Source organism: Megascapheus bottae, chromosome 2, assembly GCF_031878675.1.
Source record: "Megascapheus bottae isolate mThoBot1 chromosome 2, mThoBot2.hap1, whole genome shotgun sequence".
Taxonomy (NCBI): Eukaryota; Metazoa; Chordata; class Mammalia; order Rodentia; family Geomyidae; genus Megascapheus; species Megascapheus bottae.
In genome coordinates this window covers 89,149,312-89,285,177 of record NC_143510.1, presented here as the reverse complement: position 1 = coordinate 89,285,177, position 135,866 = coordinate 89,149,312, and the positions used below count along the sequence as shown (strand labels likewise).

The 135,866-nt window shown below is 56.2% G+C and overlaps 8 protein-coding genes across 15 annotated transcripts in view; 6 read left to right on the top strand and 2 right to left on the bottom strand.

The window, feature by feature from the left end:
• The window catches only part of Rac2 (Rac family small GTPase 2), an 11,750-nt gene extending 4,503 nt beyond the window's left edge, over positions 1 to 7,247 (top strand). The window contains exons 3-7 of one of the 2 annotated variants that reach the window (XM_090328653.1): positions 2,799 to 2,916; positions 3,166 to 3,228; positions 3,564 to 3,723; positions 6,041 to 6,173; positions 6,796 to 7,247. In XM_090328653.1, the coding sequence (XP_090184779.1) occupies positions 2,799 to 2,916; positions 3,166 to 3,228; positions 3,564 to 3,723; positions 6,041 to 6,171 (472 nt within the window). In that variant the 3' untranslated portion in view covers positions 6,172 to 6,173; positions 6,796 to 7,247. Of the gene's footprint in view, positions 1 to 2,798; positions 2,917 to 3,165; positions 3,229 to 3,563; positions 3,724 to 6,040; positions 6,174 to 6,582; positions 6,672 to 6,795 lie in introns of those variants that run through there. The other variant, XM_090328654.1, reaches the window with a different exon arrangement.
• A 9,487-nt stretch (positions 7,248 to 16,734) lies between these two features.
• On the top strand, positions 16,735 to 20,510 carry Sstr3 (somatostatin receptor 3). Its single transcript, XM_090328652.1, has one exon. The coding sequence runs from the start codon at positions 17,266 to 17,268 to the stop codon at positions 18,541 to 18,543; it is 1,278 nt and encodes a 425-aa protein (XP_090184778.1). The 5' UTR covers positions 16,735 to 17,265; the 3' UTR covers positions 18,544 to 20,510.
• A 7,327-nt stretch (positions 20,511 to 27,837) lies between these two features.
• C1qtnf6 (C1q and TNF related 6) lies at positions 27,838 to 31,663 on the top strand. The gene is made up of 3 exons (XM_090328651.1): positions 27,838 to 27,945; positions 30,281 to 30,551; positions 31,078 to 31,663. Exons 2-3 carry the CDS (start codon positions 30,287 to 30,289, stop codon positions 31,638 to 31,640), a joined length of 828 nt encoding a protein of 275 aa, XP_090184777.1. The 5' UTR covers positions 27,838 to 27,945; positions 30,281 to 30,286; the 3' UTR covers positions 31,641 to 31,663.
• A 22,923-nt stretch (positions 31,664 to 54,586) lies between these two features.
• On the top strand, positions 54,587 to 64,657 carry Il2rb (interleukin 2 receptor subunit beta). The gene is made up of 9 exons (XM_090357998.1): positions 54,587 to 54,674; positions 54,938 to 55,052; positions 55,922 to 56,000; positions 57,558 to 57,663; positions 59,014 to 59,162; positions 59,944 to 60,115; positions 60,526 to 60,625; positions 61,700 to 61,769; positions 63,506 to 64,657. The coding sequence occupies exons 1-9, from the start codon at positions 54,587 to 54,589 to the stop codon at positions 64,244 to 64,246; spliced, it is 1,620 nt and encodes a 539-aa protein (XP_090214124.1). The 3' UTR covers positions 64,247 to 64,657.
• An 8,003-nt stretch (positions 64,658 to 72,660) lies between these two features.
• On the top strand, positions 72,661 to 100,444 carry Tmprss6 (transmembrane serine protease 6). Its single transcript, XM_090328645.1, has 18 exons — positions 72,661 to 72,835; positions 76,399 to 76,595; positions 79,717 to 79,850; positions 80,186 to 80,253; positions 80,735 to 80,919; positions 81,143 to 81,184; positions 83,915 to 84,119; positions 87,891 to 88,027; positions 88,977 to 89,089; positions 89,305 to 89,414; positions 94,172 to 94,317; positions 94,680 to 94,778; positions 95,363 to 95,476; positions 96,293 to 96,409; positions 96,671 to 96,839; positions 97,684 to 97,955; positions 99,257 to 99,393; positions 99,735 to 100,444. The coding sequence occupies exons 2-18, from the start codon at positions 76,400 to 76,402 to the stop codon at positions 99,891 to 99,893; spliced, it is 2,403 nt and encodes an 800-aa protein (XP_090184771.1). The 5' UTR covers positions 72,661 to 72,835; position 76,399; the 3' UTR covers positions 99,894 to 100,444.
• Positions 100,445 to 101,802: 1,358 nt separating this feature from the next.
• Positions 101,803 to 110,732, bottom strand: Kctd17 (potassium channel tetramerization domain containing 17). Of its 4 annotated transcripts, XM_090328650.1 has the most exons (9): positions 110,523 to 110,732; positions 109,473 to 109,581; positions 107,080 to 107,171; positions 106,562 to 106,657; positions 105,244 to 105,369; positions 104,094 to 104,187; positions 103,861 to 103,932; positions 103,444 to 103,516; positions 102,420 to 102,578 (listed from the first exon to the last, which is right to left on the bottom strand). In XM_090328650.1, the coding sequence occupies exons 1-9, from the start codon at positions 110,730 to 110,732 to the stop codon at positions 102,509 to 102,511; spliced, it is 942 nt and encodes a 313-aa protein (XP_090184776.1). In that variant the 3' UTR covers positions 102,420 to 102,508. The 4 variants fall into 4 exon arrangements, with proteins under 4 accessions (XP_090184773.1, XP_090184776.1, XP_090184774.1 ...); XM_090328647.1 differs by lacking the exons at positions 103,444 to 103,516; positions 103,861 to 103,932 and having other exon boundaries at positions 101,803 to 102,578; XM_090328646.1 differs by lacking the exon at positions 102,420 to 102,578 and having other exon boundaries at positions 103,482 to 103,932.
• A 7,085-nt stretch (positions 110,733 to 117,817) lies between these two features.
• Mpst (mercaptopyruvate sulfurtransferase) lies at positions 117,818 to 124,154 on the bottom strand. Of its 3 annotated transcripts, none has more exons than XM_090328640.1 (3): positions 123,871 to 124,154; positions 120,349 to 120,956; positions 117,818 to 118,387 (listed from the first exon to the last, which is right to left on the bottom strand). In XM_090328640.1, exons 2-3 carry the CDS (start codon positions 120,941 to 120,943, stop codon positions 118,089 to 118,091), a joined length of 894 nt encoding a protein of 297 aa, XP_090184766.1. In that variant the 5' UTR covers positions 120,944 to 120,956; positions 123,871 to 124,154; the 3' UTR covers positions 117,818 to 118,088. The 3 variants fall into 3 exon arrangements, with proteins under 3 accessions (XP_090184766.1, XP_090184767.1, XP_090184768.1); XM_090328641.1 differs by lacking the exon at positions 123,871 to 124,154 and adding an exon at positions 123,711 to 123,836; XM_090328642.1 differs by lacking the exon at positions 123,871 to 124,154 and adding an exon at positions 121,226 to 122,556.
• On the top strand, positions 123,228 to 130,954 carry Tst (thiosulfate sulfurtransferase). 2 transcript variants are annotated; one of them, XM_090328643.1, is made up of 3 exons: positions 123,228 to 123,274; positions 124,734 to 125,353; positions 130,505 to 130,954. In XM_090328643.1, the coding sequence occupies exons 2-3, from the start codon at positions 124,759 to 124,761 to the stop codon at positions 130,801 to 130,803; spliced, it is 894 nt and encodes a 297-aa protein (XP_090184769.1). In that variant the 5' UTR covers positions 123,228 to 123,274; positions 124,734 to 124,758; the 3' UTR covers positions 130,804 to 130,954. The 2 variants fall into 2 exon arrangements, with proteins under 2 accessions (XP_090184769.1, XP_090184770.1); XM_090328644.1 differs by lacking the exon at positions 123,228 to 123,274 and adding an exon at positions 124,169 to 124,238.
• Positions 130,955 to 135,866: the final 4,912 nt, after the last annotated feature.

The following is a 135,866-nucleotide window of genomic DNA, read 5'->3' as shown; positions in this document are numbered from 1 at the left end:
ATCCTTGTAGCAGCTGACCCTCCAGGGAAGAGCCTGTGGGCCTTCGGGGACATGGATAATGAGATTGCCGAGCTCAGCTTCTTAGTGGAAGGTCCCATTGCCTGCTGTCTCCTCACACCCTCCTGACGGCCTCAGGACACAGGGACTTTTTCAGTGAGGCCAGGACAGGCACCCTGAATCACACAGCTGGCACCAGTGACCAGTCCTCATTTATTAGTTCTCTGGTACCAGCCACAACGCAGGGCAGGGTGGCACTCACATAGGCTGGTGAGCTTTCCTAGCCTCCTGGGGCCTCAGTTTACCCATATGTTTGATGGCAGTCACGTGTAGTCTTGCTGCCTTCTGTCCTGTGGGCCTCAGGACCTATTGTGCAATGTCCTCCCCTCTCACCATGTGGCTGGTCCCAAAGGTGCCAGGCTGCCACTGGTTGCTATGGCTCTGAGACCCTGGTGGCCCAGGAGACAGACCTGCAGCCCAGGACGCCTGAGCTCTCTGCACCAGACTCTCAGGTTCCATGTCAGAGGACAACAGTGTCCTCTGGGTTGTTTCAAAGCTGTGCTTTCTTTTGCTTTGTTGCCTTTTAAAGTATTATTTTTTGTCGGTCGTGGGATTTGAACTCTGAGCCTGGGTGCTTTCCCTGAGCTCTTCATCTCTAGACTACCTCCCTATCCCTTGAGACACAGCATCACTTCCAGTTTTCTGGTGATTAACTGAAGATAAGAGTCTCACAGACTTTTTAGTGCCCGGGCTGGCTTTGAACAACGATTCTCAGATGTCAGCCTACTGAGTAGCTAGGATTACAGGCAAGAGCCACTGCGCCTGGCTTAGCCAGTTAACATATTTTTGCACCAGGCATCAGTGTCTCCTGTCTGTAATTCTAGCTACTCGGGAGGCTGAGAACTCAGGATCATGGTTCAAAGCCAGCCTGGGCAGGAAAGTCTGTGAAACTCTCATCTGTAAGTAATCACCAGAAAATTGGAAGTGGCACTGAAGTTCAAAGTGATAGAGCTCTAGCCTTGAGTGAAAGAGCTCAGGGACAATGTCAAACCCCAGGAACTAGCACATATCTTCTTTTTTGAGGATATATTATTATTTTTTTGCCAGTCCTGGGGTTTGAACTCTTCTCAAGGTTAGTGTTCTACCACTTTTGAGCTACAGCACCACTTCTGGCTTTTTTGTTGTTGTTTCTGTGTACGTGGTACCGAGGAATCAAATCCAGGGCTTCATGCATGCTAGGCAGGCACTCCACCACTAGGCCACACTCCCACCCCCCACATTTTCTTAAATGCTAGTACTAAGACTTAACACTGTAGCTTTTACTTTTGGCTTTCTTACTCATGGCTGGTGCACTATCATTTGACCCACATCTCTCATCTGGCATTTTGCTGGTTATTTTGGAGAGAGTCTCATGGACTTTTCCGGGCTGGCTTTGAACCTCAATCCTCAGATCTCATCTTCCTGAGCAGCTGGGATTACAGGCGTGAGCCACTGGCATTGGCCAAAGCACATTTTCCGGAGTGACAGAGCACCAGTGCTCATGTCCCTGCTGGACCAGAGGCATCTAGGATGGCTCCTTCCTCTGGAAGCACCTTGGCAGGCGCCTTGTGACTTACTGCACAAAGGACCAATTGTGTCAGACTTGAGCGTTCAGGACCCACACTGGGTGCCACCAAGTCCTGGAGGAGAGCTGATGGGGGGGTAGAAGGTGGGGAGAGCGGTGGTTGTGGGTCAGGAGAGGCTGCAGAAGGGTGAGTAAGAGTCAGGCAAGCAGCAGGAGGGGGTGGGGCAGGTGGAAAGTCGGGGCGCTGTGCTCAGAGTTTTCCAGGCTGTGGGATAAGCCCAGAGGTGGCCAGGGCTGGTGCAGGGCTCAGCCACCACCCTGTGACCCCCTTGGCTCTGCTGTTTTATTTTGGGGGGGGGGGAGGGAGCCCTTACTGGGAAGCCATGAGGACACCACAGCCAGGCATGTGTTGTGTGAGGGGTTCGTGGGGAGGCAGCATCCGGGGGCTTTGGTTTGCTCTGGTTTCGTTCCATCCCCCTGCCCCACAGCGTCTCCTGGGTGCCAGGCTTGAGCCTGTGGATATGACAGGTGCCAGCTGGGCACACGGAGGGGACAGAGACACATTAAATGCCTGTTCAAGGTCAAGGCCAAGCTGTGGCCCGAGGAAGGGGACTGTGACTTTCCTAGCCGAAGCAGGGAAGTCCTTCCCAGTGGGGGATTTCCCAGGCAGGGTTTTGAAGCATGACTAGGAAGCCAAAATGGGAAAGGATTAGGAGAGTCTTCCAGGCACAGGCAGGGGCTGAGGCCTGGAGAGTGTGAAAGGGTGGCAGGGCTGTGTGGGCAGGCTTGTGAGCGGGGGCCCTCTGGGCCTGGGAAGCAGCATGGACAAGCAGAGGGAAAGCGGCAATGTGTGCCGTGCCAGAGAAAGGCCTGGCCCTAGAATCTGCCAGACTCCCGCCCAGTGTCTGCTTCAGTGACAGTTGGGGGCAGGTATTTCCACAAGGCTTTGGCCTGGCGGCCGAGAGGCTGGGCCCAGGAGTCCCCAGTGTCCTGGCAGAAAAAGGACCACGAGGTAATATCCTCCTCTCGTTTACTGGTAGTTTAAGTATGATACTACAGCGGATCAGTAAGAATTCAACAGGAAAGGCAGCCCAGCTGCTCGGTGCTGGGTAACCCTGCGCCAGCGGCAGCCCGGCTCAGCCTCCGTGTCCACGGTGGGCGGGTCCACATGGACTGGCCGTCCTGGCCTCTGGGGTCTGAGGCTGGCCCTGACCACCGTCTTGTGCACTCCTGGCAGGTTTGACAACTATTCAGCCAATGTGATGGTGGACAGCAAGCCGGTGAACCTGGGGCTGTGGGACACAGCTGGCCAAGAGGACTATGACCGCCTCCGGCCGCTCTCCTACCCCCAGACGGTGAGTGCCCACAGCCCTACCATGGCCCTGCCCTGGGAGGCCCTGCAGGCTGGCAAGCCTGGCACGCCTGCCTCTCCCCTTCAGGCTCACTCCAGGAGTCTGCGGCACTGAGCCAGTCCCTTGTCCCCTTGTGTGGGCAGAGGGCTGGTCAGGAGCCCCGGGTCCCTCGGCCTGGCTGTGCTGGCTTGGGACTTGGGGGGCAGGTTTGGGGCATGTCTGGGTTCCCTCCTGAGTCTCCTGTGTCCCCAGGATGTCTTCCTCATCTGCTTCTCTCTCGTGAGTCCTGCCTCCTACGAGAACGTTCGAGCCAAGGTGAGCTGGCCAGATACAGAGTAGAGGGGAAGGAATGGCGGGGGGGACTGGCACCTAGAGGCCTGGCCTGGGGCAGCGGGTGGCAGAGGATGTCTGGTAGGGAGGGGGGTGAAACTCGAAGGGGGCTGGGAGGGTGGGCTCCCGTCCCTCCACCCTTCTCCCTCCTTCCTTCACCCCCCTCCCCAGCCCTTATCTCCAGGGAGCCTTGTGCTCCCCTCTTGTCTTCAGCCCAAATCTTGTCTCCTCTTCCTTGTGCCGTGGCTGTGCCCGCACCCCCACAACCCTGCCCTGCCTCTCTTCACCCCTCTGCTGTGCTCCCTCCGTCCTCTGCCCAGTGGTACCCCGAGGTGCGCCACCACTGCCCCAGCACCCCTATTATCCTGGTGGGCACCAAGCTGGACCTGCGGGATGATAAGGACACCATTGAGAAGCTGAAGGAGAAGAAACTGGCTCCCATCACCTACCCCCAGGGCCTGGCGCTAGCCAAGGAGATCGGTACAGTGCTGGGTGCAGCTGGGGGCGGGGAGGGGGAGCCCCGTCACTGCCTCAACCCAGGCTTAATTTCTGGCTAGCTGTGTGACCCGGGGTCGGTCACTTAGCCTCTCTGTGCTGAGTTCCCTCATCCCAGGATCTGGGAGAGTGCTGGCCTTGTCACGTGGTAGTGTTGTCCATCTGTAGGTGGCTGGTGAACGAGGGGTGAGGTTTGACAGGAGCAGTGGGGTCATGGATGAGCTGGGCTGTGTCATGTGGAGGCCAGGCGGGTCCACCCCGGGTTTCCTGGAAGGCCTCCTGGAGGCCACGGGGATGAGGCTGTCATGTTCCTCCCACCTCTCTCTCCCCATCCTGGCTCGGAGTGACCCCTCTGCTGCCCTGTCACTGGACTCAAGGTCGCCAGGGGAGGTGGCAGAGCAGGATCTAAAGGAAGGAAGTAGATTTCTGGGGCCGGTGGCCTCCCCTGCCCTGACCACCTGCCCTGGGTTGGAGTCAACTCTTGAGTCCTTCCCTCTTCTGGTTTCCAGGGGCTTGCTGGCTCTGGCCCTGTCCCTACATGACCTGCCAACCGCCCCTGCCTCCCCGGAGGGGCCTGCTGCTCCCTCCCAGGACTCCCCCTGCCCAGGCCCCGCCCCTTCCTCTACGGAAATGGGCAGGGCCTGGCATCTCTGCCAGAGAAACCGCAGCCCTTCTTCCTGTCACCTGCTCTAGGGCACCCCTGCTTAACCCTGGGTCCCCTCCTCCCACACCCTCCTCAGGTCTTTCCAGATAGCAGGAAAATGGAACCTTCACCTAGCTCATGCTGGGCTCTTGACCACTCTAGATCTCTTAGGTTTTAGATCCCCCCCCTTTCTCTCTCTGCCAGTCCTGGGGCTTTAACTCAGGGCCTGGACACTGTTCTTGGCTTTCTCAAGGCTAGAGCTCTATCACTGAGCCATAGCACCATTTCCATCCGATATATATATATATATTTCTATATATATATCCCAGGACTTGAACCTGGGTCTTTGTGCGTGCTGGGCAAGCACTCTACCACTAGGCCAAACTCCAGGTCCTCTCGTCTTTTTATTTTTGTGAGAGTCCCTTAGGTAGCCCAGGATGGACTTGAACTCTTGATTGTTTACATTAGCTCCCATCAATCCCAAGTCCTGGGATTACAGGATTCTGGTCCGAGCCCCAGCACTGATTGGCTCTGACCTGGAGCTAGTGGCTGTCTCCCACCTGGGCCTCAGGTCTCCTTATCTGGTGGGATTCTCAGTCTAAGAAGCCTCAATTTCCTTCTCCCTCAAGTGAGGGTGCCGAGAGTCTCTGTGAGAAGGACACGGAAGGAAGTCCCAGCCCAATCCCAGGAAGGGCTCAGTCCATGTCAGCCAGCCGAGCTTGACGTCCGGGGGCATAGCTGCTCACAGCTGGTCATCCCAGGCCAGGGCACCCAGGAGGGCAGAGACAGCTGCTGTCTCCTCTGAGGGTCACATACCCAGGCCGACCCCCAGGTCTGAGTTGGCCAACATCGGAGTCAGTTGGAAGGGAGGCTAGCCAGAGGCTGAGGTGTGCTTTACGGTCACCTCCTCCTTGGGGAGAAAGGGTCTTTGGGGCCTGCCAGGGAGAGGACAGCTCAGTGTAACTTTGGAGGGGTCACACCCTCCCTGAGGCGCCATTCCCTCCTGATCCTCAGTCCTTTCTCGTGGCCCAGTCTCAGCCTGGCCCTGGAGGCTTCCCCACTCCTTAGCAGGAGTGGTGAGTGATCCCTGCTTTCCACTTCCCAGGAGCCTCTGGGCTCATGGCTGCCCCTCTCTGGGCTCATTTCCTATCTGCAAAGTGGGGACACCCAGGCTTTCCCCTGAGCCCAGGCCTGGCATTCCCTTTCCTTCCTCCGGCTCTGCAGGAGACCCCCACACCTCTGTGGAGGGTCTTGTGGCTCCTGGCCTCAGGGTATCTGATGTCCAGGCTGGGATGGGCAAAAAGAGTCACCCAGCTCCTACTCACCCCGGCTGCCCTGGGTGGAGGGCCTGTGTCCCCCATGGTGGCAATGAGGGGCTGAGGCTAAGCAACAGGCAAATGGGATCTGGGGGCCTCCGGGGGGAAGGTTGGCGCACGCCTGTGACGACTTCTAGAAGAAACCAGGCGCCACTGGGCCCCATCCTTGAAGCAGGAGGGTGGTGTCCAATTCCGTTCCTGCTCAGGGTGACAGAGCTCTCAGGTGGCCCCTTGAGGTCAGGGACCCCTATTTGGTGCTGGGTCCTGTGTGTTAGGAGAGGGTGTGTTAATAGCACCCCCCCCCACGACTTCAGCCTGTGTCCTCCTGTGCCCCATCCTGCAGACTCTGTGAAGTACCTGGAGTGCTCGGCCCTCACCCAGCGGGGCCTGAAGACCGTCTTCGACGAGGCCATCCGCGCCGTGCTGTGCCCGCAGCCCACACGACAGCCCAAGCGCCACTGCAGTCTCCTCTAGGGGTAGGTGCCCCCTTCCTCACGGCTTTGCCCCCAAAAGGCCAGCGTCCAGCACCAGAGAGTGACATCTAGGCCAGGCTAGGTGCCTCGGTTCCCCCAAGCCTTGTCAGTGCTCCGGGCCAGTCCTGACCTGTGGAACGCTCTTGCCACAGGAAATCTCCAGTGTCAGGATAGGCTCAGCAACCTAAGCCAGGGCACTAGGGTCCAGGGACGCCTGCTTGGCCCGCCCCTGCAGCAGAAGGCCCCCCACCCATGACTCCCACAGCGGGTGCAGGGGTGCGGTGGTGGGAAGAGAGCGGGGATGGTCCCAGTGGGAGGGCAAAGGCCCAGATGTAGGAGGGAGCCACAAGCCAGGAAAACTGAACCCCGCGGATTCCACCCTCAAACTCACAGCTGCCTGTCTCCCTTGCAGGTGGCACCCCATCCCTGGCACCCACGTGGTTCTAGCCTCTGGTTCCCCCATCCCAAGCCAGATGTCATCCTGGCTGGCCTTGCTGCCCCTCCCTGTGGTATTTCTTAGAGGGCGGGCACCGAGTTTGGTTCTCCCCGCTGCCCAGGCCTCTGGGGTGGGAGGGAGTGGGTTTGCAGGCCCTGCAGCCTTTCCCCCATGCTTCTACCTTCCCAGGGACTTCAGGGGACCCCTGGAGCCCAGCAAGGCACCCCAGTCACATGATAGCAAATGCATATGCGACACCCCTCCTGGAGCTCCCAGCCTGGTGGCTGACCTCCTGCGACCTGGTTCTTGCTCCAGTATCTACTGTCCGGCTTCTCTGAATGTTCTCCTTTCCCTGAGTGTAAAGGAGTAGCCAAGAAGCCTGCTCCTCTGGTCTTTTTCTTCTATAAAACCAATCAGTTTCTGTAAATCTCCATGGTATCTGCCCAGCCCGCAAAGGGTCAGCGTCAGTTGTTTCCTGCCTCTCAAGACGTGCTGCTGTACTCACAAGACCCTGAGAGAGGTCTTCCTGAGAGAGTCTTAAAGCTTTTCATACTTGCCCGTCAGGACTTTTGCTATTGCAAATAGAAGGCCCAACTCAAGCTGCTTATGCAGAAAATAAATTTAATTCATGTTTGGAATTATCATGATTTCAGGTGCAGTTTTCAGGGGAGGTTGAGTGCTATCACTGAAGCTTGTTTTTCTGTATGTCTTGGCTCTGCCTTCTGCTGATGGTTCATTCTCAAGCAGGTAACAGCTCAGGGCTTCCTCCTTTTAGGTTAAAGTTCAATCAAGGAGAGCAAGTGACGGCTCCCAAATTTTTAATGAAGGTTTGTCTCCTTTGACTGGACTAGTTTCAACCAATCATGTTTTTCTCAGAAGGATGCTGTGCCATGATTGGCCATGCCTGACCCACATGCTCTAAATGAAGTTTTATTCTGATTGGACATGCTTCAACCAATCATTTTTTTTTGTCGGAAGGATGCTGTGTCCTGATTGGCCAGGCCTTAGAGCTGGGAGAGTTAGAGGATGGAGCAGTTGCTTTCTACTCTGGATAGGACTTTTGGGAACCTGAGTAAGCTGTAATTGGAGGTCACAGGAACAAGGCTGGCTCCAGGAGGCACGAAGCTCAGGCAGGGTTCTCACCAGAGGTGAGTTGCTTTGGGTGGCCCCATCCCTGTCCCTCCCTTGAAGGATACCAGATCTCCCTCCCTTGTGACGGTGGCTCTGTCTAGCCAAGCTTATCATTCTTTCACCATTATATATCTGCTGCTCACCACCACTGTGTCAGGCCCTGCTAGAGATGTGTGGGACCCTGTCACACAGGAGTCCCTACCTCAGACTGACACTCCAGAGCCACCCCACAGCCAGAATCTCCCTGTCAGCAAACTTCCACGTCCCACTGCCTGGAGCTCCAGGCCACCCCCAATGTCATTCTCAGGCAGGATACCACCACTAGAATCCCAGCTGCCCAAGAGGTTGAGATCTGAGGATCTCAGTTCAAAGCCAGCTTGGGCAGGAAATTCCCTGAGACTCTTATCTGCAATCACTGGAGGCAGAGCTGTGGCTCTAGCCTTGAAAGAGAAAGCTCAGGCCTTGAATGCAAGCCCCAGTCCTAGGCACAAAACCAAACAGACCTACAGGCAAAAAAAACCCCACAAAGTCCTGGAAGGACTTGGGAAGGATGAGTTCCCTGATCAGGTGGCTTGGAAAAGTTCAGGTGCCCCTCCAGCCAGTCAGAGTCTTCTAGCCATTTGTGGAACCTCAGGATCAGTTCCAGGCCCCACCTGATGGCCCCGAGGGCCTGGCCACAGCCTGCTTCCCTCTCAGTCATTGCCTCTACCACCAGACTATACTCTTGCATATCTAATCCAATCTTCCCAATCATCTTTCGTGACAGGCATCCATAGCCCCTCCCCCCCCACCGCACAGCAACTCACCTACACCAGACACATTGATTATTTTCCCAACAGGCTTTGCAACTAGGGCTGCAAGGTCACAGGGGCTTGAAAGAAAGTCAGCTGGCTGTGGAGAAAAGTTGTGATTCCTCACATAAATAAATAACGGACTCAGCCAACATTGTCCTTTGTCCTGTCTCTTTCCCTGCCTGGAATACTGATGAGATGTCTGGAGCTGCCATCTTGGGAGGGCCAAGCCCCAATCATATAGATACAGTCCCTACCTATTGCTCAGAATGGAGAGACAGAAAGATGAATGGAGCCAGCGTCCCAGTTGTGACCAGTATCCATCACTGCTTGTTACAGAAACACTGACTTGTCTGTGCTGCTGTTGGTCAGACCTTCTGTCCCTGTGGTCTCGCAGCATGTATAACTGAGGTCTTGGACTCCTTTCCCAGTGCTCTTGCTTCGCCCTCATCTCTTCGAGTCATTCTTTTCTGTTATTTGAATTGGTGGAGGGCCAGGGCAGGGCACAGGCAGAGAAAGCACGTAAAGGAAGTCAGTGAGAATGGGTTTTGAAAGAAGAAGAGCCACCAGGCGTGGTTAAGTGCTGCTAGTACGGGGTGGTGGGGGGCTGTGCTCACTGCTGGACAGCAGCTGTTCATGGTCAGCCCAGCTGAGCTCCAAACTGAGGACATGGCCTGGAGGTCAGGACACAGCTGCCAGGTACCTACTCCCTCCGGAGCCCACAATCGGGGAGTCTGGCCATTCTGCGTTCTTTCTTCCAAGCAGGCACCTGGTATCCCGCCCCGGCCCCCAGCCCTGACTCACTGGTCAGTGAGTCCACTGGTCTCCCAGTGTCCATTAAATCCCCCCCTCTTCCCTCCCCACTGCTGCTCTCACCCGGCCATCGCTGCCCTGAACCACAGCTGTGGCAGAGGGGGCCAGATGCCACCCTTGCACAGGGTTCAGAGGCAGGGGATTCCCCCACCCCCACTCCAGGGCTCCATTATACACCACAGAAGTGTCTTCAACACAGAGAAGCAGAGACCGAGGTGTGAGGGCCACAGGAGGCCTGGCCCACCCCTCCCTTGCTGAGAACAGCCCCAACAACAGGAAGCAAACACCTTCTTCAGAGAGGCCCAAGGCCATCAGTCACCCAGCTACGGGCTGGAGCAGATGGAGCGATGTAAATGATCAACCAGGAGAAGAGCAGGCCTATCTCTGCAGGGGTGGAGGTGGGGGCTCGGAGCTTGCGGACTGAAGGAAAGCAAGGTGGTGAGCACACAGAACCCCAGAGAGGCATGGGGCCGGGGACCCAGACATTCCAAGCACCCCCAGGGCTTGCGCTGTGATTCTGCCAACTCAAGAGCATGCAGTGGACCTGCCCAGGAGCACAGGAGAGAACCTGTGGCATGGCTGTCCAGGTGGCTTCCCAGTGTGGCTCTCCAGGTGGGGTCATCATTGCTGTGGAACGATGGCTTGTTACCCAGCCATAGCTGACTGATACAAGGGGTTAGTGGAATTCTGAAAAAGCTGTTCTTTGTCGCTGCAGACAATGCCATCTTGGTGCCCTTGACAAAAGGCAGACCTGCTCACCAGGCCCAGTCTTGAGCATCAGCAGGATTTTTTTTTTAATGTGTACATGTGTATAACACTGGGGTTTTGAACTCAGGGCTTTGTACTTGCTAGGTAGGTGCTCTACCACTTGAGCCATACTTCAAGCCCTTTTGCTTTTGTTATTTTCAGGTAGGGTTTTTCTTTCCTTTCTTTCTTTTCTTTTTTTTTTTTTAATTCAGGCTTGTCTGAATTGTAATTCTTCTGCTTAGCCTCTTATGTAGCTGGGATCACACATGCATGCTGCCACATTCAGCATTTTTGTTGAGATGGAGTCTCTGTAACATTGTTTCGCCTGTGCAGATCTCACACTCTGATCGTCCATTCTCTACTGGGGTTTCTGCGTGAGTCACTGCGTCTGGATACCTGTAGGACTTTAGACACCTTTGAAACAGGAGTGCACAGCAAAGGGCAATGATGTGAGCAAAGCTTTTATAGAAACAGGCCCAGAAAGAGCCAAGAACTCGAGGCAGTGTAATGAGTAGAAGAAAATGGAAGGCAGACCAGCTTTGGTTGTTTTCTCACAAACATACCTGGAACGTGCAGCAAAGGAGTAGCTGGGAAGCAGGAAGGAGCTAGAAAACCTTTCCCAGATCAGGCATCAGGGGCTCACGCCTGTAATTCTAACTACTCAGGAGACTGAGAGCTGAGGATTGAGGTCAAAGCCAGTCCAGGGAGAAAAGTCTCTTCTCTGCAGTTACCCAGCTAGAAGTAGAGCTGTTGAATGCCAGCCTTTAGTGAAAGAGCTAAGGAAAGCTGCCCAGGCCCTGAGGTCAAGCCCCAGGACTGTTGTAGGCACCAGTATGGGTCTGTGAACACACACACACACACACACACACACACACACACACACACACGCTCCTTTTTCCAAAACTGAAGGGCATGTATCTCCAGATCGACTCAATCACGTAGTGCCCAAGATAGTGGATAAAATATGCCTGACAAGAGCACATTGCTGTGAAATGTCAGGAATCAAGTTGGCAATTGCCTAAAAGTACTAGTACTGTGTGAGGCAGGGTTTTGTAGCTGAGAGGAACAAGTAGAAGCGGGAAGGGTTTATTTTGGCTCAAAAGCTATGGGCCTTGGTTGCTGGCTCCATTGTTTTCAGGCCAAAGTGAAGCAGTGACATCATGGCAGAAGGTCAGAGGAAAGCTGCTTACTCTGGGGCAGCCAGGAGGCAGAGAGCCACGGAAAGAAGCTGGGAAGAAGCCGAACTGCCATTCACCCTTCCAGTGATGATTCCCCCAGCCACGCCTGCCTTCCTCGCTCCCACCTCTGCATTCAGAGGTTCACCTGTAAATTATTTAATGAATGATTTGTTCAGGGCCCTCAAGGCCTGACGATCTGCGGAAACATCCCCACAGAAGCAGGCAGAGGTGTGTGTGTGCTACCAGACGCCTGGGTATCTCACCTGACGAGCTGGTCACTGGTGTCAGCCATCACTGTGGCTACCTGACGCCCAGACATCTCTCTGAGACTTCCTTCATCGCCAAGTAAGGACAATGAAAAGGCATAGTTTTAGCTAACATAACCATTGTGTACATAACCAGTCATGTACGAACTCCCTCCCCAATGTCTCAAATGTATAGGAGGGGAGGGGGGGAGGGGAAAGCTGTTGATTCATAGGGGGTTGGGTAGGGAGAGCACAATAGAGAGAGTCTGAGCAAAGCATTTGCACATCTAATTTACCATAGTGAAAGTCTTTGGTGCAGTTAACACACACACAGACACACATACACTAAAAGTAGGTTCATGAAACAGGCTGGGCCAGGAGCCTGCCTTGAGGCAAGAGGCGAAGAAGAGATGGTGATCGAGGATTTGCAAATATGAGAACAGAAGCACGAAAGCTGTTGAGATGGTTCTGAGGGAGAGGGAAGGGGCGAGCGGGAGGGGCAGAGGATACATGTGTAGAAATGTCGCAATCGTACCACTAATATATGGGGATGGGAAATTCTATTTGCCCACAATACTTTGATATTAAAAAAAACACAATAAAAATGCATTGTAGATGGAAAAGGAAGCCTTGGGGGGAGGGAATGGTCGTGAGTGGGAAGGCTCAGAGAAGGCTTCCCATTCAGATGTCTAAACCTGCTGGGGATTGTGGGAAAGAGGGAGCAGCTTGAGCGAAAATCCCGGGACACAAGAAGGTTCACAGGGAAGGTGCTGTGGGGAGGAGAGGATGCCCAGGCGCGGGCTCCAGGCTACTTAGAGGCAGGAGTGCTCACAGCAGCATCTCAGGAAGACAGCTAGGTTTCCAAGATGCCCTCTTCCTGCAGAGTAGGGGTGCGGGTGGGAGTGGGGACGGTTGAGAGGGAATGGGGAACAAAGAAGGGTGCAGGGGGGGGCTCATTGCCGGGTAGAGCGGGGAGGCAGTGGTGTTGGGTGACAGCTCAAAGCGGGAGCCTCATCCTCTACGGTGGGGAAGGTGCTCCCCTCGACTCCTCCTCCTCCCCTGCCCCCAGCATGGCCAGCCTTCAGATCTGGCACTCAGGGAGAGAGGGAAGGAAGGCCCACAGCCCTGCAGCTGGTACGGAGCGGTGGCCCACTGGTGAGCAAGCCCTCCCTGGCGCTGATCCATCGTCGTGGGCCTGCACAGCAGGGCTGGAGGGCGACGGCTTGAGGAAGAGTTTCCCTCTCTAAGGGCCTACGCTGTGCCAGCCCTGTCCTTGGGGGAACAGCGGTTGGTAGGCCAGACTCCGTCTTCCTCTCTGATCTGTGTCAAGGTGGGGTCCGCCGTGGGCCATGCACCCGGGGTGGGGGGTTTGAGTCAGCGATCACAAACAGGGCCACGGGCCTGGGTGCGCGCAGCCCACCCACCAATCCTACTTGATGCATGATGGAGAACCCCACAATGGGTCCCCTCTGAAGAGCGCCCCTCTTCTTGCCAGTACACACAGACTCCTCCTGGCTGAGGACTAGTTTTTGAAATCTGTCAGTTAGAACTGAGTCCCAGTGTGTTTCCCAGGGCATGAGATATGTGGGTCCCCCAACCCCGGTCTCTCAATCCCGAATCTTTCTTTTCTATGACTGTCCCCACCCCAGCCACTGTCCGGATTGCCCACCCCACAGCCCAGGGCTTGCACTGATCTTTGTACTTGCCCTCCCCTCAGGTCACACCCAGGGTGACAAGTGTCACTGGGGGGGGGGGAGGGCTCCTGCTGCTGGCGGCCACTCTGCTCCCCTGAGCAAGACTTTCCTCTCCAACTCCCTCCTGGAGCCAAGGCCAGCGTGGGTGGCTGAAATCTCCTCGGTAACCATAACAGGGTCGGCCCCCCTCCCTCCCTCCCTCCCTCTCCCGGCCTCCTCCCTCCCCCCACTCAGCCTGGCACCTGCTTGCCAGGCCCCTCTGCCCATCCCTGTTCCAGGTCCTTCCCACCTACCCCCACTCCTGCCCCCCCCCGCTGGGTCTCCATGTCACCATCTGTGGTACAATCTTTCTCTGTCACTGTCTCTGCCACCCCCTCATTCTTCCTTCCTCCCTCTGTCCCTGCCTCCCTCTGCTTCTCTCCGCTCCTTCCTTCTCTCCCTCTCCTCTTTCCTCCTTTCTTTCCCTGTCACGCATTTCTCATTACTCCCCCTCATTCTGGATTTCCACCCGCTCACTGTCTTCTCTCTCTCTCCCTCTCTCTCTCTCTCTCTCTCTCTCTCTCTCTCTCTCTCTCTCTCTCTCTCTCTCTCTCTCTCTCCCTCCCTCCCTCCAGCCACCCCCCCTTACCTCATTCTCTATTGGCTTCCTACAGCCCCTTCTCCTCCTCTCCTTTGCCTTGCCAGCCCGCCCCTGCCCCCAGCCGGGGTCCTGCCTTGGACTCCCGTGGTGCCTCTGCCCCCCCCACCATGTGTCCTGGAGATGCAGGGTGATGCACCCAGCACCCGTGGGAAGCCTCGCCCCAAAACCAGATGGGGGAGGTTCTACGGGCAGATGTGGCCACCAAGGGCCTAGAAGGGACCCAAGGTTGGAGGCGTGGGGTCTCCCAGCTTCTGGTGCTCTCGGGGCATCCGGGCACTTGGCAGGGGACGGCAGAACATCACCCAGCCCGGCGTGGAGGAGGGAGGTCTTCTCCCCATGGGCAGGTAAGGAGGCCTGAGGCTCATCTTCTGCCCAGGATGGGCTTGGGGGCTGGGCCTGGGACTGGCAGAGGGCAGGGAGCGAGGAGGGCCTTCTCAGTGGGCTGCAGGGCTGGGGCAAGTCTCTGGGTCTTGTGCCAGATTCTAGAGTCTTGGGGCTTGGAACAGTGTCAGAGCTGGGTGAAATCAGATGTCTGGGGCCGCGGGCCTTCCTGGCTCACGTGGGCTCCCCGAGTGTCCCCTCGGAGCGGGGAATGGTGTCCCCCCCATCTGGCCCTGGCATGCGGGCATTCACATCCTTATGTGAACAGGGGACACAAACACCAGAAAAGTGACTTGGCTAAGGTCACCCAGCAATCTGGCTCAAGCCCTCTGGATCAGAGCAGGCCCTCGGTGCACACGGAGGGGTTGTTTCTGGGGGAAGAGACCCCAGGGCCCAGTGGGGGTGAGTCAGCTGGTTCTGACAGGCATACCCAGGGCCTCTGCAGAGCAAGGCCAGCTGGCAGGGGTGGTCATCAAAGTCCATCAGCTCACCATCCAGTGCCACCCTGCCCTAGGACTCCTTCTCTTAAGAGAAGCTAGCGAGGCTTCAACAGAGCCATGTTCCAATCCCGACCTCCCCTTCACCCACTGAGTGACCTCTTGCACGTTTCTTACCTTCTCTGAGCCCTCATGTGTGCTCTTCTCCCTGGGATCTCAGTGTGAATCTGATTCCCCCAACCAAAAACCAGGTTGTACCTTGCAGCTGAACTTGCTGAAGCGTTGTCCTGTCAGTACTTACTGAGTTGTGGTGCTATCCTGGGTGCTCCAGCACTGAGGAGGGGCAGGAGCTCGGTGGCAGGTGACGAGAGCATCTGTGTGTGTGTGTGTGTGTGTGTGTGTGTGTGTGTGTGTGTGTGTGTGTGTGTGTGGTGTGTGCCCCGGGGCCATTCTTAATTGCTGTGGATTTGGGGTAGGCGCCCTGTCTGTGTTTCTCTCCCCTCCTGAAGAGTCCTCTAGGAACCCGCCCCCAGCTCTCAGGCGAGCTTGTGCCAAAGATAAACCAGACAGGGAGGGAGGGAGGGAGGGAGGCCCCCTTGCTGGGGACAAAGCAGATCCTGCACAGGATTCCAGCTCCTTAGAGGAAAGACGGCACTTAAACTGCAGCTCTGCCCTACTCCCAGGAAAAGCTGCGGGCTTCCAGCCTGCTTAACTCTGCCAGGGAGAATGGCAGCCAGCGAGTGCGGGAGTCTAGGAGGGACCCAGGTGTGGGGAGGGGCTGTTTCCACTCCCTGCCACCCACGGGGGCATCTGGGTGGGCTGTGGGCAGGGCTGTGTGCCAGGCAGCACACAGGCTGCTGTGTAGGGCGGGGGAGGGGGGGCCACAGGTGTGTAGGGGACCGGGAAGATGCTTCTGGGAGCTCACCCCAGCCTCCCCCAGGGCCATCTGTCCATGAAACCTGGCAATTCGTTTTGCACGGCTCCCTGCTCTTCCTGCAGCCAAGGCTGCAGGAGCTGCTGGAAAGAGGATCTGTGGTGGGTGGTGGGCTAGACAGGTGCGTGGGTGGCGTGGGGACGCTCCTGGCTCCCACCTGCCAGTCCAGGAAGCCGGGTCTAAGGTTCTGGAGTTTACAGTTCCTGGGTTAAGAAATGCCAACGCCCCTAGTTCTGAAATTCAAGGACAGCGAGCCATCGCTATCTGACCCAGAATCCACAATTGTGGTAAAAAATTTAAAGCTGTATTCCTAGGCTCCTAAGACTCTAGGTTTGGGGTTCGTGGTCCTGAGATTCCAAGAGCCAAGGAGCAAGCAAGGCAGCTCTGTGTAGGATGCCGTAAGAGGACCATGGCACTGAGGCAAGCCCTTCCTGCCTGGTCTCAGCCTTCTAGCCTAGGAATAGAAAGGCTTACCAGCTGAGTAGCCAGGCCACCAGCCAGTCCCCTCTTTGCTCCCACCTGTCTGTGGGGATGACAGCAGGGCTTGTCCCTGCCTGGGTACCATGGCTGCAGCAGGGGCCAGCTTTGCTCAGAGCTGGCACCATATGGAGTTCACTGCAAATTCCTTGTTTTGACTCAAGAGAGCTGAGGAAGTCATGGGGGTGCAGGAGCTAGAGGCCTAAGTGAGATGGAGTGGGCCAGGCGGCAGTGAGGAGGAAGGAGAGCCCATGTCCCAGGGGCTCCGGGAGTCTGCAGTTCAGTCAGCAGTCCTCACGCCAGCACCTGCGATTTGTCTGCACCTTCTGCATGATTGGGAGCCTGTGCCTGAGCGAGTGGTGGGTGAGTGATGGCACCAGGGGGTCTGGAGTGGGATGAGTGTCTGATGAGGACGCACGCCTAGCACGGGAGCTGGGAGCTGCAGTAGGACAGAGGCTGATGGTGGGAGGGGGAGGGAGGAGGGGAGCGGGGGGGGGGGGGAGGACAGACGCGGGCTTTGCTCAGCTTGGCGCCCCATCTGGAGCATTCTCCGTGCTCCCCACGGAGGAGGAGGCGTCTGTGCACCTGCCATGCTCTGCCATTTCCATGGCCCATGGGCCCGGGGGGTGGGGAGGGGAGAAGGGGCTGGGGCACCCCACGTCCACACCTTCCCTGTGAGGAGGGTCCCAGTGGGACAGCCAGGTTCACACAGTATCTCAGGGCTCGGGCTTCCAGACAGGGGGTACCCCAGACCTGTGTTCTCTTTCTCCACTTGGAACCAAGAACGCAGTAAAAGCTCAGTGCTTGGCTGAAAAGGGGTTGCACGTAAGAACTCCGGCATGGGATTTTAGGGGGCTCATGAATCCAGCCCCTCTTAGGTGGGCCCTCCCCTCCCCAGAGAGGGTGAAAAGCCACGTCCCAGAGGCACCCTGGCCCTGTGACAAGGCTTGGCTCCGTCCCCGCCCACAGAACTCCGTTTTCTCATCTGAGAAACGGGTAGTGCCACCTCACCTCGCTGGGCCACATGGAGGGACACAAAGGCACATTAAGCACAGAGCTGGGGCCTAGTAGGTCTTCAAGTTCAATGCTGTAGGAGAGGGGCAGCACCCAGAAAGCCATCGTCTGTCATGACCGAGTTTGCCTGCCCTCCTCCAGGCCAGTAGCTGACTGCTGACCGGCCTGCCCTTGGCCATGGACGGCCCTGGCTCCCCGTCCTCGGTGCCCACGACCTCGGAACCCGGGAACGCCTCCCCTGCCTGGCCCCTGGACGTGCCCGTGGGAAACACGTCTGTGAGCCCCAGCCGGGCGGGGCTGGCCGTCAGCTGCGTCCTCATTCCGCTGGTCTACCTGGTGGTGTGCGTGGTAGGCCTGTTAGGCAACTCGCTGGTCATCTACGTGGTGGTGAGGCACACGGCCAGCCCTTCCGTCACCAGCGTCTACATCCTCAACCTGGCGCTGGCGGACGAGCTCTTTATGCTGGGGCTGCCCTTCCTGGCTGCCCAGAACGCCCTGTCTTACTGGCCCTTCGGCTCCCTCATGTGCCGCCTGGTCATGGCCGTGGACGCCATCAACCAGTTCACCAGCATCTTCTGCCTCACGGTCATGAGCCTGGACCGCTACCTGGCCGTGGTGCATCCCGTGCGATCCGCTCGCTGGCGCACGGCCCCCGTGGCCCGCGTGGTCAGCGTGGCTGTGTGGCTGGCCTCCGCCGTGGTGGTGCTGCCGGTGGTGGTCTTCTCAGGTGTGCCCCCGGGCATGAGCACGTGCCACATGCAGTGGCCGGAGCCGGCGGCGGCCTGGCGAGCCGGCTTCATCATCTACACGGCCGCGCTGGGCTTCTTCGGGCCTCTGCTGGTCATCTGCCTGTGCTATCTGCTCATCGTGGTGAAGGTGCGCTCGGCCACGCGCCGGGTGCGGGCCCCCACGTGCCGGTGGGTGCAGGCGCCCGTGTGCCAGCGGCGGCGGCGATCGGAGCGCAGGGTCACACGCATGGTGGTGGCCGTGGTGGCCCTCTTCGTCCTCTGCTGGATGCCCTTCTACGTGCTCAACATCGTCAACGTGGTGTGCCCGCTGCCCGAGGAGCCCGCCTTCTTCGGCCTCTACTTCCTGGTGGTGGCGCTGCCCTATGCCAACAGCTGCGCCAACCCCATCCTCTACGGCTTCCTCTCCTACCGCTTCAAGCAGGGTTTCCGCAGGGTCCTGCTGCGCCCATCCCGCCGGGTACACAGCCAGGATCCCACCGCGGGACCCCTGGAGAGGGAGGAGGAGGATGGGGAGGAAGAGGACGACGACAGGGAGGAGGGCGAGGAGAGGAGAGGGAAGGAAGTGATTGGTAGGATCTGCCACATTGCACAGCCTGGCATGAGCGGGCAGGAATGCCCACCCAGCGCGGCCAAGGAGCTCCAGCGTCTGCCCCAGGAGCCCTCGGCCGAGGACAAGGCCAGCGCTCGGCATACCAGCTATCTCTAGAGGCCGGCCAAGGGCCAGGAAGGCCAAGGCCAGGGCAGAGGCTGTGGGCAGGCCAGGACTCCTCTAACCAAGGTGTCCGAGGTCTGTGACGGGAGCCTCAGAGGCCCGTGTTCTGATCCAGTCGTGCCAGGGCCAGCTGTGTGATGGCGGGCAGGTCCCGTGCCCTCTCTGGGCCTTGTTTTCTTCCCCATGCCAGAGAATGGAGCTATAGTCCTGGATGAGGGGAGAGGGGTTGAGAGGGCCTCATCTCAATGGGGCTGAACTTTCCGAGTAGGGCGAAAGGGTCCAGGTAAAGGCAGTGGTGGGAGATTGGCCTGTTCCTTACGTCTTGAGAGGCCAACCAGTGTCTGGGCCCTCAGAGAGATAAGCCAAAGGCCTAGGCTCCTTGGATTTGAAATCGGGGACACAAGAGAGCTGGGGCCAGACCTGGAGCCCCAAATGGAGGGAAGTTTGACTTGTGTGGGGTGGGGGTAGAAACTAAAACCGCTCAGGCCCCAGGTCAGACCTCCCACCACCCTGTGGGGCCTTGGCCAGCTCTGCTCCTTCCTGCTTCTGCCTCCCCTGTTGGACATCTCAGTGACCTCCAGGCCCTTTGGGCCCAGATGGCTAGTGCTGGACTCTTGGGAAGGACTCCAGAAGGTAAAAGGATGAAGTCCAGCTTCAGGGTCTCTTGCTGCCTGGGCCCTTGTGGGGCTGTGCATCTAATTTTGTACTACTAACTCTCTATTTCTTAGGGAGCATAACTGCATAAGCTCGGGCCACCTGTGGCCGGTTTGGCCCTTCTTGAGGTCAGCCTCCTGATCCCCAAGGCAGCTCACTTCAGGCCCCCGGGGCTTTCTAGGCCTTGGAGGGCCTCAGACCTCCTCCCTGTCCCTCTCCTGCAACTGCCATCCGAGGCCAAGACACGACCCCTGCAGTTGAGGGGAAGGTTCAAGGAAGAAGCCAGTCAGAGGGGACAGTCAGGGAGAAGGAAAAGGAGGATGAAGAAGGAAAGGAAAGGAGAAGGAAAGATGGGGATGTGACTTTGAGCCGCCCTTGGCCCCTCTGAGCTGAGCTCAATTACATCACCCCTGAAACCTGATTGGCTGATGCCCACTGGGTATTTGGAAGAAAAGACCAATCAGGGAGAAGCAGTGCTCTGAAAGGTCCAGGCCCAGCCTCCAGTCTGAGGCACTGGTGAGAAGGGCCCTAAATGAGGCCAGGGAGTGAAGCTAGGTTTGCTTGGGACGCTGGAAGGAATGGTGAGCCCCGGAAGGTGCTGTCCTTCCTTGTATCCTGTGTCTCCAGGACCATGGGTCAGGAGGACAAAGATGACAAGGGAGGAGTGGCTGTCCCAGCTGGGGCCAAGACTTCCTCCTAGGAGAAGCAAGGACAGCCCTGAGGAGGGTGGTACTTTGGGCTACATTCCCCAGCTTTCCTCTGCAGTAGGCATGGATCTCTGAGACAGAACAGGAACTAGAAGTCTGGAGACCCAGACCCTCAGTTTACCTCAGGCCCCTCGCTAGCCTGGCCCTCTCTGGGCCTCGGGGGTCCCTCAGAACACAGGTAGTTCCTCAGATTACAGGATTACAAGCAGCAGCTCCTGTCTCACCCCACGGGGGAGGCTGCCCCCTCCATGAAGCGGCCTCTTTGTGTTGGGTACTGCAGGATAGAGCAGGCAATGAGAAGCGGGGTGACCGGAGGCCAGTGTTAAGGAGGCAGGGATGGGGAGGGTTTAAGCCCCTTGAAAGAGGAAGGCATGTGTAAAATGAGAGCTAGGCTGGAGTCTCAGCATTGGGGCTTGGTCTGGGGATTCCCCAGGAGGGTGAGAAGGCACCCCGTGATCTTGCCACGCTTCTTGGCTCTCCTTACCTTTTTCATCCCTGGGGCACACAAGTTGAATTTTAGGCCTGACAAGGCTGATGGGAACACCCTTTGCTACTTCAGCCCCTGGCTCCTGTCAATAAAGATGGTGACCTATGACAATAGCTGTGACCCAGGCCATTTCCTCCTCTGCTGTACCCAGTGTGTCCGATGGGGTGTGCGTGTGTGTGTGAACATGCAGTCACTTGGGCTCTGTGCACCTTGACCTCTTCCATGTAGCTTCCCAGAGTCCAGATCATCAGGGGACATGGAAGATGACTCAAAGGATCTCAATCCAATAGTCTTTCTATTATCCTAATGTCAAATCTCATAGAAGGAAACTGATTGGCTCCAGCAGAATCATATGATGCTCCCTTGGGTCAGTCATCTAAGAAAAAGCGATAGGGTTCCATTATTGGCCAGATGTGGGGCATGGTTCTAACCTTCCAGCCAAAGAGAAGGCAAGGCACTGAGATGGCCTGGCCAATAGGATAGAAAGTAAGACAGGAACAGGCAACCAGTGGCTGGGGAAAAAAGACCAGGCCACAGCAGCAGTCTGAATATGCACTAGGTTCACCGTGTGGCAGCTTGGGCTGGCATAGGCACCTCTACAGTGCAGGGCACGTAGAAGGCACTCAGGTCATCTTGACTAAATATGCTGGGGCATTTACATGTGGCTAGGAGTGTGTGGAGGTGAGAACAGAGCCTTTCCTGGGGCCTGGGAATGGCTTCCTAGCCTGCAGGGCCCCTCCTCTGGCTGTATTTTGACACTCTGGGTGTCACTAATGTATGCCAGAGACATAAATAAATGCATGTTGTGTGTTGGTGACTTTCCTCCAGGACAGGGACTGTGCCAGATGAATGCAGCTGCATTCTCAGGGCCTCCTGCAGGGGGGCCACCTGGCTCCCGGGGTCCCCTTGGCAATGGGACTGGCCTCCTTTGGAATGTTGCAGTGGGGTGCCTGGAATAAATGAGGGGGTGTCTGGGGAGGCTGAAGGAGATGGATTTGGAGCTAGATCTGGTTCAGAAGCCTAAGCCAAGAAGGAGGGGTAACGATAACCCACCCTGGTTTTTCCAGCCATCCAAGCTACTCAAACTCAGCCTCTCTTTGAACTTGTGCCTCAGGAATGGCTGCCAAGCAATAGCCCATGACCACCAAGCTGTGGACCAGAGTAGAGAAGGAGGTTCCCAAAGCCTGGGGCAGGGCGGGATATGTGTGTATGTGGGGGAGATTGTCAAGGTGTCCAGGCTCCAGGTCCCTGGGGCCTATCTCACCTAGAAGGAGTGATGAGGGAAACCACTGAGTAAATAGGGAACTGACAGTCTGAACTGTGACTCCAGTCACAGAAGAAAACTCTCAAGGCAGTGAGAGCCCCAGGTTGTCCTGAGAGCAGGACAGAGCTGGGGTGCTGCCAAGGCATTGGGGCTCTGCCTGCCACTGCAGCCCTGGTGAGAATCTTGGGTAGTCTAGTGAATGTCTTGAAATACATCCCCTATAAAAGCCATGGGCACTCTGAGTTCAGACCTGTAACCTTAACTTCTCAGGAAGCTGAAATGTGAAAACTGTGATTTGAAGCTAGCCCGGGAAGGAAAATCTGGGAGACTCATTTCCAAATAACCATCACAAAGCCAAAAGTCACGTTAGCGGTGTGGCTCCGGTGGTGGCAGGATGACTGCTAAAGAGCATCAAGTGTTAGAATCCAGTGTGAGGCCTGAGCTCCCACACTCCAATGACAGAGCATCAGCAGTGGGTGAAAGAGCTCAAGATGAGTATCTAGTCCCCGAGTTCAAGTCCTAGTACTGGAACACACGAAAAGGCCAGGCTTCTCAAGGCTCTTTTAACTCTTGCACGGTCCCTAAGCTAGGTACAAGTATGAACTCCCTGAGGCCTCCCAAGACTGCCGGGGCTTCTGAGGGGATGGGATGGTCGGAGCCCAGCTCACGTTCTCAGCACAGCCACGGATAGAACTTCTGGGTCCTGACAGCAGCTCTGTAGATTGGCAGTGAGGCCTGGGAGGGTTGCCATGTGACTCTCCCAGACCAACAGCAGCCGGAGCAAGAATACTGTTTCCCAGTCCTAGGCCTGGGACCAGGTGTGTGTGAGCGTGTGTGTGTGTGTGTGTGTGTGTGTGAGTGTGTGTGTGTGTGTGTGTGTGTGAGTGTGTGTGTGTGTGTTTCCTTTCTGTGTATATGTTCCAGAACTGGTGTTTAAACTCGGGACATGGGTACTTGTCCCAATCCATGGAGACTGGAGACAAGTCAATAAGGGGCAGCAGACCTTGGAACTGAGATTTGGGGCACCAGGGGCTTGAAGTTTTCCTCCAGCTTCAGATGTCCTGGGTCCATTCTACAAGGTATTATTACTGAGTAGGGTACAGATGCATGGACAGAAAGTGAGGTCACAATTTCCTTGAAGCCACAAGCACCAGTCATGTGGTATAATGTTACTCAAGTGATAAACAACTTTTTATCTTAAGCAGTAAATAGCTTACAGTTAACATCGATTTTTATCTATCCCCAAGTTCCTAGAGAAGTTTGGTGTGGGAAATAACATACACCCAGGATAGATATCTGAACCCCCTTCAAGCCAGGACAGATTGACCATTTTGAGAAACTCTCAGAGTTCTGAGAGTTCGTGAACATCCTTTCAGTCCTTTTGGGTCTCACAGCTTGGCTTTTGGGGGCTCTCACAGGTACTATCCTTTAGCTCTTTTGCTCATGTTGGTGCTCTCCTGCTTGAGTTGCAACTCCCCTTCTGGCTTTTGGATGATTAATTGGAGCTAAGAGTCTCATAGACTTTCCTGCCCAGACGGACTTCACTTTCTCAACAGCCTCAGTCAATATCTTCTAGGGTCCCAGATAACGTAGGTTCTGGTCTATACCTCACCAGCTCATATCCTCTGTGGCTGTCTTGAAACAGGTGGGTAAACTGATGGATGAGCCTCTCCACTCTTCATGGGGCTTTCTGTCAGAACTAGATCATGGGGACAGTGGACCTTTCCCTCCCACAGGCCCTGGGCTGAGTGGGCCTCTCCATCTGTCACATCTCTGTCATCTCTCCTGCCCTTGTGTATGATGACCAGAATGGACGGCTCTATCCTGGGGAGAAGTTGGCAGACACAACCTAGTAACTAACTAACACAGGGCTGCAGAAGCAGGATCCTTGGTCTCCATCAAGCTCACCCTCACTCTACTGCTTCTTTGCTCTGAGTGCTTTGATGCCATCTCTAGCCATGCAGAGCCTCAGTTTCCTCGTCAGGACGTGATGGGCAGTAAATGGTGAGGTCCACACCCCCATCTCACAGGCCGTGATAGGTCGGGGAAGCGAAGGCATTGGCCGACCCAGGTCCGTCCAGCAGGGGGCGCTGTGGGACCCCCAAGGCCCCGCCCCTCGCCGGAGGGCCCCGCCCCTCGCCGGAAAACCCCGCCCCTCGCCGGAAAACCCCGCCCCTTTCCGAAGGCTCCACCCCTCCCGCTCCGATCGGCCACGCTCGGATCCTCTCGCCCGGGCTCGGTCCTATTCGTGTGTACTCGGCCAGACTCGGCTCTGCTCGGCCTGGTTCGGCCCAGCTCGGCTGCGCTCGGCGCGGGATCCGCCCAGGCCCTTGTCCCGCGCGGCGGCCGCCCCACCCGCTTCCTGCGCGCGCGTGCGGTTTCCGGGAGGCGGAGCAGTGTCGTCTCCGCCCGCCCCGCCCCGTCGGGGTGGCTACCTCGGGCTGGGGGCCGGTGGGCAGCGGCCCCACGGGTGGAGGGCCCTGGGGCCCGGCTGGGGCTGTGCGCGCAGGACGGGGTGCGGGGAGGTGTGCGCGGGGGTCGCTGTCAGCCCCCGGGGGGGCCGGGGTCGTGGGGTCGGGGCCAGGCTCGGGGGGGTGGGGGGTGGGGGGGGTGGGGGGACCGGGGTCGTGGGGTCGGGGCCAGGGTCCGGGGCGGTGGGAGGGTGGGGGGTGGGGGGTCGTGGGGTCGGGGCCAGGCTCGGGGGGGTGGGGGGTCGTGGGGTCGGGGCCAGGCTCGGGGGGGTGGGGGGTTGGGGGTCGTGGGGTCGAGGCCAGGCTCGGGGGGGTGGGGGTGGGGGGTGGGGGTCGTGGGGTCGGGGCCAGCCTCGGGGGGGTGGGGGGCAGCGCGGGGCCCGGCCCGGGGCGCTGGCCCTCCCTCCCCAGCAGGTGGCGCTCGCGTCCTCCTCTGTTCAAGCTTTCATTCAGCTGCTGACCTGGACCCCTTAGGTCTGGGGCTTGGCTCACAGAGGAAGTGGCCGACCTCCGCCCAGGCGTGTGGGTGAGGAAAGGACTGGACTGCGGATGGAGAAACAGGCTCACATGTGGAATTCGGGCTGTGCTGATTTTTTTTTTCTTTTTGCCAGTCCTGGGCTTGAGCTCAGGGCCTGAGCCCTGTCCTTGGACTTTCTCAAGGCTAGAGCTCCACCACTTGAGCCTCAGCACCACTTGTGGCTTTTTTCTATATATATGGTGCTGAGGAATCGAACCCCGGTCTTTGTGCATGCTAGGCAAGCACTCCACCACTAGGCCAAACTCCCAGCCCTTTGCTGATTTGTGTGTGTGTGTGTGTGTGTGTGTGTGTGTGTGTCGGTCGGTCGTGGGGCTTGAACTCTGGGCCTGGGCGCTGTCCCTGAGCCCTATCAGCTCAAGGCTACTGCCCTACCCCTGGAGCCACAGCACCACTTCTGGTTTTCTAGATCTCAGCCTCCTGAGCCACCGCGCCCCACTTCTGCTGATGGGTTTTCAAACGGTTTGTCCCAGGGCTGGTGTTTGTCTCCCAGCCACCTGGCCCGTGAGGTCATTCACCCTCATGATGGCACCCAAATGTAGGCATGCTGGAGGAGGTGGGGTTGTAGTACAGTCTCCCCAGTTCCTCCGCTCTGTCCTGGGTCTAGAGACTAGCACCACCACCCCCTCCATAGCTCCTGGGCTGTTGGGTGGTTGTGGAGAATAGTGGATGCAGTGCTGGGCACAGCTCTCTGCAAAGCGGGGGCATCTCCAGCCTGCTCCCAGTCCATCTTTTCTCCCCATTTCCCATCAGCCCCAGGCTCTCTGGGCCGGGGAGGGCAGAGGCTGCAGAGAGCCAGGCTCCCAGGGCTGCTGACTCAGCCCTTTCCCCCTGCAGCCCTGGCTCTGTGCCCCAGGACACAGGGACATGCCCCACAGTTGCAGTCCCTCAGTCTGCTTTTGTTCCCCAGAATAGACTTGGGGCGCCATGTTGGTTCGGGAGTATGGAGCAAAGCTGGAAGTCAGGAGCTCCTGTCTTTCATCCCAGCTTGGACTCCAGTGTGATTCATGTCACAGTTGACCTCCCAGGGCCACAGTGTTCCTGGCTGGTCAGATAAAGAATGCGATTAGGTCATCTCCAAAGAGCCTTTCCAGCCTGGTGTTTTATTCTCCCCAATCCAGTGGGGAATCTGAAGGCCAGAGGCAGCCCTGATCAAGAGACAGACCCAGGGCTGCGCTCCCCTCCCCACTTGCACAGCTGTATGTTGAGTAAGCAAAGCCTTGGATGCGAATCTGACCCCTGGGTTTGTCACCAGATCCAGGTGAGGGTTTGTGAAGTTGGCCTCTAAAAGTTGGGACTTTTAGGGTCCTAGACTTCAATCACAGACTAAGAATTTCTGGACAAGTCATAATGTTAAGAAAGCTTGGCAGAGTGTCACTGAGTAAGCAAGCAGGCAAGCGGGCAAGCAGCAAGGCAGAGGCACACGGTAACAGAGTGCCAGATGCCTTCAGTGTTAGAAAACTGAATCATGAATATTAGGAAAGATCGAGCAGAGAGAAAAAAAGGCATCGATCTCAGCAGACTAGAGAGACTTTAGTCGTGGCTGCAGAGGGAGAAACCAGAAGCAGGAAAGAAGGGGGTCTGAAGCTTAAGTACCATATGTCAAGGAAAGATCGAATTGAATGAGGGCCCATGGTAGCTCTAATCACTCTAGGGGGTCACACTTTTACCACTGGGGCTCAGGGTTTCTGAGACTGACCATACTTTAAATACATGACCATTATGTTTCAGCATCCTTTTAAGGAAAGAATGCATTGTGTCATATATTTGAAAACTGGTGTTTATCCTTGAGCTAAATGCATCCTGCCACAAATGTTTATCCGGAGCCATTTTCCCAAGTATTTGTGTCTCCAGGATAAGTGTCTTTTTTTTTTTTCCCCCTGACATCCTTTCTCAGTTTTTAGAGCACACTCATTGCTTGGGACCAGCCGGCAAGGTCAGGTGGAGAAAGCTGCTCTTGCTCTTTTCATTCCCTTGTATTAATACTGTAGCTTGTGAGACAGTCAAAGAGTTATTATTTTTTTTTTTTGTGGGTCATGGGGCACTGGGCCTGGGTGTTGTCCCTGAGCTCTTCAGCTCAAGGCTAGAATTACAGGCGTGAGCTACAGTGTCCGACTAGAGTTATGTTTTTAAGTACACTTTCTGAATTCCTGGCAGTCCTGCAACCTGCCTCATTTTCCCTAGTGTCTCCTGCCTCAGGCTCCCTGCACCTTGGAGCCTCCCCGGTCCAAGCCTACATCCAGGAAGCTTGGGAGTTGTGAACGTTGGCATCCCGTGGGCTATGGGGTTTCTCTCCAAGCATTGTGTGGCCCATCGTGAGTCTCTGGGTGAAGCTAATCAAAATAATACCCATAGACCCCCTTTGGAGCCAATGTGTGACTTGTGCCTGTAATCCCCACTCTGGGGGGGGGGGGACGGTGGGAGGAGCTGAGGTAGGAGGGGGAGAGCTGGAGGGCAGACAGGGCTACCCAGGAGATGCTAGGAACCAAAGGCCCCAAGCAGTTGATGGGAAAGGAGTGGAGGGACCGGGGACACCCAAGTCTGTCTTGTGTCCCTGGCTCTGGGGTCTCTGGTCTTGGAAGCCAGCCAGGAGGAGGGGCTGCAGCCTCTGGAAAGAACCCAAGACAGAGCCAGGCCCTAACGCTGGACACACGTCTCTCCCATGTGAACGTGGAGGACTGTCTACACTTCCACATAGCAGGGAATCCCTGAAGGCAGAGGGTTGGGGGTCTGGATGTCCAGAATCTGTCTCGCCCCCTAATCAGAGGCACCAGTCAGAGCCCCGCTAATGGATGCCTTTAGCCTGGGCCTGGCAACTTGGTGCTTTGTGTTCCCGCTGGACCCGGCTGGGGATGTTTCCAGTACTGCTTCCTTTCCTGTGCCACCTCCGGGACCACTTCCACCCTCCCGGCTCAGTTTCCAGTCCACACCAGTGGAGCAGCCTCAGGCTCCTTCCTGCTCCAATTTCCCAAGTCACTGAACCCAACAGGACCCCGCTGCAGCACCAAAGAGTTAAGTGCAGGAAATGCTGGCTCCCTTTATCTGTGCAGCCCTGGAGGGAGGGATGGGAGGAGGGAAGTGGGAAAGCCAGCTCAGCGCCTGCCCCTCCTCCCTCTCCCCTCCATCCCTCCTCCCTCCCAGCTGCACTCAGCCTGAGGGTCTGGGCCAGACACAAGTTATCACAGACATGGGCCAAGGAGCCCGAGGCCGCTCTGAGGCCCAGGCTTCATAAGCTACTGTGTGGGCGCTGAGTGCTGAGCCAGGCTGCAGGACACGGGGTGAGTGGCAGGGGGTGGGGGCTCCAGGGCTGAGGCCGGAGCCTGGGATTCCTCTGCTCAGTTCTTCTCTTCCTGGTACTCCCCCCCTCCCCCGCCATCCCGCTTCCCTGCCCGCTGTCCACTGCTCCTGGCTTCCATCTCCATACAGATCCCCTGCCATTCTGTCAGCCTGGCCCACCCTGGTGACAGAGACTCCCTGCAGTGCCCAGTGGAGGTGGCAGGGACCCCACACTTGGTTCCTGCCTGGCCCCTACCCCTGGGAACAGCCTGTGACTGGAGCGGCTGGGTGCTTCTCCCTCCTGGCAAGGCAGCCAGCTTCCTGCTTCCTGTCCCCCGGCCCTGTTTGTCTCTGAGCTTCTGACTCCTCTCAGGCCAGGCCAACGGGCAGCAGAAATATCCCCACATCATGCCAGTTGTCTGGGAAATGCTCTGTGCCTTCTGTCCCAGCAGGCACTGGGAAGAGGTCTGTGCCAGGCAGAGGGGGGAGGGACAGACCCTCCAAAGTCTTCAGCAAGTCAGGATCTTTCTCTGTGCCTAAGCCTCCCACATAACCCAGGCAGGAGAAGTTGTTGGCATCCTGGGTCCAGGAGCAGGGAGCCCAGAGAGGTTAAGCCACCAGGTCACAAAGCTTGTAAAACTTCTCTGGTCTCAGTTCTGACCCTAAGGCTACATGGAAGGTCTCTGCCTGGCAAACCAGGAAACTCAGCAGGGTGAGTCCCCTCCCCTCCCACACCCAGAACCTGGAAGGGAGGTGTTGGGGTTCCTGAATTCCCATCGTTTATTTTTTTGAGACAAGGTCTCCCTATGTAGCCCAGGCTGGCCTTGAATTCAGGAGCCTCTTCTTCCCTCTGAGGGCTGGATTATAGCCATGCACTGCTCACCCAGCCCCTCTGTGCCCTTTAGAAACCTCTCCTTTCATCTACCTCAGTCTGTCTCAGCTGGGGTAGGTGGCATTTCGAAAAAATAACCATTTTACCTTCTTTGTATTAACCACAGAAAAATATTTTTGAACTAAATGTTAAAGGAGAACGAAAAGGAAATAAACAAAGAAACGCCAGAAGTGTTAAAAACCAGTCTACTTTCAAAAGCTAAGTTTCTGATTCTGTGATAGCTGGTGGCGCAAGTCCTCCCCCGGCTGCCACCACCTCAAAGGCTGGCTGCGGGCTTCCTGCCCACCGGACCCGGGCCTGTCATCTTTGCCGGTGTCCAGGCTGCTTCCTGCCCAGCTCTTGGACCCGTTGTGGCCAAGGTCAACCAGATCCTCACCGACACCCATCTTTTTGAACTTCCAGTCTTCCCAGTCCTGCCTCTTAGCTCCAGTTTACCACCTCGACAATGGATTGGTGGGTCTAGAATGATTGACACAACTACCTGCCAGTGATAGCTCTCTGAGCTTGCCCTGCAGGGCTGGTGAGGTTGGACTGTGTGGATTTGTAACTGAATGGTGAGAAGGGCTAATGCAGGCCTTTGCCATCTGTACCCCGCTGAGCCTCTGCAGTGTTCTTCTCCCGGGTACCTCCCTGTTTCTCATTTGCCCTCCTAGAGGAGTGTCTTCTGCCTTGTGCTGCCATCTACAATGAGCACAGCTTCTGAAAGATACAATCACACCAGCGCCATACCTGCCTGGTTACTTGAGTCTCTCCTGGTGTTACTTCCTGACACAGTGGCTATACACCAGAGCAAGAGCCCCCTCTGTCCCCGCTCCTGGAAATCCACCTTTGGAACCCAGGTGACCTCAGTTCCTCCAGCCACCCAGGGTAGATGCCCAGTGGGCTCCAGGAAACAGGACAGTGATGGGAGAGAGGCCTGGTTACTGGTCCCTTGGTGGCTGGTGGGGTCACTGGCCCAGCAAAGGCTTCTCAAGGCTCTCATCTGCTCTTTCCATGCCTCTCTCCAGAGAGGCTTTCTCCTTCCCAGGCCCCTGCATGGCAGAAACTACCAAACAAAAGTTGAGTGCTGGTGGCTCACACTGGTAATCCGTGTCACACAGGAGGCTGAGGTCTGAGAATCATGGTTGGAAGCAGCCTGGGCAGATTAGACTGATACTCTTATCTCCAATTTGTCACCAAAAAACTGGAAGTTGAGTTCAATCCCCAGGATACCTTTGCTTGCACTAGCTTTCCCTCCCCCGCACCTCTGTCTCTCTGTCTCTCTCTCTCTCTTTCTGCTTCAAAAGACAGTGCAGCAGAGCTAGGGGCAGGCCCACCTTGCCTCTAATCTTGAGGCTCTGGGGTTTGCTCCTTGGAGCCCCCCTGCTTCCTGAGTTCTGTTTGGGGCAGCACGGGCAACTGGGTGACATTGAGGTGCGACATGGGTCCCTCCTTCCTTGCTCCAGGTCACCATGGGGACTGCCATCCTGTGTCCACTCTGGGCGGCACTCCTGCTCCCTGTTCCGGTGTATGGGGTCCCCACCCAGGAGCCCACGTCTGGGGATGCGGTGACCTCTGCTGGGACCCCGGGCCATCCTGGAGGCTGCCGGTGGTGCTGTGACCCCAGGGACCCAGCAGCCCTCGAGGATGCTGCAGATGTGTCCCCGTCCTCCCCGTCCTCCCTTCCCTACGTCTTGCCTGAGGTCAGGCCCTACATTAACATCACCATCCTGAAGGGTGAGGCCTCCGTGACCTGGGCTGGGGGTGCAGGGCTGGTGGGGCCAGGAGGGAGGCAGGAGAAACGGGGACAGGAAGCCCCCAGGGCGAGGTGGGCAGTGAAGTGTGGACGATGTGAGCCCATGAGGGGTGCGGGAGGGTGGGACAGGGAAGGAGGGGGATTGGGGAGTAGGGCATGGGGTGCAGGCCGTATGGGGCATTGGGAGACAGGTGCCCAGGGCCCCTGGAGAAGGGGAGGTACCAGCTAAGGCTCACAGAGTGGGGGCCTTCCAGGTAAGGGGGGGCCGAGCAGGTCCAAGGCTCAGGAGCAGGGATCACAGTTTGAATCCTAGAGTATTGTTATTGGTATCTGTCCGTATGTCCGTCCGCTGGGCATCATCTGGCATTTGGGGAGCCGGTAGTGTCTGGCATGTAGTAGCTGCTCAGTAATTCTCTGGGCTGGGCTGCCAGGGGCAGGGCCAGGTTACTCCATTTGTCCGGCTTTGGGTGTCTGCCTTGACTCCCCCCACCCTCCACGTTCCCACAGGTGACAAGGGAGACCGAGGGCCACTGGGTCCACCAGGAAAGCTGGGTAAGGAGGGTCCCCGGGGAGAGCGAGGTCCTCAGGGCACCAAGGGCGCCAAGGGGCAGGCAGGCAGCCCTGGCCGCCCGTGCCAGGCCCGCTTCTCCGCCTTCTCGGTGGGCCGCAGGACAGCCCTGCACAGCAGCGAGGGCTTCCAGCCGCTGCTCTTCGACACGGTCTTCGTGAACCCGGACGGCCACTTCCACATGGCCACCGGCCACTTCGAGGCCCCGCTGCGTGGCCTCTACTTCTTCAGCCTCAACGTGCACAGCTGGAACTTCAAGGAGACCTACGTGCACGTGATGCACAACGAGGCGGCCGTGGTCATCCTGTACGCGCAGCCCAGCGACCGCAGCATCATGCAAGCCCAGAGCGTCATGCTGGCGCTGGCGCCCGGTCACCGCGTGTGGCTGCGGCTGTTCAAGCGCGAGCGTGACAACGCCATCTACAGCGACGACGTGGACATCTACATCACCTTCTCCGGCCACCTGGTCATGCCCGAGGACGAGGAGGAGGAGGAGGACTGAGCGCAGGCCGGCCGTCCTCCGCGGGGCCCGCCGGGGGGCCGGGCCCCTCCACCCTCCTCCAGCCCGCCGGCCCCTTCTTCCGCATCCTCAACACCGGTATCTTCCCTAGTCTGTGTGTGCTCTGCCTCTCTTTCTTCTCTTGGCCTTTTATTTCCTTCTTTCTCTTCCTCCTCCTCTTCCTCTTTTTCTTTTTCTTTGCTGGTTGTGGGGCTTGAACTCAGGGCTTGGGTGCTGTTCCTGAGCTCTTTTGCTCAAGGCCAGTGCTCTATCATGTTGAGCCATCGTGCCACGTCTGGTTTGGGGAGGTTAATTAGTGTCTCATGGATTTTCCTGCCCAGAGTTGGCTTTAACCTTGATCCTCAGACCTCAGTCTTCTGAGTAGCGAGGATTCCAGCATGATCAATACCCGGTGACCTTTTTTTTTTTTTTTTTAATTTTTCCTCCTGGAAACTTTCTGGCCTGAACCTTCCAGGGCATTCTCAAACCTCTAGCCCAGGGCGTGGTGCTCTGTTGTCGATTCTGCTCAGCTGAGATGGCTGCAGCAGACTCCAGGATTCTGTATTCGTACCTGGGAGGTGCTAATGCTCCTACTGGGCTATGGACCATACTTGAGTAACAGGGTTCTAGAACCTCCCCTACATTCTAGAACTTCCACAGCATTCTAGAACTTTCTGAACATCCCGGAATTCTCTGCATCGTCTAGAATTCTTGTGTTCTCAAATTCTCTCCTCACCTCCCTGTTTTCTTTGCCCATTTCCCCACTTCCCTCCCTTTCCTCTTGTCCCTCTCTCCATTGCGCCCCCATCCAGTTGTTCATTTATCAGATACTGAGTGCCCACTGGGTGCTAGGCCCCACCCCACCTTGGTGAGCCCGGTTGATGGATGGAGATGAAACAGGAGGGCAGAGCAGGCAGAGTACTTCTCATGGAGGTCTGAGCTCTAGGAGTTCAGGCAAGGTGGCACCCTCCTTCCTCATTACTGCCTAGCGACACAGGGTTCCTGAGGTGGAGATGGTACCCCATTCCCATTCTCTAATACCCATCATTACGACAAACCCCAGAGGGGCCTTGGCCAGATTTGGGTTCTCTGAGAAGAGGACCGGGAGTTGGGGGTTACTTGAGTGGAGCCCAGAGTCTTAGCTTGCCACGCAGTTTGTAGGGTACCCCACCCACCGTCCGTCCCCTGCCCCCCCCCGTCCCCATCCCTGCCCCTCTCAGGGTGGCCCTTGCCCAAAGGTCTGAGCCCATTGCTCCAGGGTTTCCAGCCCATGCCAGGCACTGATGTCTGTCCCTGGTGCTATCTGCCTCTCCCGGGCCTCTTGTCAGACCCCTGGCCAGGTGCTGTGAAGGTGCTAAGGCCCAGGAAGCAGCTTGCACCCCAAAACCTCCCTAACCCCGGATCCTTCAGGCCAGGACAGAGGCACCAGGCTTTGGAACCCTCAGCAGGTCTGGGGACTGAAGCCAGCAACATTTGGGTCCACTGGGGGCCTCCTCTGAGCCTTGCTTCCTGGGGAGCTAGAATTACTGGGGTGTGCTTTCCTCCTCCCCATCCCCTAGGTGCCCCACCTTCTCTACAGAGCATGGCGGCTTCTACCCCATTGGTGCTTCTGTAGAGAGGCAGAGGTGACATGGGTGGGGGGTGGTCTCTGGTGCTCACAGCCAAGGGAGCCATGGCCACAAGACCAGATGAGGAGAGCAGGACCTGCTATGTGCCAGGCAGGTCACACCCCAATGTGACTGCCCTGCCCCGCTTGTTCCGCGTGATTAAAGGTTTCTGTGTCCTCTTGGAGAGTCAGGCTTCTTCTTTCCGCCCACGAGATTTGATCTAAGGTGACAGAGAGAGCCTTGTGTGCTCCTCGCCCACAAAGATATCAGCTCAGGGGTTCGGGCCCCACCCCACCCTGCCGGGCACTCTGGAGTAAATGGAAACTATTCAGAGGGGAAGGATGGGAGGTGGCCAGGTGTGGGAGCCAGCTTGGCCCAGGCCACCTGCTAGCCCTGCTAGAGCAGGAAGGGACCAGGCTAGGTGTCCCCAGATCACCTCCTGTCCTGGCTCTGCCTGCTGGGGGCACAGTCACTTACTTGGCTGGGGGATGCTAGTTAAGCCTTTTCAGACCCCCACACTGTCTTTATGCCTGTCATCCTAGCTGCTCAGCGGGCTGAGTTCTGTGGGTAAGGTTTGAAGCCTCTCGGGCTGAGAAGCCTATGGGGAATCATCTCCAGTAGACTACCAGACAGCTAGAAGTCGCACTGGGCCTCAAATGGTGGAGAGCCAGCCTTGAGTGACAAAGCTAAGGGATAACATCTGGGCCCTGAGTTCAAGCCCCAGGACCAGCATACACACACACACACACACACACACACACACACACACACACACACATATCTCTCCCATGCCCCATTGAGGTTTCTCTGTTTGATGAATGACTTCTCTTAGTTATTATTATTATTATTTTTCTGGTGGGGGAGTCCTTAGCCAGGGGAGAAAACCCCATAGCACCCCTCCTCTTGCCCCAGATCACCTGCAGGCCCCCTTCCTGCAGCTGCAAGCTGCCACGTCTGTGCCTGTGGCACTGGGAGAGGGAGGCGGAGACTCAAAGGAACACATGGAGAGAACATTATGGGTGGGGCTGCGTGGTGGGGCTGCATAGGGAGCGGCCAGAGTGAGGAGGGGTTTCCAGGACTTAGCCAGGAGTCCACAGGACTGAGCCACATGGCTTCAGAGCCTCTGGCCTCTGGGCCCAGGGGGTTGGAAGGTGGAGCCAGAATGTGAGGGCAGTGAGAGAAGAGGGGACCAGACACGCAGAGGAGGCAGATGACCTCTGCAGGGCAGCAGGGAGGCGGACTTGCAGGGTTCTGTGTCCCTGAGGGTGGCTGGCCTTCACTGCTGACTGCTCATCACAGCGTGCATGCACTGTGTGTGTGTGTGTGTGTGTGTGTGTGTGTGTGTGAAGTGTCCCATGAACCACAATCAGTATGACATGCACACAGCACAGAGTTCGCCTGTTCTAGTATTCATTTCTATGTGCTGAAGTGGAAGAAGTGGAATTTCTGTCCAGCTGGATTTCCCCCAGGCCCTGCTTCACATCTCCATTGGCTGTGGAGGGGCTGCTGGGTACTGGGCTGAATTTGTCCAGTCATGGTTCCCCACCGGCTGGTCACGGGCCATCTGCTCTGGGCTCTGGTCCCTCAAGTTCCTGCTGCATTGTGCTCTGCCCACCTTGGCCTCTTGCTCCTCATCTCTCTTGGGATGTCCAAGTCCTCTCTGTAAACACCTGTGTTCCCCCAAGAGCTGCCTTGAACCAAGGTTGCCCATCTGTCCATCCATCTATCGATTATCCATCTGTCCATCTGCCCTTTAAAATCCACCCATGCATCTCTCCATTACCCATCCAGCCATTCACCTATCCACCCACTACTCATCCATCTACCCATCCATCCACCCATTATCCATCCATCCATCTATCCTCTGCCCATTACCCATGCACCCACCCATTACCCATCCATCCATCCATCCATTATCCATTCATCCATCCATCCATCCATCCATCCACCCATTACCTATCCATTCATCCACCCACCCATTATCCAACCATTTATCCATCCTCCCATCACCCATCCATCCATCCATCTGACATCACCCATCCATCCATCCATCCATCTACCCATCCACCATTACTATCCATCCATCCACCCGTTATCCATCCATCCATCTATCCTCTGCCCATTACCCATGCACCCACTCATTACCCATCCATCCATCCATCCATCCACCCATTACCTATCCATTCATCCACCCACCCATTATCCAACCATTTATCCATCCTCCCATCACCCATCCATCCATCCATCTGACCATCACCCATCTATCTATCCATCCATCCACCCATCCACCATTACTATTCATTCATCTACCCATTACCTATCCATTCATCCACCCACCCATTATCCAACCATTTATCCATCCTCCCATCACCCATCCATCCATCCATCTGACCATCACCCATCCATCCATCCACCCATCCACCATTACTATCCATTCATCTACCCATTACTATCCATCCATCCACCCACCCATTATCCAACCATTTATCCATCCTCCCATCACCCATCCATCCATCCATCTGACCATCACCCATCCATCCATCCATCCATCCATCTACCCATCCACCATTACTATCCATCCATCCACCCACCCATTATCCAACCATTTATCCATCCTCCCATCACCCATCCATCCATCCATCTGACCATCACCCATGCATCCATCCATCCACCCACCCATCCACCATTACTATCCATCCATCTACCCATTACTCATTTATTCTTCCATTATCCTTCCATTCATCCACTTAACCATCTACCCACCTATCCATCCTTCTTTCTTTCTCCCCTTTTCCTAGCCACCCCTATATCCATGTATTTTTTTTAGCAGGTACAGTTTGAGCACTTACACTGAGCCACATCTGGCTTTAGGAGCCCCTATGGACTCATCTACGACCTCGAGTCACCACAGTACAACCAGGAAAAGACAGACACCAAACAGATGTGCACAACCAGTGTGCTGGGCAGAGCAGTGTCTGGCAGGGTGGTAGCCCATGGATTGGGGCGTGGTTGGCTGGGAACGTTCGGGTTTGCTTAGGGACAGGTGCTGCTACCCAGGACTCGGGGAAGATGCGGGAGGAGGGGAGGATGTGGCCTGGATATTTCAGACACCTACAGCATCAGTTAAGGAACAGGGGGTGAGCCTGTGTCTGATCTGTACCAACTCAGGGAAGACAGGTTCAGTTCCCAGCTTTGAGTCTAGAGGTTGGGTAGGATGCAGGGATTTGGGAGACTAGGGGCCTAGTTTACCACTGACCTGCTGTGTGACCCACGGCTGACAGCTGCCCCTTCTGAGCCCACACTCATCTGTGGGAGAGGGGAACGGACCTCAGAGCCTCTGAGGTCTCTCACAGTCTGCTGGGTTGGTCCTCCTTCTTTGGGCTGCCCTTATGCCGCCTTCCTGGAACGTAGGAAGCTGCAGCTGGTGTCTGGAGTGGGTCTGGCTCTTCCCTGTGCCTGGCATGGGAGGAGGGCACAGCGCTCACTGGTGGCCACATCTGGGACTACCGGTCCCACTGCGTGGCTGTTTTCCTTGCTGATCTTGAAGCCTTGTGGAGCACCCTCAGAGAGCGGAGGGCTCCTGTGGGCAGTCTGGGTAATGTCAGCATCATGCCTAGCCAGGAAGTGCAGGCTGTTAGTGCAACAGCCGGCATCCCAGTGCTTTCTGGGGGACAGTGGCCATGCAGCTGCTGGGGTGGGGGTGGGGCTCCCCATGGCTTCCTCCTGGCTCAGGGAGTCAGGGAGCCCCTTTCCAGCTTGTCTCCCCAGTGCAGTGAAGGGGAGTACCCCAAGAAGCAGTGGCTTTCCAAGGACCAGGACTCTAAGAGCCCAAGGGTGTGTGGATCTCTGCAGCAGGGCGGAGCCCTCGGCCCTGCCTGGGGCTGGCGAAAGACCCAGCTCGTGGGGGGGTCAGGAGCCCACCTGTGTGTGGACCCCCATGGCTCTTGGGCTCTGGGGTGTGATGAGTTCTAGTCACGGGGCATTGGGGAGTCTGGTCAAGCCAGGCTGTAGAGGAGACACTGGTGTGCATTCTCTCACGTACCTGTTTCCTGCTCCCCACGTGTACCCCGGGGGCTTTCTACAGCCTGGGTCTAACTGGCCCCCCACCTCCCATGCTGGAAAAAGCGTGATTCAGATGCTCCCCAGACAGGCAGGGGTCAGGGGAAGAGCCACAAGGCAGAGAAAGTTACAGAAGGTCAGAGTTGCACCACTCGTGCACGTGCAAGCAAGGAGACCACACATGCCCACAGGTGCTCTCATTCCAAAAGCTGTGAGCTTGAGTTCTAGAGCAAGGTGGCCTGGGTTCAAATGCCAGTGCAGCATCCCTCTTTGGAAACACGGGCATCCTGGCTGCCTTAATACCCCCTGCTGGGCTCTTGAGATGCCCATTACTGGAGTTCTGCACGTTCGTTTTGGTGCTGGTCCTGGGGCTTGAACTCAGGACACGAGCAATGTCCTTTGCGTTTTCCAAACTCAGGGCTGGTGTTCTACCACTCCAGCCACAGGTCCACTCCAGCTTTTGGGTAGTTCATTAGAGATAAAGAGTTTCACAGACTTTCCTACCCAGTCTGGCTTCAAACTGCGACCCTAAGATCTCAGTCACTTGAATGGCTAGGATTACAGGCCCAAGACACCAATACCCAGCTGATTCTACCGCATGGAAACCTGCAGATGCCAGAGCCTGAAGCCTGGGAGTGTCGGGAAATTTGCATCAAGTGCTTCATGGGTCCTGGTGCCCAGGAATGGGTGGTATAAGTAGCTGTTGTGCTTCTAGAATATTCTGTCCTCCCCATGGCTGGGGTGTGCTTTGCTCTGCTCAGCCATGTTGAGCTTCTTCAAGGTGGCTGTGCGGATCCTCATTTTGTAGTCTATGCTCTGGGCCCCGAGGATGGACAGATGTGTGGAGGGGGGACGGGGTGGGGGAGGGAGCACACTGAGAGAAATGGTGGTGAGCGAGGTTCGCAAGGCCCACACCTCAACTGACCCATCGCAGCCCTGGTGTGTGTTTTGTAGCCTAAACCACATAGCTCCCAGCCCCACCGTCCCCACCTCACCTCCCTGCCCCTCACACCTGCCGCCCCTGCTTCCTGCAGGCAGGCGCACATGATTTCAGCCATGGTGCCAGGCTGGAACCACAGGTCTAAAGCCAGTGGTCACCACATCCTGCCCATCGGAATGCGCTCAGAGCTTCCTTTCCATTCAGCCCCTTCCTTGCATGCTGGACCTGGGGGTGCAGGCCAGGCCTGGCTTGGTCCTTGGCCCCTGGCCTGGAGAGGCAGGTGGCTGGCCATCTCAGACTCTTCCGGAGGTGGGGGGAAGCTGGGTGGGGTAGAGGGGGCACACACTGTTCTGGAAGCTGGGGTGGGGGGGCAGGGCTATGCACACCTTAGATCTGCCATGTTTTCCATGAGGCGCACCCCGATCTAACACGGTTGGCAGTCCCAGGTGGTGACCTAGCCCACGAGCTGGGAGCAGGGACTGTGGGGCGTGCACCAGGCCAGACGCCTTCTCAGACGGCAGCTGGAATGAGCTGGCCTCCGTGGAAGGACCAGGTTTCCTAGGCCGTGCCATTCTCTGCTGCTTTGGTGTTTGATCACCAGCTCTGGGAGGCCCCTGAGTTGAAAGCTGTGACTCTAGGCCCACAAGTGGGTGGAGGTGAGCTTCTGCCTCGAGGACCCTGCTCGGCTTTGTCTTAAATGGGAGCTTCACGGTGGGGCAGGAGAAGGGTCACTAGGGTAGGGGCCCATTAAGGATTCCTTCAATCAGAGGATGTCTTTCCTGGGAAAGCCATCAGGATGATCCAACCCCAGTCTTTGTAGGATTAGGGGGTGGAGGGGTCAGAGTTCCTACCTTGGAGCTGCAGGGCGACCTGTCAATCCGACTTCCCAGTTCCAACCAGGAGATGGCATTTGACTCACTTATTTTTATTTTGTGGTTGTGCTGGAGATTGAACTCTGGGTCTTCTGCTTGGTGACCAGGCACTCTATCACTTGAGCCAGGCCGCCAGCCCTTTTTATTGTTGTGATTTTCTGAAGAGGGATAGGGCTTTCCTATCTGTTGGGCTAGCCTGGACTATACTCTTTGGGGTTTTTTTTTTATTGTTTTTTCTTTTTTCCATTCCTCGTATCTCTACTTTCCATATAGATGGGCTGCCAGGTGTATGCCACTGTGCGCAGCTATTGATTGAGATGGAGACACATGTTTTGACTGGCTGGCTTTGCTTGAACTATGGTTCTCCTGCTTCCAGCCTCCTGAGTAGCTAGAATTAATACGCTCCTGTGCCTGGCTGGCATTTGATCCGTTTTAGCCATTGGATTAACCTGTGCTTAGTGAACAGAGCTCTGCGCCTTATTCAGTGGAACTGAGCATTTTACCAGCCTAGTGTTGATTTGCTTGACGTCTAGTGTAGGAGGCCAGGAAGCAGGTGTTGGGTGGTTCCTGGAAGGGGTCTTTGTGGTGGGGCTTGGCAGCTGGCGTGGAGTGTGGACTCCTCCTGCCCCCAGGATAGATCTTTCATCATTCTCCAGAACTCCAGGTTCTTCTTGGCTGGTCCTGTGTGGCTCACGTTAGCCATAGCCGGCTCCTGGTGACTGCGGGCCCAGGGCAGGATTTCCACAGGAGCCTGGTGGGTTGTAGGCACCACTGGGCACTGGGTCTGGGTTTCTGACCAAGGCTCCTGGCCTGTGGGAGAGCTAGGCATGGGGCGTGGGTGGACTGAAATGACATGGCCAGGAAGTGAACGAGTGAAATGGTGCTGTGGTATCTTCTGGCCTGCTGTTGAGTGGGGGGGGGGTTGGCGGGGTGCGGGGGTGTTGGTGGTTTGACTGCTGGGCAGAGTGAAGAGGTGTGCGGAAACTGGAGGCAGCCAGGCTGGGGCGGGAGGGTCAGCCTTTCCCAGCCTCTGCCCTCCAGCCCCCAGCACGGTCAGGGGTGTGAGATGGGGGCAAGGGGCGCTGGCAGGGAGGAGGGTTTAGGAAACTGGGCCGGGCTTGCTGAGACAAGCAACCGTGTCTGTGACTGTAAGTGCTGGAGGGTTCTCACTAGGCCATCTCGAAGTCACCCTGAAAGTGAAACCAGCCACCCACCAAATGGGGCCCACCCCGTTACATCTGAGTGCCTCAGCCAGGCTCCCCCTTCAGACACCCAGCACCGGGTGTGCCGGGCCCCACCAGGCCCGTGGAGTCAGGCAATCAAGCAAGAGGGCTGCCGGGAAGACACCCAGAGAGCAAGGTCCCCTCCTCCTCCTCAAGTCACATGACCTCTCCCTGGGGAGGGGAATCACCCCTCCTTCCTCAGATCACCTTTCACCCCCTCTTCTAGTCACCTCTCCCTTCCTGGGTCACCTACACTGCAGACATGTCTGTCTCTCCTCCTCCTCTTCTCCTTCTTCTCTTCCTCCTCCTCCTCCTCCTCCTTCTTCTTCTTCTTTTCTTCTTCTCCTCCTCTTCTTCTTCTTCTTCTTCTTCTTCTTCTTCTTCTTCTTCTTCTTCTTCTTCTTCTTCTTCTTCCTCTTCCTCTTCCTCTTCCTCCTCTTCCTCTTCTTCTTTTTCTTCTTCTTCTTCTTTTTCTTCTTCTTCTTCTTCTTCTTCTTCTTCTTCTTCTTCTTCTTCTTCTTCTTCTTCTTCTTCTTCTTCTTCTTCTTCTCCCCCTCCCCCTCTACCAGGGTCTTATTATGTAGTCCAGACTGACTTTGAACTTGATGCCCTCCTGCTTCCGCCTCTCCAGTGCTGGGACTGTGGCCATGCACCCGACACCCAGGGGCAGGTTTTGAGCTTGGACTCTCCTGGGCCACCCTTGAGCGCCTGGCCTGATACTGGCCACAGCCCTTTGTGTCAACTTGGTCTTCTGTGAGGATCTGGCACAGACAAGGGGGATGGGGTGGGCTAGCTCTCCTATGGCCTTCTCCCTCTATGTCACTTCATGTCACCTGCAAGCCATAGGTGTGTTCTCCTCCCTGTTTGGCAGAGGCACCAGGAATTTTAGATGCACGCCATGGAACTCAACCTGTCCTGTGCCATCAGAAAAGGAAAGATTTGGAAGGTTCTAAAGGTCAGGGACTGTGACAGGACTCCTGGCTCAGGCCTGAATGGCTGGACAGACAGCATGAGATGTGAACTGATGCCACACTTACCAGCTCCTGGATCTCACCCCGTTCACCTGTCCTCTTCCAAACAGAGGTCTGGAGCAGGACTTGTGACTGGAAGGCGCCTGGTCACATGCTCACCCTCCTGGCAATCTGGAGTAGAGATTTGTGACTGGGGGAGCCAGGCTGCATGCCCCACTGTCCTAACACTCTAGAATCAAGACTTGTGATTGGAGGAGCATTGTCATAGGGCCACTTTCCCAGAAATCTAAAATCTCACCTGCTGACTGGAGGAGTCCAGCCACATGCTCACTCCCTTGAACAGGGTTAGAACTGAGATTTCTAGGAACCTTTATCCTAGAGTGAAATGTTGGAGTGAAATGTTGCTTGATTCTGGAGTTAAAAAGAAAAATGAAGGCACTGGGCACGGGTGGCCTATGCCTCTAAACCTAGCTACTCAGGAGATCTGAGGAGCACTGTTTGAAGCCAGCCTGGGCAGAAAAGTCTGTGAGACTCTTTATCTCTAATCAACTACCAGGAAAAACCCTGAAGTGGCTCTGTGGCTCAAGTGGTAGAGCACTAGTCTTGATCCCAAAGAGGATCAGGGACAGAGCCTAGGCCCTGAGTTCAAGCCCCAGGACTGGCAAAAAACAAAACAAAAAAAGACAGTTTTGAACCTTAAACTAAATGGCTATAATAACACATCTGTTCAGCCACAGGTATGCATACAAGGCAGTAGACCTGGAGATTAGGAGTCCCCAGTGACACCCTGAGTCTGAATCTTGGTTTTATCATGCTCAAGTTCCACAAGCTTGGCTAAGTGTAAGTGTATGCCACTGTTCTAAGCCTCTGTCTCCTCTCTGGAAAAGAATGGAATTATTGTAATTCTTATACATGTACTATTAAGAGGATCAAATAAAATTAGTTATGCTATGCTCTTAGATTAAATCCCAGAAAAACAAAATGTTGTTCTCTAGTTGTACACTTATTTCATTTAACATCATCTTACTTTGTCTTCTGTGTCAAAGCTTTTAAGGCTTGCTATTCATGCCTCTTGGGAGCCTCAACCATTTTTGTTTGTTTTTGTTTTTGCTTTGGCCAGTCCTTTGAGCACTGTCTTTGGGTTTTCTCAAAGCTAAAGCTCTACCACTTGAGCCACAGCACCACTTCTGGCTTTTTCTATGTATGTGGCACCGAGGAATCAAACCTGGGTCTTTGTGCATGCTAGGCAAACATTCTATCCCTAGCTCAAATTCCCGGCTCCCTCAACTGGTTTTATGTGACAGAAGAGGACATGAAATACATCCCTAGTGCCAGGGATGGAAGATGGAGAAGGAAGCTTGATGCCAGATGGATATCCCAGTCTCTGCAATAGAAGAGACAAATGTGTCTTGGCCCCTCCCTCCTTCCCTCTCCTGGAGAGGCATGGAGGCGTCTTTAACAACCCAGGATACTAGGTACTCCAGGAAGCTCCTGTGTGAGTAACAGGTACTAGAGACAATCAACTTATGAGGAAAGGTTTATTTGGAATCAAGGCGTTAGAGGATTTGGTTCCTGAATGGTGGACTCTGTTGCTTGGGCCTGGGGCAGGATGTGATGGTAGGAGCTTGTGGCTGAGCAAAAACCACACAGCTCACAGCCAGGACATTCAAGGGAGAGGTGAAGGGACCAGCCTCCGAGGACACGGTCCGCAGGGCCTACAGACCTCCCACTGGACCTCACTGTTATGAAAGGTTCTAGCACTTTCCAGTGGTCCACGCTGGGGACCAAGCTTTTACCACACAGGTGCTGTGGAGAGCACTCGAGGCAGGAACCAGGGAAAGGAACTGGGAAGCCATTATCAAATTTCAGGGCGGGGGGGGCAGGAAGAAATTCCAAGCGATGTGAATTAAAACTTTGGTAGTGGAAGAGGAGAAAAGGAGCGAAGCAAGGGAGACTCAGCGGATTAGCAGTGAACATTTGCGTGGATTGCATAAATGTGCCAAATCACAGAGCCTTGCAGTCAGAGTGGAGGTGACAGTTACTGTTCTCTGGAGTTGTGCCCTTACTTAGACTCCACCTGTAGCCACAATCACTGAAAAGTCTCTTTCAAATACACCTTCCAGGGGCCGAGCAACAGCCCCTTTTCCTAGGCTGGGCAGGTCTACAAATTACTGTCTCTATCAAGTTCCCAGGAGATGGCAATATTGGGGCCATACTTTGAGAGCCCCTAAAGAGAACTGGGTGGTCCCATTTTGCTCTTGCTTTCAGCACAGTTTAAGTGGAGTTTTGCTGAGAAGGAGAAGCACAGCATGGTACGTGCAATAAATGGTGGACGGGCTATGGGGGTTTGGGAAGACTGATCTGCTCATTCGGTGTCCCCCTGGGGTGTGGGCACAGTAATGAGAGACATTCTGTCATGGCCATGTCCCTCCAGGTAGCTCCTTGCTTGAGAATGTCCCTGGCCACCGTGTGGAGAGGCTGTTGTGGTGGTGGTGTAGGTTCTTCTTGGTGTAGGCATTGAGTGGGTGGTGGAGATGCCTCATTAAGTCACAGGGCCCTCAGACCTCCAAAGCACCCCACTAAGACCGGAGGGAGCTGTGTGTGTGTGAATGCTGGCTCTTGAGGGTCAGTATTGCATGTGTGTTCAATAAGGACTGACAGGTAACAGACAGGTTTACTCCGTGATTCCTGCAGCCTGCAGCTGTCTGGAAATTACAGCTGCTCCTGGTGCTTGGAGAGCCTTGGTACAGAGATGCAGACATTGGCTTTTGAAGTGGTGGTGGTGGTAGTGGGGGGCAGAATTTAAAATAGGAAAAGAAGAGAAGGAAGAGAACAGTGGTATCTGATTAGTGGATTCTGGTCACATGATGAATCCCTCAAGCTGAAGTTTAGGACTGAGGTTTCTGATTGGCGGAGCCCGGTCATGTGACGAATCCATCACCCTGAAGTTTAGGACTGAGGTATGTGGTTGAGATGCCTGTGCCCCAGCAACCAGAGAGGCTGGGGAAAAAATAATAAAAATTGAAAAATTAAAGTTTACCCTGCTGATTTAGAGCCGAGAGTGCTAAAGGAGATATCTCCAGCCAGGGAGAATTGCTCCACCAGGATCTGAGGTGATGGCTGACAGAGCAAGACCCACACGCGGGGTCCTCACATAGCCGCTGCTGGCTGTAGGAGGGGTTCCCCCGGGAAAAGCGGTGGCATTGCATCCTGAATTCATGTCAGAAGTGATAGCCAACATCTTAAGTGGGAGAATTTCCTTATTCATGTGTGTGTTGGTATCGGGCTTTACACGCAGGGACCTGGGCGCTGTTTCTTAGCTTTTTTTTTTTTTGCTCAAGGCTGGAGCTCTACCACCTGAGTCATAACTCTACTTCCAGCTTTTTGCTAGTTAATTGGAGATAAGAGGGTGCCAGATTCGACTGCCTGGGCTGGCATCAAACCTCAATCGTCAGACCTCAGCCTGCTGAGTAGCTAGAATTACAGGTGTGAGTCACTGGCCCCTGGCTGATTTTATGTTCCAGAGATGGTCTGCTGCCCAGGCTGGCCTGGAATTCTCACCTCTCCGGTCTCAACTTCCTGAATGCCGGGATGACACTTATACACCATCATACCAGATGCATTCTTTTAAATCCCCATTTATAGCTGCCCTTTCAAATTTGGAATTTCCTGGTGGGATTGAGTCAAGGTTTTGAACCAGCGAATTCCCAACTTCCCTGGAGGCGGAGTCTCCCGTGCTCTCCACTCCCCACCTGTTCATCTGACCTAAGTTCAGTTCCTACAATTCCTGTCTGAACGGGTCTTAGCTTCTTAGCTGGGGACTCATGATGGCCCAGGTGAGAGAGAGAGAGAGAGAGAGAGAGAGAGAGAGAGAGAGAGAGAGAGAGAGAGAGAGAGAGAGAGAGAGAGAGAGAGAGGGAGGGAGGGAGGGAGGGAGGGAGGGAGGGAGAGAGAGAGAGAGAAGGAGGGAGGGAGGGAGCGGGGGAGGGGGGAGGGAGAGGGGGGAGGGAGGGGGAGGGGGAGAGAGGAGGCTGTCTTCCTTTGCATGGTGCTGGGAGCCTTGGTTGTGGATGTGGCTTTACCTCCAGACCCAGCTTCTCCTGGGCTTCCTGTACCTGCTGAGAGCAAGAACCAGGCCCCGCTCACTGTCATGTGCTGCATGGCATGTGTCCCTTAGCCAGGCACACTGCTCTTCTTCCTGTTATCCACAGCCAGTTTCTGTCCCCACCTCCATCCCCCAGGGCTGTGTGTGTGTGTGTGTGTGTGTGTGTGTGTGTAGCACCTTGATTGGCGTTCCCTATGGGAATAGGGGACATTAGGGTTAATTGCTGACTGTCCTTTTGTCCCATAGTTTCTTCAGAATGCATTGGGGGGGGGGTGCATTGGTGTGTTCCTGAAAGTCCATAGAACCCAGAGCCTGGAGACTCCTGTTGGGCCCTGGGCGGGCTCTGGGCTGTGATCTGTGACAGGGGCACAAGTGGCAGGTGGTCCCACCCACCTGTTTCTGTGGAGGGTGCCCCTGCAAATGCGGCCGCCTGTCCCCTCTCCACCCCATCTTAGGGAGATACTTGGGGAGATGCTGCGGTTGAGACAGTGCCAGCCAGGGGAGCCTGTGGTCTCTGCACGTGCTGGGTCCCCTGCTTGCTGACCTTCTCTGCCTCACGAGGCACACTGCCGGCCCAGGACCTACCTGGGACCTCTGTTCTCAGCAGGCCACGGTTCCAGGGTGGGGCCATTCCCAGCCCCACCTTCTACCATCTTGCCATGACGGATTGCAGGCAGGCGGTGGAGACAGCCGGGTTAAAAGTCTTCCCAGAAGGACATTTTAAATTTTTTTCCCGATTCTTCTTTTTCTTTTGTGTGTACTAGCACTGGGGTTTGAACTTAGGACCTGGGGACTCTCCTTCAAGCTTTTTCACTTAAGAGGATCCACAGCCCCACGTGAGACTTTTTATTGGTTAATTAGTGGTATGAATCTCCCAGACTTTTCTGCTTGGTTTGACTTTGAACTATGATTCTCAGATCTCCGCCTCCTGAGTAGCTAGGGCTAGAGGGGTGAGCCACCGACACCCACTTTTGTTGTTGTTGTTTTCCCTGCTTCTTGAATTAAAAAAAATCTAAGAGCAAAAGCAAGTAAGCATCACAGCTAGACAGAGAGGAACTTCTCATGGCTACCTTGCAAAAATCACACGTCCCTTCCCCAGGCAACACCTAGCCTATCTTCTCAGAACCATCACTGATGTTCGTGAAATCTGCCTGGGGAGAGAATCACACATTCCACCTGTTTCTCACGAGAAACCCAGAACCATCCGGGTGCAGCAGAGGCTCTGTGCCATACTCTGTCCCCCTGGAGAGACACTGGCCCTGCAGCAGGGCAATGGGCTAGGGTCTGCCTTGCTGCCAGCCATGTTGGGACAATGGAAAACACTTTCAACTCCCTGTCACTTGGGGACATTTCCAGGTTCCAGCTATCATGTGGATAGACATGTTCAGGAATGGCAGAAGAGCTGGCTAGAATTCCAGGAGCCCCCAGGGAGCTCTGCCCCCACAAAGACTTGGCATTTAGATTTTGATTCTCATTTCATGCGTTTTTATACCAGGCGTTGTTATGCTCCCATGAAATGCTCAAATGCTCAAATGCTCAAATGGTTTGAAAAGCTACCTGTCCTTCCCCCCCACCCCGGGGTCTCCCTGCTGCCTCCCTGAGGCTGGGGCTGTTGGTGGGACTTACACTGGTTCTCAGACACCCTCACATTGGGCTTGCTTCACACACACACACACACACACACACACACACACTTATACCTTCTACTGCTGCCTGAGCAGTGGTTTACTGTCCACGCCATCCTCAGCTTTGATTCAGTCACTTTGGGGCTGTCCTAGTGCCACAATGAATCAAGGTTCCCAGAGAGACAGGTGACACGGGAGTGGAAGTGGTTCAACACCAGCCAGGGATCCAAGCAAGTGTGAGGGCCTGAGTCCAAACCCCAGTGTCACTAAAACACAAAGCAACGCAAAACAGAAAAACAAACCCAGCGGGGGGCCTATAGGTCTAGCTAATCAGATGGCTGAGATCTGAGGATCATGGTTCAAAGCCAGCCTGGGCAGAAAGTCCATGAGACTCTGATTTCCAATAAACCACCAGAAAACCAGAAGTGGCGATGTGACTTCAAGTGGTACAACACTGACCTTGAGGGGAAAAGCTCAGGGACAATGCCCAGGCCCTGAGTTCAAGCTCTATAACTGACCCCAAAACTAAAACTAAAACAAACAAACAAAAACCCACTGTGGATGATGAAACTGCATGAGACTTCAAATATATAATTAATTCCAGTATTTTTTTGTTTTGCCAGTCTGGTCTTGAGCTCAGGGCCTGAACACTGTCCTTGGACTTTCTCAAGGCCAGAGCTCTATCACTTGAGCCACAGCACCACTTTGGGCTTTTTTCTACGTATATGGTACCAAGGAATTGAACCCGGGTCTTTGTCAATGCTAGGCAAGCACTCTACCGCTAGGCCAAACTCCCAGCCCAGTTCCAGTATTGTTTTAAATCTGCGTTACAGCCCTGGTTGCTTAGGATTAGAGGATCTGGGTCAGGAGGCAAGGACCTGAATATACTCAAGATGGCAGTCGACGGTCTGTGCACAGAAGGCAATAGTTCCTCCAATCTGTTCTCTCTGCTAGAAGCCAGCTCTCTCTGACGTCCCTTCCCCAGCCTCCCTTGCAGCTAGGTTGTCATGTGACTCTGTTATAGCCAAGGAGATGGCTCAGGAGAAAAACAGCCATCAGGAGCAGTGCGGGGTGGGGGTGGGAGGTGGACAGAAGTCTCCTGTATGCAAATATCCCACAGCCTCCACGAAGGAGGGGTTCTGGGGGTAGGGGAGGGCTGGAGTCTGTGAGAACAGAGGGTGAGGGACAGTTGGTCAAGGTGGGACCCCTGTGGATGCAGAGCAGAAGGGGGATGGAGAGAGGAGGGGAGGAAGAGATAGGGAGAGCAGGGCAGAGGAGTGGCAGGCTGAGGCTGGGCTCTCAGGAGGCCGGAGGAGGATCAATACCTGCAGTCCTTTACCTGAAATCTGATGGTGGTGGGGTCCACGGAGGGGCAGAGTGGTGTGAGAGGGGGACAGGTGCTCACACCCCTCCAGACTACCTTTCCCAGCTTCCCTGGGGGACGGGGCGGGGGCAGGACTGAATGAGGGTGGTTTAGGGAAAAGTGCTCTGCTCGGCTTTGAACCCCTGCCTGTTCCTCCTTCCACTCACGTCCTCTGAAGGGCCAGCTGCAGCCTTCGGGCCACAATCAGGGTCTCAGGGACTTTCCTGGCCAGGCTGACTTCCAGCCAGGATCCTCAGACCTCCGGCTCCTGAGTAGATGGTGCTACAGGCAGGAGCCGCCAGCGCCCAGGTTTGACATCGGCTTCCTGGAGAAAGTGACTTCTAACAGCATGGAAGCAAAACATTTGTCATCCCTTCCGCCCCACACCTAGCCTTCCTCCTGTCACAATCCGTTATCCGAGAAGCTTCCAGAAAATCTCTCTGCTGTGATGTTGGGGTTTGTCATCTGCCTTCTAGGGGGGAAGCCTTGTCCATGGCCGCCACATGGTGGAGGTGGCAGGGTGGCGGGATGGTGGTGATGGAGTTTATCTAATCCATGGAGCGCAGCAGCGTACCTCAGCCCCACTCTCCGCATCTGAGAAGGGTTTGTGCAGGCCACAGTGTGGCAGGGGTCACGGGCAGAGCAAGAGGCTGGCTCCAGTCTCTCCCTCCTCCCCCTGCTCCTCCTCCTCTTCCTCCCCTCCTTTCTGCCGCATGGGGGGAGCAGGCATTAAACTCAGATGGTCAGCTTGGCCGGCAGGCACTGCATTGATTCTGGAGCCACTCCCAGTAGCCCCCTGCTTTTCTTTTTCAGATGGAGCCTTCCAATTTTGCTCGGACTGGCCTCCAAATACATTTCTCCTCCCTCTGCCTCCCGAGTGGCCCAGACAACAGATCTGGGCTGCTGTGCCCAGCTTTCTTTGTGTTCCTTCTCCTTTTCCTTCCTCTCTTCACCAGTGCCATCCTAGGGCCCCCTGTCTCCTGAGCTCACCTGATCCAAGCACCCCCAGCTGGGCATCTGGAGAGCTTGTGTCTCATGGGAGCCCACTGCCATCTCAGCAGGAAGACCAGGTCACAGGCACAAACCTCCCAGCCCTGGCCCACCTGTGGGTCAGACGGGCCTGGCATGGGAAGGCCTGGGTCACCTCTCATTGCCACCCTGCCCCCTCCCCACTCTGGAGCTCACAGCAGGGAGCTAGCTATGTTCTTTCTCATCCTACTCAGAGCTGGCAGCAGCCATTAACCTCATGTTGAGGGCCATCATCCATGACCCGTGTCCTCAGTACACATGAACAGTGTTCATCATTAAATCAGAACCAGTGAGCAGGGACCGGGAGTTTGGCCTAGAGTGCTTGCCTAACATGCACAAAGACCCGGGTTCAATTCCTCATACCACATACATAGAAAAAAGCCGGAAGTGGTGCTGAGGCTCAAGAGGTAGAGCTCTAGCCTTGAGAAAACCCAAGGACAGAGCTCAGGTCCTGAGATCAAGCCCAGGACCGGCAAAACAAAACAAAACAAAACAAACTAGTGAGCAGCATCTCCATCCCCCACCCCACCCCACCCCCCAAAAAAGAGGAAAAGCAAAAGATTTAGAACTATGACTAGGGAAGCAGGGCGAAGGTCAGGTTGACCCAACCTTGTAACTTGCCTCCACTTCCTCCTCCTCCTCCTCCTCCTTCTCTCCTTCTTCTTCTTCCCTCACCTTTAGGTAGTTGTATAAAGGGGTTTCAATTCAACAACTCAGTTTGTTGCATCTTCACAATGTCACCCATTAGAGAAAGGTTCTTGAGTGTCTGTTAAATGGTCACCGAATGGCTCATCAAGTCCCGACATCATCACTGAATACTAAGTGGAGTGAGGGGCTTCCTGGAAGGCTGGGTGGAAAGGGACAGTCTTTTGGTGCTGACTAAGATAGGGCAGGGTCGTGTTTCTGTGAGAGAAGCCTGGGAGCTAGTGTGAGGGTGACTGGATGACAGGTGAGGCTTGGACGACCCCTGTGATATGGGAGTTGGGGTGGGGAGGGCAGGTCTCTCTCTCCACCCCCCTCCTGCAGGGAGGGGCAGGCCCCGTGTGTGAGCGTGCTGTCACACCCCCAGCAGCCACCCCCAGTGTGGGAGGGAGATTGTATCGGGGGCCCCAGGACTGCAGGAGTTTCATGCTTCCTCACCGTCCGCGTCACCCAGACCTTGGCCCTGATCCCCTGCACAGGAAGTGGGCTCGCCCTGGGGTTTCACTCTTTGCTGGCCCCGGCAGGCAGCCGGCTGCTACCTGGGCTGTGGAGAGGACATGGCCACAAAGCCAGCAACAGAGAGGACCATCCAGAGCGCGCCAGCCCAGCCTGGGGCCTCCGCCAGGTGATGCCCGGGCCGCCCGGCACCCAGGGTGTGAGTAGAGGGAGACTCAGGTGTCCCTGGCAGTTTCTGCCCCAGCCTCCATCCCCAAGTCTTACTTTAGAAACCTCCCTATCCCCGGGGATGGGTGCTGCTGCTGTCCCCCACGGGGCGCCTCTGGGGTGAGAACCTTCCCTGGGCCCTGTGTGTGTGTGTGTGTGTGTGTGTGTGTGTGTGTGGTGGGGGGATCCCAGAGGGCCGGGAAAGGAGGTGAGAAGTGGCGGTGAGGCACGGGGTCTCCCCCTGTCCCGGGAAGGGGCCTCACCTGGTCAGCCCTCCTTAGGAGGCTGTGGGCAAGGGAGGAGAAGGGGCCTCCAGGACACCCCTGCCGGGAAGGCAGCCTGCTGCTGGGGCTCTGGGAACAGACCCCGTCCCTTACCTGTCACTGAGCCTGGGGTCACCGCAGCCAGGAGCTCTGCTCAGCAGTCCTTCCTCTCCCTGGGCTTCAACCCCACCCCCCCTTAACTGTCCACAGCCCCAGGGGGCTGGAGTGGGGAGGCAGGCAGTGTGTGTGAAGGTGCACGCGTGTCTGCGTGTGCGCATGCGTGTCCATGCGTGTGTCCTTGTACGGTGTATCAGATGTGGGAAGAGGAGAGCGCTCTGAGTTCAGGGCTGGGACATTCTGGGGACTGGGACGGGGGTGTCAGCCATATCTGATACTGACCACCACCACAGTCACCCTGGGAATGGGGTGACCCAATTTGAGCATGACAGTCCCCAGGGGACATGACAGGGACATGACTCAGTGGGTGCTGCTGATTGGGTAGTGGCAAAGGGCAGAGTGTGGGCAAGGCCTGAGGCAGCACTCTTCTGCTCCCCCAAATCAGTCAGTCCTTGCTGTGCGACTCTGAGCAGTGCCCTGGGACTCAGTTTCCCCTTTGCAGCAGGAAAGTACCCCCTCAGTGGCTATGGGGGGGACTTGAGAGGCTTTTCTTCTGGCCTTGGGACTGGGCCTACAATTTAGCCCCCATCTTGCTGGGCTCTTTTCCTCTCCCCGGGGGTTAGACCCAGGTCCCTCCTAAGTATGAGGCCGAGCCAGACCAGGGCAACATGACCAAGCTTGGGGCCTCTGTGCTTGTGGGGGTTCTTGCACAGCTGGGGGACCCAGGAGGAAGAACATACAATTCAAGGACCCCTCCCTGGGCTCCTTCTGCTCTCCAGGACAGGTGCCACTACTTAGCTGGCCCAAGGGGCCCTGACTCCCTAGAGCAGAAGTTGGGGTGGGGGTGCCTGGGGTGGAGCCCTGGAAGGTTCCCAGCTCAGACCTGGTACCCCAGCCCCTTGGTGTCTTCCTGGTGGGGACACAGAACAGCGGGCAGAGGAACGGGCTAGTGTGTATGAAGTGGTGGGCAGGGGACCCAGCACACAGTAGGTCCTGAGCACACAGTGAGTCCTCGTGTTTAGGACATGGGTACCATGCACAAACGCAAGGAACAGCATGTGTGGACTCGAGGAGTACTGCCTGGCTCAATTCCCCCACCTGCCTCTGGTGTGAGCTTGGGCAGTGCTTAGCTTCCTGGTACCTCAGTTTCCCTGGGTGGAATGGGAAGAGCCTTTCTGACGGGATGTCATGGCTGTACCCAGTTTGCAGTAGAGGCTGGGGAGCCGTCGGTGCTGTGGGTCTGGAAGCGGACACAGGGTGGCAGTGCTGTTATGTGGTAGGAGCCGAGTTCAAGTCCACAATGGTGGATCTGGGATGCTAGGTCTGGAACTACACAGTTGAGCAGGCGGAGTCCACTGACTGACAGAGAAAGATGGCGCTCCAGTGGGGGGCTGAGGGCTCCCCTGTACTGGGTGGCAAAGATTTTGTATCCATCTTCTTAGTTTTTATTTCTCTGTCCCGACAGGACTTTTCCATGACCCCCATTGTGTGTGTGTGTGTGTGTGTGTATGTGCCAAGATTTAAGTGTACCCATTTATTTTGACATAGACTGCAAATCTCTGAGTGATTTCCATTCCTTGGTGACTTCTTGTCCCTACTTCATTGCTGGTCAGGTTTTGGTTTATTAGGGTTATTTTTGTTTCTTTGCTTTGTGCTGGTGCTGAGATATGAACTCAGGGCCTTGTGTTCTGCTACTGGGACAGCACCCGGGCTCTGCGTTTAAGCCCCTGGACTGGCACCCAACAAATTAGCAAACACACAAAAATGCAAACAAAAGCAGAACGTACCGGGGGTGTGACTTCAAGTGGTAGAGTTCCTGTCCCTGAGTTCAAATCTCAGGTGAAAATGCGCCCAGACTGCAGGCGGTGGCTGTTAACCCTATCACGATTCCTCACAGAGCTGGACACGGAGCACTGCTTTTTGAGCTGTGGGAATGCCGCTGGCAGTGATCTCAAAGCTGAACTTTAGGAGCTGGGCTACAAGCCCCCCATCTTCAAATCTGAGTGTGAGGGAGTCCCTCCCCATCCCCAGCTGGGCAGCACGTCCCCTGGCAAGGAGGGGTCACCCTTCTGCTGGCTGCTGCCCCCCATGGGGGTTCCTCCTGGAGGCATAAGGCCCCTCTACCCAGCCCTCTGGCCTAACTGCTGGAATGAAGATTTGACTTCCAGAACCAACCTCCTGCTTCCCGGGTCTGGGACCCACCCTGCAGCAGGGTTGGTCCCGGAGGGCTCCTTGTCCCAGAGCAGAGCCCATCCCGTCATCCTCACCATTCCTTCCATTCCTCCCTGGCTGGCTTCTCTCTATCCACAAGTCCTTCTCTGGTTTATTCAGTAACTTGGGTTTCCCTTTGCCAACGGCATGTGTGTGCGTGTGCCCTCAGATGTGCATAGGGAGTGTGCACACACATGCATGGATGCACACGTGCCACGTCTGTGTGCAGCAACACTGCTCATGTGTGTGTGCCTGTGGGGAGGATGTGCATGTGGGTCGCGCTGTGTTGCTGGTATTATGTACATGTGTGTGCATGTATGTGCCTCAGTACATACTGTGTACACAGGATATGTGTGTGCTCGCACGTGTGTGTGTGTATGTGTGTGTGTGTTTGTGCGTGTCCGCTTATTTGCTGCACCAGTTCTCTCCATTTCAGGAGCCAGGGCATCTGGTGAACAGGGAACTTGGCATATAGCTAAGCCACAGGATTTTAATTGCATGTGGTTCTGAGCAGCGCCTCAAGCTCTCGGGGTGTCTGTGCCTTCCTGTCGGGTCCTGATTGAACCCCACATCAGTAAGGAATGAATGAACCCTGTGTGTGGCAGATCCACCACACATGCATGGCATTCCCGTTTGTTAGCGGCTCCCGTGCCCTTCCACGAAAGCCTCCCGCACTACCACCTCCCTCAGTCTCGCCACCCAGGCTCATGTCACCCCACGGCACCCCAGGGCACCGCAGGGCGAGTCCAGTGGACACCACGTTAGCAGAGGAAAAGCCACAGGCACAATGCTGGTCATATTCCGTTGCTATCGGTGAACTGCTCTACGGTGAATAATGCTCATCACTTACGCCCGATGTACAAATTAAACTTTATTGTAGGAAAAACACATGACATAGAGGCTGGCACTTTAAGACCCAGGGAGGTTCTACAACCTGAGCTCTGGGGGTAGAGATGGATCCAAGGCTGTAAACAGCGGTGCTGTGATGGAGGTTCAAGTTCAGGGCCAGAGTTTTTCTATCTAGTCTCTAGGGAGGAAATACCCGAGCAGAGCCATGAAGGAAGGGAGTAAGTCGTATGGAATTGACAGACGGGTAGGTGCAAAGGCCCTGAAGTCGGATTGATTGGCTCTGTGGAGCCATGCCCTGGGGCACAGGTTCACATTGCTGTCTCCCCTCCCAGCTCCACCCTGCAGCTGTAATGGCGGCTCCAGCTCCAGCCTGGTGTCTGTCTCTGCTCGTGCTCCTCCTGTCCCTGACCACGGCCCAGGAGCCTCCAGCAGCAAAGGGTGAGGACCCCACCCCTGGACAGAGGTGTGTCCCTGGGGGAGGCCAGGGCACCTCCAGACCTTCTCTGAGGGCATCCAGCAGGAGATGAGAAGAGGAGGGGTGACAGGCCTGGGGTCCAGGCAGCCCCCCCCACCCCTGACCCCCGCGGGCTCTGTTGGCTCTGCGTCCTCCTCCTATCTGCTCATCAGTGGCTCACCTCCCCCGCTGGCACAGGGTGAAGGGCACCTGGCTGCCCTCCACTCATGCCCCACCTTGTCCACAGGCCGTTCCCAGCTCACATGCTTCTACAACTCCAGAGCCAATGTCTCCTGCTCATGGAACCCAGAGAATGGCGTGCAAGCCACCATCTGCCACATCCATGCTCGCTCGGACGTAAGGTGAGCGCCGCCCGGTCACCTGGGACCTGAGAGCCTCCCGGGATTGACCCTCACAGGGTCTGGGCCAAAGTGCCTGTCCTCTTGGTCCCCAGAGCTGGACCAGGTGCTGGTCCATCCCCTACGGTCCCTGGGGGATTCTGGAGATGAGCTGGACAGGGTGTTGGGGGAGCCTGGTTGCAAGGTTGCTAGGCCAAGGCGAGACTCCCCTGGCATTCCCCACCTCTGGCCTTGGGCGTTTTTTGATTTTGTTTTCCCTTTGCTCAAGGCTGGCACTCTACCCACTTTGAGTGACACCTTTCCTTCTGGTTTTGGGTCATTCATTTGGAGATGTAACTCGTGGACTTTGCCGCCTGGCCGATTCTGAATGGCGATCCTCAGGTCGCAGCCTGTGGAGTAGCTAGGAGTACAGGCACGAGCTGCCAGCGCTGGCCTTCCCGAGCTTTTCTCAGTAAAAACTGATTTCAAAAGACCCCTGGGGCAGCTGTGGGAACTGGGCGGGAGAGGCTGGGGGTCTGGGGACAGGAGGGAGTGGCTGAAGAGGAGTCTGACCCCAGGCAGAAGGGGTGAGGAGAAGAGAGGGAGATGGAGGGCCCAGGTGAGTTCTGACTCTATTTCTGGTGGCTGGTGAATCCACAGTCCTCTTAAGACGTCACCCTAAGCCCATGGAGCTTTGGGGGGCTCTGTATTGAGGACCTCGGTCACTCTGGGTACTGGATGCCAGGCTGGGGTGTGGAGGGTGGGGTAGACGTCCTCTGCTCTGATGGCATGGGAGAGGGGCGTCCCCCAGGCCTTGCTGACCGGGGCAGACCGGGGGCTCTGGGCTCCTGGAGCCCTCCGCCCTCCCTAAGGAGCCTCCTTTACTTGGAAAGGCCCTGGAATGTGACCTGCCAGCTGCTTCCAGTGACAATGACTTCCTATGCTTGCAACCTGATCCTTGGAGATCCAGATGTGAGTGGGGCCCCAGGGGAGGGGAGTGGGAAGTCAGGTGGGCGTGGCCTCAGGGCCCCCACAGGTGGACTCAGGCCTGAGCCCCTGCCACCAGGTTGGGCTGCCCCTCCTTCCCTTGGGGACAAGGCGAAACAGCACCTCCTAGTCACAATTTGTGGCCACAATCCCAGCTATGACCCCGGGGTCAGGAATGGTAGAGCTTTAAATGAGCTGGATGAGGGGAGGAGACATTGGTGCCTCAGTTTCCCCTTCTGTGAAGGATGGGCACTCCTGGGGAGGGTTATTGTGAGGGGTGAGCATTCAGGCACCTGACAGTCCTCCTGGACCCTGCACTGCCCCCCACTGGTGGATCTCACCCAGTCCAGCGCTGCTGGCTTCTAACCAGGGAAGGAAGAGTTCAGAGAGGTGGGAGCCCTGTGGAAGTCACACAGCCGGGCGTGGCCACAGGGCTGTGGTGACCGGACTCCTCCCCATGACCCAGGGTGCCTTGTACAGGACCCTGGCTGCTGCATCCTCACGGGGTGTCACCCAGCATTCCAAGACTGTGATGTTGGGGAAGGGACCCCCAGGTCCCCATATTTCAGGCCTTGTCAGCTTTCATAGAATCTCCAGGATCACAGGGTGGGAAGTGGGGGTCACTCAGTGCAGCCTCTGAAAGCAGAGCTCAGTCTACACTGAGCGCCCTGTACAGCCCAAGAGCTCACCTGACTGTATTTTGGGCAACAATTTTACCATAAGAATAATTGTGGGTGCCGGGAGTTTGGCCTAGTGGTTAAAGTGCTTGCCTAGCATGCATGAAGACCCGGGTTCGATTCCTCGGTACCACATATATAGAAAAAAGCTGGAAGTGGTGCTGAGGCTCAAGTGGTAGAGCTCTAGCCTTGAGAAAATCCAAGGACAGTGCTCAGGCCCTGAGCTCAAGCCCAGGACTGGCACAAAAAAAAAAAAAAAAAAAAAAAAAAGAATAATTGTGGAGATGCAATAATCTCCTGGGCGAATCTGGCCGCCAGAGCAGCCTTAAGAAAGTTGAAGCAGGGTCCTGGGGCCCGAAGAGGAAGCAAATTCTGGCCCAGCAGGGAGAGGCTAGGTTCAGATTTCTGCAGGTCTCCTGGCAGGAACAGGAGGCTCCGAGCTCCACTCCTATCCGGGCCTCTGCCCAAGGCCCCTGAGTATCTAGCCATTTCCTTTTAGAAAAAACAGGGTGGGAGGGGAAGGGATGGGGGCGGGGAGCTCTCTTCCTCCCCAGACACCAGCCCCGTCCCCTTTAGAGCAGGGGTGGCAAAATGACTGCAAACCTGCGGGCCCAGTGCAGCTGTCGCCCGTGTGTGTCAGTCAAGTTTTATTGGGATGGCCCTGTCTTGAGGGTCCCACGCTGTCTGTGGCTGCTTCGCAGGACAGTTGTTCACGATAGTTGAGTCGTAGCAGATAAAGTAAAAATGTTAGCCACTACTCACCCTTTGTCAGGCACTGTTCTCTGTCCTGTCCCCTCCTGTCACCCCTGGTCACCGCCCACCCCTCATACTGGCAGTTCCTATCCCTGCCCTTCCTGTCTTGTAGTCCCAGAGGCTGACAGCTGCGGACCGTGTCAACGTCAGCCTGGTGTGCTGGGAAGGGCAGCGCTGGCAGGTGATGGCCACCCAGGACTTCAGACCCTTTGACAATCGTGAGTGAGGAACCTGGGGCTGGCACAGGGCTGGGTGGCACATTCCACTCTCTGGCAACCTGTCCATGCCTCTCCATTCGGCAAGTTCAGGCCTGCTCGCCTCGGTAGCACCCTCCCCTTGTGGCCCTATATTTCTGCCACAAGCCATAGCTGATTCTCCAACCCATGAGCAGGCCTTGTGGCACGCCTCTGAGCCCTTGCACACGCCAGTCCCACAGTCTGGAAGGCTCTTCTCAGCTGGAAGATTCTTACACGTCCTTCAAGGACCAGGGAAGAGTCACCTCTTCTAGGAGGTCCTCAGGGATTTCCCCGGCCCCCTTGTAGATGGTGAATGAAAGTCTGTCCCCATGTCTCTTTTCTGAGCACCAGCACCAGGCCCAGTGAATGTGCTACTCTACTCTGGGGTTGTTGAATGACTGAGTGGCCCTCTGACCTTGGGGCCACTGCTGGGGAACAGGTAGGGTTCCAGTGGCAGCCTTGATGGTGTACTCTGACTGGCGGACCACTGAATTCATCAGAGACTCAGTTTCTCCATCTGTTAAGTGGGGATAGTGGGGTTGCCAGAGCTATTTAAGGGATCTGAGCCAAGACACAAGGGCTGCGTGATAGGTCGTCAATGCTGGTGACCATTTGCTCATTATTGTTATCTGTGGATAATAGATGGTAGACATAATAATGATAATAGAAGGGTGGTAACAAGGGGTTTTATGGAAGCATACAATGCACTGACCATCACATTTAAAATATTGCAGGCTGCACAGGCTGGGCCTTGCCTAGGTTCCAATCCTGGCAACACACACACACACACACACACACACACACACACACACACACACACACACACACACACACATACACACACACACACACACACGGAACAAATAAGTCATAGGAATTAAAACCATAAAAGCAATGCTTTTTCCTATAGCTGCATATTTATGCAGCAATACCCACTGCTGACGAGTCCTGGGTAAGATGGTGTGAGGGGAGGGGACTCATGCAAAATGCTGAGGTTGGTTTGGGTGCAGGGCACAGCCGTCCAGGCCCGCTCATCAAGCAGGTGTGTGAACCTGTGCCCCCTTCTATCCCAGCACATGGACCCCGTAGGTATCTAAGTCCCTGTTGGTGACCCGGGCTAGCAGGGGCACAGGGAAGGAAAGAAGCAGGCATATTTAGTCTGGTGACTGAGAGGCTGGGAGAAGTGAGCAGGTGGGGACCAGAGAGTGGATGGGATGGGGGCCCACATGAGACAGGCCGGGGGTGCAGTCTGGGGGGAGCTGATGCCGGAAGGGACGGGACAAGGCGCCGTCTGTGATCTGGGCACCTGCCGGCTCTCCCTCCTCTCTGCAGTTCGCCTGAAGGCCCCTGATGCCCTCCAGATCAGCCACATGGAGAGCCGCACGTGCAACGTCACCTGGCGTGTCTCTCAGGTCTCACACTACATCCAGCAAGACTTAGAGTTTGAGGTCCGGAAGCGGTCTCCAGCCCACAGCTGGGAGGTGAGTGGCCTCCCCTCCCAAGGTGGGAACTTGTCCCCAGGCTGTGTCCCCTAACATCACAACCAAGTCCCATCAGCCCAAGATGGCAGTGGCAGGGCGGCTAGGTCACTCTGGCCCACCCTGTCCTGCCCGGTTCTGCCCAGCCCGCTACATAGCTCGGCTGCAGTTGGTGGCAGGTTCCAGATGGAATCCAGGGCAGGGTTCATAAAATCATGAGGACTGCTGCTTGCCTGGGAGCTCTATTTACCTACTCACTCTTTTATTTGCTGGATCACTCAGCACCTATTTCCTGAGTACCTGCTGTGTGTTTCTGGCTCTTAAGTAGCTACTACATGCTCCTGAGTCCCTACTATGTGCTCATAAGGACCTACTATGTGCTCCTCAGGAATACCCATTATACGTTTCTGGCTCCTAAGTGCTTACTCTGTGCTTGGAAGTACCTACTATGTGCTGGACACTGGGAAGGGCGTGGAAGAACGGGAGGCTGCCCGGCTTCCTACATACAATCAGGAACTCACACAGGGTCAGACATGCCAACAGGAGATCACATGCCATAGGTCGGTGTAGACCAGAGCCCTGGGCAGACTGAAGGGCTACCTGGCACTCGGATGTTCTGTGGACTTATGGGTGCTGGAGGCTAGCAGGGAGTCACTGCCAGGCCTGGAACGGCCCAGCCAACCGGAAAGCAACCGGGGTCAGCGGGGGAAGGGGCTAGGTAGTCATGGAGATGGACGGTTGAGGGTCCAGTGGGGCACTGCTCAGCCCCCTGTCTGTGCCCCAGGGCAGCTCTGTGCTGAGCCTGAAGCAGAGCCAACAGTGGATGGTCCTGGAGACACTCACCCCAGACACCAAGTATGAGCTTCAAGTGCGGGTCAGGCCCCAGCGGGGAACACACACCATCTGGAGCCCCTGGAGCCAGGCCCTGGCCTTCCGCACAAAACCTGAGCACACTGGTAAGCAGGGGAGGGCTGGGCTGGGGGCTGGGAGCCTTTCATCCACCCTTCCAGCTCACCTGGGGTACCTGAGAGCCAGCAGGGGAGGCAGGGGGGTTTCCACATTCCCCCAGACTCCTGGTCCCCACAGGCCAGGCCTTCTCTACAGGCTTTGGCACCACAGGTCCAGCTGAGGGATGTGAAAGCCTGTCCCCCTTTGTGTCACATGCCTTGTTGAAGCCCCTGGGAGGAGCCAGGCATGGTCAGTGGAGCTCATCTTCAGTGCCATGGCCGGCAGGCTTGCAGAGGATCCCAGCCAGCTCCTGGCACATGTTGTGGGGGCGTCAGGGACCCAGAAGGGCAGGGCTGCAGGGACAGGGCTGGCCAGGACTCATGTCTCATATTCCCTCCTTCCCCTCCACCCCGACCAGCCCTGGCACCCTGGATCAGTGCCATCCTGACCTTTGGCGGCCTTCTGGGTTTCTCCATCTCTGTCTACTTCCTGGCCAACTGCCGGAACCTTGGGCCATGGTGAGCAAATCCTTGCCCCTTCACCCAGCCCCCATTTACCACGCACCCCCTCCTAGGTGGCTCTCTGGGGGTCCTCTGCCAGCCCAAGCACCCGGCCTGGCCCATGAGCCACCCCACAGGTGGACTCGCGTTCTTAGCTCCTCCTGGATCTGCCCGTACTGGGCTAGGTACATCTTTTTTCTTTTGGGAAGCTCTGGGATTTGAACTCAGGTCCTCTAGTTAGCAAGGAGCTCTACCATTTGAGCCACGCCTTGGGGAGGGCTGAGCCGTGAGACTTGCATTCTACTCTGGAGACTCAGGTCCCTGTGGACTCTGCCCTGCTTCTCCCAAGGGGACAGATGGGACCTTGTCACCCACACCGGTCCATCTGCGCCACCTCTGTGCCTTTCCTCCGTGCCAGAGCACTTTTACCTGATGCCGGGTGGGACCAGAGAGGGTGGTCCACCTCTCTAAGGTCACACAGCCTGCATCCAGTGCAGGGGTTCTGAGTGATGCCTCATCCGCCTTTCCCCTCAAGGGGCCAGGCACCCTTCACCTGTTGCGGGCAGTCCCTCAATCTACAGACTGAAAAGCCCCTCCCACCCTCCTTCATGTGTACCTCAGTGAGTGCTCCCCTCGGCGAGTGCTCCACCACTGAGTGCTCCCTCAGAGAGTGCTCCCTCAGTGAATGTCCCCTTAGTGAGTACTCCTTCAGCAAGTGCTCAGTCTACATGTTTATTTTTGTGGGTCATGGGACTTGAACTCAGCCTGGGCGTTGTCCCTGAGTTCTTCAGCTCAAGGCTACCACCCTACCCTTGAGTCACTTCACGTTTTCTAGAGGTAAATTGGAGATGAGTCTCAGGTTCTTTTGTGCCTGGGCTGGCTTTGAACCTTGATCCTCAGATCTCAGCCTCCTGCGTATCTAGGATTACAGGCGTGAGCCACCACACCAGGCTCAGTCTACATTTTTGAACAAAGAAATGGCCCTGGTCAGGCCTATGCCCCCCTCAGGGCCGTGGGGTTAACCCCAGGACACTGCACCCCTTCTTCCCCATCTTGGTTCTCACCCCTGGTCTCTCCCTCTCCCCTGGCCAGGCTGAAGACAGAGTTGAGGAGCCATACCCCAGATCCCTCCAAGTTCTTCTCCCAGCACGAGGATGTCCAGGTAGGAACTGGGGTGGCCAGGGAGGGGCAGCAGGCAGCCTGAGACCTGCCCAGAATGCAGAGATGCTCCGTGACAATGGCTGTTGTGCCCAGTGAGAGGGAGTCACAGCGAGCCGCCTCTGGCTGTGTGGCTGTCCCTGAATGGCTCCTGAGCCACACAGCCTGGGCTTGAATCCAGCTCAGCCACGTCTCCGCTAGGTGGCCTTGGACATGTTATAGAACCTCCATGTCCTCCGTTTTCCTGTCTGTATGATGGGGGGGAGGGGGCATTTCTGCATGTGGTCCTGGGAACGCTGCCCGGAGCAGGGCAAGCACGCGGGGACCTCTCACGGGTCACCGTGGTGTCTTGCGAGGATTCTTGGCAGGCTCCATGCTCAGCACGGCCAGCGCCAAGGCCTTCATCCTTCTGGTCCCAACCTCAATCTCACCCGATGCCCGTGCTCACACCTGTAATCCTAGCTCCCTGGGAGGTTGAAATCTGAGGATCCAGGTTCAAGGCCAGCTGGGGTAGCCTCAGGCAGGCTAGACGTTCTCAGAGGTGGCAGATGCTACACTGCTCCGGCCCCCAGGCCTCCCGCAGGGCCTCAACATTGGGCAGCGCTGCCAACCTGGACACAACGGCCATAGTCCAGCAGGACGCTTATGGAATCATGGGAAAACTGCTCTAAAATGGAGCGTCTGTCGCTTAGGATACCCTTTTATTTAACTTATATTGATTTGTGGTATTTATTGTTGTGTGTGAATTCGGGCTTTATGCTTCTTAGGCAGGTTCTTTATCACTTCAGGCACGTGCCCAGCCTAGTTTGGTTCTAGTTATGTTTTCAGATAGGGTCTCACATTTTTGCATGATCCCCACTTCCCTGTCTATACCTCTGAACCATCTGGGATACCAAGAGCATGTCACCACACCCGGCATGCGGTGGGATCTGTGATATATAAAACTATGAGGACTGGTCGCTGTCATCCTCTCACCTACACCCTCCTGAGCAGATGCAGTGGCATTATGGGTGTGAGCCACCAGACTCAGCCTTTCTGGCTTTTTTGCTGGTAGGTTGGGAGTTAAGAATCTCATGGACTTTGGGCTGGGAGTTTGGCCCAGTGGTAGAGTACTTGCCTAGCACGCATGAAGCCCTGAGTTCGATTTCCTGGTACCACATACATGGCCGGGAGTGTTGCTGTGGCTCAAGTGGCAGGGCAATAGCCTTGAGCAAAAAAAAAAAAAAATGTCCAAAGATGGTGCCCAGGCCCTGAGTTCAAGTCCCATGACTGGCAAAAAAAAAAAATAGAATCTCATGGATTTTCCTTCTTGGGCTGGATCCTCAGATCTCAGCCTCCTGAGTCACTAGGATTACGGGTGAGAATTCTTGGTACCAGGCCTTCAGCTCCATGGTTGTTGTTGCTGTTGTTGTTTGTCTGTTTCCATCACTTTCTTGGCAATGGATGCCAGTGAGAGGGGCTGCAAGGAGACAGCTCCTAGAAGCACTGTGCTAAGCCTGCCCTGGACATGGCAAGCCAGGAGGGCCCATGCTAGTGCCCTGTGGCCACTGGGCACATGCCTGGGCTGGCAGCCAGGAAGGAGGGAGGGAATCTTCCTGGCAGAGACACCTGGGAAAGGGAAGGTGGAGGAGGAGGAGGAGGAGGAGGAGGAGGGGGAGGAGGAGGAGGAGGAGGAGGGAGGAGCTGTGGAGGAAGGAGGACGGCCACAGAGCAATCCACCCTCCCTTCCTTTCTCTGCAGAAATGGCTATCCTCACCTTACCCGGCGTCGTCCTTCAGCCCTGCTGGCCTGGCCCCAGAGATCTCCCCGCTGGAGGTGCTGGACCGGGACGCCAAGGCCACACAGCTGCTGCTCCTGCGGCAAAACAAGGTGTCCTCGCCTTCGCCCAGCAGCCACTCCCAGACCAGCTGCTTCACCAACCAGGGCTACTTCTTCTTCCAACTCCCTGACGCCCTGGAGATCGAGGCATGCCAAGTGTACTTCACCTACGACCCCTGTGTGGAGGCGGAGCCTGAGGAGCCGCCCCCGGGGCCTCCCGGCCTGCCCCTGACCCCCGGGCTCGGGGACGAGCATGCCTACTGCACCTTCCCCCCAGGAGACGACCTGCTCCTCTTCTCCCCCAGTGTCCTGGGCAGCCCAGGCCCTCCACACACTGCCCTTGGGGGCAGCGGGAGCAGCAAAGCGAGGCTGTCTTCCAGCCAGCAGGAGGCGAACCCCCAAGAGGGGGAACCCCAGCCCCCAGGGCCTCCCACCCCAGCAGTCTCCCCACTACCGGCTCTTCAGTCACTCAAAGAGCTGGCGCTGGCTGAGGCTGGGGAGGAGATCCCTGCTTCCAGCCCTGGGGAGGGGACCGGCTCCCCCCACACCAGCCCTCCGGGTCAACACCAGAGCGGGGCCCCTGCCGCTGGCCTCGCCTTGAACACTGATGCCTATCTGTCCCTCCAAGAACTCCAGGCTCAGGACCCTGCTCACCTGGTATAGGTGGGGCTGAGACTGAGGAGGAGGCGGCGCTGCCCTGGGCAGGCTCACTCAGAGCCCCCTCCTGGCCCTCCAGTCAGCCGTCCACTGCCAGACACCACTTGCTGCTCGGGGGGGGTCCATGGGCGTCTGGAGGGGGCAGACCCCTCTTTCTTTCTCTCTAATTACCCAGTCCAATGAAGCTTATAATCCTAGCTACTCAGGAGACTGAGACCTGAGGACTGCAGTCAGAAGCCAGCCTAGGATAGTCTGTAAGACACTCAGCTCCAAGGAACTACCCAAAAGCCAGAATTGGAACTGTGGCTCAAGTGGTAGAGCGCCAACCTTGAGTGGAAAGCTCAGGGACAGCGCCTCGGCTCCTCCTCCTCCCCAGCCCCAGTACTGGTGTGGAAGGGAGGAAGGACACTCCTGGGGTTACAGAGCAAAAGAAACCACCTTCCTGCTCTCATGGATTCATCCCGACCTCAGACTGCTTGGCGCAGCCGTGGACAGCAATTCCAGGCGGAAGAGCTCTGGCGGATCTTCCTTAGAGACATGCTGCAAATAGACCTTAGGTCCAAGCAGCCCCCAGAGTGGCCTGTGATGCTGGGGTTGGCAGTCACTGCATGGCATGCCACCCCTTCTGCCGTGGGGGGCTGTGCTCTGCAATGAGGGCCTCCATAAGAACCGGGGTCTCACTGTTCACTGCTCAGGAACGTGGCACCAGCACCCACCCTGCTCCCTGGGTGAATTAATGAAGTGTTTGGTACCAGCTGGCCTGGGCTTGCCAGTGACCACCGTTTGCACCTGGAGAGCAGGGAAGAGGAACAGCCGTCTAATCCCATGGCTGCTGGGCCTCCACTTCTAGGCCGTGGTCGCAGATGATTGGGAATCTGACCAGCAGCTTCTGAGGAAGCTTGGAACAGAAGTCCTGTCCAATCACAAAGGCAGGCCAGGCCTGATCTAGCCAATCCGATTGTTTCATTATTCTGCAGTTGAGCTGAGGGTCAGAGCAGGGTCCTGGGATGGTGCCCTTGGCAGCGGAGGCTCCTAAGGAAGAGGGAGAAGGTTGAGCTGCACCTGCAGAGAGGCTGGGCAGAAAGTCCCACTGCCAGCAAGGTGAACTCATGTCCAGAATAAATCCCTTTCCTGAGGTTCTATGGGTCCTGGGTCTTTACTGTGGCAAAAGTTCAATTGTAGGTCAGTCTCACCTCCCACCTTATGCCAGACAAGCTATGTGTCCTAGGTCCCAAGGGTGCTTTGAGCTCAGTGTCCACTTCCTTTGCCATTGTCTTGAGGCAGTGCACCAAACCTCTCTGAATTTAGCACTCTTATTCCCAAATTGAAGTAGCATTTGCCTCCTTGACCTTGACGATTACTTGGGAAGATTGCAGTTTTTAAGTCCTTGTTGAATTATCAGCCATCTATTTAATGATCACTGGATACCATCTTGTCCTTTTTTTTTCTCTTCTAAACCAGTTCACCTTTTTGTTTAAATACAAAGAATAATCTTTGTACTGCTTCTGTAAATGGAAAACCGATTTTTAAGTACAAAAAATAAAATAAAATGTTTGTACTGAGATCGTGTGGCTCAGTGGTAGAGAGCTTGCCGAGCGTGCATGAGGCCCCAGCACTGAATGAGAACAAAATAAAATAAAGCAATGTTTCAGAGCACTGCCAGTTAGGAATCTACGGTGTCAGTCTAGAGGAGAGATTGGCAAGTGTTGGGAGTGTCGAACAGAAACTCCCTCCTGAGAGAAAGCAAGAGCGTGGTGACACCTTTTCCACTGACAGGACTCATTTGCTCCTCTTCTGTGACACAGCAGAACATCTGTACCATGCATCCCATGTGTGGGCTTGGAGAATTACCACCCTTGATCATTATTAGCATTCTGCAATACCCATCCATCCATCGGCCATCCTGTCCATCTATCTATCTATCCTGTCTGTCCATTATCCATTCCATCTGTCCATCCATCTATCCACCTATCAATCATCTATGTGTCCATTTATCACCTGTATATTCATCTATTCATCCATCCATCCATCTTCTACATCTATTGTCTTCACCCATCTCTAGTCTGTCTGTCTATCTCTATTTCTATCTATCTACTATCTATCTATCTATCTATCTATCTATCTATCTATCTATCTATCTATCTATCTGTATTTCTGTCTATCTATCTATCTACCATCTCTCTATCTATGAATGATGAACCAGATGCAATTACCTGCATTTGTGGTCGATATTTCTTGCTGTTTGATCAGAGCCTTCCTTTGTGTGGTCCCTTGATATAGCTATGTTTTCGATACTATGCCAGAGGCAAGCCCTAACAGATAAGAGCTGGCATTTGGTGACCTGGCTGGGACACATAATGTCTTAGGTTCCTTACACAAAAAGAGCTCTTCTCTCCTTCCCTGGACTTACTTTCCAGGCAGGGAAAGCGAAGGCTGAGATGATGCATCTGGGAAGGTGAAAGGAGTTCGATGTGCAGGGAGGGAGGCTTCCCTGATACCCCCAACCTAGTCAGAGACCTGAGCTGGGGCTGAGTGCATAGATGGAGCCATGGACCTGCAGCCACTGTGTGATGTCAGGGGCCTCTGGAGAGGGGACAGGAGGGAGCATCTGGCAGGGGTATGAGAGTGACAGAGAAATAGGCCCACCTGGGTCAGATTGCAGGTGAGATAAGCCATGCCAGCTGGGCACCAGGCACCTGGGCCCTGGAGACCCACCAAGTGCACAGCAGGGAGTGGGGGTTGGGGGGTTGGCAGATCTGGGCTCCAAGGAAAGCAAGATACCAGCCCCTCACATTTCCTTTTTTTTTCTTAAAGATTTTTATTAACGTTGATTTCAAATGTCATGTTTAGCAAACAAGTATTCAAGAAGGGATTCTCTATATACAATCACTGGCACATAGATTTTAGAACATAATTAAAATTAGGCTGAGGGTTTGATATCATAGATACATACCAATCTAAATAACATTATGTCTATAGACTATATATTCTGTATATATATATATACATATATATGGCAGTCATTGGCTTGGGCTCAGGGCCTGAGCACTGTTCCTTGGGTTTTTCCTCAAAACTAGAGCTCTACCACTTGAGCCACAGTACCACTTCTGGCTTTTTTCTATGTATGTGGTACCGAGGAATCAAACCCAGGTCTTTGTGCATGCTAGGCAAGCACTCTACCACTAGGCCAAACTCCCGGCCCCCCATCATATATTTTTATGTCTGTGTAGTTATGTTTATATCTCCAAGACCATGTCCATAACCTTGGGACCTTTTTTTTTCCAACTGGAGCTTCAAATCATGGCCTGAACACTGTCCTTGGGCTTTCTTAAGGCTAGAACTCCAGCACTTAGGCCACAGCACCACTTCCCCCTTTTTCTATGTATGTGGTACCGAGGAATCGAACCCGGGTCTTTGTGCATGCTAGGCAAGCACTCTACCTCTAGACCACGCTCCCAGCCTCACATTTCCTTTTGATAAGCTGGATTTGCTCCTTCATCTCCCCCCACCCCATCGCTGTTCCCACTGTGGGTGGCCCAGTTATCTGGAAGCAAACAATCATCCAAATAAAAGGATCAAGAAACACATTTTAATGGTTTAAATTGTTAGTAGGAAGGTGAGATCCAGAATGGTGACAGCTGCATAAGTCAAGTAGTGAGGTGAAGAGTATGTTTCTTTTTGGACACTGTCATCTTTTCCCTCTCTCTCTGTCTCTCCCCCAGCGCCTCCCAACTGTCACCTCCCACAAAGCCATGTCTGGCCATTGTTTGTGGGAGTGGAGAGAAGCGTGTGGGGTGGTGAGCTGACTGTGGTCGGGCTGGGCCAGGGCGAGGGCAGTACTGGTGGGTCAGGAGAGGTGGTTCTGGCCTAGTCCTCCCCCTCTGCCTCCTCCCTGGCCTCACCCCTGCCCCTCAGACCTTCCTTCCTCTGGGCCAAGGTAGGTTTAGAACATGCTAAGCAAATTGTTCTACAACTGAGCAATACCCCAATTTTAAAAAGCAATTACGTTGAGACAGGATCTGACAACCTTGCCCAAGCTACCTTTGAACTTGAGAACTTCCTACTTGAGCCTGGTGAATGGCTGGGATTGAAAGTATGCGCTGCCAGAACCCAGCTTGGGGTGGATCTTGCTAAGGGCCACCAGTGGTGACATCTCCCCTTGCTTAGCCCCAAGTGACACTCTGTTGTGCCCTGGAAAGAGGCTGGACTCCTGTCCTTATTGTCATTGTCCAGGGACCCTGGAAGCTGCTCCTGTGCCTAAGGGGGTCCTGTGGATGGGTTGGGGAGTCAGGCTGGATGGTTTTCCGTGCACTCCTAGGCATGGAGGCCTGGGTTTCTAGAGGGCTCTGGGAACATGGAACAAGCCTGGGACTGCGCGATTCAAGACTTGGGAGTTCGCCCACTATGTTGAGAATGAAAAGGGGGGGGGTAAGGGGGGACATTCTTCACAAAGAAATTCACTCATTGCCTGACTTATATAATTGTGACACCTCTGTAGATCGCCTTGGTAACAATAATAAAACTGGGGGGCGGGAAGAGTCGGAGCGAGGCACTGGTGACTCAGGCCTGGAATCCTGGCTACTCAGGAGGCTGAGATCTGAGAAGCGCAGTTCAAAGCCAGCTGGGCAGGAATGGTCGTGAGAGTCTTATCTCCAACAAACCACTCAGAAAAAGGCAGAAGTGGTGCTGCGGGTCAACTGGTTCTTAACAGTCCCCTCGGCAGTGCAGGGCCCCAAGGGAGCCCCTCTTCTCAGTGTTGCTCAGAGTGGTTGTGTGACTGTCCCAAGGCCACAGACCTAGAACACAGTGAAATAAGGATTTGAACTCGGGATCCATGGCACTCATTAACTTTAAAGCACGATACATCTAATCTCTCCCACAATCTCACTATGACCTAGAGAGATGGGAATGATGGGGTTCTGAGGACAGGACATCCCAAGAGGATGGGGTTGAGTTCCTGGCCCTAGGGAGTTCGGTAGAGGGGGAGGGGCGTCTGTTTAGCTCCAGCTCTTCCTCAGCACCCAGCCAGGGCTAGGGACAGCCCTGGGGCATCCCCTTGGCTGACATTTTCCGACACCCGGTTATGACGTGAGCACACACTTGTGGGCCTTTCCATCACCTGGTTGGGGGCAGGGCTTGCCAAAGCAAGGCAGGAAGCCTGAGCTGTGTGGGGTGCAGACTGTGGGTAGTCAGCCGTCTGATTCCAGGAAGCCAGGGTGCCATGGCGGGGGGGGGGTAAAGCAGCTGGCATAGTGCTTACTAAGGGGCTAATAAGCCACAGTCTGGTAAGTTTGGGAAGCCATTGGTTGAAATGGTTCTTGAACCACCCTGGGGCAGTGTCTCCAGCTCTCAACCTGGAAGCTACAGCTGTGATAACTGTGGGCAATGCCTAAGCTGCCATGCTGCCTCTGTTTCCCCATCCTTAGGGGGAGGACAGCAGGAAAGGCTTAAATACATGTAAAGGACTTAGAAGACTTGGCTGTGGGGACATGGCCCAGGAGCGGCAGGTGTGACAGCTGACTTACGACTGGCTTTTTGTGTGTGCCAGTATTGGGGGGCTTGAACTCAGGGCCTTACATTTTTTTGCTCAAGGCTGGAGCTTTACCACTTGAGTCACACCTCCAGTTCAGGCTTTTTGGTTGTTATTTGGAGATCAGAGCCTCTCCGATGTGTCTTTCTGGGTTGGCTTCCATCCACGATCCTCAGATCCTAGCCTCCTAAGTAGCTAGGATTACAGGTGCCAGCGTCTCGGTGGCTTTTGGGAGGTTCTTTACTGTGTTGGTCACGGTGTTTGGACCAGGGCTGGACTCCAACTTAGGCTTAGCCTCTTGAGCCTTTGTCTCCTCCTCTGTAAGATGGGGTAAGGGATGCAAGGAAGGGCTTCCTCTTCTTTCCAGCTCTGCTCTTGCTAAGCCAGTCTGCTGGGCAGCTTGTGTGGGGAGGGGGAGGAGGGGAGGAAGGGTTTGCTAAGGCTGCTGAGATGGCACCGGCAGGGCTTCAGTTCTGCCTCCCACAGCTGCAGGCTGGAAGTTCAAGGCCAAGGAGTGGGTAGGGGGCCGCGTCCAGGTGTCTAGCAATCGCTGGCTACCTGCAGCTTGCCTTTGCTTGTGAGAGCAGCACTGGTCCTCACCCCCATCTTCTCAGGTGCTCTTCCCGTGTGCGGGAGCCCTGTCTCCCACACCCCGTCCTTATAAGGACACCAGTCGCATTGGCTGAAGGGTCACCCAGCATCCTTCTGCTCTTGAGAGCCCAGCTTTATCACTCACCTTGCATTGCAGCTCTCTGAGCTCTGAGGATAGCATTTGGAACCTATGGTCACTCCCCGGCCAGGCCCTGCCCTCCCTGCAGGCCTGCCACTCCCCCGGGCCAAGCCAATCCTGGCCGGTGGCTGCTGGGGACAGAGGGCGCTGATTGTGCAAGGCTGGCTTTCAGGCTGTCCAGCTGCTGGCCTGCGCACTTCACCACGCCTTCAAAGGGCAGGGAAGTGGGGTCGGAGCGTCTGGGCCCCAGAACACATGGGGCCCCTGCTCTCCCCAAGCTCTTTAATGGAAAGGGTCTGGAAAGTCAGGCCAGGGGTCCCAAGGAAGGGGAGAACTGCTTGGTTTGGGGTGCAGGACATACAGATGATGGGGTGAAGACGCTCCCCCCAGCCCTGGGGGATCCCAGGGCTGGATTTGTACCCGCCTCTTCTAGGACGTGGGAGCAGCTTGGGCCCTGCAATGGATAGGCAGGGATGAAAGCTGAGAGAAGCCTGGATTTCCAGGAGGCAAAGGGCAAGGGCACGAGCAACCCCCACCTCCACAGAGGAGGTGTGAGCAGGTCACTCAGCCAGACCACTGCACACAGGACCACCCCACCCTGCCACACACCATGTACAGGTCACACTGCACACACTCACACTGCACACACCACACTGCATGCCTCACACTGCATATACACCTCACACTGCACACATCTCACTGCATACTTTACACTGCACATACCCCTCACACTGCACACACCTCACACTGCATATTGCACCCTGCACACATACCTCATACGGCATACAAGCCCCCACCCCCAGAATATTGTGCACCCCCTCACTGTTACACACATACGCAATACATGCATGCATAAATCTGTCAATGTCCCCAACATACATTACCTCATCTGCACATGCATACATTCCCACAGCACAGAGTGTACTCACACAACTCACACGGACCCCAAGACCCATGTGCCTACAGTCTCTGGGACTTAGGGTACCCTGTACTTGGGCTGCAGGTCACACACTGGTGGGATGGGAGCCCCTCCCCCTCGGCCTGCGTGCTGGCAGGAAGCCCCAGTGCCCCCCACAGCCGGGCACGCTCACCTCCACCATCTTTCCAGCAGGGTCTCCGAATCCCACTTGTAACTAAATTCTTTAGCAGGCCACTGAAACTACAGATGTGCACGTGGAAGTCATTTAAACCATACATTTCATAACCCACGCCAGCAAAATTCTGTCATGTCCACATTGGAGCCGTGTGAAGCCGATTCTTCCTGGGGCCCCCACAGGTCTGTGCTGCCTTAGGTCAGGTATGCCCTAGGGGCCCCATCCACACAGCTGGACCCTTTAGAATAATTTAGCAATAAGAGAATCCCTAGGGGCTGGGAGTTTGGCCTAGTGGTAGAGTGCTTGCCTAGATGCATGAAGACCTGGGTTCGATTCCTCTGTACCACATACATAGAAAAAAATGGCAGAAGTGGTGCTGAGGCTCAATGGTAGAGTGCTCACCTTGAGAAAGTCCAAGGACAGTGCTCAGGGCCTGAGCTCAAGCCCAGGACTGGCAAAAAAAAAAAAGAATCCCTAAACCGGGAGCGGTGGCTCACACCTATAATCTTGGCTACTCAGGAGGCTGAGATCTGAGGATCACGGTTTAAAACCAGCCCAGGCACTGAAGACTGTGAGACTCTTATCTCCAACTAACCACTAGAAAACAGGAAGTGGCGCTGTGGCTCAGGGGGTAGGGTGCTAGTCTTGAGCTGAAGAGCTCAGGGACAGTGCCCAGGCCCAGAGTTCAAGCCCCATGACCCCCCCCACACAAAAGAATCCCTAAACAGATACCCCACAGCCCTCCTACTTCCTCTCTCTTTGCCCGCTGGCTCCTCTGCTCTCACCTGTGCAGGTCAGCAGACCAACACACACCCCTGCCTTCACCTGCATGGGCCTCTGCACCCGCAATTCTCCACTGCCCCCTCTCCCACTCTTGGGGACCAGGGGCTGTTACCAGGCAGGAGTGTCACCAGGCAACAGTCCCCAGGGGAGAGCTCAGGTCTCCCGCACCTGCCTGCCAGCCGTAGGGTGCCCAGGGGGTGGAGAGGGGCGGGGCAGCCACTGCCTGCCACCTGCCTGTTTACCTGCACCCAGACCCAGTGCCGTCCCAGGCCCAGCAGGAGGCCCATGGAGCTTGGGGCCACAGGCCACACAGGACAAGAGCTGGACACCCCAGCATGGCCCTGAGCCATTGATCCCGCCCGGGCTGGCCAGGTGGGGGGTGGAGAGACCTTGGCCTGGATAAACAGAGGCTCCTGAAGCCTGAGTGCAGGCCCCGCACCCACCCACCACTCCCGCAGGTAAGCAGGGGCTCTCAGGAGAGGGGGTGAGGACCTAGGAACCCCCAAAGAGCCAGCGCTGGCCTTGGGGAGCGGGGCCGCTCTGAGGCAGGGCCTGCAGGTGACCCGTGAGCAGAGCGGGCCGTGCACACAAAGCTCAGTTATTGAGTTGTCTTGAGGCAGTGAGGGGCTGCTTCCGGGGGCTGGAGGGTCGAGTCTCGGGAAGGCAGGGACACAGAGAGACTGATTATTGGGTTGAGCACCTCGGTCCTGCCCTGAGGGCTGGACAAGCTTCCGGCTGTATAGCCAACCTCCTCTGGGCTTTCTGGGCTATGAGACAGGCCTGGAGACCACACTGCACCAGTATGCCCTGGGTACTGGGGTCTCACTCACAGGTTCAGCTGGCATGTGTGCATACTCCTGTGGTGTGTGTGTGTGTGTGTGTGTGTGTGTGTGTGTGTGTGTGTGTGTGCATGTCTTAAGTATACGTGTCCACTGCTTAGGTGCATTCCGATGTCTCTCTGGACCTATGAATTCTGTGTGTATCCAGGACCCTCCTCCCCTTCCCCCCATGCCCAAGACCCAGGGATGGCAGCTCAGAGCAGGCTCCCTGCAGACAGTGGCTTGGCAAGCTCCTGTACCAGGATGGCCCACTGGGACTCTACCTCAGTTTCCCCACTACTGAAAAGAAGCAGCAAAGCAATTGGCTCTGGCTGCTGGAGGTGAACAGGAAGTTGCTTTTTTTGTTTGTTTATTTATTTTTTTGCCACTGCCAGGACCAAGGTTGGCACACAGCGGGACTTCGCACAACATGGTTGAATCTGGCTCTGGGTAGCCTGTACCCAGTGCTGCGCTGGCTCAGCACAGCCCCAGCCCCCTGAGATTGACCTAGGGACCCTCCATTGTCAGAAGGCCCCAGAGGGTAAGGGGTGGGGTCAGAGGAGACAGCTGCCATGGCAGTCGGGGCACAGTCCCTCCTTTCAGGGTCTCAGGGTCTGGGGACAGAGAGGATGCCACTGGGTGAGCTGTACTGATGGGGCAGCCCCTTCCAGCCCCAGGCACTCTAGGAAGGCTACCTGGAGGAGGCATGGTTCAGCCAGGCAGGCGAGGTCAGAGGGCCACTGAGGCAAAGCAGGGGTGTGGAGGGTGGTCTTCAAGTTCAGTGTCTGCTGTGGAGGGGAGCTTAGGGGACTCTGAATGTCAAGATCGGCTACCAGCTCTGGACCTGTAGAGTGTGCCACCCTCTTCATTGCTAGCTGTGTGTGTGTGTGTGTGTGTGTGTGTGTGTGTGTGTGTGTATGTGTGGCATTGCCCTTTAGCTTTTTTGCTCGACTGGCGCTCTACCACTTAAGACATAGATTCATTTCTGTTTTGTTGGTGATTAATTGGAGTTAAGAGTCTTTGGGATTTTCCTGCCCAGGTTGGCTGTGAACCCCAGTCCTCAGATCTCAACCTCCTCATAGCTAGTGCTGGGCTCACTGCTGGGCTTTAGAAGAAAGGCAAGGCCAATGTCACTGTGGGGGGTGGGGTGGGCAAGGGTAGGGAGCAGGGAGGCTGGAGGAAAGGGTTGGCCAGAGCCACCCCCAGAGCCTGCAAGCTATGCAGGACAGCACTGGGGTCTCTGCATTCACCTATCCCAGGGCGCTGTGTCAGCTCTGGGCCTGGCTCTGCCCTGGGGATGGAATGAGGCCCTGCTTCTAAGCAGCAATAGCCAGGCGAAGACCAGGACCCAGACGTTTGCTGTGTGAGTTTAGAAAGAGGAGTGTGGTGAGGGAAGGCCATTTAGGAGATGGGACCCTTGAGCAAAGGTGTGAAGGAAAGTAAAGGCGCAGGTCCTGAGACAAATGGAAGGAAAAACAAACCAGACAGAGGAGATGGCCAGTGCAAAGGGCCTGAGGTGGATGGGGGCAGTGGGGCAGGGAGCAGAGGTGACCTGGTAAAGGGAAGGGGACAGGAAGATGTGTGGGGCCCGTTCTGGGCTGCGTTTCAGGTGGGTGGGAGTGCATGAGCTGTGCAGGCCCTTCAAGCTGGGTACCAAGTGAGGTGGGGAACAGCTTGGTGGGACTTCGCTGGCATGGGGATTGGACGACCCACTGGGGTTGAGGACAGAGGCTGTGCCTGGGTGATGGTGGGCGCCATGCGGTGCTGAGGGGCTGGGGAAGTAGGAAATGGGTTCCTTCAGCACTCCGAAGCAAAAGGCAGCAGAGGCAGATTCCACTGCCCTTCCGTCCTGCCAGATGAGACACCAAGAGGCTGAGCACAGAGCCTGGCTCTAAGCTAAGGATGGTTGCTGGGCAGAGGAAGCTGGCACCCCATGGTCAGCACAGCTTCTACCTAGCCTTGAGATGCCAAAGGCCTGCGTCCTGGTCCTGATGACAGCAAGCTACAGGAGAGGCCCCTCACCCGGAATCACAGCCCTGCTGAACCCGCCACCCACCCTTCCGCCCGTCCTGCATGCTGTGGCAGGCTCTGAGCCGAAGATGTTGGCCCTGTGAGGTTTTTCGTTTGTGTTGAGTCAGGGTCTTTCTACATAACCCAGTGTGGCCCTAAGCTTTCCATCTTCCACTTCTGTCTTACAAGTGCTGGCATTATAGGTATGCACTACTGCATCTGCCAGGTGGCCTCGTCAGTGTGTGTGTGTGTGTGCGTGTGTGTGTGTGTGTGTGTGTGTGTGTGTGTGTGTGCCAATACTAAGACTTGAGCTCATGGCCTGGGCACTGTCCCTTAGCTTTTCCTTTAAAGTTTAGTGCTCTACCACTTGAGCCACAGCTCCACTTCTGGCTTTTTGCTGCTGCACTGGAAATAGAGTCTCACAGACTTTCTTGCCCAGGCTGTCTTCAAACCAGGATCCTCAGACCTCAGCCTCCTGAACCACTAAGATTTCAGACCTGAGTCCCTAGCACCTGCTTCAGCCAAATCTTTATCAGAGATAAGGCCAAAGAGACACTGAGCTGTTTCCTCACGTTAGTGGAGGCAGCGCACCCAGAGTTACTTGGATGTTTACATGGGGAGGAGGTGTGTGAGGGGCCCAGGCTGAGGACCAGGGTCACATCGGGGACAGTGGCCTACCTTCTCTAGGTGACTCAAGGATTAACGAGGGGGCCAGGAGCGTGGCCTAGTGGTAGAGCGCTTGCCTACCATGCACAAAGCCCTGGGTTTTAATTCCTTGGTATGACATACACAGAAAAAGCTAAAGTAGTGCTGTGGCTCCAGTAGTAGAGGGCTAGCCTTGAGAAAGCCCAAGGACAGGGCCCAGGCCTTGAGTTCAAGATCCAGGACTGGCAAAAACAAAACAAAACAAAAAACCCACAAAGGATTAATGAGGCCATTAGGTAGACATTGGCTGGCCTGGCACAGTGCAGGCTCAGGGTTCCAGGGAAGGGTCTACAGGCAGCGCATTGGTCACCCTGTGCATGGAGGGGAAACTGAGACCGGCTTATGCAATCCTGTACCCATGTGGCTGTGGGGTCAGGAGCACCACTGGGAGGGAAAGGTGGGAGAGATGCGAGGGTGGGGCTGGGTCTCAGCCACCCCCCACCCCCAAAATGACAGCTGGTGTCTAGCTCTGCTCTGTTTCCTGCCAGGATGCCCGTGGCCGAGGCCCCGCAGGCAGCAGGTGGACAGGGTGACGGAGGTGACGGAGACGAAGCAGAGCCGGAGGGGATGTTCAGGGGCTCGGAGGATGCCAAGAGGAAATCCCGGGACTACCTCCGCCTGGCACCGCTGTGGCTGGCCCTGGCAGCGCTGGCATCGGCAGGGGTGGTACTCTGGTATTTCCTAGGTAACTATAGGGGTGTACTTGGACACCCAGAGAGGGGTGACTGTCGGGTGCACAGCAGAGCAGCCTCGAGGCCCCAAAATGCCTCGCTACTCCCTGATCTTGGGCTAGGCACCTCCCCTGCTAGGTCGCCCTCTGTGCCTTGGGGTGGGCATGCTGGGGTGTCAGAGGAGCTCCAGGTCTGCTTCCTGCTTCCATCTGCTGGAGTGGAGTGCTCTCTTACATCCCCTTCTGAGGACCCAACAAGCAAGGAGGGTAAACATGGCTGGCCCCTGCCACCTCCTCCAGGTGGCCCCTGAGACTCCATGCAAGAGGCCCAGGGGCACCGCTGGTGCTTGATACCAATTAGTGCTCCTGCTCATTTGAGCCCCGCCTGGAGGCTCCTCTGGGGAGGGGACCACAGCGCTCTGCCCTCCAGACCTCCAGGCTCCCTCTGAATGGGGGACCGATGGGGTTACTGGAGCAGCAGGGCTTGGGGGTCTCTTTTCCCAGGGTCCCTTGCTCTGTCGCAGGGAGTCTCAGGAACAGTCTCCGTGTGACTCTTCCCTTCCTCTCCATCATACTACGCTCTGGAGCAGCTAGTGATGGAGTCTCTCACCCATCCCAGCTCCAGGCGATGGGAACGGATGGGCTGAGGACGTAGAAATCGCCCTGAAAAGGCTCCCTGACCACCGTGGCTGCAGATCCACGCACTGCTGCCACGCCTCCATCTGCTCATTCACTCACTCGTCCCTGTCCTCGGTCCTCCCGCTTGGGCCCCTGACCCCTCAGATCGTAACGTGGGCAGGCACCAGGCGCCGGGGTCCGCTGCTGCCCAGGGGATCGGGAGGGGCGGGCGGAGCCTGCGCGCGGCTCAGGGGCGCCCACGCGGCCTGGAAGGCTGTCGGGGTGCCGGGGTCCCCCCCGCCCCCCGACCACAGCGGCCAGCGGCTGGCGAGGCCGGCCTCCTCAAAGCCCCCAGCTGCAGCCGGTTACACTCAGCCCAGCTCTCAGGGCGGGACACCGCGCTCTCTCCCGATCCCTCCGGCTTCCCCTACCTGGCCGGGCCACCCGAGCCGCGTGGGATCCGCCTCCCGGTGCGCGGGCTCGGTCTCCGCTCCCATCCCTGCTATGGCCCCGCCCCCTTCCCAGCGCGCCCCGCCCCTTCCCTGCTCTGGCCCCGCCCCTTCCCAGAGCGCCCAGCCCCCTCCCAGAGCGCCCCGCCCCTTCCCAGCGCGCCCCGCCCCCTTCCCTGCTCTGGCCCCGCCCCTCCCAGCGCGCCCCGCCCTTTCCCTGCTCTAGCCCTGCCTCCTTCCCTGCTCTGGCCCCGCCCACTTCCCGCCGCTCCCCGCCCCCTTCCCAGCGCGTCCCGCCCCTTCCCTGCTCTGGCCCTGCCCCTTCCCAGCGCGCCCCGCCCCTTCCCTGCTCTGGTCCCGCCCCCTTCCCTGCTCTGGTCCCGCCCCCTTCCCTGCTCTGGCCCTGCCCCCTTCTCTGCTCTGGCCCGCCCCTCCCTGCTCTGGCTCTGCCCCCTTCCCTGCTCTGGCCCTGCCCCTTCCCTGCTCTGGCCCTGCCCCCTTCCCTGCTCTGGACCTGCCCCCTTCCCAGCGCGCCGCGCCCCCTACCCTGCTCTGGCCCTGCCCCCTTCCCTGCTCTGCCCCCGCCCCTTCCCCGAGCGCCCCGCCCCCTGCCTTGCTCCGCCCCCCCGCGTTCCGCCCTGGGGATCCTGTCAGCTTTGGCCCGCAGGTTCTGCGCCCGCCTCCAAGAAGGCCACCTGCAGGGCCCCTGCGCCCCAATGCAGCCAACTTCCCGGAGGGGCTCTGGGCCGCCTCGCTCCTCAGCCTTTCCAGGCCGCTCTCCCCTCCTCTCCCCACCTCCTCCTCCTCTCTCTCCAGCCCTTTGGTCTCCTCCTTCCTCAGGGGGTCTTTCTCCATAGAACAGCTGAGGGATTCTTTCATAAAACCAACTACCTTACTCCCGCCTTCCACCCACCTCCAGGGGCCTTCCTACTCCGAGTCAAAACCAAAGACCCCAGAGCATGTGGGCCCTCCACCCTCCCAAGCCCGTCTGCTTGGCTTGCTCTGCGCTGCTCTGAAGCACAGTCAAGCAAATTTGGGCCTCCGGGCCTTTGCACTTGCCAGCCCCTCGGCCTGGGATACTTTCCACTGACCTACATCTGCATGGCTGACCCATCCCTCTTCTCTTTGCCTCCATGTCCATCCCCGACTTCTCCGATTTCGCGGCTCTTATCTCCTCCACCATATTATCCCTGGCTCACAATCTCTCCCAGTCTTATTGCTTCATCACACTGACATACTTCGAAGTGCCTTAGATCCGTCTGTACTCACAGCAGGTTCGAAATAAACTTTTGTCCAGTAAGGGAACCGGGGTATAAACCAGGACTATAGATCCACTCAGTGTGTGGCAGTACTGAACTTGAACTTGAGTGTCAGTGCTTGAACTCGGGACCCTGCATTCTCACCCTCCACCACTTCAACCACACCTCCAGTTCAGCTTTTTGCTGGGTAACTGGAGGTAAGGATTCTCATCAGATTCTCCTATCTCAGCCTCCCAGTTTCCTAAGCAGCTGGATTGCAGACATGAGCCGCGAACACCCGGCCTCATCTACTCTTTCTATCAGCAGAATGGTCTTTGCAAGTTGGAACCTTGCTAACATCATCTTTGATTTAAACCTTTCCTAGCTTCCTTTGTACATTCACCCAGCACCACTGGGAGCAGTGTGGCCTCATGTAACTCCCTGCCCCCCCTTACTCCAGCCAAACAAGCACTGATTGTTATCATGCGCCCCCTGCCTCAGGACCTCTGCACAGGCTGGAGGTATACCACCCTCCCATTTCCTCTTCCCAGTTCACCCAGCTCATGGTCTGTGAATGCACTCTACGCAGCCCAACAACTGGTGAGTGGGGGCTGCACAGAGAGGCTACCCCACAACCTTGACCTTCTGGGCCCTTGTGGCAGCCCTGGGCTCGATGTCACCCAGGCTCTGGACCGTCCCTGGTTGTATGGGGATGATGACAAAGGTGGTATGGCCAGGAGGCTGGGTGGAGGAGTTGTTCAGGAGGCAGGAGCCTGTCCTCTCTGTCCATGCCCTCGGTGGTGACTCTGTGGGTGGTTCCTTCCTGGGCAGGGTACCAGGCAGAGGTGACTGTCAGCCAGGTGTACTCTGGTAGCATCCGGGTCCTCAACCGCCACTTCTCCCAGGACCTGGCCCGCAGGGAGTCCAGTGCCTTCCGCAGTGAGACGGCCAAAGCCCAGAGGATGGTAGGTAATGGGGGGGGGGGAGGGCAGAAGGGGGCTTGGGGGTGCTCACAGGGCCACAGCTCCATTCCTGCACTGGGGAACTGGACTGTGGACAGGACAGGTCTGGCTGGCCCTGGCAGCCGTTGTGATGCTGTGGATGCCATTGAGGTGTTAAGAACAGCTGGCTGTGTCTGCATCCCTAGGAGGAGAAAGGGTGAGGGCAGGCGCTGCAGTAGTACAAGGAAGAGGGGGAGAGCCTGGTGTGGAGAGGGGGAGGCGACCGTGTGTGAAGTTTGTGGGACTGTGGGGGGACTGGTGGGGGCAAAGTCACCAGTGGGGCGCTCTTCCCCTTGTAGTTAAAGGACCTCATCTCCAGCACCCGCCTGGGCGCTCTCTACAACTCCAGCTCGGTCTACTCCTTTGGGTGAGTTGTCCTGACCAGCAGAGCCCTGCTAAACTCCAGTCCACAGGACATGGCAAGAGGGCGCCTCCGGGCAGCCACGCCAATGCAGAAACTGAGGGACCGAGTGGGAGCTTGCTTCCTGCCTGTGCCCCCCTTTCTCTAAGCTCAGTTTCCCTATGTAGTGCACAGGCCAAGCGGGCAGGAGTGCGGCTTGGTGGGCATGGATGGGCCTGGCATGCAGTAGCTGAGGCCCGGGTGGAAGGGTTGATTGACATCCCGGGCCCCAGGGACTGGATAACCTGTTCCCGGCTGGTTCAGCCCCTGCCCGCGGGCTCTGTAGCATGCAGCATTTTCCTCTCCTGTAGTGAGGGTGAGGGAGTCGAGGGTAACGATGGGTCTTAGAAACACTCCACATGGTGGATTCCTTTCCCCCTGGTGCAGGGCAGAGCAGGAGAAATGGAAGCCTCCCCCAGCCTCTCTCCTTCATGTCTGCCTGTCCTAGGGAGGGGCCCTTCACCTGCTTTTTCTGGTTCATTCTCCAAATGCCGGAGCACCGCCGACCCACCCTGAGCCCCGAAGTGGTACACGCACTGCTGGTGGCGGAGCTTCTGTCCTCGGCCAACAGCTCAGCTCCTGCTCCCTACAGAGCTGAGTACGAGCTGGACCCTGAGGGCCTGGTGATTCTCGGTCAGTACTGGGGGGTGTGGATATGTGTGGACCTGCAAGGCAGGGGAGGCCATGTACGGGAGACGCTCAGGAGACCCCAGCAGTGACCTGGGAACCAGGCCAGAGAGCAGGGTGGAGCGTTCACACTCAGTCTCAGACCCCTCCCTACCACCACACCACTGTTTTTATTTATTTTTTTAGTTATGTTTCATTCTTATTCAGTTGTCCCTTTCCTTTTTAACAGAAGCCAGCGTGAAAGACATAGTTGAGCTGAATTCCACGCTGGGTACGAGACTTTTATTTATTTATTTATTATTTTCTCCCTTTCCTACTTTCCTTTTTGTGTTGATATTTTCCTTGGCCTCCTTTTCTCTTGGGGTGTATGGGGGGAAACATGTGACTTTTATTGTGGGTAACAGGGAGTCCTGGGCCAGGATAAGCCAGGTGAGCTGGACAATGTATCTGAGCAAAGCAGGGTGTGCTGGTGTGAACAGCGTGTGTCTGCTTCCTATGAGGGTAAGCTGCTGGGATGCCCTGGTGCCCAAGGTAGGGAGCTGCCCACGTATTAGTCTGCAGAGGCCTGGAGTCGCGCAGTGTACCACCAGGGCAACTGTATCCTACCATCCTGAACACAGGCCTTTGAATGCTCAGATTCCTTTTCTGTAGTTTAGAATTTCCACCTGCGGTTGCAGTCAGAGGGAGCATGTCAACCTCCTGTCAGGCTGAGAGGCAGGGAAATCCGAGTTAGACCTTTCCAGATCGTCCCTTGGATGGATGCATGTGCGTTGCCATGGTGGGCGGAAGGCCATGCTGAGGGCAAGGCACAACTTCCAAAAAATATCAAAATAGAGGCTGGAGTCAGGTAGGGTACTTGTGGCTCTTTACCGATATGTAATCCTAGCTACTTCTGTGAGGCTGACAATGAGAAGAACAAGATCTAAGCACAGCTCAGTTAGATAAGTGTAATGAGCCCCCTCCCCCACCCCAACACTTCTCAACCAATGGCTGGGTGCAGTGACCATATGCTTACCCACCCGAGCGATTTGAAAAGCTGCAATCGAGGGGATCACAGGTCCAGGCCAACCCAGGCAGGGAAGTCCCCAAGACACTTTTCTCGTGGGAGAAAAGCTGGACATGTTGGGCCATTGCAGTGAGCCTAAGAAGGCACATGGTGATTCTGGCAGGTGCCCAAGCAAGCAGTGAGGCCTTCTCTAAAATAGCCTGCCAAAAAACACGAGAGGCATGGCTCAGTGGTAACCCACCAACCTAGCAAACTCAAAGATCCTGAGTTCAAACACAGTACAGCCAAAAGTTTTAAGATGCAGACTTGGCACCGCCCTTTTCTAGTGCAGGCAACATCCCGAGGCTCAGGGGTCTGTAGCCTCAGGGGGTGTTGATGGGCTTGTGAGGGGCACTGACCATGGTGCAGACAAGGAAGCCTGGTCTCCACAGTTCCTGCCCAGCCCTATCCTGGGCCACCCCTTTGAGTTCTGAGAAGACCTCCACTTCCTTTGCTGTGGACTCTGCTGTAGGAGTCTGAGGCTTTGTCACCAGGTGCTGGACCAGGACCCAAGCTCCAGGCATTCTGCCTAGGCAGCAGCGGGGGATGGCGGGAGGGGGAAGGAGAAGGGGGAGAGGGGGAGATGGGGGGGTCCAGTCATTCTATGTCACCCTTCTCCCTCAGAGGCAGAGTGAGTACTTCAGCTCATCTTTGGGTACAGATGCATCTTTAGATTCAGAGGGAGAACAGGAATGGGACCGTGAATAGAGAGAAACCAGCAGTCGGGGCACCAGAGGGGACCCCAATAGGGTTTCTTGCTCATGTGTGTTTGTGTATGTGCCTCTCCTGGGGATTGAACTCAGGGCTTTGTGCTCCCGCTTTGCTTTTGTGCTCAAGGTTGAGCACAAGGTTGAGTCACACTACTAGTTCTGAGGGTTAACTGTGATAAGAGTGAATTTGTCTCTGTGGGCTGGCTTCACATCTAGACTCTCAGATCTCAGCTTTGTGAGTGCCCGGGATTGTACAATGTTTCTGATTAACAGCAGCAATCAAGACAAGCTTCTACTTAATTGCCACCACCTCACGCTTCAGCGCTGCATTGGCTTGGAGCAAGGCTGGTGAAGAAAGCAGCTGTCGGAGGCCCTGTCCTTCCTCTCACAAATACTCTAGCTCTCTGGGAGGACCGCATGGCTAGGGGTCGGGGACCTGGGACCTAGACTTCCTGCAAGCACCCAGCTTCCCCACTTCCAAGGCTATGCTGGGGTTTAAATGAGACTTTATGTGCTTCATGGGGGAAGTAATTGTTTCTCCTCTGTTGGGCCCTGGTGCCTTAGGAAGCGGCTGTGAGCAGAAGCCGTTCCAAGGCCCTGAGGTCAGTGCAAGGCATACATCTGTGCTGTTTTAGCCCAGTAGCCTGAGGACTCAGGCCCTGCTCCAGCCCTGTCCAGCCAGTCATGTTCTCCCCCCTCCACACACACACACACACACACACACACACACACACACACACACACACACACACACACACACACATACACACACCATGTTCATAGGACAAAGCAGGGCTGAGCTGGGTCTGATCAGGCCCTGCCCGGCCCTGTGCATGCTGGGCACTCAGGTTCCCTGAAGTTCCTGACTTGGCCTCTGCTCACACTGTGACCCTCAGGCTGGGCTCTGACCCCTTGCCTCCTGAGTCCTGTCTCCTGTCTCATCTCTTATCAGCCATTGTCCTCTGTGTCCCCAACCAGTGCTCTGTCCTCGCTCCCTCTGGGCTCACCTGGCATGCAGAGTTGAGTGAGCTTGCTGACTGAATGAATGATTGATCTCAGATGAGTGCATGGATGAAGGAATGGACAGGGAAAGCTAAAAGGAGACAGAAAGGTGGGCGAGGCACATCCAGAGCCTCCTTTCTCCCCCCCCCTCCCCCCTCCCCGGCCGGGGAGGGCCTTGAGGCATCTCTCCATCTGCCTAACGGGGTCTGCCTCTTCCCTCTGGGGTCTGTCCCTCCCTCTCCAGGCTGTTACCGCTATACCTACGTGGGTCGGGGCCAGGCCCTCCGGCTGAAGGGGCCTGACCAGCTGGCCTCCAGCTGCCTATGGCACCTGCAGGGCCCCGAGGACCTCATGCTCAAGCTTCGGCTCGAGTGGAGCCTGGCCGAGTGCCGGGACCGCCTGGCCATGTACGATGCTGCAGGGCCCCTGGAGAAGCGGCTCATCACCTCGTGAGTCCCAGGGGAGGCAATGGATGGGGGATGAGGGGGGTCAGAGGTCACGCTCTTTCAGGGTGTTGAGGCAAGGGGTGGTGACTTTGGGACTGGGATCTGGGCGACAGCAGGCTAGGACAACCCATTCCCTTCTCTAAGCCTCAGTTTCCCCACCTGTGACAAAGCAGTTGTAAGTGAGCCCTGTGTCTGAGGCTGGGACTCTGGATGGCCTGTTGGAATATTCCAGAAAGCTCAGTGCTCCAAGGCTGGGGTCTTGCCCCCCCCAAGCCTTGGTTGTCTCAACTGGGATGATGTAAATACACCTTCTAGGGGCAGTGCCACAATCCTCATGTGCAGTGAGTGCCTGAGAAGTGCCAGCCCTTGCCATGATCATTCTGGATGGTCTGGTTGGGGCCCAGCAATACAGGGCCTTGAGTGCCAGGAGTAGGATGGAGCTCAATAGTTGGTAAGTGGAGCCATGAAAGCTCATAAGCAGAGGAGCCAGGCTTTAGGACATGGAGTATGGGGTGAGGACAGAAGGGGTAGGAGGAGAGGGTGGGGCAGGACAGAGGCCTCGAACCCCAGGGTCTTTCAGGAGGTGGGTCATGCTGCATTGGTGGCTGTTATACTTTGTGCCAGGCCCTGCTGCTGCTGGGGGCCAGGGGGTGTGAGGTTATATTCAGCTCCAGGACATGGAGGGAGAGTTGGCACCATGCTCCCCAAGCTTTTGAGACTCTGAGCTGCGCTGTGTCCCCCTCCTTGTCACCTGTGATACTGATCTGGCTACTGTATGAGAACTTAGAGACTCTGGACACCATCTGATCTCCAGGCTTCCCCTGGGGCTCTCCTGTGCTGCCCCCCCAGATTACTTCCAGACTCAGGCCTGTCCACTGGGGCACCAGCATTGCTCCGTGTGTGTGTGTGTGCGCGCGTGCGTGCGTGTGTGTGTGCGTGCACGTGTGTGCGTGTGTGTGTACATGTGCGTGTGCGTGTGTGTGCATGTGTGTGCGTGTGTGCGTGCATGGTGTGCGTGCGCGTGTGTGTGTGCGTGTGCGCGCATGCGTATGTGTGTGTGTGTGCGCGTGCGTGCGCGTGTGTGTGCGCGCGTGCGTGCGTGCGTGGTGTGCGCGCGTGTGTGTGTGCGTGCGCGTGCGTGTGCGTGCGTGCTGTGCACGTGCGTGTGTGCGTGTGCGTGCGTGCGTGTGTGTGTGTGTGTGTGTGTGCGTGTGTGTAGGTGAGGGGTGACTGGAGTCCTCAGGCTTGCACCTCAGGGCTATGCTGGGGGAACGGGACTGTAAAGGGCAGATGGGACCCCACCCAGTCTTAACCCTGTGCCTCATTTTTGAGCTTCTATACTTCCTGTACAAGAGTTGTTGGAAGTTACTGCAGGAGCCCCCCATAGTAAGATCTGAGGCCCCCCACTAAAGCTGAGGGGCCTCCTTGATTTCCCTCCCACTGAGACCCCCACTTCCTAGAGCCAGTTCCAACAACCAGCAGATACGTGGGGGATGGATGAAAAAAATGCCTAGGTAGTGATAGCTCATATTTAATGTTTTACTATTAAATAAAAATTAATATTCCAATATTTCCATAGGGTGAGGAATGGGTATAACCAACAAATATGGTTAAACCATAGAAGTCTCCCAAGCTTTCTGCTTTTATAGTGTCAGATTGTCCCAGGGCTAATGGAAGGGAACAGAGCAAAAGGGCACATTCATGCCAGGCTCTGGTGGCTCAGGAGGCTGAGACCTGAGCATCATGCTTTGAAGCCAGCCCAGCAGCAAAGTCTGTGAGACTCTTATTTCCAATTTATCACAGAAAAATCTGGAAGTGGAACTGTAGTCTAAGTGGTAGCGCACCAGCCTTGAGCAAATGAAGCTCTGGGGCGGCACCTAGGTTCTGAGTCCAAGCCCCAGGACTGGCAAAAATAAAAGCAAATGCCAGGCACTGTGGCTCACACCTATAATCCTAGCTACTCAGGAGGCTGAGATCTGAGAATTGTGGTTCAAAGCCAGCCCAGAAACTGAAGACCCTGAGACTCTTATCTCCAGTTAACCACTAGAAAACGGGAAGGGGGGCTCAAGCGGTAGGGTGGTAGGCTGAGCTGAAGAGCTCAAGAACAGCGCCCGAGCCCAGAGTTCAAGCCCCATGACTGACCAAAAACAAAACAAAACAAAAAAACAATAAAAAAGACACATTCCAAGAGGCAGATAGCAGGTACCAGGAAGCAGTAAGATCTGTAGATTAGGCAAAGGAATCCAGGAAGCAGTAAAATGGGTACACATGCAAGTACTCTGTCCTGTTTTTTTTGGGGGGGGGTTGCTAGTTTGGGCCTTGATCTCAGGGCCTGAGCACTGTCCTTGGACTTTCTCAAGACGAGCTCTGCCACTGGAGCCACAGCACCACTTTTGGCTTTTTTTTCTATGTGTGTGGTACCAGGGAATTGAACTTAGGTCTCTGTGCAGGCAAGGGAAGCACTCTACCACTAGGCCAAACTCCTGGTCCCGTCCTGGGTTTTTGACAGGATTACTGCAGAAGGTCCGACACTCAGCATGGGTTTCTGCTGGGCATCATTCATTCCCCGAGCACACGGGTCGGATCCCCTGCAGCCAGTCTCAGGCCTGGCTCTCCACCCCCAGAAGATGAGGTGGGGAAGTTGGGAAGATGGGCTGAGCTGGAGGGAGCATGGCAGGGAGAGGAGCAGGTCAGTGCTGAGGGCTGAATGGGGAGGAGCCTGTGACAGAGTCCATGGCCACCTCTGCAAGGTGGAAAAGGTGGCCATGAGGCAGGCACCATAGGAGGCCTTGATCCTCTGCTAGGATGCTGGGAGCAGGTGCAGATTTGAGGCCCATGGAGGGGCTGTGGTACTCACTGGCCAAGTACCCCTAGTTGCCCCATGATGCCTCTGGCCAGGGCCTGTGGTTGACACACAGTAATTTGACTTTTTGTTTTGGGGTTTTTTTGGGGTTGTAGAGCTTGAACTCTGGGCCTGGGCACTGTCCCTGAACTCTTCAGCTCAAGGCTACTGCCCTACCCCTGAGTTACCTTGGCACTTCCAGTTTTCTGGTGGCTGATTCGAGAAAAGAGTCTCATGGACTTTAGCACCTGGGCTGGCTTTGAACCGCCATCCTCAGATCTCGGCCTCCTGAATAGCTAGGATTACAGGCGTGAGCCATGGCGTCCATCTGGCACTCAGTCGTTTTGCAGGAGGTAGCTGTGGAGGCAGAGTGGCTAGCTTTCTGCGTCTTGGCCTGTTTAGGTGAGGATTTGGGGAAGTCAGGACACCCCTGGTACGTGGGGAGCAGCGGGAGGGGCCCAGCAATGTTCCTCTGTGCCAGTGATAGGAGGGGCCTAAGTTTGCTCATCTGGAAAGCGAGCAGTTGACCTCAGCATGCTGTGAGACAGCCGTGCAGGGCTGGCGCTGGACTGGAGTGATGCTGGCATGTTCTGAGTCTCACAGGCACCATGTTCAGAGTAGATGCCACACACCTGTTCTCTGTGACCTAGCCCCACACAAGGTCAGGAGTCAAGTGGGGGCAAGGGCAGCCCAAAGAAATGGCAGCCTGGTTTCCCTGCCAGGAGACACCGTGGGACGGGGGTCACGGCCACTGGTGGATTGTAAGCTCCCAGCCTGGTATCGCCTCTCTTCCTCCTTCAGAGGACCCAGAGAGGATGAACCAGGTGTACAGGCTCCTTGTACCCTCTTCGATCCCCCTCCCAGGACTCCACGGGGCTCTCCTTGCCTGCTACCCATGCAGGTCTAACCAGCGCTTGACCTCGTTCTACCAGGGTCTATGGCTGCAGCCGTCAGGAACCCGTGCTGGAAGTATTGGCATCCGGCGCTGTCATGGCTGTGGTGTGGAAGAAAGGCCTGCACAGCTACGTCGACCCCTTCACGCTCTCCGTGCAGCCCGTGGCCTTTGAGGGTGAGGGATGCCTGGAGAGGGGCTGAGGGGGGCTGACAAAAGCACACTCCCAGGAGAGAGAAGGTTCTAGAAGCACCATGACTTGCGGCCTGCATCTAGAAGAAGCTTCTCCCATCTTCTTCCCAATCACTGGCCTCCACTGGCCTCCTCTCTCCCTCCTCCTTCCACCTCCTCCCTCCCTCTCCTCCTCTCCCCTCATCCCTGCCTCTCTCTTACTCTCTCCTGCTCCCTGCTGGCCAGGACTGCTTGCAGCAGGCCTGAGAATGTGCAGGTTCAGCCCCAGGCCATCCTCAGCCCTTGGAGAAGGTGTCAAGGGCAGACCTTTCCTTCCCACGTTCCCCCTGGCCTTTCTCCAGCCCCCACTGGCCCCCTCCTGCCTTTGGGTCTCTTTCCTACCCGGCTACTAGCTTCTGGGAGGGTTGAGTCTTTTCTGGCCCTGTGGAAGGGAGGCCTCCCCTCCTCCATCCTTGCTTGCCCGTGCCCCTCCCCCATCTAGTCCTGCTCAGTGCCCCTCCCTCCTGGGCCACGTCCCCAGCTGGCCTCTTCTGGGTTCTTTGTCACAGGCTGGAGGGGAGGCAGTGAGGGGCCTGGCAGCCTTAGCCCTTTGGAGAGGGGGGTCAGGGCAGCGGAGGGGGCCCCAGGTGACTCAGCCAAGCCTTCCTCTCTCTCCTTGTCTTAGAAATGGAGACAGACTTCCTCCCCAGCCGCTGCAGCAGAGGCTGGGGAGCTGGCAACCCCATCTGTGGACTGCCCAGTGTGGGGGCCACCGCCGGTAGTGGCTGACATTATGTCCCCATTTTGGAGATGAGGAAACCGAGGCCGGCCGCCACACAGTCACACCAAATCACAGATGGCGGGTGGTGGGTCGGCGGCGGGTCCTAGCCTGCCGGGAGCATGATGGGGTGGGCTGAGGGGCCTGGCCTAATCTGATGGCTGTTTCCCCACCCAGCCTGCCGGGTGAACTTGACCCTGGAGGGCCGTCTGGACCTGCAGGGTGTCCTCAGCACCCCCCACTTCCCCAGCTACTACCCACCCAGCACCCACTGCTCCTGGCACCTCACGGTGAGCCCAGCGTCCTGACACCCACCCTCCGCCCACAGCCTCCCTGGGGCCTCCCAGGACGGCGGAGAGTGTGGTCTCCTGTGGACCACAGCGCTGCCTGTCTGTTCTGGCTGGTGGACCAGGGGGTCTGCCTTCTCTCTGTGTTGGGTGGGGAGGTGGGCACCTTAGCCTGCCTAGACACCAGGAGTCTTCTGGGGGCCTCGACTCTCTCCCAGGTGCCATCTCTGGATTACGGCCTGGCCCTGTGGTTTGATGCCTATGCCCTGCGGAGGCAGAAGTACGACCTGCCGTGTACACAAGGCCAGTGGATGATCCAGAACCGGAGGTACCACCAGGGACCCCTTACCCCCTGCCCCACGGGTGCCTGCCCAGGGGAGCCGAGGCCAGGCCTCAGGGCAGGGGTGGCTGAGGAGAGGCTGGGCACAGCCTCTTGCCCCGTCTCTCTTCCTGCCGAGTAGAGGCTTCAGATACATCGGATGGCCTGGGTGGCATCTCAGGCAGGGTGAACCGGCTCCTTCACCTGGAGGCTGAGCCCCCATCAGACACCCTGACACAGGAGTCTGTGGAGATGGCGGGAGGGATACAGGGCACCCAGGGCTTCCCAAAGCCTGTTTACTTGAAGACCTTTGGTCTCTGCCTGCCCCTGTGGGACACCCCACTTCCCTACAGGGCAAAGGGGGTAGGCGCTCAGACATTTCTCCTCTGCTGGGAGTGGAGGGAACTAAGAAATTCTGGAGGATATCAGTGTGCATACACTGGGTGCTCTGTGGAGTGTCCCGAGGGAGAAGGAATGGTGACCACAGGAGGACGGGAAGGAGGGGCCCAGATGCCTCTGTTGCAGAGGGAGAGATGTGGGGAGGAGGAGGAGCCCGAAGCCACCATTGCTGAGAAGTGGTAGAGAATAGGGGGTCGCCCCTTCCCGCGGGCCCCCAGATAAGAAGGTTCTCCTTGCAAGTGGGGAGTCATGGCTAAAGGCAGCTGCTCTGCCTCCCTTCCCACATGGGGTCCTGGTGCCCTGACAGGTGAACCTTAGAATGTCTCTGTAGACTGCTTGGTTTCTTGAGCCTCTGAGATTCAGTATGGCAGCTCTGGAAGGCTGGAGCATCCCGGGATTCTGTGCTCTGCTCCTGTGTCACTTGGCCTGTTGAAAGGTCCAGACCAGGCAAAGGTGACAAGGAAGGACCATGCTCTAGGGAAGTGGCTGTCTGCTGCAGGACTCCCCAAACTCTGTCCCTCTGTCCCTGGAAAGAGATGATCTGGCTTTTTATAACAAATCTATTTGCTAACATTCATTCATTCTTGCATTAATTCACCCAATACCTGGCATGGAAGGGAAGGCGCAGATGCATCCTGCAGTCCAGAAGCCCCAGGCCAGCCCTCACTGGGGGTGCTGTGGGGTTTGAGCCTGGTGCCTGGACGTTCTGGGAATGAGCTAGCGCTTGTTTTGGAAGGTCTGCTGTGTGGGTGGCTGGCAGAGGTGGGGACAGGAGCAGGGTGGGGCAGGCATTGGGGATGGGAAGGGGCAGAGGGGTCTGCGACGGCAGCTGGCAGCATAGTGACAGGAAAGACTGAGCGTGCCCCTCCACTGCTGCTCTGAGCCCCTGCCATCCACCCCTGACTTGGGCTTCCCGAGTGGCCCAGCAGCGCCTGTGCCCTTTGTTCTGCTTGTTCTGCTGAGATCTACCTCCTTGCTGCCTGCTTTCCTAGAATCTTCTCTCCCCGTGGCGCAGGCTTCCCCCGTTCCAGGAACCTGGCCCTCACCGTCTTCCTCTGCTGTGACATTTTCCTCTTGTGATCTGCCCCATCATTTCCGTCACTGGCAGCCGTGAGGTCAGGCAGAGCTGCAGCTCTCCCCTCCCTCCTCCCCCCGCCAGGCCTACAGGGGTCTCCTGGGGTCTCGCCTACCAAGCTGGATCCTTCAGCTTCCCTAAGCTCCTGCACCTGTGCTGAAGAGGGCACTGTCTGTAGCTGGGGCTGAGCCCACAGCTGGCCACGTCAACACAGGTTTTCCTAGAAACTATCTGCTCAGGTCCTGCCTGGAACATGGGCTGGGGGCGGGGACGTTACCCTCTCTTACCAAGCCTGAGTCACATCCCCAAGGTCGCACCCACTGTGTCAGGTGGCAAAGCTGGGCTTCCTCCTCCACTCTACGGCACCATGTTCAGTGTTCTGGCCACCCGGGTGGTGGCACTGCCCCTTGGCCAGAGCTTGTCTCCCTGACCCTCCTGTCACTCCACCTGTGATCCCTCCCTCCTCCCTCTCCCACCCCTCCGTCCATCCAGTCACCCAATAGTGTCCTAATTCCTGTGGAGTAGTCAAGGTACATGGCACATGGGGTCGCTGCTGATTGTCCAGGAGAGGCAGGAGGGGGGAGGAACACCTCCAACCCAGAAAGATGACAGTGACCCGGCTGTGTGTGGGTCCTACCAGGCATTCTGGGGCTCCTGGTTATTACATCAAGTCTGTTGGCAGCCTGTAAACAAGGCTGTCTTCAGGTTGAGTGACACATGGCGAGATAGGGGCCATCTCCCTTGAGCTTGTGTGTGTCCCCCACTAAGGAGAAGTGTGTCCCCAAAAGCTGTCTGGGGAACAAGATCCTTGGGTGCACTGGGATTTTACCATGCAGCTTCCTCCAGGCTGGAATGTTCTGCAGCCCCCCCATATCTCCTAGCCTTGAGGAGAACAGTGAGCCCACCCTCTCTGAATCTTAGCTGGAAAGGGGCCAGGGCCAGGCCTGCCCAGCGGCGCATCCTAATGGTGCCTGATCCCTGGTGAGTGCAGCCCGGCTGCGGGGAGCCTGGTGCCGGAAGCCTGGCTCAGGGCTGTGAGTCTCCAGAGTTTCTCTCTCCTGACCCTGTGCAGCCTTTAAAATGACCGATCTCCTCAAGCAGATTTTCCACATACAGATTATACACCCACAGTTACGGCATTAGTTACTAAACCCAAGGAAATTTTGAAATATGTATCAGTCCCTGTCATCCACAGCCTCTTCCACCAATGGTAAGCTGTGATCTAACAAGAGTAAGTAGGAAATTCCAGAAATACACTGAGAAGTGTTCAAGATCTTTTATAGCTTCATAATTGCTCTGTTTTATTCTCAGATATTACCATCAACAGATTGAGCTTTTTCATAAGTATATATATATGTGATATATATTTTGTGGGTACATAATCTATCTATCTGTCTGTCTATCTATCTATCTATCTATCTATCTATCTATCTAAGCTCAGTACTAACTGCAGTTTCCAGCATCCATTGGGCATCCTGGAACATGACACCTCATTAATATAAGTAATATATCATGAAAAAATGTTTCTCCAAACCAAAAAGGCTTCATGATGTAAATACCACTTTACTTCTTGTGTTACTTTCTTGAGTCACTGGCATAATAGACCCCAAATGTATTCTTCTACCTGCTTCTGCCTTCAATTGGTTATGTATGTACTTGCTGCATTTTCGGAAGTTGCATGGTAGTTGTTGAGAGTAAATGGGGGCAGAAAAAGCTAATGGCATCTGAGTATTGCTATGAAAATGATTTTTGGTTCCCCTGGGGTTCCCTGGACTGCACTTTGAGAATGGCTAGTGGGTTAAAGGTCATGAGCATAGCCAGATGGACCTGGAGTCTCAGCCAGGCCTCATTGGCAAGGGGTGGAGGTTTGGGTGAGGGGCAGTGCAGGAGGTTCATGTTGCAGCAAAAAGGGGGCACCCAGACCCCTCGGGGTCCTGAAGGGCCTGGATTCTCACCTTTCTTGGTGCTTCTCCTCAGGAGCTCCTCTGCTGGGCGGAGGACTCAGTCCCCTGCAGGTGGAATTGTCCCAGGTGCCCAGGTCTGATGGCAGAGGTGCTGGCAAGCTGCTCACCCAGGGAGTGATGGCTGGGTTAACCGTGTGCTAACCTGTCAAGTGCTCCTCTTGTGGAATGCTTTTTGTTTTTGTGTGTGAGTGTGTGTGTGTGTGTGTGTGTGTGAGTGTGTGTGTGTGTGTGTGTGTGTGTGTGTGTGTGTTTAACTGGAGTCTCATGGACTTTCTTGCCTGGGCTGGCTTTGAACCATGATCCTCAGATCTCAGCCTCCTGAGTTGTTAGGGGGACAGGCGTGAGCCAGGGGCACCTGGCCTGTTATGGAATTCTGAGGGACCAGGCAGCCTGCTTTGGGGGGAGTGATTTGCAAGACAGACAGCCCCATTATACCATTGTACAGGGGGAACCGCCCCCCCCCCACCCCGCGTCTGGCTCTCCTTTCTCTTCCAAGGCATTTTAGCCTCCGGCACTTGGAAAGTCATTCCTGTTTGCTCGTGGGGTGCCCCCTACCCCAGGCCATCCGGGAGCGATGGAGGCATTCTCACCTGAGATGGACAAGCAGCCACTCTCTGGGGGCCCCACCACTGGGGGGTGACTCACTACTCCCTGACATGAGGGATTTGGGGTGCCCTGCTCCTCTCCACCTTGGGAAGTCTCCCACCCTTTCCTTGTGGCAGCTCCCCCTCCCCTCCACCTCCTGCTTGAACAGAGCTTCTTCAGTGTTTCTTCTGGGACTTCAGAGGCGGGTGTGCCGTACTTGGAGACCTGCCCACGGGCTCTGTAATGGAGTCCTAGAGAAAGGCCGCATCCCACATTGAGCCCAGCGAGTCCGGGAGCCTACCAGGGTTATGGAGCCAGCTCACTGGCCCAGCCAGTGCTGGAATGGAGAGATTGCGCCCCTCACCCCACACAGCACAGGCACAGCCTTCCCATCAGGGCAGCCAGGACTCCTCTGGCTTATGCACATCCAAGGTGGACCAAGGTGATGGCTTTCTAATCAGACCAGGAAGAGGAGTGAGCTTCAGAGACACACTTCTTGCTAGAGTCTGGGCTCCCCAGGGACTGTGACTGTATCCTCCAGGCTGGGGCGGGGGGCAGGGGCACTGAAGGCTCTTGAACAAGGGAATGGCAAAGCCAGGCTGCTTTCTAGAAGCTAGCTCTGAGAGTGAGCAGAAGTCAGGAGCTCCCCATGGCTTCCTGCTGCCCCACTGTCCCGGGCTGTGCCTTGCCTTGCACTGGGAAAGCAGCCTCTGGGTGCCTGAGTCCCCTCTGGTCCCCCCTAGGCTGTGTGGCCTGCGCACCCTTCAGCCCTACGCCGAGAGGATTCCCGTGGCGGCCTCGGCAGACATCACCATCAACTTCACATCCCAGATCTCGCTCACGGGGCCCGGCGTGCAGGTGCACTACAGCTTGTACAACCAGTCAGACCGTGAGTACAGCAGGCAGCGCAGCCTCCATCCCCGATCCCCTGGGGCCTCTCCTGCACAGGAGGGACTGCATCACGGTGTGAGCAGGTCCATGTGAGCGTGCAGATGCATATGGCTTTATGCATAGCACGTACAGGCTGTCATGTGTGTTCAAGGGCAAACGCACTCTCGTCTCTCCACATGCGTGTTCTGTGCATGGGTCTGGATGCGTGTACCTGGAAGGGTCGGGTGCCCAGATGCCCAGAAGCAGGCACTCGTCATGCATGTGTGAGAACAGAGGGGCGTGCACCTCTGCGTGTGTTGCATGACGGTACATGTCCTAATCGTGTCTTCCTTGCTCCCATGGCTGCCTGTGGGTCCCCAGCCTGCCCTGGGGAGTTCCTCTGCTCTGTGAATGGCTTGTGTGTCCCCGCCTGTGACGGGATCAAGGACTGTCCTAATGGCCTGGACGAGAGAAACTGTGGTGAGCAGGCCGGCCTCCCTCCCTGCCGGCCTCTTCTCTCCCTGCTTCCCTGCACTGCGCTGAGCCACACCTCCTATTCATGAGTAGCTCAGACTGAGGGACTGTCATGTGCTGAGATGACCACCGTGGGGCAAGGCCAGGACAGGGCGGGTCTTCCAGAAGTCTCCTTCCTTGCCTCGGCAGGAGCTGTCAGCTCTTCCTGCCTAGTCCTGGGGTAGAGCTCAGGGTTCTGCTGCGTCCCCAAGCCAAGGCTCTCTAGCAACAATAGCTCTCGCTAAATTCCAGCTCTGCCCCCGCCCCAGCTCACCCCTTCAGTTTTCAGTGTGTGGGAGAGAGGGCAGAGAAGGGGAAATCCACCAAGGTGCCGGGAGGGGGCTCCTGACCTGGGGCTCAGCCAGGTGCCCTGGGACAGCTTGTGTCATGTCTGCTTCCACCAGTGTAATGGGGTGTTGCTGTGAGACGCAGGCGTCCAGTTTGGAGGATGTGAGATTGGTGCTGTGTGGTACAGTGCATATTCCACAGGCAGTGCCAAATCCTAGCCCAGCTCCTGGCCTCCTCCCACCTGCCCCGCTCTGTCCCCACAGTCTGCAGAGCCACATTCCAGTGCCACGAGGACAACACCTGCATCTCACTGTCCAGAGTCTGCGACCGGCAGCCTGACTGTCTCAACAGCAGTGATGAGGAGCAGTGCCAGGAAGGTAGGGAAGAGCCCGGCCCACATTCCAGTCCTCCGCATGCTTCTCCTAAGCTTATGCTAGTAAGCCCAGTATCTGTCCATGTGTCCAGCCATCTATCCATCATCCAGCCAATCACTCACTCTTATCTACCCTCCTGCCCATCATCCATCCATCCACCCACCCACCTCATCCATTCATTCACCTGACCATCTACTCACCTATCCATCCATACATCTATCCATCATCTAGCCACTCATCCTCTGCCCATCTACCGACTTCATCCATCATCTGTCTGTCCACTCACCTTTCCATCTAGCCAGTCACCTACCTTCCTGCCCACTATCCATCTATTTGTCCATCCATCCATCCATCCACCCACCCGTCTACCCATGCATCTGTCCATCTATCTATCCTCCAGTCAGCCATCCCCTAACCTACCCACCTACCCCTCTTATCCATTGTCCATCCATCCATCCATCCACCCATCCCACTCATCCACCTTCTGATCTCCAACATCACCCTATCTGTCCATTCACGTGTGTAATCCACTCATTCAGCTATCCATTTACTGGCCTGTCCAACCGCCCCTGTTCTTGTCCATACTACTTTGCTGGGTTTAGTAGCTCCTATATGTGAGAGGACACAGAGACTTGCTCTCGTACAAGCCCTGCCTGTGGAAGAGTCTAAGGGAGGCCCTGGGGATGCTTTAGGGTGATCAAGAGACCCTCCTCTAGTATCCAGGTCTCTCCTGGTGACACTTTCCTGGGCCTCACTGTGGAAGGGTTCCTTGGGCTCAGAAACCCACCTTGGGCGGCCTGCCCTCCCCCTCCATGCCAGGAGTGCCTTGTGGGACATTAACCTTCCAGTGTGAGGACCAGAGCTGCGTGAAGAAGCCCAACCCACAATGTGACGGGCAGCCGGACTGCAGGGACGGCTCCGATGAGCTTCATTGTGGTAAGCACTACTTGCTGGGGAGCGGGGGCGGGGGAATGGCAAGGAAGAGAGTCCCCCAAAGTTGGATGGGGAGAGGGTGTGTGGGGCCAGGGAAAAGGGATGGGGCATGGCAGGGGTCCTCGTAGGACAGCTGGAAGGGAATCTTTCACCACGTGTCTTCCCATCTTTCGCCGTCTCTCTGGATTGGTCTCTTGCCTTCCTTCCTTTTGTTCTTTCCTTGTCCCTCTGTTTCTCACTGTCCCCCCAACTCTGCCTCTCCAGACTGTGGCCTCCAGGGGCCGTCCAGCCGCATTGTGGGCGGGGCAATGTCCTCCGAGGGTGAGTGGCCGTGGCAGGCCAGCCTTCAGGTTCGAGGTCGACACATCTGTGGCGGGGCCCTCATTGCTGATCGCTGGGTGGTAACGGCAGCCCACTGCTTCCAGGAGGACAGGTGAGAGGGTGGCCCTGGGTGGGGGGGGGCTGGGAGATGTGGATGTACAGATGCAGCAGAGGGAAGGGTGGGGAAGAACCTGGACGGGTGCCTGTGAGGTGGGGTGAGGTCTAGCCTCACATGCCCAGCTCTGTGCTGCTGGCACACTGCTCAACCACCCCGTGCTCATTGTGTGGGGTCTGTCTTTCGGTGGGTGTGTGACTCATTCCCTCAGCAATATTCCTTGTGCCCCTACTACCTGCCTGGTGTGTGCCAGATGCTGGCGGGGGGGGGGGGGAACAAAGCTGCCACAGTGCCCCCACCATGATGAGTTGTGACAGGGAAAGACGGGAGGGTCTGAGATGCCCCAGGTGACACCTCATCTGGCAACTAGCTGAGCCCTCTTGCCCATCTGCTTGGTGGGCTGAACCCCTTGACCTCTCCTCCCACCCCAGATCTGGACTCCAGATCTCCCAGGCCCCTCCCGCAGCAGAGGCGGCTCTCTGGCGCCCTCTGCAGGCACCTGCTTGCTCTCTCCAGATGTGTGCCTTTAACCTTGCTCCTGGCTCTCACTGTCCTCAAGGTGAAGGGCCCCTCCGACCCAGCTTGCTGATGGAGGCATACAGGGGTCTGGGGTTCCAGCAGCGCTGGCCTGTAAAGTGAACCCGCATAAAAGGGTTCATGGCACTGGGCTGGTTCTGCTACATCTTGCATCTGAGGGGTTCTTGCGGGGAGGCTGTGGCTGAGAAGGGTGCAGAGCGTCCTTCACTGTGGCCACAGCCTTGCTGGAGGCGGGGAAGAGGCAGGCAGGGAGGACAGGCTTCCGGCGGCTGTCACAGGGCTCCTTCCCCACTCCCACTCGCAGCATGGCATCACCGGCGCTGTGGACTGTATTCCTGGGCAAGGTGCGGCAGAACTCTCGCTGGCCGGGCGAGGTGCCCTTCAAGGTGCGCCGCCTGCTGCTGCACCCCTACCACGAGGAGGACAGCCACGACTACGACGTGGCGCTGCTGCAGCTGGACCACCCCGTGGTGCGCTCTGCCACCGTGCGCCCCGTCTGCCTGCCTGCGCGCTCCCACTTCTTCGAGCCGGGCCTGCACTGCTGGATCACAGGCTGGGGTGCTCTGCGAGAGGGCGGTGAGCCAGACCTGAGGCCCCCCAAGGCCTGTGGTGGGGGGCACAGGTGCCGGGGGAGGCTGGGGTGAGCCCTCGGTGGAAGGAGGCTTTTAGAGAATAAAATTGGCTCACAGGCCCTGCCTTTCCTTCTGGAAGGACACTGAAGAACCTGTCACTGGGGGTGTGCAGGGTGTGATTTCTGATCTGGAAGGAAGAGGGAAGCTGTTTCTGGGTTTGTGGTTGCAGTGCTGGGGAGCTAGACTTCTGCGCATCCTGGACAAGTGCCTACCACTTGGCCACACCGTTACCCCAAGTTGTAAAGACAGGCAATCTCCTGAACACTTTTTTTTTTTTTTTTTTGCCAGTCCTGGGCTCGAGCTCAGGGCCTGAGCACTGTCCTTGGACTTTCTCAAGGCTAGAGCTCTACCACTTGAGCCTCAGCACCACTTCTGGCTTTTTTCTATGTATGTGGTACTGAGGAATTGAACCCGGGTCTTCATGCATGCTAGGCAAGCACTCTACCACTAGGCCAAACTCCCGGCCCTCCTCAACACTTTAAAAACCGCAGTTGTAGCGCAAAGCGTGGGTCATTAATTTGTTCAACACATTCCTGAGCACCTACTATGTGCTGGGATCAAGGGGGACAAAGGAGATAAAGTTGAGAACATTCTTGAGACACGGTGCTGAGAACCATAAGGTAGGGGGGACAGGAGACAGTGGCATCCCAGAGGATGTCCTGGGCTTGGAGGACGGGGGAACACTGGGTCAGACACGACCTGAGAAGCCAGAGGGGAGCATGGCGGAGGGGCAGGTGTGTGTAGGGGTCCTGAATGAAGCACAGGAAAAGCCTCAGGGCACTCATTGTAAGGTGCTGGCATTCTCCCCAAGTGCACCTTAGAACCAGCTTCAAAACTGGCACCCAGGCCAGTGTCAGACCTGTGGCCAGGGGGTGCCATTTGGTGCCAGCATAGACTGGAGCTTGCCAGCAAAGCTGAGGAGCCACAGGACAGGAAGGACTCCATCTGTGCTTTGTGAATAACCCATGTGGCTGTGTCTGGACAGGGATGTACCCCGCTGGGAGGCTGGCACACAGGAGGAGGTAGGGAGCGAGCAGCTAGAGGAAAGCACTAACAGGCTTTGGTTGGGGCTCCACCAGCCACAAGGGTGAGGGTAGAACAGTGAGAGGGGCTAGTTCTGTGTCTAGGGGAGGGTGGGCACAGCAAGGGAGATGAAGAGACCCTTCATAGGTAAGGAGCATCACAGGAGAAAGGGCAGGGGTTCCAGGACCCCTGGCCCTCACATCTACCCCGCGCCAACTGCAGGCCCCACGAGCAACGTTCTGCAGAAGGTGGATGTACAGCTGGTCCCCCAGGACCTGTGCAATGAGGCCTACCGCTACCGGGTGACCCCACGCATGCTCTGTGCCGGCTACCGCAAAGGCAAGAAGGACGCCTGCCAGGTGACTTCCTGGGGGTACAGGCTAGGGCAGGGGGAGGCTGGAATACCAGCTCAAACCCAGACCGGCCCCCTGCCACTTAGGCACTGGGTCTGGTGTCACACAAGGCAGGGGCTACCTGGAGGGAGGGAGGGAGGGGGGCCACCACAGAGGAGGCAGAGGTAGCATGGGGATGGGGGACGTGTGGCTAGGAGCTACTGGGGGCCAGGCTGGGCGGGTGTTGGCTTGTCAGTTTCCAGGGGTCACCTGACTTTTATTCTCCCCTACTAAGTTCCCAACAGTCAGAACTAGAGCCTGGAGGAGGGGCGCCCTCGCACCCTGACACAACCATCTGTTCCTCTCAGGGTGACTCCGGTGGTCCGCTGGTTTGCAAGGAGCCCAGTGGCCGCTGGTTCCTGGCTGGGCTGGTCAGCTGGGGCCTGGGCTGTGGCCGGCCCAACTACTTTGGAGTCTACACTCGCATCACAGGAGTGATCGGCTGGATCCAGCAGGCGCTGACCTGAGGAGCAGGCCTGACCAGGGAGCCCTGGGCACCCACCAGACCAAGGAACAAGTATTCTGGGATAAGCAGCCCTGCAGGGGCTGGAGCAGCGCCCTGGCCACTGCCGTGAGATGGGACAGGGAGAGAGGAGGCCAGCGGCTGGTGGCTAACACATCCCAAGGGCCTGGCCCTTTCTCCTGCAGCAACTTCCTTTTCTCCCCCATCACTGACTTGGGGTAGGGCTTCATGGAGGGTGCTGTTTCCAGGTCCCTGCTTCATTCAGTGTCAAAGATCCTGTCCCCATGGGCACGCAGATTCACCTGGGAGCACCGACTCCAGACAGCAGACTCCAGCCTGGGAGGTCCCTGCTGTATCTTGAGGGGAGGGGTAATACAAAGGATCCAAAGAGCTTTGGGGAATGCCAAGGGACCAGCTGCCACCTAAGCCAAAGGGCGGGGCATCCCTACCTGCAGTGCCCTGCCCACCTGAGCCTGTCACCGGCTTCCCTGCTTCCTTGGAGGCTAGCTGTCTGGCCTGTGAATAAAAGGCTGACGGAGTCTGCCTGGCCTCTGAGTGGGCACCACACTGTCCCCTGCCCCTGCCCAAGCAGATTTGTTGCCCCAGTGGAGCCACTGAGGGCTGAGCCTCCAGGAAAACTGCCAAGGTCCCTGGGGAACCTCCAGGAAGGCCACGGTCAAGTTGAGGAGGGCAGAGTGGTGGCTCGTTCAGGAACCCCAGCACCTGCTGGACCCAGCCAATCCGGGCAGGGGAGGGTGGTTCTCATGGGGGCACTGGGCTGGAAGCACAGACTGGGTCTCCTGGTCCCACCCGCCCCTCCCCTCTACACCCCTGCACCTGGTAATCATTTCAGAGGCCAGAAAGGATTGGGATGTGGGTAGGCAGGGACAGGAGTTCAAGGGGAGCAAAGGGACTCAAGGCCATCCCAGGATGCAAAAGCACAGAGCCCCAGGGCTGGGGCCCCTCGAGGATCCAGCAAGTTGGTGCTGATGAGAATGGGGGGCAGGGACTGCAGAGGTGGGGGAGAAACAGGGGGCCCCTAGGAACAGTGTGAGCTACAGGGACCACAGAGGGGGCAGGCCAGCTGCCCTCAGCAGCACAGGGACAGGGGCGGGCTGATTTACAGCCACCACACCTCCCGTGGGCTTCCAGGATGACAGGATGGGTGGAGCAGGGCAGTGAGGTGGGCTGGAGGATGGTTGAGGGGTTGAAGACCCCTGGGTTCTTGAGGCTGTGGTGATTGAGCCGGCGAGGGATGGGCCAATTGCCTGGAGAGGAGGAGAGGGGGAGCAGAGAGTGCTATCAGAGAAGCCTCCAGCCCCAAGGATGGGCGAGAAAGATGGGGAGGGGGATGGGTGAACTTTCCCTCCTGCCCTGGGAATGCGGCTGGAATGCAGCAGGAAGCCAGGTGTACAGGGCTCAGGTCTTTTAACAGGCTCCAGGGGACTGTTGAAGAGGTTGGACACAAAATAGTGAATTCAGCTGTGTGTGTGTGTGGGGGGGGGTCCCTCTGGGCTGTGGTGGCATCCTCCATAGGGACAGAGGGGGTAGGGGGCTCTTGAGAGAACCATGGGGTCTGTGAGCCTGGTCAGAAGTTGAGGTTCCAGGGGGGGCCTCAGAGGAGTGGGTGGCCTGGAGGAAAGTGGAGGGAGGCGGAAGAGCATGGGGGCAGGGGTTCTGCCCTGTGTCCTTATTTCCCAGTGCCTAGCAGGCGATGGCGGGGGGGGGGGGGGGGCGGTTCAGCCTTTGGCCTTGGGCAGAGCACAGGGCCGTGTCTCAACCTCTCCTCTCAACACCCGGCCAAGTGGGCTGGGTGAGGGCCTGGGCGCCAGGAGAGCCTAGTCCTCTGGGTCAGTCTCCCGGCTCGAGCTTGGCCTCTGTCCCCTGACGTGGCCCACAGAGGAGGCAGCCAGGAGGGGCTTTTCTTCAGGTTTATTCATTCAGTGGTGGGGGGCGCAGCTGAGAGAAGAGGCTTCAACCTGCGATATTAACACAGGAGGGCCTCACTCAGTCCCCTACACAAGTGGGCCTTGCCCTAGGCAAAGTAGTGTCTCCTTCCCCATCACAGGAGCCTGCCCACCCCTCCAGCCACTCCAGGGCGGAGCGGGTGGCACTGCCTCCCCTTTCCCTCCCAGGCCTGGTCCTGTAGTGCTACCCCAGTACCTGAGTCTCTCTCAGCAAAGTGTCCTGCATGGGGGCTAAGGCTGTGTCCCCCCCAGAGAAGGTGAGGGGATGCCCCACACTTCCAGGGACTCTGCTCCTCTGTGTACCCTCACAACAACCCTGTGAGGTAGGTGAGGCAAGGAAGACACCGAGCAGACAGCTCACGGAGGGGAGGTGGCGGGGCAGGGCGGGGCTCATCCACCATGCAGCAGGGGGCCCGGAGGAAGGGACAGAGGGACCTGGAGACACAGCTGGACAGTGTCTCACTTCAGCCATGGGCACGTAGCTCTGCCCAGGGTCCACCTCAGGGCTGGTAAGGTTCTAGGGGGCCCCCAGCCCAGCCCTGGAGGCAGGGGTGAATTCCAGCCCAGCGGGTGCAGACAGGAGGGGCAGGGGAAAGAACACATCTTCCTTCTCGGGCTGGGGGCCCGCCCCATGGTACAAAAATAAAGGATTTCAGATCGGAACCCCAAGTCCCTGGAGGTGATCTGGGGGCTCACATCCGGGTGCCTCTGGCTTGTAATAGCTAGAAAATAAGAGAGGGAAGGGACAGGAGGAGGGGAGGAGGGGAGGGGGGTCAGAAAACCAGGGGGGGGGTTGGTAATGAGAGGGCAGGAGAGGGGTAGAGAGTGAAAAGGAAGCAGGGAGGGAGGAAGGGAAGAGAGGAGGGAGGGAGGGAGGGAGGGAGGGAAAGAGGGAGAGAGAAAGGCCAGTGAGTTCCAGGCTCCCTTCCAGAAGAGGGGAGTGGGGCTGAGGCCCAGAGAAATAGAGTGAGAACCACAGAGGGGAGCAGAAAGGGTGCCCCAATCAACCCAGCTGGGCACCCCCGTGCCCACCCTAGGCAGGTGGGACTGCCTGGGGAGGCCAGGTTCTACCAAAACTCTGTCCAAGGTGGAGGGGGGCAGGGCAGAGGCAGGGCCAAGACAGCTGCTGTCCCCACTTTAGATTCCACTGTGGCCAAGAGGGCACACCACTGCCCAGGGTTGCAGGGCAGCTGAGATTGTGCAGGGCTTGTGGTCACCTGGCCAGGGCTTTTCTGCCACACTGAAATCCTCAGCTGGCTTTGGCCCAATCCTTGCCAGCCAAGGCCCTCCCTATGTGGCCTGGCCTCCCCACCCCACACGAGTCAGGGGCCCAGGGCTACATGCAGCAACCCACGAGCTCCAGGACAGTCGGGATGCAGCCCCTCGCCAGCCTGGCTCAGGCCCTGGCCAGCGGGCAGGCGGGCAGGAAAGCCCCCCCACCCCTAACTCGTTCTGCTCTCAGGGCCTCACCCCAAGGCCCAGTTAGGATGAGAAACTGGTGGGTGGAGAAAACCAGCCGAGAGCCTGGCTCAAGTCCAAAGACAAGAGACGAGCACACTCCTTGCTCTGGCCTCTGTCCAACTCTGCCAGGCTCCACACCAGGGCCGAGGAGCCCTCATTGCAGGCTCAGGCTCGGGTCTGGGAAGGTGCGGCCGGGGATCTGCAAGGAGGGCACATGAGGTGGCCAAGCAACCCGGTGGGGCCCAGACCAGCCTCAGAGGTGCCCAGCGAGGTGGGAGGACACAGAGCAGGTGCAGCTGTGCCTCTCCTCCGCAGGCCAGGAGGCAGGAGGGACTGGAAGGGGTGCAGGAGGTGGCTGGCAGGATGCTCGGGGATGCAGGGCCACGGGGCCTGGGGAGAGGGCACGGGAGGCTGGGACCAAGGTGGCCCCAGGATGGAGATGCGAGCAGGCAGAGAGAAGACCTGGACAGGGGCAGAGAGGGAAGAGGCAGGGTGCAGATGAGATCCAGGAGGAAGAGGAGGTGGATGAAGATGAGGCAGGACCTCCGGCAGGAAGCGGAGGAGGAGGCGGTGGTGGGAGGGAGGAAAGGTTAGCGGGATCCTGAGATGACAGGGCTGCAAGAGAAAGTGAGAGAGGGATGGTTATGGGGCGAGGCGACAGGCGCTAAGCTAACCCTGGTGGCCCGCCCTCGTCCCCCTTCTGCAGCTGGCTCCGTCAGGGTGGGCGGGAGGCCCCGGCTCGGATTAGCAATCATCCTCCTGGGGGCGGGCTGCACCTTTCTCCTGGGCATCTGCCTCCACCTGCACCTGTGCCACCTCCACCTCCTGCACCTCCTGCCGCTGCGGCTCCTCCAGCTGCTCCTCCGCGCTCTGTGGACCCGCCGGCGGACCCAGGGAAGAGAGAGTGGAGACACTGACGAGGGGCCCGGGGCGCGGGGGGGGGGAGCTGTCCCCGTGGCCCCCCCAACCTCAGGGCAGCAGGACAGGCAAGACAAGGAGGGACCTCAGGAGAGGGAGGCTCTAGCCACAGAAGCTGGGCATCTCCAGGCCTGGCTAGCCCAGGGGTCTGGCTCGGGACCACTGTGGTTACAGGGGGATGCTGTGGTGAGGGGTGCAAGAGGAACCCTGTGGGGGTAGGTGCTTGGCAAGGCCTTGCTTTGGAAGTGTGCTCTCAGGGCCACCACCAAGCAGATCTGGGAGGCTAGCAAGTGTCTGGCACCCCAGGCCTGGATAGTGGCACACAGGCAGGCAGCGCAGCAGGCTTACTCTGTACTCCACTGGCATGGGAGGAAGTAAGGAGTCATAGCAGGGCAGGGAGGCAGACAGACAGACAGACAGGAAGCCAGAGCTAGGTCTCCAGCACACAGGAGCAGGCCCCCTCTGACCCAGCCAGGCCCATGCCTACAACACTGCTGCCCAACTGAGGGCTGAGGGGAGCAGATGCTGCCAGAGGGGTGGCTGCCGCCTGGGCAGGATGGACAGACAGGCAGGCCTGGGGCAGGACTGTTCAGTTTGGCTTCCTGGTTCTGTCCTAGGCGTGAGGGGGGCGGTCACCAGCCCCAGGGAACGAGCTGGCCAGGGTGAGGCAACACAGGATGTGGTCCACCCATTTGGCTCCACAGAGAACAGCAAAGGTGCCTGGGAGACTGAACTCCAAGGCCACACACTGTCACCATGTGCCCCACCTAGCTCAGTGCACTGTCTGGTGCCACGACCCCTGCAGATACCATGTGGCCCCTTCAAGAGGCCTGGAGTCCACCCTGGCTGGGCCTTTGGGATGGTGGTCCTGACTTGCTGGCCCCCAGCCTGGGCCTGGAACCAGCGTGAGCAGACTGCCCCGTGAAGCATGGGATGGATGGGGTGCGGTGGGAGGGAGGAGGCAACGGCGGCGTTGGTGGAAGGACAGTAGGAGAAGCACGTCTATACCTTAGTTTTGCGGCTGAACTCGGAGCTCGGGCCATGGGAGGAGCTGTGTAGCTCCTTGGACACCACACACAGGAACTCGGCCTGGTCCTCACTGCCGTAGGTGTAGGAGGAACCGATGTTCACCAGCTGGGGGTGCGGCGGGGGGAGAGATGCAGGTTGGGTGGGGGACAGAGGTGCCCCTGGCCACTGTCAACAAGTCATCTTGGTTCTGCTCTAGACAGCTTGCATGGGTGGTGGCAGCTTCCCTTGCTAGCACCTCTCCTGGACTGGAGGCAGTGGTGGGACCATCCCCGCTCCCACCCATAGCCAGGCAGCCACTTTCTAGAGGGAGGTGGAGTCCAGGGATGAGCATGCTGTTCCCTGGCCCAGGTGTGGCCCCAGCATCTCTAAGTCTAGGCTGCAGCATGGCGATGGCGCAGAGGAGCCCTGTAAACCACCCCTTTACTCTAGGAAGCCGTGGCAGGAGAAGGTACCCATTCCTGAGTTCACAGGGCCAGCGACCAGTCCCTTGGCCTCTCAGTGGCTCCAGGACAGGGTCCAGAGGATGACACACAGCCCTCTGGTTAAGGAAGTCCTGTATGCATGACTTCTCCAGCTCTCACAGGCCCTGCTCCAGCAGGCACAGAAACATCTCCATCCCTCCACTTGGAGCAGTAGCCTGCAGGTCGCCTGGCTGCAGAAAGTATAGGACCTGGGTCCCTCCAAGACTTGAACTCAGGCCTAAGAGGTGACAGGACACTAGGGCCCTCACAGGACCAGCAACTTCACAGAAGGCCCTCTCAGGATCACAGCAGCCCGAGAATGTGGTGCCCTTGCCTCCACTGCCGAGGGGCTGGAGGACGGCTTGCCTGGAGCTGGAGAGGAATTGGGCCTCTGGCTCCTGGATTGGCTCATACTTCCTGCCTGCCGGCCATCCCCCTCAGCTTCCTGTGGAAGGTAACTCATGGGAAAGGTACAGAAGGGCCCAGGTGAGCTGTGACCTTGCGCTTACTTTCTGGCTGTCACCAGCTGGTAAAGCGAGGGAGCTCAGGGGAAGCCCGAAGGGGCAATGGCTGGCGCTGGCACACCCTTGTGGGACCCTGGAGGCTGTGCTCGGGTGGTTACCTCTGGAGCTCGGCGCTGGCGCACCCCTTGTGGGACCCTGGAGGCTGTGCTCGGGTGGTTACCTCTGGAGCTGTCTCCTGTTCCACACACTCTACAGCCCCTCACCCACCCTTCTCCTCGGTCCTGTCCTCGTCCTGTTTAGCTGGATTTAAGAACACGCCTTCCCACCGGGGGGCTAAGGTGGGAAGCCCGAGGTTGGGCTGCCCCCGCCCACCTGCTCAAAGCGCCAGCCATCAGACATGGTGGAGACCATCTGGGTGAGCTCCTCCTCCTGGCACTGCAGCACCCGGTACACGTGCTTGGGTGGCACCTGTGGGCAGAAGGATGCCATGAAGGGTGCCTAATGCCCCTCCTGGAAGGAGGGTGGTGGGAGGGAGAGGAAGGGAAGAAGGGAGCTGCGTATCAGGGGGTCCATATACAGGAGCTCACTCCTTCGAGGGCCCCTATGCATCATGGGATCAGTGAGGATGTAGAACTAGATGGGGGGAGGGGGCCAACATTGTGGATCACGGAAGGAGACATGAAGCCTTCCCTCCCCTGTCCCACCACCACCCCCTGTGGACTTCCCCGGGCAGGGAGGGAATGCCCCCATCTACTCCTGGCTCCCAGGTGGTCACTGCTAGAGACCTGTTTCTACCAGAACACAAGGCCTCGAGAGGGCCACACAGCAGAAGTGGCAAGGTACCACCTCAGCTTCCCCCAGCCTCCCCTGCCGCCAGCTTCTTTCCCTACCTGGGTCACAGTGTAGTCCTTCTCCTCCATCCTGTCTTTGATGATTCGGATCAGTGGGCCAATGTTGTAGAACTCGGCTTCCTCCAGGACTCCTGGCAGATAGGGCAGCCCCTGGTCACTCTTGCCACCCCAGACTCCATTCTCCCCAGGCCCACTCCCTGCTCTAGTCACAGGCCCTGACAAGAGTGGCTTGCAACTCAAGAGTCCAGCAGCCAAACAAAAGGTCTATTTCCTTTCTTCCTTGGGAGGGGTGAGATGTGACGCCACAACCCCCCCTCCACAGTGCATGTCACAAAGAACCAAGGCCACCCATGGTCCACAGTCTGGCACTGCTCTGGTGCCACCAAGAACCAGAGGTGAGATGGAACAGAGCTTTCAAATGCCATGAGGCCTGGGCCATGCCTGCTGTGTGTATCTATGTACCCAGCACATGCTTAGAGCCGGGCCCTTGCCTGGATCACACCATCATTCAGGGTGCTTAGTCCTCAGAATGAGAAGGGGGTACTGTCATCCTCTTGACTCAACTGGGGAAACTGAGGCTCCAAAAGAGAAAGGACTTGTCCAGAGTCATGCAGCCTTATGGAGACACAAGTTCCTTAGGCCTCCAAGCTCCTACTACAGACGTATAAACATTCATGTGCCCTCTCCAGCCACCACACTTGACAGTTACCAAGGCCCCTGTGCTCATCAGAAATCTTGGGGACATGAAGGAAGCAAGCAAGCACAATTCTCCACATTTTGCAGTTAATAAATCTGAGAGATCAAGTCATCCCATCCCAGTGAAGTGGAAAGTTCCCAGGGTTTTGACACGTGAAGCTTCTGCAGGGCTGAGTACCTTTGGTACCTTCCAGGCTAGTTGCTAGGCTCTCTGGGACAGGATCTATTATGGCCTACGTGTCTCCTCAAGATTCCCATGTTGAATCCTGACTGGTGGGGTAAGGGGGTCTGGAGGGGAGGCGGGCCTGTGCATGGTGGTGTGGTCATGGGGGTGGAGAGTAGGTTTGGATGGGACCCCCTTAGGAAGAGCCCCAGTATTGTGATGGCTCTCGCATTCTGCCTGGGAAGGAAAGCATTAGTCTGAAGCCCAGAAGAGGGTCTCCCTAGAGCCCCACTGAGTTGGCCAGAGCTCAGAACCTAGCCTCAATCCCAGCAAGGAACACATTTCCAGTGATGAGGACAAATTCCCCCTCTAATCTACACTGCTGTCTCCAGAGCTCAGTGAGACCTGCCACCGAGGGGGAGTCCTTGAACACCATGTAGGCTGGAGCCGTTTAGCCTCCGGGCCACTACTAAGCTCCATGCTGGACCTGTGGCTCCATCTATCCAGCCCCGAGCTCAGTAACACAGGCACTATCACCTCCCTTCAGAGATGGGGCATAGAGGCACAGGGGAGTTAAGTAGAGAACAGGTGTTGGCTGTGACTCCGCCAATGGAGTGCTACCTCCTCCTCCTCCCTCCCCTCCCAGTGGGTCCTGCTCTCATACTCAGGCCACACCCACGTTATCTGCTCCCCCAGGGCTCCGGCTGCACTCAGCAGAGCAGAGGCATTGAAGCCTGGCTCTTTGAGAAGTCACTTGGCTTCCAGATTGCTGCACTTCACCAGGGTCAAGCAAGGGCGAGCACGGGCCAGTGGGAATTGGGGATGGCTATCCTTGCACAAAACCCAGGACACATGGCGTCTCAGCACAAGCAGAATATGTTATCACCCCTTTCATTTGCAGACACCAGCGGGAGACTCCAAGAAATTTGGTTAGGCACACTGGTCCCTGGCCCACAGCTGGAGCTCTGTAAGTGAAGGTTCTCTCAGAGTCAGCTGCTCGCTCTGCTAGGCTGGGACATCTACAGGCCTGGGAGTAACTGAAACCCTTGCCAGGGAACAGGCTCCTCCCGCCGCCCCCGCCTCCCATCCCAACCAGCCCAGTGCTGCAGAGACTGCCAGATTTGGGGAAGAGTCACCCTCTCCACCCACTTGCTCACTGCAAGCCCTTGCCTGGAAGAATTGGCAGAATTCAGAATGGGAGCTGGCAGATCACTAGGAGAAAGTGGCAGGTCCCTTTCCCCTCCCTGCAGCCTCAGGGCTGTAGTAGACACACCTGGCTTCCCAAGAGGCCAGAGTGGAAAGAAAGAAAAGGCAGCCACACCCCAAACAGAGACCTCAGGCCTCAAGGGCTTCATTTATCCTCAGCACAAGTCTCCATCACCATCCAGTGACAACTGGGACCCGACAGCTCCACGGAGGCCCTGGTCCAGTAGAGAAGACAGGAAAGCGGGAGAGAGTAGGGGTCCAGGCCAGTGAGGGGGCAGTGGCTTTGGGTCTCTGAGGAAAGCCTTATCAAGCTGCACAAGGCGGTGCTAAGATATGGGCTTCAGGCTAGGTCCCTGGACCAACTCACCCTCCTCAGCCATATCCTTGTCCAGCACCAGTTTGCCATGGCGGAGAAAGTTCAGGATGGGCCCAAAGTAGGTGGGATCCCGATCAATGAGGTAGGCCCCAGTTTCATCCTACAGAGGAGAATACCACAGGCATTAAGAGAAGTGTAGCCTCACCCCTGCCCAAACCCACATTTATCTGGGAAAGGCCAGGGGGAGAGAGAGGGTACAGGGCAGCAGGTTGGAGCAGTAAAGCTTTGGGGTCAGGAAAATTGGAGGTTCAAACCTTGCCTCTGCCTCTTCTAGGTTGTGTGACCTTGGACTGATAGTTTGACCTTTCTGAGCCTCACTTTCTCCTCTCTCCAAAATCCGGGGTGACTGTGCACAATGTGTGTGAGAGGAAGTTTGAGGGGGGGTTGTCTCTGGCCCAGTGCAGGGCTCAGTGATGGTCCCTCTGGCAGGATACCACCCCCTCCCCGCTCCCTACCCCATGCCAGCTATCCTGTCCATCCATTTTTCAGGGGATGTGTTCAAGTTTCCAAAGAAGCTGCGCTCTGATTGGCCGCAGGCAGCCTGCAGGGAGGCAGGGCAGGCTGAGACCTCTGGAGGTGAGAGGGCTTGCCAAGGTCACGGCCCCCGGAGGGTCAAGAGAAGGGGGGATGGGCGTCTCAGGGTCCGTCTGCAGCCGGGGGGCCGCGCCCAGAGCGGGGAAGGAGCCCGCCCGAGGTGACGCCCGCGGTCTGCGGCGGCGACGCGGGGTGGAAGCGCGGACGCGGCGGCCCCCGGGGGGGGCGGTCTCCGCAGCCCCGCAGGGGAGGACCCCGATCCGCCGCCGCTCTCCAAGCTCCGATCGGCCGACGGAGGCCGGCGCGGTCCCGACGCCACGGCGACGCGCGCAGCTCGCGCCCGGCTCGGCTGCCCCCGCCCCCCGCCCCTCCGGCCGCTTCTTCCCGCCCCCGGCTCTCGACGGGGATCGCAGCCGGGCGGCCGTGTGGCTGGGGTGGGCCGGCCAGCTGACACCCGCGCCGGGAGCCGGGGCCCGCGCCCGCCGCCCGCGCCCGCCCGCGGCTCACCCGGTCCGACTGCAGCTCTTCCCCTTGGCACAGGCGGCTGAGGAAGGACTTCTGCTCCCGGCACAGCGTCTGCCGGGTGGTCAGGAACACCGTGCCCCCCACATTGAGCCGCACCCACTTGCCCCAGCCGCCCGCGGAGCGGCCGCCCACCCCCGCCGGCGGCGCTGCTTCCCCGGCCTCCATCCTCATCGCTCTCCGCGGCGTCTGCATCCTCCGCCCGCCGCGCGGGGCCGCGGGCGGGTACCAGGCGCGGGGCACGCCGGGAAATGTAGTCCGCGCTTCCAGGGGGCGGGGCCTGGGGCGGGGCCGGGGCGGGGCGGGCGGTGACCTGGTCCTCCCGGCCCAAGCCCCATCCCTTGGCTATCCCCGCAGGACACGCAATGGGTCACTCCTAAAAGGCTCTGATCAGAGTCCCGTGTTTGGGAAAAGTCAGGCTCCGAGACACTGAGAAAACAGTGAGCCCCCCCCAAGTCTACCATCCCACCCCCCCCACACTTGTTCTCATGCTCTTTTTCCCTTTTTAGAGTCCAGACGATCAAACAACCGGTGGGAGAAGAAACGTCTCCTGAAACTGTATTTGTTTTTTTCATGGTTCCTGTGCCTTGTGTGACTGCTGTGGACAGAGCCCAGGACCCCAGGACCCAACCAGCCCTGCCACTGAGCTGCACCTCCCTCCCGCCTCCCCCAACTCAGTCCTAGTAGTTTGTCATTCTGGAGTGGAGGGGAGGCAGTGTGTGTGTGTGTGTGTGTGTGTGTGTGTGTGTGTGTGTTCCCTCTCTTCCACAGACATTCCTTGAGGACAGCATAGAGGCATGGGGTTGGGCAAACACTTGGGTATACCAGCAGCTTTTGAGACATGCATATTACTTAGTCAAGCTTAGTATTTGTCTATGCACATTGCTTATTATTATACTAAATGCATATTATTCATTCAAACTTCCAGCATCCCTGTGATGTTAATACTTCTTTCCATTGGGGGGGAGGGGCGGTCATGGGACTTGAACTCTGGGCCTGGGCACTGTTCCTGAGCCCTTCAGCTCAAGACTACCACCCTACCCTTGAGCCAAGCCCCACGTCCCATTTTCTGAAGGGTTAATTGGAGATAAGATTCTTTTGTGCCTGGGTTGGCTTTGAACCTTGATCCTTAGATCTCAGCCTCGCTAGCTAGGATAACAGGCGGGAGCCACCACACCCCAGCTACTTCTTTCCATTTTACAGATGGGGCCACCGAAGTGAAGGGCATCATAGACACAGCTGGGGAGCCACTGCCTGGTGGGACTTTCCTTCCACCAAGGTCCCCTTCTCATGGCTACTCATGGACAAGGGTCCCTGACCCTGTGGAGTAGAGACAGTATCAGCTCCAGGTCAGCAGCACTGAGCTTACTTTCTGGTTTTGTAGGTGAGGAGTGGGGAGGTCTCGGGGCCAGATGAAGGGAAGGTGGGTTGAGCACCCCCGTTTCTGTCTGGAACCAAGTCTAAAATGTCTCTACACAGCTGGAAGGCAGCACAGAAGGTGAGGCAGGCTGGCAGAGCAGGAAGGGGGATGAGGGGAGTGGGTTGCAGTGCCCATGGGGCAGGGGACAGCGGTGGCAGACTGGCTGCCCCTTTCTTATGCAGAGCCCTGGTGACCTAAAGCAACCCAGAAGTTGCTTTTCTCCCAGCTAGAGCTGGAGGAGCACACATACCCCGGGGGGCCTCACCTGAGCACATCACTCAGCTCTCCTGGGGTGAACCCGGTCCTTTTCTTAGCTGTCACTCTGCATCTGAGTGGCTTATGTCACATCTGCTGGCGTTGCCATGACTAAGAAGATGTCACTCATCTCTGCTAGGTACTTTGCCTCCTGCTCCCCAGTGCAGAATGTCAGAATGCTCTGATTCCTCGCCAGTCCTCGTTATGGTCTTCATGTCAAATCTAGTCTTCTCGCGGCCTGGGGGAGTCCTGATATTTAGTCTTGGCGTGGGGGGCGGCTGGATTTGAACCTGAACCTCTTCAGGTCACTCACTCAAAGAGAGGAAGGGGTGTAATCAGTTAAGGGGCAGGCATCCGCTCAGACTAATACTCCAACAAGCTTTGGAGGCCCATGGTGGGAATCTCTGCCTTATAACACCCCCAAATCCGTTAGTTAGGCAGGTGCGTTCTCCAAATGTCACTTCATATTATTTTACTGAGCACCTACTATCTGTCAAGTCCTGGACCAGAAACAGCATCCTCAAGCTAAGCACTGATCCATGGGCTTGAACATGTGTTCCTAGGATTTTCCCCTTGAACTTTCCCAAATGTCAACAGATGTTCACCAATCTGTCCTCAAGGGCTCCCCTTGAGTTCCCAGAGAGACCAGTAATGTCTGCCAACTCCAGGGTGCTGCACTCACATTGCTGGAGGATGGGTGCCGGCTGTGGAGATTCACCTGTCTTTGGCAGGGATGCAGACCTGACTAGGCCAGGCTGGACTACCTGGGCCTGGACACTGCTCCTTTCCACCAGCAGAGGGCGCACAGAGGACTCCCAGCCTGGCGGTTGGGTGGAGCCTCTCAGCCCCCAGACTCTGTCCCAGGGTTTGGATGGAGGTAGGAAAGGAGAGGGTTAAGAATGGTCTTTCAGGCACCTTCACCCTTGGCCTTCCAACATGGTTTTGCTTTGGCCAGAGCACAGGGTTCAAACTGGGTCATTCTTAGTCTTCTTTCCAAGTGAATTGTTTGGAGGTTCTTCAGGGGTCCAAAAGCAGTGCAGTTTTTTTTTCTTGGGCAGTGCCTCTGGTTGGCATCTGGGTCACTACTTACAGATGGCCCAGAATCCAGAACACCCCGGGCAAGCATGGCTTATGATCTGCCCTGTCACTTGGAGATGGGAGGCGTTCCAAAACCCCAACAGCAACTCCCCAGAAGTTCTGGGGTGTCTCTCCTCTCCCTTCCATGGGCAAGTACTGTGGCTTTTCTAAGGTTTCCAAGTCCTTAAACATTTCAGTCTGAGAGCTGCTGCAGGTGGTCTAAGGGCTAAGGTCTGTGATCAGTGGTCCTGGCAGAAATGCAATCAGGAAATTTCTAAAACTGCCAAAACAACAAAAACAACCCTCCCCCACCCCATGCCATTTAGAAAATAACTTCAGGCTTAGAGAAATGTTGGGGAAAATAATTGAAAACTGTTTCTAAATGTTAACACTTAAACTTTGAGTTTTCATTCTCCCTCCCTCCCTCGCTCCCCCCAATCTTTCTTTTCTGAACTGTTATTGAGTACATTGCTGAGTTAATGACCTTTCATTCTTAAAACTCTTCAGAAGTGCTAAAATCAAAGATATTCTCTCCCAGACGCAGTACAATGAACAGAGAGAGCATGGAGAGTCACACTGGCAGGATACATTTTACGTTATCTACAGAAGTCTTCAAATCTCTCTTTGTCTCGGGAAACTGCTAAAAGATGATGGATCTGCAAGTTTTTGTCAAGGGACTGATTTTGTGATGTGACCCCTAACGTGAGCTGGCTTGTGAGTGTTTCAGGTTAGACCCACTGGGACTAATTTTTGCCCTATCAACCAGGACAGGGTGTCACTGTAGCCCATTCCCGGGGAGGAAAACATGTTTTCGTTATTGTTAAGGTGGCACCTGCCAGCTTTCCAAGCTATGCCTCTCTTTCCTTTTGATGAGGAGATACCATGAGACCATTCTAATACTCCATGTCTCATCAAGCTAAATTCTTTCCCACCAATTTTAATGCTCACTGATCACTCTTGTAGTAACCAGCGCCAAGTTGTGAGTTTCTAATTCCATCATTCCTTCTACATTTTTCAGTGGTGATACACAAAAGAAGACCTCCGCCTTTGTTTTCTTGCATTGATGGATTCATTTCTACAACTCTCAGATTCCCACTTTATTCTCTGCATGATGATCTGTTACTATTAATTTGATAAACTAATATTTGACCAAGGAGAACCCTCCTACCACCTTCTATATCCTTATTTTTAACCCTCTTCTCATATATATATATATATAAAATATACATGTATATTTTACATCACATTAAATTTGCCATCTTTGACATTGGTTTTTTTGTTTTTTGCCAGTCCTGGGCTTGAGCTCAGGGCCTGAGCACTGTCCTTGGACTTTCTCAAGGCTAGAGCTCTACCACTTGAGCCTCAGCACCACTTCCAGCGTTTTTGTATGTATGTGGTACCAAGGAATCGAACCCGGGTCTTCGCGCATGCTAGGCAAGCACTTTAACCACTAGGCCAAACTCCCGGCCTTCCAGCTTTTTTCTACATATGTGGTACTGAGGAATTGAACCCGGGTCTTCATGCATGCTAGGCAAACACTCTACCACTAGGCCAAACTCCCAGTTCCATGTTTGACATTTGTAAGTGGTGGTCAGTACCTTTCCCATGGCATTAAGTACATTGCTGTGGTCCAGTCTTCTTCCACAGGACTTTTATCCTGTACAACTCTGCACCCTAAACAGCAGCACTCTTCCCTTCATTCCCAGCACGCATGGAACATCTAGAAAGAATGAAGATGGCACTGATGGCTCACACTTGTGATTCTAGCTACTCAGAAGGCTGAGATTTGTAGATTGTGGTTCAAAGCCAGCCTGGGAAGGAGAATTTATGAGTCTCTTATCTCTCAACCACCCAAAAGCCAGTAGTGGAGCTGTGGCTCAAGTGTTAAGAGTGTTAACCTTGAGTGGAAAAAGAGAAGGGATAGCACCCACACCCTGAGTTCAAGCTCCAGTACCAGCAAAAAATGAAAAATAACATACTTCCCCCCCCCCCAGCCTCTCATGTTCACATCTCTTCTTGCTTTCTTTTCCTTACAATCAGCCAGGTAGCATGAGAAACATCCAGTGACTGGCCATTGGCTTGCCCTTTTCTGCTCTGGCACTGGGGCCACCCTCAGGCAATCCTCAGGCTGGGTGATTCCATTCACCTGTTTTCCTAATGGGCATCTAGCTGCCTGGCAGCCTTTTGTGGTTTAGAAACTGGGAAAAGGCAGGAGCTGGCCAGGAGGCAAGGCGGAGGGGAGAGTTAATGCTGTCTCCTGAATTCACTGACCCTGTCATGACCTCTGATGCACCGGGGTCACCCAGGCACACCCCTCGCCCCCCAAACCTGCCTGCCACATTCTGGGCCTGGCACTGGTGATCATTGGCTTCCTTGTATTGTTCTCCGCCCAGCCTGTGGCCATGTTAAGACAGGGAGGGGCTCTTTACATGGCGTAAGTGAATGCACCCTTGGCGATATTCCTCGCCTGTCACTGAGGATGAAAGCCCTGAGTCCTTCTGTCTGTAAAGTCCTAAGGCTTGGGCCACCTGGTGGACAAGTGGCCTCTGAAGTTAGCCTGGTGCCCCGATGCCATGAAGCTAAGCAGTGGGGGGTGCAGGTGTACTCTACCCCACTTAGTGGAGTGTGGTTCCATCTTGAGTTTAAAACAATGAGTTTCTGTTAACTTGGAAACGGTGCCTACCTCCAAGTGGCTCGTGTGTGACTAAGGACACTGAGGGTCTCACAGTAGGCAGACCACCCACCTCTCCAGCAACCTGCCTCCACACCAGCCTATGTGTGGCAGCGCTGGGCTGGCTCCCATTTCCCAGATGAGACCACAGCTGTCCAGCGGGAGGGGTGTGGGGGGGACTTTGACCATGATCCCTTGCGGCAGTCGTCCAGAGAGCAGAAGTGGGGTTGAGGCAGCGGGTTAGGCCTGGTTAGGAAATGCCTAATGCCAAAGGAGTGCTCAGCAAATATTTGCCAAGCAGACAGGACTTGCATAATCCCCCATGCCTGATGTTGTAAGTTCCTCCCTGGAACACACCGGGGGAGGAGAGAGAGTGCTGGCAGAGGCTGGGGACCCGCAGAGAGTGGGTGGCATGGAGCTCAGGGATGGTCCTGGGTTGTTCAGAAAAACTCCCTGGTGAGCTTTCCCAGAACCATGCAGGACCTTCCCAGGAGAGACGTGGCGCACAGTGGGTCAGCTTGGTGTTCCTGGCTAGACTGAGGCAAAAGAGACAGACTCAAGCCTCTTGCTGAAACCCCATTGCCCAAGGACCCCCGTGGTGCTGGGAATCACTTGGCCCTGGGCCCCACTTGTCTGAGCCCAGGAGCCGGTGTGCTGGCTCCCTTCATGAGGTTCCCCAGGCTGTGGTCAGCTGACCTTTTATCTCTTGCTCTGGGCATTCAGCAGGGAGGATGTCACAAAGGATCTTGCAGTGACAGGACAGGGATAGCAGTCACACAGCCCAGAGGGGAAGCCCTAGCCTAGGAGAAACCCCAGGCTGGGCTCTGCTGGGTTCCCACATGGCTTCTTCTAACTAGATGGTGATGGACTTTCCAGGCAAAGATAGGAGGCGATGACAAGCTGGGACTTCCCTCAGGGCTCTGTGCTTCTGGCCCTACCTGTCCTAGGCTCTGGCTCCAGGGGAAAGGTGGTGTGGGTGCGGAAGTGGAGAGGAGTCAGCCAGCACACCACCCCTGGGCCCGCTCAGTCATAAACACACCTTCACTTCCCGAGTCACCACGTTCCTAGATCTGATTTTCAGAGGAGGAAGCAGACAAAAGTCACTTGCAAGGTTTTCCCTAGGGATATCTGGCCTGGTGACTTTGGCCACCCCTCCATGGCATCAGGGGACGCCTGGAAAGACATGGGGGCTGTGGCTCTGGATGTGGCTCAGGGGAGGAAATGTTCATCAGCATGTGCAAGGCCTTGGGTTCAACTCCCAGCACTGCAAGGGAAAGGGGGGAGGGCTGACCCAGAGACTCCTTGGGACTTCTCAGGCAAGTTTTTTCCCCTTAGGTACAGAGGATAAATGTGAAAGACAGAGCTGCCCTACCCTGGACAATGGGGCAGCACAAGCCCCTGTAGCAGACACCAGAGCCCCAGCGCTCCTTCACCCAGGAGGCACAGAGAGCATGCTGCGAGCAGAACTCATAGGGTTTAGAGCCCATTTTCCTGCAAGTAGGCTAACCGCAGCCTCTCACAGAGCATCCTGACCAGGCTGGACCAGCCTCGGGCTCAGCTTCACCCCATCTCTCTCCTGGAATGGAGTGCACAGTGCTCTTCTGTGGAGGAGATTTGAATTGGGTTCTAGAAACTTCCTAGTGGAGCCACCCTCAACAGGACAGAAGCCCAAGTGGGGGAGGAGGGGCAAGATGATGGGGACTGACTGTCCACCAGGGAGCACTCCAGTCACAGAGATGCAGGGCGCTGGAGTCCCAGCACTGCTCAGAAGGCAGCAGGAGGATCTCCAAGACGGGAAGCTCCCATCACCCTTTGCTGGCACGCATGTGCCCTGGCTCTTATGTAAAGCTACAAGGATGGAAAGCTTGGCTCTTTTATTTCCTCACTTGTAAGGCAGAAGAGAGGTGTCCCTGGCACAGCAAGTTCCAAGTGGCCGCCTCCCTCCTCCCCTCCTCTGTGGCACCTCTGACCGCTGCCTTCTCCCCGCCCCCACGACAGCCCAGGAGCCAATGGGATTCCTGGTGTCTGAATGCCCCGAGCTGGAGGAGGAAACACTTGGGTTTTTTTTGGCAAAGTGGAGTCAGGAGGACCAGGCTGGCCCCGCTGGTTAGAGCCACAGGACCCAGGCTCAGTAGGTCTTTCCCCGGCCCTCAGAGATGATGCGCTCTGGTCGGGCTCGCATGTACCATTCCACCCAGGAGCCATCGTAGATGGGCACGTCGGCCTTGCCACAGAGGTAGGCCCCCAGCGCCACGTGACAGGCCGTGACGCCAGAGCCGCACGTGGCCACCATGGGCTGGGACAGGTCCACCTTCCTCTCCTGGAACAGACGGCGGATTTCCTCAGGGCTCTTCTCCAGGCCAGACTCAGTCAGGAATTCCGTGAAGGGGATGCTCACGCTGTTGGGGATGTGGCCAGGTTCGATGCCTATGGCAGGAGAGCAGAAGGGAGAGAAAGGTTAGAATGGTATGAACGGCGTACCAGGACCGAAGACTTGCAGTATTAACATGCCAAACCCGTGAGCATCATCTCATTTAGTCCTACCAACCACAAAACTCAGGCACTAGTAAGAGGCAGTCCTGTGTTACAGATGCTTGAAGGCCACCTAATGGCCAGGCCTGGTAGTGCACGCCTGTAATCCCAGCATGATCATGAATGTGAGGCCAGTCTGAATTGGATAGGGAAGAGGAGAAAACAAAGATGGGGGGGGTGGGGGGAGGGTAATGGGGACCAAGACATGTGAAAGGGTATCAATGTATGTGAATTAATGCACCTTCTATCTGGCAAATATCATGTAAGCCTTTTATTAATTATAATAAAAATATTTAAAAAAAGAAAAAAAACACCCAGTCAGCTAAATTAGTGCAGCCTCAAATTTCCAGCTGAAGCCCGAGGGTCCGATTCCATTAGAGCTATCCTTAGGGCCAGGTCTCTCACCTATGCACCCTGCCTGGGAAGGCAGCAGAAGAGCAGAACAGTGGCCTCTGCCCTAGGGCTTAGAGCACTGGCAGGCAAGGAGTGAGTGAGTGTATTTGGCAGGACAGGCAGGCAGTCACCAGATCACTGCCAGTGTGGTAGAGGTGAAGTGAACTCAAAGGTTCTGTGATCGCTCATGTGGGTGGAGCACAAATGAGCTACAAGTAGGCACAGGGTTTCAGCCCAGGTCATCTGAGACTATAAACTTAGTGCTTTATATAGCCTGGAGCCTCATCAAGCCAAGAGTACTCCATTTCTGCTGGACTGAGATGGGGTGTTCTTGGGACCTGAGGCCATGGAGCAGGCCCAGTGACGGCAGTGAGGGATGTGTCCGTGTGCTACCAAGGCAACTATGACCACAGGCCTCAAGGTGTGCGCCATTCACTCCCAATCACAGGTGGCCGAATGGACTGGGTGTGTGTGTGGGGGGGTCACAGTAAAGAGCCCCCAGGAAGGGCCATGTCCAGAGCAGCAGGCTAATTCTATCGCTCCTCTCCACCTCTGTGTGTGTATATTTACTGAGCTTGAACTCAGGGCCTCAAAATTACTATTCAGGGCACTACCACTTGAGCCCTGCCCTCAACCATTTTGCTTCAGTTATTTGTGTGTGTGTGCAACAGTACTGGGACTCGAACTCAGAACCAGGGTGCTCTTTCCCTCAAGGCTGACATTCTACCACTTGAGACCATTTCCATTTCTAGCTTTTGGCTAGTTGATTGGAGATGACATTTCCTGCTTGGGCTAGATTAGAACTACAGTCTTCCTGGGTAGCTAGGATTACAAGTATGAGCCACTGGCACTCAGCTAAAATAATTTTAAGGCAAAAAAGTCTGTTCCTTGGCTGTATAGACAAAAAACTTCTTTTTCTTTTTGGTAGGTCATGGGGCTTGAAGTTGGCCTGGGTGTTGTCCCTGAGCTCTACAGCACAAGGCTACCACCCTACCCTTGAGCCAAGCCCCACTTACTTTTCTAGGGAAGATAATAGTCCCAGGTCCTTGTGTGCCCGGCTGGCTTTGAACCTTGACCCTTAGGTCTCAACCTCCTAAGTAGCTAAGATTACAGGCATGAGCCATGGCGCCTGGCTTTCACACTTGGAGTTCTATCAAGAGGCTGAGATCTGGGGATCTCAGTCTGAAGCCAGCTTAGACAGGAAAGTCTGTGAGACTCTTATCTGCAATTAACCACTAGAAAACCAGACGTGGAGCTATGGCTCAAGTGGCAGAGTGCTAACCTTGAGTAAGGACAGTGCCCAGGCCCTGAGTTCAAGCCCCATGACCAGTGCACGTGCAGCACACATACACACGCATATGCACCCCTCCCCTCTTTAAAAAAAAAAAAAAGGACCAGGGCAAGGCTCGGGCAGTGCCTGGGCTCCGCCAGACCTGACCCTATGCCCGGTCCCCGAGGCTTACCCTCTCGGGGCTCTGGCTCAATGCCCCGGAAGCGGCCAGAAGAGCGGGCGTCCACCACTTGGAAGTGCCGGGAGTCCAGATTGTCCTTGAGGTCCTCAAAGGTCTTGAGGAAGGAGGCGTCCAGCTTGGCGTGGAACGTGGCAGGTGCCGGGTGGGTTTTTCCAGAGCTGAGGGGAAGGCCCTGGCTCATCCAGTGGCGAAGGCCACCATCCAAGAGAGACACGGTGTGGTGACCAAAGGCACGGAACATCCACCAGACCCGGGGTGCTGAGTAGAGGCCTTGGTCACTGCCGTCGTAGACCACGACGTGCGTGTCCTGGCCCACGCCCAGGCTGCCCGCGTACTCAGCGAACTGCTTGGCGCTGGGTAGCATGTGGTCATAGGGGGATGTGTGGTCGCTGCAGTGATCCACATCAAAGAAAGCGGCACCTTGGATGTGGCGTTCTTCGAACTCACGGCGTGGATTGCGGCCCGTCTTGGGTAGGTACCAGGAGGCGTCCAGCAACTGCAGGGGCTTCCCAGCACGTGGTGACCTCAGGGCTTCAGCCACCCATTGCGATGACACCAGCGCCCGAAAGAGCTGTGGAGTGACCATGGCGTCAGTGACACTGCAAGAAGGGAACAGGGAAGCTGTCAGGAGGGAAGGGAGGGAGAGGCGCACCCCACAGGCTGGGTGGGTCATCACCACCACAAGGCAGAGTCCAGACACGCACACACCACTGGAGGTGGGGTGACTCAAGTCCAAACCCAGACTCTGGTCCCACCAGGCCCCCCGCCCAGCCTGGGCTACCCACACATCTCCCAGTGAGTAAGCCCCGGCTGGCATGGTAGAGTAAGACAGGCAGGGTCCAAGTCTTAGTCCCTCCCTGAGACTCACCCAGCTTCCTTTGCAGCCAAGTCCTGGTGGGATTCATCGGGTATTCACCAGGCATTCTATGTGAAGCCCCACAGGAACGCTAGCCAGACATGCTTTCCGTGCCCCACTGAGTCCCCCAACCCCTAAGGGTGACAAGCAGGGTGGAGGGGAGGCCCTGCAGGTGACACTGGGTGCACTAAGTCTGCGCCCTTCCCCAGGTGGGGCCCTGTGCTGGACGCTGAGGGAATGCCCTGGGTAATAATGTTTCTAGGAGGAAGTGGACGTTCAACCTCATTTGACCTTTTCAGGGGCTCAGGAAATGTAGCTGACCTTGGTTAGGTTAAGGAGGTGGCTGAGGGGCTCTGGCTAAAGGGTAATTCCAGTATCACCAGAGCTAGATAATTCTGGAGAAGGCTGAGGTGTCCTTGAAAACTTTAGCCATGACCAAAGTAGCTCCTGCACCCCCACTGTTCCTTGAGGATCCGAACTTATCAGCCCCACCCCACAAGGATCCCTTTAGGGTGAAAATAGCTCTGGTTGGGAATCAAAGGTTTACCTTCCCCAGGTACAAGTTCCACTGCACTGCTTAACTTCTGTGCAGGAATGTTAGGGTGTGAGGGTCATTTGTTTCTTATAATTTGAGTTTCTAACCTTCCTCTCTTACATGTACTGAGGAAAGTAGAGGCACCACCACAATGTATGAGCTATGTCTGGCCAGAATAATCACTAATCAGTTTAACAAAATTCCATTTCCTCTTCCATTATTTCCCTATAGCAATAAAGCCTGAATTTTAGATTTCCGGGATATAATTTCAGAGGCCAGAAGTCACCCTGCCCCAGTCTCCTGGCTTGATTGGCATGTGGGCCTTAGAGGAAGGGTCTGTGAGGGCATGCCATGGGGGTCCCTTAGAGGCAAGGGGGCCAGGATCACTAGGAGAATTTAGGGAGTATGAGGGGAGGGAAGGAGGGAGGGACCACAGGACATACAGATTAGCCCCTCAGGGCTAGCCAAAGCCCATGTCCCATTCTCAGAGGCTCAGACACTTGAGGACATATGTCCATCTGGATCCTCTAGGACTCTTCCCCTTTCCACTGTCAGGGCTCCAACGTTTGATTGTGTGTGTACCAGTACTGGGGCTAGGAGCTTTTGACTCAATATTGGTACTCTACCACTCAATCTCTGTCTCTCTACTTGTAACTTTTTTGCTGGTTAAATGGAGAGTCTCATGGGGTTTCCTGCTTGGCCTGGCTTTGAACTATGATCCTCAGATCTCAGCTTTCTGAGTAGCTAGGATTACGGGTGTGAGCTACCCAATACAGTCTTTGAATTTTTACAACCTACTGTAACAAATATTTCAGGGCAATACCAATCTAAAAAGGTGGGGTGAGGGTGTGGGAATGTGGCTTAGCAGTAGAGTGCATGCCTAGCATGCACAAAGCCCTGGGCTCCTCAGCAGCACAGAAAGGGCCGGGAGTTTGGCCTAGTGGTAGAGTGCTTGCCTAGCATGCAGGAAGACCAGGGTTCGATTCCTCAGTGCCACATACATAGAAAAAAAGCCAGAAATAGTGCTGAGGCTCAAGTGGTAGAGTTCTAGCCTTGAGAAAAATCCAAGGACAGTGCTCAAGCCCTGAGCTTAAACCCAGGACTGGCAAAAAACAAAACAACAACAACAAAAAAAAACAAAAAACCAAACCCAAACAAACAAACAAAAAAAAAACATAAAAAACAGAAATGAAGCTGTGGATCAAGTAGTAAAGTGCTAGCCTTGAGCAAAAGAAGCTCAGGGACAGTGCCCAGGCCCTGAGTTCAACCCCCAGGACTGGCACAGCCTCCCCCCTCCAAAAAAAAGGGGGGGGAGGGGAGAGATGCCAGAGAAAGGCATTCCAGGCACCTGTAACAGCTTATGGCAGTGTGTCTGCACAGTGTGCTAGTACTGATGTGAGATGTAAGGGAATTCTGCCAGGTGATTTTTTTTTAAACAGTCCTTGTTACAAATTAACATCTAAGTGCATAGCCAAAGACATTTCACCAAAGGCAACTTCCAGAAAAAGCTACAAGCTTTGGTAAAGGTAAGCAAAGGCAACTTTTCTCCCACCCCCTTCCGACTGGAATGCGTTCACGTAGGGCTGCACCTTGAGCTCTGGGGCCTGGCTCTGCCGCCGCGGTGTTTAGGATAAAGTTTCTGGCCTAGCGCGCAATGCTGTCCTGGACTAACACGGAGGGCTGGCAAGGCCCAGGCCAGGCAGGCCTGACAAATGTCACTTTCCTGCTCCTGGAAACTTTCTTGCCAGTTTCCTGCTCCCCGCTGGGGGGCTCAGGCTTTCAAGGGCCTCCCCACATGGGCCGCTTTCTGGTCCTCCAGCCTCGGTGGCACCAGGCCAAGGCACCCCCCCCTCCCCGCTGCACCCCGGCCGATCTGCAGGGGGTCCCCGGCCAAGTGGACTGTCCTCCTCCCGAGGGTGAACTTGGGGGAGCCCCGACACCCCTCTTTCCTAAACGTCTGACCTCTCCTGCGGCCGGGTCCCACGCTGGCACCCCAAGACGGCCCTCCCCGTACGGAAAGGCGGAGGGCAGCGGTTACTCCGTGCTCAGGCTCTCGGTTTCCCGGCTCCGCCATGGCACCCCCTCCCCACGCCCGCTGAGGTCCCTTCCCCGAGCCACAAACCTGCAGCCCGCCGAAGGGTGGAGACTGGGGCGCGGCCCCCGCGGCGGCCCCTGGGAGCCCCGCGGTCCGCGCCTTCCACCGGCCGGGCGGGGGACGCCCGCGTTCCGCAGCGGCGCCCGCGCCCGGCCCGGAGTCCCCGCTCCCGGGCGGCCTCCTCCCGGGGGTTCTCGGAGGAGTCGGGGCGCGGGGCGAGCCGGGGCGCGGCGCCGCGGCGCGGGGAGGTGCGCGAGGCCGGCGAGCGGCGCCCGGTTCCCCCCCCACGGGAGGCCGCTCGATGGTTCGCGCCGCCGCGGGAGCCCGGGCTCCGGGTTTAAAGGCGGCAGCGGCGCCGCGGGCCGAAACGAGCGCCTGCGCGGCGGCCCGGGCCAGTGAGTGCGGCGGCTCCTGTCGGGACACCTGTGGCCTTCGGGAGGGACCTGGGGGCGGTGGGCCGGGCGGGGGGTCCGGGAAACCCTGACCCGATCTGGGTAGTAGGTACCAAGCCAGGGGCGAGCGCGGGCGGGCGTGGGGTGAGCCCGGGCTGCCGGGACCGGGGGGCCTGTGCGCTCCGCTCCGTGCGCCCCGACCCTGCCCTCCCGGGAAAGGTGCCAGGGCCGATCGGGCTATCCCGGGCGTGTTGTCCTGGTTTTCTCTGGCCGGATCCGCAGTCGGGGGTGGTTGTAATTTGTAAAGCCAAGCCCCCGTCCCCAGGGCGCGCGTGGGAGCACCGCGCAGGGGAGCGGGCGGGGGTGGGATCTGCCCCCACTTCCCCCGCCTCCCGAGCATAAACAACAGGCGCGGGGCCAGCGCAGGGGCCGCCCCGGCCCCGCCCTGGGCGCCGTCTCTTAGGCGCTCTTATTTTCCTGGTTCCGGCCCTCTGCCAGGTGACAAGCCCAGCAAGCCGACACCATGGTTCAGCAGGTGCTGTACCGGGCGCTGGTCTCCACCAAGTGGCTGGCGGAGTCCATCCGCTCTGGCCATCTGGGACCCGGCCTGAGGGTGCTGGACGCGTCCTGGTACTCGCCGGGAACCCGCCAGGCCCGCAAGGAGTACCAGGAGCGCCACGTGCCAGGGGCGTCCTTCTTTGACATCGAGGAATGCAGGGACACGTCCTCCCCCTACGAGATGATGCTGCCCAGCGAGGCCTTCTTCGGGGACTACGTGGGCCGCCTGGGCATCAGCAACGACACGCACGTGGTGGTGTACGACGGCGACGACCTGGGCAGCTTCTACGCCCCCCGGATTTGGTGGATGTTCCGAGTGTTCGGCCACCGCACCGTGTCGGTGCTCAACGGTGGCTTCCGGAACTGGCTGAAGGAGGGACACCCGGTGACTTCGGAGCCTTCGCGCCCAGAGCCCGCCCTGTTCAAAGCCACACTGAACCGCTCGCTGCTCAAGACCTATGAGCAGGTCATGGAGAATATGGAGTCTAAAAGGTTCCAGCTGGTGGATTCCAGAGCCCAAGGGCGGTACCTGGGCATAGATCCAGAGCCGGATGCCGTGGGTAGGTAGCCTGAGCTCCCCCCGGGAGGATGGCAGGCAGGGAGACAGCTACCCTCTCCAGGATTTTGTCCCCCACCCTGCCTGCCACGGAAGCCCAGCTGGCCTTCTGCTAACAGGACAGGGACACAGTTGAGCCCAAGTCTTCTTCAAACCTCGCTGTGTCGGCTCCAGAGCTGTGCTTCTGCAGGGGTGACTGGTGACCCCTCCTGTACTTTCCACATGCTTTCTCACAGGTACCAGAGGGCATTCTGTCAGTGAGCTGGTACTGGGGACACACCTTGCTCTCCCTTCTCCCCCAGACCTCACAGGAACCCACAGTGCCCTCCTCACTGCAACTGCTGCTCTGCTAGGCCCCTGTCTGGTGTTTGCAAAAGCAGTGTGGTTAAACCTTCTCCAGACAATGGTGGAGCTGTTCACAGCAGCTGCTGGCACGTTCTGGACACTTGGCACTGCATTGTCCCACCCAGCACAGGGAAACCCCTTGTAAGTGACTTGCTCAGTGAAGCCACAGAGTCAGAATCCCAAGCTGCTTTATTTCCAACCAGTCACAGCCCTCCCTCTCCAGGACGGTGTCTGGAGAGATGGCTCCTGGGTTCTGTGGGTGAATGGGGAGTCCAGGGGCAAGAGGAGTCTCTGGATATGAGGTACTGCTTCTAGAAGCTTCTAGCCAGAGTGAAATCGTGGCCTTGCTAGTCCCAGGACCCATGGCCAGGACCCAGCATCCCCCTGTGAGAGCCAGTTTTGCCCCATTTAAGTTCTGTATGACTTTTGCCTAACTTGTTGCAAAATGTCTCTTCCTTTGTGTGCCTCCAGAGAAGAGGAGAATGCTGGGAAATCTCTTTTGCAGTCTTAGAGCTGGACTTGGTCACCTCCTGGGAGGAGGGGAGGGTGAGGTACACAGAGGCAGGTTCAGAGGCAGGTCAAGGCTGCACCCCTAGATATCAGCAGAGTTGGAGACAGCAGAGCTCTGCCCTGCCAGCTCTCCTTGCCTGGATTCATCTCAGAAGATCTAGTGAAGAATTCATACTTCTGGCATGGGCAGCTTGCAGCCCTCCCTGGCCTGAGTTCAGGGTGCATTTTCTTGTTGGGACTTAGTTGCCCGGGGAAGTGGATCTGGCTTCCTAGGCGCTTTTAGGCTCCTCAGAAACAGAGAAATACCTGAAGCCAGGCACAATTATTGTTCTCGTTTTACAGATGAGGAAACTGCGAGGCTCATGGTGGGGCAACAGCCTGCTGCTAGTCACATCTCTCTAGAGTCCCTTTCTTCTCAGACCATCCCCTGCTGCACCTTCGTGGACCTCAGTGCAGTTACTCAGCCTTGAGGAAATGCTAGAACAGCCAGATGCACTGCAACCCTCCCTCGTTCTCTACCAGGACCTGCTAGCTCCCAAGATTTTGGGGACACAAGGGCTCTCGGGGGAAAGTATACTGCAAAGGCTTCTCCCCTGACCCCTTTCCTTGATGCTTTTTTTCCCCCTTGGTGCCTACTGAGGTTTGAATTCAGGTGTGTTAGGCAGGTACTCTGCCACTGAGCCACATCCCCCACTCCAGCTGCCCTGACACCTTGGCACAGCCTTCCACCTTGAGCACGCTTGGAGTGACCTAGCCAAGTTGCCCATCCCAGGCAGGCCACTGCCTCACTGGCCCCCAGAAGCCCCATTTTTCTATGGTGAGGGTAAGAGAACCAGAGACCTAAGCCTGCATCCAGATGTGGCCTTAGGCCTGGCCATGGCAGGTCCCTCCACCTGGGTGCTGGAATTCATGGAGGAACATGGGGAGGTGGAAGAGAGCAGGTCCGCCTTGCTCTCTTGCCCCTGGAAAGGCAGTGAGGACTGGGGTGCAGGGAGGGGGATGACCCCTGCTGAGCACTCTTATTCCAGAATCTGGCCGGGCTGGCACTGCTCCACTGGGAGAGGGGGCTGGGGAGGTATTTTCTCTGTGGAGTCAGGACAGATGCAGAGGGGCTGGAACATTGGGTCGGCAAGCATCAAAGCAAGGCTAATTCCCAAGGCCGCTGCTCTGTATGTGTGAGTCGTTTTGTGAGGAGAAAGGTCACCAATACACACTATTGCTTCATTGTTTCATCATTAGGACCAAGACACCCCTCTGTCCTGGCCCCTCCTCCCGGGCTAGGGACAGGACTGCTGGGACTGGATTCCCTGATGTTTAAGAGGAAAAGTTGAGCCAGGTATTGGTGGCCTGTAATCCTAGCTACTCAGGAGACTGAGATCTGAGGATCAAGGTTCAGTCAGCATGGACACTAAAAGTCCATGAGACTCCTATTTCCAATTGACCACCAGAAAACCAGAAGTGGCTCTCTAACTCAACTGGTAGAGCGCTAGCCTAGAGCTAAAGAGCTCAGGGACAGTATACTCAGGCCCAGAGTTCAAGCCCCACAACTGACCAAAAAAAAAGGAATAGTAGAAAAGGCCCAAAGCGGTCTTCCTGTCCGGGAGTATGTATGTCCGGCTCTAGCTATAGCCTGACAATACTCACTTGCCAACTTTATCGACCCTTCTTTCCCCCAAACCAAACACCCACAAAAGGGAGGTATCCCCTCACCTTCCCCTGCCTCAGCCTCCTTTTTCAGGGAGGCTTGGTGGGTAGGGGAGGATGGGGGTCAAACAACACTAGTTTTGGGGGCTGATTGAGCTGACTTCACATCATATACCTCGGCTGTGTGTTCTGAGGCAAGTTACCTCCCCTCTCTGAGTCAGGGACCACAAGCTCCCTGGCTTTGGGAGGGCTGGGGAAGGTCTTGAGAGAACTCAGAATAGTGATCAGACTGCTGTGGGGAGGGAAGGCAGCAGCCTGCAGCTGAAGATGGCCAGGGAAGGAGAAGTGGGAGGCCTGGCTGGCCCCTGATCAGCACTTAGCCTTCCTCCAGTTGTTTTCTGGCCCAGACCATGGGCTCATGCTTTCCTCCAGGCACAGGCCCTGAGTCCCGTTGGAAGAGGTAGCCAGGGGAATCCCCCTTTCTGAGCCTTCTTCAGAAAGTCTCTCCTTTGCAGATGTTGGGGGAACCATGCAAGGCTCCTGTTCTGCTAAATGCATTCTCCCATACAGCCACTATCTGCAAACCCAGGAGCTTGAAGCCAGATTTCCTTGGGAGGTCCCCTGTGAAAGCCGACGGATGGCCAGCTTCACTAGAACAGGGTCAACGCCCAGGTGACGAGCACACCTGCTCCCAAACCCTCATCTCCAGGCATTAAAGAGGAGATGGAAGCTGGGCATCGTGGCTCACACCTGTAATCCTAGTTACTCAGGAAGCTGAGCTCTGAAGACTGACGTGCAAAGCCAGTCCAGGCAGGAAAGTTCATGAGACGCTGATTTTCAATTAAGTAGGAAAAAAAAGCTGGAAGTTGAGCCGTGGCTCACGTGGTAGAGCACTAGTATTGAGTGAAAAAGCTAAGGGACAATACCTAGGACAACACACACGGATGAGGTAGAATCACAGAAGGGAGAAATGACCAGAGGAACTTCTGTGCTGATCATGCTGGAACTTGGGATTCCAAACTACCTGGCTTCATTGTGTACCTACGGCACCAGCGTCCCAAGGGGCCCATCACTAAAAGGGCAACCTTTCCCAGCCTGTGAGGTGAGGTCGTCTCCCCATCCCGCAGCAGGGTGGACTGAGGAGGGGCTGCTGCTTCCTGCTGAGCTTGATGGAGGGTATGGTTTACTGGCCAACTAGGCTTTGGCCTGTGGGCCAAGCCAGCTCTGGCCGCACCTAAACTCTTTATCTCTCTTGCTTGCATGCAAAGGCAGTTTTGGCATCGAGCCTCACGGGGTGTGAAATGGTTCTAGCAAAGACCATGGAGTCAAGGCCTGTGCGCTCTCTCTCTGCTCCCTTCAAATTTCAGGTACCTGAAGGGACCATATCGCCCTGTTTCCACAGGTGGCAAACCAGCTGGGAGCCACTGCATCTGGCAGAGGGAGAGTCAGCCTCAATAGTCATCAATGTCCTTGTATCATTTTTTTTTCCTTTTTTGTCAGTCATGGGGCTTGAACTCAGAGCTTGGATGCTGCCCCTGAACTCTTTTTGTTCAAGGCCAGCACTCTTTCTACCACTTTGAGCCACAGTGCGACTTGTAGTTTTCTGGTGATTAATTGGAGATAAGGGACTTTCCTACACCAGCTGACTTTGAACTCTGAGCCTCAGAGCTCAACCCCCCCACGTAGCTAGGATTACAGGTGTTAGCCACAAGTTCCTTATAACATTTCTCCTCACTTCTGAGGAAATGGAGGCATGGAGGGAGGATGTAACTTGCTTCAGGTCAGCAGCAGGTAAGTAAGTGGCAGAACTGGGGTTTGAAGTTACATGTGACAAAAGTCACATGCTCTTTTCACAGTTGTTTCTAAGTACAACTAGGAGACCTGATGTCATCTGGGTCTGCTTTTTCCTCTGGATAAACTTGGGTAAGCCTTGTCATGTCCCCAAACCTTCATCACTGGTGGATGAAGTTACCCAGTGGTGATGCCTCCTTTGCCACTCTGGGCTTTCCAGTAGAGTCTGGCTTGTCCCGCTGCATTCTCCTGGGCACAGCACATGGCATTGTGTAGAATAGATATCCTTTGACCCCATTTCACAGATGAGAAAATTGAGATGCAGAGAGGAGGAGCATTTTGCCCAGGAAAGGCTAGCAGAAAGCTCAGCTAGGTGGTAGGACTGAGACTCAGGCTCCTGTGCTCCCAAGCAGCTGGTACTCAGGCATCTGTCCTTCAAGGTAGGATAGGATTTAGAAGAGGGCTTCAGATGGCTGAGGTCATGAATGTTGACTGTTAGTAGGGGCAAAAGTACATTAAGCTCTAAAAAAAGATCAAAGGCATGGTTTTTATTTGCAAAGCTATCTTTTTTTGGGAGGAGGGAGGGCACTTGGACTCTAGGCCTGGGGATTGTCCTTGAGCTCTTGCTCAAGCCTAGCTCTTACCACATTGAGCCACAGCTCTACTTCTGATTTTCTGCTGGTTAATTGGAGTCTCATGGACTTTTCTGTCCAGGCTGGTTTTGAACCTTGGTCCTCAGATTTTAGCTTTGGGAGTAGCTAAGACTGCAGGCGTGAGCCACGAGTACCTGGCTTGCAAAATTCTTTAGAGTCATGGCAGCCCCCATGCATCTGCTAACCTAACCCAGGTCCTTTGTCACATCCAGGACTGGGCTCGGGGCACATCCGTGGCTCCCTCAACATGCCCTTCATGGACTTCCTGACACAGGATGGCTTTGAGAAGAGCCCTGAGGAGCTCCGGGCCATGTTCCAGGCCAAGAAGGTGGACCTGGCCCAGCCCCTCATCGCCACATGCCGCAAGGGAGTCACAGCGTGCCACATTGCACTGGCTGCCTACCTCTGCGGCAAACCTGACGTGGCTGTCTACGATGGCTCCTGGTCGGAGTGGTTTCGCCGGGCGCCCCCGGAGACCCGGGTGTCTCAGGGGAAGGGCGGGAAGGCCTGAGCTTGCCTCTCCCCTGTGCTAACTGTAGCCAATTTAGAAAGGCTGGCACGGCCTGCCACCCGTCACCTCTTAGCCACAGGAGATTAACCCATTTTTAGGATGCACCTGCGCTCACCCTTTTCACACATGTGGAATAAATCACCTTTTCTGAGTTGGTATCTGCCCTGGGTTCTGTTCCTGCCCTTCACTCCCACCCTTTTCAGATTTCTTAGATCTTCCACCAAGCCTGCAGCTAGAGGCCGCCCCAAGGCCACACGGCCACCCATGTCAGGTGATCTCTGTCCCAGAGTGTGCCAGGACCAACCTGGAAGGCCAGGCAGGGAGGGGTCTAGGGAACCACAGAGAAGAAGGCAGTGCCAGATTGGCTCTGTCTTCTGCTGCCGCGGGAGGGTGGGGAAGACTAGTGGCAGGAGGCTTTCCACGGCAGAGTCACGCACCCTGGGGTCTCTCACAGGAGGCTGAGCCTACAAGCAGGCAAAGGGAAGCAGAGCCGGTGGGGAGGGGAGGGCTTGACCTTAGCTTCTTTCTGGCTTTAGAAAGTCCTCTTTGGCAAGTGCCAGAGGCTCCCACTTATATAATCCTAGGTATTCAGGAGGCTAAGATCTGAGGATCATAGTTCAAAAGTTAGCCCAGGTAGAAAAGCCTAGGAGATTCGCCAAAAGCCAGAAGTGGAGCTGTGGCTCAAGTGGTCAGTGCCCGCTGAAAGAAAAAGCTAAAGGACTGTGCCTGGGCTCTGAGTTCAAGCTCAGGAACAGCACACACACACACACACACACACACACACACACACACACACACGCACACACGCAGAGCTAGCTAACACTGTGAATTCCCTCTTGTGGCTTCACAGGAGAGGTGCCCTTCACTGTACCTCGCTTTAGTCTTCTGGCCCAGACTCTGGCTATCCAGCTCAGCCAGCCAACATCCCTCCATCCCCACTTCTTTGACCTGCACGTGTATTCTTAAACATTTATACCTTTCATGTCTTCCAAACCATTGAACTCCTTTGTATCCTTCAAGAGCCAACACAAATGGTCCCTCAGTGAGCCCTGGTCTCTTTTCTCTGAGCAGACTTGGGTCTGCCTTCTACTAGTTCCTTCCTTCTCCCAGCACTTTCTTGTACTTGGCAACACCTGAGTCCAGTGAGTTTGGCACCACAACCTGACCTTTGGGGCTGCTCGGTGGATATTTTGAGTAGATGAGCAAATGACACGTGCAGTTGTTCTGTCCCAAGTCCTAGCCCTCTCCTTCACCCTTCCCCTTAGGGGCGGGGCATCAGCCCTCTGAGGTAATACAAATTGCCATGGCAACTCCAATGAGCAGCTGGGAAGGCTGGTTCCTAACCACCAGTTACCGGTTGGTCCTCATCAGTAGTGGGTGTGTATGGGTTTTCTTTGGGCAAGCTTTAGGACACTCCAGAGCACATCAGGGGCTTGGATGGTATGAAAGACCTGTGAGCACGGACCAGGCCTCTGCCAGTACCTGAGTTTTGTTTTCCTTCTCCCTCTCAGAGTTGCTTGTGAGTGCTGAGTTCAGCTCAGGCTATAGCCGGACCTGCCTTCCCTCCCTCTTTAATCAACGTCTGTTGGGACCTTCCTACCCAGGTCAGAAACTATCAGTGAGCCCCCCCTTTCTGGGACAGCCTGTCCAGAGTGTTCAGACAGGGAACTATGGGGGGGTCCTGTCATGTGGGTGGCTGGGGATTGCAGACAGGAGCAGGGACAGGAGGGGGAAATGAATTTGAAGGAGCTAACTTGTACATGGCCTAGCTTGAGGATGTAGAGCTGTTTTAGCACCATCCCAGCCTTTATTTTCTTCTCCTCCCCCACCCAGTGTCCCCATCATGACAGAAGATTAATTTATAGTTACTCTGAACACTTCAGTGAGCCCTTGTGAAGAAGCACTGACCTACTAGGTGCAGAGATGCTGGAGGTAGGGGCTGTATCAGCCAGCTCTCACTGTGTAACAAGTCACCCCAACTCAATAACTTGGGATAACAGTGCTTGTCATTTCTCCGTCTCAAGGGTGGAGATCCTAGGTCATCTTTGGTGGGTGGCTCTCAGGTTGCAGTCTTGGTGAGGGCTAAGGATTCAGTGTCAAGGAAAAGAATCCACTATGTACACGGAGAACAGAGGTCTTTATAAGGTGCTGTCCAGGGGCCACGTCCATTCCTTGCCACATGGCCTTTGCACAGGATGATTTCCACCATGACCCCAACTTCCATCAGGGAAGCCAGGAAGAGCCCCACAGGGTGTGTGAACAGCTCTGGTAACTCGGAGGTGAGCTGCTTCACGTAAGCCACGTTCTATTGGTTGGATGAAGCAAGTCACTAGGTCTAGACACACTCGAGGGGAGCCAGCTACAGGGCTGCCAGCCACGGTCCACCCACTGAACCAGCCATGTTCGAACATGAGGATGAGGACACAGGTCCATGGCCGCTGGTTCCTCGTGTTGGTATCTAGTTGGTGATAACAACAGGTTAGAATCACACTCTTGGTCTTAACATCCCTTCCAAATCTGTCGTAATTTTCCATGCTCTGGCATCTGAAGAGGACAGCCGTGTCTGGATCCTTCTGCCTCCACCCTCCCTTCTTTTACCTCCTTTCAGGGTTTGTCACAAACAGCCGGGCTCTCCTGAGGAAAGCACTTGTGCAGAAAATCTGTGCCACCAAATCTCTCAGCTCACAGTAACATGTTCTTTGTGCCAAATATTGCAGATGACAGTGTCCCCAAGCTTAAGTTCTCACCCCCTCCCTTTCTGTCTCCCCACCTTCAGCTCCTGCAAGCCCCGATTTCTGCCACTCCACTAGATATAGAGGATGTCTTAGGCTTTTCCTCTTGTGCTTCTCAAACTCTCTCAAGGACCACCCCCCCCCACACACATACTGCTTAGCCTTAAGCCACTTCTACAGTTTCAGGTGTTCAATGCTACAACTTCCCACTGTGGGTACAAAAATATGGATTTGTTATCTATTGCCGAATAACAAATAACCACAAAGCTTAGCAGGTAAGACCTCAGCGCTCACCAGATTTCAACCAGCTTGGGATCTCGAAGGCCTGGATGAGGGCAGTGTGGGGGAAACAGACAGCTTTGGTGTCCCAGGCACCCCATGGCCTGACTCTGGAAAACAGGGGTGTCCTGATGTGAGAACAGGCCACTGGGTCCCTGTGGAGGTCAGCCTTTCTGGGAGCCTGAGTAGCAGCTGTGTGTTGGATGCATTCTTTCTCTTATCTTGAAGGCAGGATGTTCTAGTTTGGGGGTCAGCAGCCAGTTCCTGGAACCAGCTCAGAAAAACAAGGTCACAGGAATTCAGTGCAAAGGTTAGGTGTGAGATTGGCACCATAGCCTGCTCTCCTGCGGGGCCGGGATTCTGGAGGGCCTCGCAATGGGTCCCTGTGGCTCCTGGCTGTAATTAGGTGACAGCTGGGCTGTGTGGGCATGAATCCAAGAGTCGGTGGGGCAGAAGACATTGGCAAGTCCACGCAGGAGAGAATTCATTTGGTTCTTCATTCGGTTCTGCACCTTCTTAGCATCTGATGGCCTCACATCCTGGTCACATAGGGTAGTAGCTTAAAATGTAGCAGCCACACTCATAGACCCAGCAGACCAGGGAGAGCCAGGGAGTGGCGGGGGGGGGGGGGGGGGGGGAGGACGACGACACAAAATGACACAGGGCTCTAACCCAGCATTGATGAGTGTCGGCATTTTTGACATATGGGGTGTGTGTGTGTATTGGGGCTTGAACTCAGAGCCCGAGCACTAGCTTTTGAGGGTTTTTTTTGTTTGTTTTTGTTTTTTGCTCAAGGCTAGCTCAAGGCTACCACATGATCCACAGCTCCACTTCTAGCTTTTTAGTGGTTAATTGGAACGAAGAGTCTCATAGACTTTCCTGCCCAGGCTGGCTTCGAACTATAATCCTCAAATCTCAGCTCCCTGAATGGCTAGGATTGCAAACACGAACCACCAGTGCCTGGCGGATGTGGCCTTTTGATCAGAAATAAGCCACAAGGTCCAGTCTGTACCTGAGCAGAACAGGGTGACATGGGTAGGGGGAGGGGAAATGTATCAGAGGTTATAGCAAAAGAAGCAGGAAATCAGGGCTGGGAGTTTGGCCTGGTGGTTAAAGTGCTTGCCTAGCATGCACGAAGACCCGGGTTCGATTCCTTGGTACCACATACATAGCAAAAAGCCAGAAGTGGTGCTGAGGCTCAGGTGGTAGAGCTCTAGCCTTGAGAAAGTCCAAGGACAGTGCTCAGGCCCCGAGCTCAAGCCCAGGACTGGCAAAAAAAAAAAAAAAGATGCAGGAAATCAAGTGATATATATACAGAGAGATGGAGAGAGAGACAGACAGACAGACAGATGTAGACAGACAGAGCGAAAGATTTCCCCCTCCACCCGTGCTGAGGTTGAACCTAGGGCCTCATACAAGCTAGTCAAGTGCTTTACCACTGAGTTGTATCCCCAGCTCCAAATAGCTATGAAGTATTAAAATGAATGGGAAGTTTTGTGGCTCCTTTTGAAAGTAAATTAGATGAATATGTTTCCTACCAGACTGAGTCCACAAACCAACTTGCTGGCTACCTTAGACAAGTCATTCTCCCGCTCTAGTCCTCAGTTCTCAAAGACCCCTTCCAGCTCTGACCTACGCTTCTAGCCTGGGTCAGGCTAGGTTTTATTGTTTTGTTGTATTTCTACCACTTGCAGATTTCTGGGGTGGGCAGAACTCCTCATGTGGCAAAGGAAATAAGAAAAAGATTCTCAGAACAGAATATAAACATGCACACTGCAAAGACATTTGAAGATGTAAAGCTGGAGCCTGGTCCCTGCTTCCAGCTCTCCAGCGTATTCTAACTACTCAGGAGGCTGAGGATTGAGGTTCAAAGCCATCCTGGGCGGGCAAGTCTGTAAGACTCATATTTCCAGTTAGCACAGAAACCAGAAATAGAGCTGCAGCGGAAGTACTAGAGCACTAACCTTAAGTGAAAAAAAAAAACTCATGTCCTGGGTTCGATCCCTAGTATCCAATAAAGACCAAACAACAAAAGCTGGGGGACGGTGCCCA

Coding starts and splice junctions, on each gene's coding strand:
- Il2rb (XM_090357998.1), top strand. CDS start 54,587: ATGGCGGCTCCAGCTCCAGCCTGGTGTCTGTCTCTGCTCGTGCTCCTC. Junction 57,664..59,013: donor CTTCAGACCCTTTGACAATC/GTGAGTGAGGAA, acceptor TCCTCTCTGCAG/TTCGCCTGAAGGCCCCTGAT. Junction 60,116..60,525: donor CACAAAACCTGAGCACACTG/GTAAGCAGGGGA, acceptor CACCCCGACCAG/CCCTGGCACCCTGGATCAGT.
- Sstr3 (XM_090328652.1), top strand. CDS start 17,266: ATGGACGGCCCTGGCTCCCCGTCCTCGGTGCCCACGACCTCGGAACCC.
- Mpst (XM_090328640.1), bottom strand. CDS start 120,943: ATGGTCACTCCACAGCTCTTTCGGGCGCTGGTGTCATCGCAATGGGTG. Junction 118,388..120,348: donor TGAGCCAGAGCCCCGAGAGG/GTAAGCCTCGGG, acceptor CTCCTGCCATAG/GCATCGAACCTGGCCACATC.
- Tst (XM_090328643.1), top strand. CDS start 124,759: ATGGTTCAGCAGGTGCTGTACCGGGCGCTGGTCTCCACCAAGTGGCTG. Junction 125,354..130,504: donor TCCAGAGCCGGATGCCGTGG/GTAGGTAGCCTG, acceptor TGTCACATCCAG/GACTGGGCTCGGGGCACATC.
- Kctd17 (XM_090328646.1), bottom strand. CDS start 110,732: ATGCAGACGCCGCGGAGAGCGATGAGGATGGAGGCCGGGGAAGCAGCG. Junction 107,172..109,472: donor CAAGGATATGGCTGAGGAGG/GTGAGTTGGTCC, acceptor CCTATCTGCCAG/GAGTCCTGGAGGAAGCCGAG. Junction 106,658..107,079: donor AGGACTACACTGTGACCCAG/GTAGGGAAAGAA, acceptor TTCTGCCCACAG/GTGCCACCCAAGCACGTGTA.
- Tmprss6 (XM_090328645.1), top strand. CDS start 76,400: ATGCCCGTGGCCGAGGCCCCGCAGGCAGCAGGTGGACAGGGTGACGGA. Junction 94,318..94,679: donor CTTGTACAACCAGTCAGACC/GTGAGTACAGCA, acceptor GTGGGTCCCCAG/CCTGCCCTGGGGAGTTCCTC. Junction 97,956..99,256: donor GGGTGCTCTGCGAGAGGGCG/GTGAGCCAGACC, acceptor CGCCAACTGCAG/GCCCCACGAGCAACGTTCTG.
- C1qtnf6 (XM_090328651.1), top strand. CDS start 30,287: ATGGGGACTGCCATCCTGTGTCCACTCTGGGCGGCACTCCTGCTCCCT. Junction 30,552..31,077: donor TAACATCACCATCCTGAAGG/GTGAGGCCTCCG, acceptor ACGTTCCCACAG/GTGACAAGGGAGACCGAGGG.